The sequence below is a fragment of the Stegostoma tigrinum genome, chromosome 11 (assembly GCF_030684315.1).
Source record: "Stegostoma tigrinum isolate sSteTig4 chromosome 11, sSteTig4.hap1, whole genome shotgun sequence".
Taxonomy (NCBI): Eukaryota; Metazoa; Chordata; class Chondrichthyes; order Orectolobiformes; family Stegostomatidae; genus Stegostoma; species Stegostoma tigrinum.
Window position 1 is genome coordinate 7,627,392 of NC_081364.1, and position 144,179 is coordinate 7,771,570.

The following is a 144,179-nucleotide window of genomic DNA, read 5'->3' on the forward strand; positions in this document are numbered from 1 at the left end:
AACGTTATTTTTTTTTTCTCCTCCACAGATGCTGCCAGACCTGCTGAGCTTTTCCAGCAGCTTTGTTTTTGTTCCTGATTTACAGCATCCGCAGTTCTTTTGGTTCTTATTAGAGAATAACTCAATAAACAAAAGTGTTTCTATGTCACACAAATTGAAAAATTTCAAAACACATGGTAAAATACAATCCCATCAATCCCAAAAGCACTCCTTTCGAGTACTTACACAAGAGAGAATTCACTTGACTTTCACATCTATTGAGCTTATTTTGTATAGTATGATCTGTCTGTACTACAAGCAAAACAAAACTTTTCATTGTACTTAGGTAATTGTGACAATAATAAATCCAATCCAATCGAATCAAATTAAATCATTTAACGGTGGCTTTAATTCTTTATCTGTCACTGAATGATGCATCTCTTGTCACCGTAAGAATAGGCCATTATCCTGTGCCATTAAAATCATCACTGCATCATTTCTTTTCTTTTATTTATCCATGGGTTATGGGTGTAAGTGGCTATACCAGCCTGGAATAGGAGATTAGTGCCCGCTGAGGTGCATGTATGACACATAGATGGTCGTACCTAAAGGAGATTTGCACCTCATTTATATTTGGCACCCTGCCAGCTCAGCACTCTCAGGGACCAATGCAGAGCAGGACAGTAACCGTGTGTATGTTCCTTTCTACTCTCATTGGATATAGAATCATCCGGACAAGTTGATGGGCAGGGTGGCACGGCGACTCGGGGGTTAGCACTCACAGCACCAGGAATCTGGGTTCAGTTCCAGCTTCGGGTGACTGTCTGCATGGATTTTGCATGTTATTCCTGTGTCTTGACAGATGTGCTCCGGTTTCCTCCCATAGCCCAAGGGTTTGGTTGAATTGGCCATTCTAATTTGCCCCTTGGCATGCAGGGATGTACAGGCTAGGTGGATTAGCCCTGGGAAGTGTAGGGTTACAGGGATAGGGTAGGGGGCTAGATCTGGACGGGATGCTGTTCGGAGAGTTGGTGCGGATTTAATGGGCTGAACGACCTCTACCAGCACTGTAGAGATTCTGTGATTCAAAGGAGCACAGCATGACATGCATTCACATACTGGGCGATCAGAGAAACTCAACGCATTAATGTCATAGACATCATCATGTTGCTGGAGCAAGGAGTCACCTCTGCTCCACTGGTAGTGAAACCATGGGTAATGCTGGAAGCTGGGGGAGGGTGGGGGAAATAGGTGGCCATGAGGGTGAGTGTGCCCCCTGCAGTTTCAGTGGGGTCTATTGCAGCTGTAAATGAAAGCAAGTCTCCATTCCTTCACCCAGGTTGGTGAGCCTGTGGAATTAGAATAGAATAGGATCCCTAGTGTGGAAGCAGGCCATTTGGCCTATCAAGCCCATGCCAACCCTCCAAGGACCATTCCACCCAGAACCGCCCCGTAACTCTGCATTTCCCAAGGCTAAATCACCTCGCCTACACATTCCTCAACACTATGGGCAATTCAGCATGGCCAATCCACTCTAATCTTGCACATCTTTGGACTGTGGGAGGAAACTGGAGCACCCGGAGGAAACCTACACAGACACAGGGAGAATGTGCAAACTCCCCACAGACAGATACCTGAGGTCCCTGGCGCTGTGAGGCAGCAGCGCTAATCACTGAGCGCAGAATATGGTTGGGGCCAAAACATTGAATGTTTTCAAGAAGGAGTTAGACGTAGTTCTTCGAGGTTAAGGGATCAAAGAGTATGGGGAGAAAGCAGGAACAGGGAACTGAGTTGGATGAGAATGAGAGGGGCCTAATTCTGCCAATATTTCCAATGTTTCTATGGCTCTTGTCACCGATCTTGCTGCTCAATTTCCACATTTACATCATGAGTTAGAGACTCATTCAGCATGTTTCACAACCCCATAATCAGTTACAATTGTGCCTGTAGGGATAGTTTTAACTCCAAGCATAGCTGGTGTTCTGACTCTGAGCACGTTAGTCTGAATAAGGATGTCATCTCTAGTTGCTTGTCCGGAGTAAGAGATCACAAAATCCCTTCACCAGGCGATAGTGAAGCAGCAATTAAACAAGGAGAAGTCAGGAAGATAGCTAAAAAAAAAAATTGCATCAACCATGCTCAAAATCCTTACCTCAGGCCCCTGTGTGGACAGTGAGTAGCAACGACCTGTCAAATTATTTATAACGATCATTAAAACTGTGTTCTGAATAAGTTATGGTTTTGGTAATGTTACTGGCTTTCCAGAACAATCATGGTGTACTTTAAGAATTCAGTTATGAGCAAAATCAGGCAATAAAAAAAATGTTTTCATGAAAGAAGCTTGTAAACTGTTAGACTTCCATAAAGCCACAGTGGATTTTCTCCTGTTCTTGGCTGAAGGGGCCCTAACATTTTTACCCAGTCTGACTCCTGCCGGCCACGAATCATAAAGTGATTGCCCTTTCGAGTTAGCTGAACAAGTGCGTCAGCTGCTTAAAAATGCAACAAAAGACTGTCTTTGCCACATAGCGCGCTGCAGAAATTCACCAAGGTTCCTCAAACAGCACCTTCCCAACCCACTTCCATCTAGAAGGATAAGGGCAGCACATGGGAATACCAGGCAAGAAAACACACCGACACATCCTTGGAGGCTGTACTGAGGAGGTTACTAAGCATGGAATTGAAATGCCCACAAAACAACCAACCATCTTGGCGAGGCAACCAACCTCAACACCCACAACCCGAGCTACAGATCTACTCCAAAACCTTACAAACGCCACCACCTGTACGGCCCCCTATGAGCCTCTCACCATCCTGACTTGGAAATGTATCAACGGTTTGGAGGTGCTGGCGATGGACTGGAGTGGACAAAGTCAGAAGTCTCGTGACACACAGTCCAACAGATTTATTTTGAAATCACTCTGATGAAGGGTCTCAGCCCGAAACCTCAGCTTTTGAGCTCCTAAGATGCTGCTTGGCCTGTTGTGTTCATCCAGCTCCACACTTTGTTCATCCAGCTACACAGTTTGTTACCTGTTTCAGAGCTCTACTCCTTTGTCGGGTAAATACTTCACCTGACAAAAGAGCAGCAGTCCAATAGATTAGATGCCCTTCAGTGTGGAAACAGGCCCTTCAGCCCAACAAGTCCACACCGCCCCTTGAAACATCCCACCCAGACCCATCCCCCTATAAGCCACACACCCCTGAACACTACGGGCAATTTAGCATGGCCAATCCACCCAGCCTGCACATCTTTGGACCGTGGGAGGAAACCGGAGCACCCGGAGGGAACACACACACAGACACGGAGAGAATGTGCAAACTCCACACAGACAGTCACCAGAGGTGGGAATCGAACCCGGGTCCCTGGCACTGTGAGGCTGCAGTGCTAACCACTGAGCCACCGTGCCGCCCCAATAGCTTGTGGTTTCAAATAAACCTGTTGGGTTGTAACCTGGTGTCATGTGACTTCTAACTTTGGAAATATATCGCTCTTCCTTCGGTGGTGCTGGGTGAAAATCCTGGAATTCCCTCCCTAACAGCAATAGCGGATGCCTCTGTAGACCATGCACTGCAGTGTTTCAGAAAGCTAGTGCTCTATCACCTCATCAAGGCCTGTTAGAGATGGGTAATAAATACTAGCCCAGTCAGCTGTACTCATGTCCCCTTTAGAAATGAACAAGAGGAAAGTATGTAAATAATAATAGATCACCGTCATCTATTTCTTAAAATAATTGTAGGAGGTACTTGCCAACAGTATCCAGATCATTAGAATCCATCAAATATCACAACCCTATCCTCATCTCAGTCACTTCCAATGTAACTTCAAATCACAATCATTGATAATGTATATTGAGGCCACTCAGCCCGTTGCAACTGTATTACTCCTCCCTAAAGCAAATCAAGGCTGGTCTGTTGCATCTTCAAATTTCATTTTAAGTTACTTGCCTAGATCACTCCCCGCGATAAAACATTCTTGTTTCCTCCATGCAAACTGACAGAAAGAGCCAAATCTTGCATTGTTTTAGCTAAATCAGAGTTGTATTGAGTAATTTGGGGGGTTTCCTGTTGCAAGGCTACAATTACAATGGGGAGATGACTGCCCACTGGTTATTGCTGGACTGTTAAGTCAGAGACCCAGATAATGTTCTGGGGACCTGGATTTGAATCCTGCCACGGCAGATGGTGGAATTGGAATTCAATAAATTTCTGGAATTAAGAATCTAATGATGACCGTGAATCCATTGTCAATTGTTGGAAAAACCCATCTGGTTCACTCACATCCTTTAGGGAAGGAAACTGCCATCCTTACCTGGTCTGGCCTACATGTGACTCCAGACCCACAGCAATGTGGTTGATGCTTAACTGCCTTCTGGGCAATTAGGGATGGGCAATAAATGCTGCCTGGTCAGCGACACCCTCATCCCATGAATGAACAAAAAAAAAATTAGAGTGAGATAAAACAAAATTGCAGTGCTGATGAAGAGTCACCAGACCCAGAACATTAACTCTGCTTTCTGTCTGCACAGATGCTGTCGGGCCTGCTGAGATTTTCCAGCAATTTCTGTTTTTGTGGGAGGGCTATATTTAAGACTGCAATCAGTTAAGGCTCTATTCACTGGAGTTTAGAAGAATAAAGCCGGAGGGGGGACGGTCTCATAGTTACCCGTAAAATTCTTACAGAACTAGGCAATGCAAACAAAGGAAGGATGTTCCTGATGACTGGGGAGTCCAGAACTAGGGATCACAGTCTAAGGATTCAGGGTAGGCCATTTAGGACTGAGATGAGGAGATATTTATTCACCCAGAGAGTGGTGAGCCTATGGAATTCTCTGCCACAGAAAATGGTTGGGGCAAATTTTTTTCAGGAAGGAGTCACATATGGTTCTAAGTGCTAAAGGGATCAGAGAAAATGGGAACGGGAACTGAGTTAGACGATCAACCACGATTTTGTTGATGCCAGAGCTGAATCAAAGGGCTGAATGGACTACTCCTTTCTTTTATGCTTCTATCTTTCTGTAACGTGGGGTGACTAGCTTTGGATTGCTACCTCTAAGTACATGGGGTGGTCGCAATGGGCCGAATGGACTTCCCTGCTGTACTCTTCGATGCTCCCCATGATTTTGAAAACATTGCTGCATTTTTACAATTGTGGATCATGCTGAATGAAATAAAGGAATAAGTAGAACAGAAGTCTCAGGACCAGGAGTAGGCCATTCATCCCCTCAAGCCTACCCTGCCATGGCTGATCTTATTTTGGGTTCAAGTCCCTACTTTCACTGTTTCACAACCATTTGCCCCTCATCCCTGTTTTAAAGCTGCCAGGCCTTAGCATAAAACTATGACATTTCGTTCTTGATTGCCCCACGAGGGGAAATGTCCATTCTATGCCTACATTGTCAATCCCATTTAGCACTTTGTATGCCTCTATTAGATCTGCTCTCATTCTTCTAGAAGTGTCTCTTTTGTCAATGTTGACGCACAAGCTCTGCCTGCCACTTTCTGAACAAGAAAGCCTCTATCGTTAAAGCCACAGTGCTCCACGTGTAAACCCAGGCTCCTCCCAACCCCTTCAGAGTGGCCAATGGCCTTGTGTTTATTTGTACGTTGTGAGACTTCACAGAGTTGTACCGAAACCATTTGCCCTGAGCTCCTGCCTGATACACAGCTGGCAACTTTAAAAAGCAAATTCTGGCCAAGCCCAGGTTTGGGGCCTAGCCAATAATTGTCTCCAATATTTTTGAAATGCAGAATTCTGCAGGGACCACACATTACTTCTGCTTCAAACAAGGGCTGCGGTGAGAGATAATGGGAACTGCAGATGCTGGAGAATTCCAAGATAATAAAATGTGAGGCTGGATGAACACAGCAGGCCAAGCAGCATCTCAGGAGCACAAAAGCTGACGTTTCGGGCCTAGACCCTTCATCAGAGACTGCGGTGCAGAGGGCTGCGGTGAAGCTGGATTCGTGAGAGAAGTTGCATTCTGCCCTCGGAAAGTCCAAAAGTAGGCTGTGATGGAGAACATGAAGGGGTGGGTGGGTGGTGGGCGGTTGGTGGATGGATTCTGCACGTGAGTGGTTGTTTGTTACAGATTGGAGCATTCTCAACGAAGTAGCTGCAGATTACTGCAAGAGCTTTCTCTGCCTCTGTTAAGAACATATTCCTCCAGCTCCCTCTTGTGATTAAAAACAGCTTGAATCAAGTATCCTTCACTCCTATTAAGATACTCGGATAATAGATGTAAACCCCACCTCATTATGAAGTGTTTGAAGGATTTTTAAGGATGATCATTGCAGTGATCTCGTTTGCAGGAGATCAGCTTTGAAGAACGCATCTGGTTAATTCTTCAATTCTGACCCAGATTGAATGGGAGTGGACATTGAAATCCATACCCTCATCTCAGCCGCTGCTGAAGTAACATCAAATCACAGTAGTTTATCATGCATATTGAGGCCATTCGGCCCATTGCAACTGTATTACCTCTGCCCTGAAGCAAATCAATGTGTTATTTGCCTAGGTCACTCCCCGCAGTAAAACATTCCGGTTTCCTCCATGCAAACAGACAGAACAGGCCAAATCTTGCGTTATTTTGGCTAGATCCGAGCTGCATTGAATTATTTGGTGGGGGCGGGCTGGGAGAATTTCTGTCACGAGGTGCAGTGAGTGTTCACACTGTATGCTACCAAAGTCTTCTCATTAACCACCTCCTCCTTACCCCCACCCTTGCCTACAGTGCCCCCCACGTCTGATTCCAACCTGCCTTACCACCAACGCTCCCACCGACATTCCATGAATGCCAATGACAGCTTTGGCTTCTCGGGGGCACAGCCGGGAAGAAAAGTAGACGGAAGGCTGAATATCACGTGCCATTCCTGCCCACAGCTCGCTGCTCACGAGCACTGGCACCCCTTCATGTTTCAAAGGCTGGGTGAACCCGGGTGGGGCAATGGCGTTCTGGAGCTGCCCTGCTCTCTTGGAGATAGACTGTGAACATATCAGTAATGGTGTAGGTGGCACCACAATACCAATGGGGGAGAGGAGGGGGAGTTAGAGAGGGGGTCTGCCCTCTTCCTGGAAGTAGCTGTCCCACCAGTCACTGGCTCGAGGTTGGCACAGAGGTCAGTGCCACATCTACAGTCTGGGGGGGATCTGCCACTCCTGATGTTGACCTTCTCCTCTTTTCCACAACAAGTAGCACACTCATCCCTCTGCCACTTTATCTCCGCTCTTGTGAGCACCGACCACCAAGTCTCATGCTGCACCTTTCCAACATCGTCCCTCACTCATTCTCACCACCTACCACATCCCTCCCCACCCCCACAACACTGCGCCTTCATAACCCACAACCTCCCACACTAGTGTCCACTCGCTCCCTCGGAATACCTCCCCACCTTTCCACCAACACCTGTGCCACCCACTTCAATCCCGCTCAATCCTGCCTTTTCTCTCAGGGCAAGGAAAGGGAGCCCACAACAGGGCAGAGAGAGTCTGCTCAGGTTGTGGAGTGTCCAACCTTAGACTCCACACCGACTAAGCAGAAAGAACCGTGTCCCTCACAGGAGAAGGCTGGCACTATCCCTATGGGATTGCTGTGACATCTGTGTCCCATCAACCAACTATTCATCATGTCGTTGCAACTCTCTGTCAGTGTCATCCATTGCATTGACACATCTAACCACTGGCTGCAATTCCTCTTTCCTGTGCTTGTCATGTGCCAGCAGGATGCCCACAGGATGCCCACCTGGCTTCTCTCCGGATGCCTCCTCCTCAACCTCTGAGGACGGCGGTTTAGAGGCCTCAGGGGAAACATTAACAACCCAGTTGGGTAGTGCCCCCTGCACCCCTCTCTCCCTCCACCCCGGCCTACACCAGCTCAGATACTGACCCGTCACTGGGAATGCTGGGGTTAGACAGTGTGAGGAGCATGATCTGCTCTAGCTGAGGGAGGAATGCGCTGGTTTGTTGGCACTCAGAACTCAGGCCAGGCAGGAGAGGACCCTGTTGTCATGACAATGAAGGGATGTCATCCACTCACACATGGAGGAATAGACAGGAATGACGGACACAATGTCCCTCATTGCTAAGAAGCTGCAGTGGTGAAGCAAGTCATGTCTGATTGCATCTATGGACAGGCTCGTGGCTGCCATGGAGATCCAGACCTGGCACCCTCTGCACACACACACACACACACACACACACACACACACACACACACACACACACACATACACACACACACACGCACACACACACCAGTGTTAAAAGAAAGTATCTTTGCAATTCATCTCTCTTTAAAATCTATGGACTACAAGGAGAAAGAACTGGTTTTAAAAACTAAGATTTACCAGGATAGCTGCATAATTTCAAGGTTAAGAACTTGGAACCAATTGTAAACTCTTATTGTGACTATGGGTTCCTGTAGCCAATCAGGAGACAAGGAGTTGTTTATAAATGAAACTAACGGGTTCTCTCCTCAATGAGCATGTTGGGACTGAAAACAAGTTATAGTGACAGAGGGAGAGAAAGACACAGAGTGTTGAGCTGCTATTCTCCACAGTAGAAGCTGCCTATTCTCTGCAGTAAAACAATTACAGTTTAAGCTTGAAGAAAACAAATTATCTTTCCTGCAGCAGTACATTTTGAGCTGTGATTTTGAATTGATGAATCAGAGGTAATTTCCAGATAAACCTGCCACATGTATTTCTCACAAAATTCTTACAAAGAAGAAGATTCCAGAGGAGGGCAAATGAACATTAAGACCAAGTTAGACAAGTAAGGATTATCTCAACATTGGAAGCAGGATGCAAAGACCACTAACCTGGGTTTGCAGTTTTTCTATCTCTGCCAATATTCTATTTCGCCCAATTGTTTGTCAGGATGGATGTGTGTTAAAGGGGAATTTATAGAGATGAAAGCTTCATTAGTGGGGCTCTATAGCAATGGCTTATAATTGTTTCTGTGTAGTTTTGTGCTAATTACTTATAAGGCACAATAATCCCTGTTTTGTAAGGAAACATAGTCTGTACTTTCTATTAACCTTGGTCTGAAAGTCAGGAAAATTGGGATATTGTGTGAATCTTAAAAAAAAAACCTTTGACATTTGGTTCACGTCCAGGAAGACTGGGGATTGATGTATGGTGCACTGCCCCACAACAGCTACTGGTCCTCAGGACCAAAGGCATGGTGGAGTCAGGGTGTTGAGGAACCTGGTGATCTCTCCAGGGGTGCCCCTTCCTTACAAAAAGAAAGGGCAGTGCAACAAGGCATCCTGCTAGAGGAGGACACACACACAACCCCCTCGGACATGTTCTGTTAAGAGGTGACCAATTATTCCAGCACCACCCTTGTCTGATTCTCCGCACACCAACACCTGCCCCCACCCCACTCCCCCCCCCCCAACCTACCACCCAAGGAGCCTTGGAGGTTGAAGCCATAGAGAGCCTATCTGTCTCTGGCAAGAAGACCCTTCGCATGTCTGGCCCATCCAGGCACAAGCAGCCCTGAGGTCACCCAACCAATCCTCTGGTGCAGAGGGCTTCCACTGAGGAACAGCACACTCCCATCTGGATGCAGCACCTGGGAGTACATGGACACTTCATGGGAAGAAGAGGAAGGGGAAAGCCTATTGGTGAGTAGTTCAGAGGAAGGGTCACCAGACCTGAAACTTAACTCTGTTTTTTCCTTCACAGATGTTGCCAGACCTGCTGAGTTTTTCCAGCAGCTTTGTTTTTGTTTGACATGGGTGACAATGAGCTGATTCTGGTTTCGTACTTCTGATTGTGTGAATGTCACTTTGCTCACCTTCCATCTGGCTATCTGTCTCTTTGCAAAGCTCCGAAAGCCGTTGTTACAGCACTGAGCATCACTTCGTGGCCATAGGCGATGTTCAGGGATGGACGTCTGTGCTGAGAGTCTGCTGCATCACCAGGAGTCAAGAAGCACCACACAGTGGCGTTGGGTCATGTTAACCCCTTTAGTCCTGCTTTGTGCAACATCCCCATTTCTTTATGGCCTCAGTAACTGAAACTGGAGCTGATTGTGAGTTGTTCTACAGTTGTACGTGTCAGGGAGGTGCAACACCATTGAGGGGGCAATGGATTATGATGTCCAGAGAATAGGGATCCCTCCCAGTTCTGGGTCCTGGTAGAATACTTGGGTGAATGTACCTCATCCTTTCCTGTGAAAAGCTCTGATGTCAGTGGGAGCTGTAAACCCCTCCCCAAAAGTGTCATTTCACGTTTCCTCACTCGCAACCATTTTCCTCCACATGTGATTTCCAGCATGATAGAAGGTGACAGGGAATGCTGTGGTTTCGAGAATCTGCCTAGACATGTAATTGAGATCCCAATTGTCCGGAGGCAGCTGTAAAGGGAGTTCAGTTTCTCTTTTCTTCCTGAAGAGTCATGCAGGAGTTGAAACAGTAACTCTCTCTCTCTCTTTCCCATCCCTAATTGCCCAGATGGCAGTTAAAAGTCAACCACATTGCTGTGGGTCTGGAGTCACATGTAGGCCAGACCAGGTAAGGATGGCAGTTTCCTTCCCTAAAGGGCATTTTTTCCCAACAATCGACAATGAATTCACGATCATCATGAGATGATTAATTCCAGATATTTATTGGTTTCAAATTCCACCATCTGCCGTGGCAGGATTTGAATCCAGGTCACTAGAACATTATCTGGGTTCTGTGTTAACAGTCCAGCGATAATACCTTCAGGCCATGCCCTCCCCTCGAATGGTGCGGAGGTGCCAGTGTTGGATGGGGGCATGGACAAGGTCAGAAATCACATGACATTAGGTTATAGTCCAACAGTCACCTGATGAAGCAGCAGCACTCCGAAAGCTTGTGGTTTTAAAGAAACCTGTTGGACTCTAACCTGGTGTTGTATAACTTTGGACATTGTGCATAGACGCTGCCGGATCTGCTGAGGTTCTCTGGCACCTTTTGCTTCAGATTTACAGTTTCCTCTGTGTTTTACTTTCATTCAAGTGTTTAATTCATCGCCAGATCTTTCCCAGGGTATGCTCCCCACCCTGAAGACATTCTGCTCTTCTCCCTGACCAGATATCCATCTTAATCTTCCAGCATGGTCACCTTCATTTCTATCTTCTGCAAAAAGAGTCAGATTGGACTCAAAATGTCAAGTCTGCTTCTCTCTCTCTCTTTCTCTCTCTCTCTCTCTCTCTCTCTCTCTCTCTCTCTCTCTCTCTCTCTCTCTCTCTCTCCACAGATGCAGCCAGACCTGCTGGGTTTCTCCAGCAACTCCTGTGTTTGTTTCAGATTCCCAATGTTCGCAGTATTTTATCTTGATTTGATAACTGCGGCTGGTTATAGTTGGTGATTTGAGGCTTGTAAATTCATTCGCCAAAGGGAAAATATTTTTATTTGGAATTCAGAATGTCTTTCCAGGAGCAGGATTGGGAGCAGAACTTTTAATTTTTAGATATTGATTTTTTACATTTTTAATTTTTAGAAATAATTTTCAATTTTTTAAAGAAGTGAATTGACAGTTGGCTCCAATGGCATTTAGGATGCTTAGGGGCAGAGGAGCATCTTATGAGGAAAGTTTGGATTGCTTGTGCTAATGTCCATTGGACTTTACATAATAAGTTGGTTTTATTGAGATGTACAGACCCCTGAGGGAGGGTACTTCCTCTTGTGGGAGAGAGCAGAGGAAACAGGTTACAAATGAGGGGTCACACGTTTAAGGTGGTGACAAAGGGATTTTATTTTTCTCTTTCAGAGAGTCATAAGTCTTTGGGATTCCCTTCTCCAGAGAGCTGTGGAGACACAGTCTATGAATATTATTATGAATGAGATCAATAGTTTCTTCAATAACTACTGGGGCCACAGACTAAGGATACAGTATAGACCCTTTCAGACTGAGATAAGGAGAAATGTCCTCGCCCAGGGAGTGGTGGGCTGGTGGAATTCCCTGCCACCGAAAGCAGCCGAGGTGAAGCCGCTGAATGTTTCCAAGAAGAGAGCATCAGAGGCTGAGGAGTGACCTTATAGAGGTTCATAAAATCACAGATAGGATGAATAGCCAGGTCTTTTTCCAAGGGTGGGAATGTTCAAAGCCAGAGGCAATACATTTAAGGTGAAAGGGGGGAAAGATTTAAGAAGGACCTGAGGGGCAACTTTTTCACGCAGAGCGTGGTGTGTCTGGAACGAGCTGCCAGAGGAAGTGATTGAGGCTGGTACAATCACAACATTTAAAAGGCTTCTGGATGGGTACATCAAGAGGAAGGGTTTAGAGGGATATGGGCCAATCACTGGTAAACGGGACTAGGTCAGATTGGGAAGAGAGATAATGGGAACTGCAGATGCTGGAGAATCCAAGATAACAAAGTGTGAAGCTGGATGAACACAGCAGGCCAAGCAGCATCTCAGGAGCACAAAAGTTGACGTTTTGTGCTGCACCTCCCAGTCGCGAACCATTTCAACTCCCCCTCCCACTCCTTCAATGACATGTCCATCCTGGGCCTCCTGCAGTGCCATAATGATGGCACCCGAAAGTTGCAGGAACCGCAACCCATGTTCCGCTTGGGAACCCTGCAGCCCAATGGCATCAATGTGGACTTCACAAGCTTCAAAATCTCCCCTTTCCCTACCGCATCCCAAAACCAGCCCAGCTTGTCCCTGCCTCCCTAACGTGTTCTTCCTCTCACCCTCTTGCCACCTCAAGCCGCACCTCCATTTCCAACCTACTATCCTCATCCCGCCCCCTTGACCTATCCATCTTCCCCAGACTGACCTATCCCCTCCCTACCTCCCCACCCATACTCCCCTCTCCTGGCTCCATCCCCGCCTCTTTAACTTGTCTGTCCCCTCTCCACCTATCTTCTCCTCTATCCATCTTCAATCCGCCTCTCTCTCTCTCTCTCTTTATTTCAGAACCCTCTCCCCATCCCCCTCTCTGATGAAGGGTCTAGGCCAGAAACGTCAGCTTTTGTGCTCCTAAGATGTTGCTTGGCCTGCTGTGTTCATCCAGCTCCACACCTTATTATCTAGGTCAGATTGGGATGTCTGGTTAGCAGGGATGAGTTGGAATGAAGGGTGTTTTCCAGGTTTTAAGATTCTATAAGGAGTTAGATATAGTTCTTAGGACTGAAGTGATCAAAGGGAATGGGGAGAAAGTGAGAACTGGCAACTGAGTTAGATGATCAGCCATGATCATATTCAATGGCAGAGTAGGCTCAGAGAGTTGAATGGCCTACTCCTTTTTCTTAATGTTTCTATGCTTTGAGAGAGTTAATATTCATTGGAGCACGGCAGGAAGGTAGAATTGGGGTCACAATTTGATCAGTCATGGTCTTAATGAATATCCGGGAAGCTATCAGTCAACAGTTTCAGCCCAAAACATTGATTTTCCTGCTCCTCTGATGCTGTCTGACCTGCTGTGCTTCTCCAGCCTCCCATCTACTGACTCTGACTTCCAGCATCTATGGTCCTTATTGTCTCCAAGCTATTACAAAAACCTGGCTTTGAAAATGGGGAGGAAAGACCATGAGGTTATGGGAAAAAACTGGGGGTTTGGATCTTGTGGGCAGCATTTCCAGATAGCTGACACAGGCACAAGGGACTGAAGGGATGTCTGCTCTATAGAAATCTTTGATTCAAACTCTTGCTGTGGTAATTCATCCATACATTGTGTGCGAACAATAGACAAATGATCTTCCAATCCCAGTACAGTGCTTTACCTATGCAACTGTTAAAAATTCCATCTCCCATTTGGATGCCACTTCGGCTCGCTAATCTAAACCCTTTCTATTGAAGTTTTTTATTGACTATCTCTGCTGCTGTGTCTTATTTTAATGCCATCAGCACTTGCTTTTGGTCAGAACCAGGTTATATGTGTTGTGTTTTCAGACTGAATTTCTCCCTGTGGAAACTCTGCTCTTTTTTTATTTGCAGTGCAGATGGTCTCGGTGAAGATTAATTAGCGGATTTGAAATCTAGCATGTTCCATATTTGAAACAATGGATCCAGAAGCATCCTATTAGTCTTCGCATTCACTCTCTTTTTACCTTCGATTTATTTCAACAGATGCTGCTTTTAGTTGCATTGTTCAAAATGGACCAGGTAACGCTTGAAGATTTATAGATCAATTCTTTCCTTAACATTGTACACCATGGGGAGGTAGGGATAATTATAAGAACAATAGGCAGAAAGTTGCAGCAGGGACAGAAACAGGGAGGAAGGGACAGGATGAGATTAACTGTGGAGCACGTTTGCTTGACTGAATAGCACAGTCGCACGTCCCTTGCGTGGCAATACTGAGAGGCCCTATCTCTTTTTAAACACTCATTACAGGACGCTCAACACTAACCTGTACAGACACCCACGCACACTCTGAGTTCTTAATTGACACCACTATTTTAAAATCCAAACAGATTTCTGCAGTTTCTCTTGGCAGCCTTGGGACTTGCTAGCATCCAATTAGTGCAATGCAGTTTTGCTCGAAGTTGCTTGTTATCTTCTGCTGCTGGGTAATATTTACAGTTCTGCGTCGGGAACTTCTGATAACATGTCTTATTAAGGCTCAGCTTAACCCCTGAGGGCTGTGGGTCTTCGCTGCAGCAGTACAGAAGGTCACTGTCCTTCACCATGCGCTATCAAGCACTGACATTTCAATACATGTGTTCTGTGCTCAAGACAGGATGAACAGATTTTCATCCACACAGGGCTACGAAAGTATTGGTTTCGTTGCATGATGTGCAATGTTAACAACAACAAAAATCACAGTCGCACAATATCTTTAACAGAGTTAAGAATAATCCCTACAGCGCAGATGCCATTCAGCCCATTGAGTCAGCACTGACCCTCCCATCCAGACCCAAACCTATCCCCATAACCCCATGTTTTCCATGGATAATCCATCTGGCTGCACATCCCTGGACACTCCTGATAATTCAGCCTGGCTAATCCACTCTAAACTGCACACCTTTGGACCACGGGATGAAACCGGAGCACCCAAAGGAAACTCACGCAGACACGGGGAGAATGTGCAAACTCCACACAGTCGCCCGAGGGTAGGATCAAGCCTGGGTCCCTGATGCTGAGAGGCAGCAGTGCTAACCTCTGAACCACCCTGCCATGTTCTAGAAATAGGCAAAAATCAGACAACTATGTTAGGACAATATAATCTGACATTTGTGGAGTGGGTTAAACCAATCCCCAGGCAACATTCTCCAACCTGTTATAGTTCGAGACACAATACCCCAAAATTTTAAACTTCTGGAAGATGAAAGTGGGTTGGCAATGGGCTCGTGGTATTATCTCCAGACTATTAACACAGCAACCCAGGTAATATTCTTGGCTCTTGGTCTGGATCCCAACAAGGCAACTGGTAGAATTTGATTTCAGGTATAATCTGGAAATAAGAGTCTAATGATGACTATGAAATCATTGCTGATTGTCAGGAAAAAACTCATTTGATTCACTAATGTCCACTGGGGAAGGAAACTGCAAATACTACCCGGTCTGACCTACATGTGACTCCAGACCCATAGTAATGTGGTTACCTCTTGGGCAGTTAGGGGTGAGAAATAAACCCTGGTTCACCCAGTGATACCCTCATCCTGTGAATGAAAAGTAATAATTATTCACCCCGAGCATGCACTCTGTAGGTTACAACAAGGGTAAATTGAAAAGGGCCCTTTATCTTATAGCACCTTACCCTCAGATCTGAATTAACATATGTTTCAAAGGGAAACAATTTAACCAGGCGTTCTTGACCAAAAAGAATGAGTGGGCTAATTACTAGCTGCGAGAAGTAAAAGTAACAGGTAGTGTAAGAGGTGAGTCCAAAAAGATAAAATGTTAAAGTTTCTGCTATTTTGAATGCTGCTTTTCCCCAAAAGCCCAGTCATCCTTTACGAATATGAATGAAAAACCAAAAGAACTGCGGATGCTGTAAATCAGGAGCAAAAACAAAGTTGCTGGAAAAGCTCAGCAGGTTTGGCAGCGTCTGTGAAGAAAAGGTCAGAGTTAATGCTTCGGGTCTGGTGACCCTTCCTCAGTACAGAGGAAGGGTCGCCTTTCTGCGGAAGGGTCACCACACCTGAAACGTTAACTCTGATTTTTTCTTCACAGACACTTCCAGACCTGCTGAGCTTTTCCAGCAATTTCTGCTTTTGTTCCGTTTCTAAGAAGGCTGAAGGATTTCCAAGTGATCTGTGGGTAGAACCCTTCAAAATGCCTCAGTCAACCAGACTCAATGATTTTCTTTTTGACTGTATCAAAGGTGGCTGCTGCTACAGCATTTGAGTTGACTCTTTATGCATCCAAGATATTTTCATGTTAAATAACACACCAATGATCAGGTACAAGTCTCTTTTCTTTATCAGCTTTTTTTGTATTTTAATGTATAGGACTTCTAAGTTGCCAAATAAAACTTGAATTTGTCATCTAAGCCAACAAATAATAATTCAAAATTAAGGGCCTGATACTTGCAATTGCAATAATAAATATTATTCCTGATTTTCCTTCATTTATTAATCAGCATTCTTTAAGCATGTACCTGAAGGATTATTCAAGGGTGTTGTTAACATTACCTTTGAATAAATTGGTCAGAAGTTTGTTAACTCACTGTTAGAAGTTTTAACTGTGTTCTCTCAGCACTTTTTTTGTGTGAAAAAGTAACTTCACTGCCCCTTTCCTTAAGGGATAAAGTTAGCTTTGTTTGTTCTGTAATGAGCCTCTTTTCACTCTCAATTCAGATTTCTCCCCTTAGTTGCTGGTGGGTTCTGGCTGCTCTCACACCTTTTTGAAAAGCTCATTTCCCTTCCTGCATAGGGTCATAGAGCTGTACAGCACAGAAATAGACCCTTCGATCTAACCCATCCATGCTGACCAGATATCTTAAATAAATCTAATCCCATTTGCCAACATCTGGCCCATATCCTTCTAAGCCCTTCCTATTCATGTACCCATCCAGATGCCTTTCATATCGCTGTATTTGTTCCAGCCTCCACCACTTCTTCTGGCAGCTCATTCAATACACGCACTGCCCTCTGCATGAAAACATTGCCCATTAGGCACCTTCTAAATGTTCATGAACTAAGCCAGCATTTGTTGCCCATCCCAAATTGCTATGAGTCATAGAAGTACTGTGGGCCTGGAGTCACGTTTAGGCCAGACCAGGTAAGGACAGCAGAGATAATGGGAACCGCAGATGCTGGAGAATCCAAGATAACAAAGTGTGGAGCTGGATGAACACAGCAGGTCAAGCAGCATCTTAGGAGATGCTTGGCCTGCTGTGTTCATCCAGTCCCACACTTTGTTATCCAAGTAAGGACAGCAGATCTCTTTGCCTAAAGGTCATTAGTGAACCAGAGGGTTTTCTTTTGAGAATCAGCAGCTACATGGTTGCCATTATCAGCTCTAAATTCCAGATATTTTCATGAATAGTTATATCACAGGAGAAAGCCATTCAGCCCAGCTTGGTCTCTACAACAAAAGCCTGTTCCTCACACTTCTCCACTTTTCCCTCATTGCCTTCACATCTGCTCTCTGCAGAAAATTGTCTGATTCCCTTTTGGAACTTTTAATTGTTGAATTTCTATCCTGCACCAAACCCTCAGGTGGTCCCCTCCCAGTTCTTAACCACCTGAAGCGTAAAATTTGTGCCCTACCTTTCCCCTCTGATTGCTTTGCCATCCACCTCCATTAGTCAACCTCTGCCAAATGAATCTTCTGCTAAGGGAAAAGCAATTTTTTTGATCCACTCTGTCCAGGCACTCAAGATCGTAAACACCTCGCGCAAGTCTCCTCTCAACGTTCTCAGCCCCATGGAAATCGGTCCCAATCTATTCATAAATTGACAATAAGACTACAAGAAACAGTGTATTTAATGGAAGTGATTGCCTAGTGGTATTAATGTTGGACTATTAATCCAGAGACCCAGGTAATGTTCTGGGGACCTGGGTTCGAATCCCACCATGGTAGGTGGTGGAATTTGAATTCAATAATTTTTTTTAAAAATTCATTTGTGGGATGTGGCTGCCACTGGCGTGGCCAGCATTTCTTGCCCGTCCCTAGTTGCCCATTGAGAAGGTGGTGCTGAGCTGCCTTCTTGAACTGCTACAGACCACGCCTGTGGCTGGACCCACAATGCCCTTCGGGAGTGAATTCCAGGATTTTGACCCAGTGACAGTGAAGGAACAGCGATATATTTCCAAGTCAGGACAGCGTGTGGCTTGGAGGGGTACTTGCAGGGGGTGGTGTTCCCATGTATCTGCTACCCTTGTCCTTCTAGATGGAAGTGGTCGTGGGTTTGGAAGGTGCTGTCTGAGGACCTTCCGTGAATTTCAGCAGTGTATCGTGTAGATAGTACACACTGCTGCTACTGAGCGTCAATGGGTGGACGGAGTGGGATGTCTGTCGGTGTGGTGCCAATCAAGTGGGCTGCTTTGACCTGGATGGTGTCAAGCTTTCAGAGTGTTGTTGGAACTGCGCCCATCCACCAAGTGGGAAGTATTCCATTACACTCCTGACTTGTGCCTTGTAGACAGTGGACAGGCTTTGAGGAGTCAGGAGGTGAGTTACTCACCGCAATATTCCCAGCTTCTGGCCACCTCTTGTAGCTGCCATGTTAATGTGGTGAGCCCAGTTGAGCTTTTGGTCAATGATAACACCCAAGATCTTGATAGTGGGGGATTCTGTGATGGTAACACCACTGAATGTCAAGGAGTGCTGGTTAGATTGTCTCTTATTGGAGATGGTTATTGCCTGGTATTTGTGTGGGGTAACTGTCATTGCCACTTGTCAGCCCAAGCCTGGATATTGTCCAGATCTTGTTGCATGTCAGCATGGACTGCTTCAGTATCTGAGGAGATGTGAATGGAGCCGAACATTTTGCAATCATCAGCAAACATCCCCACTTCTGACCTTAATTCTGGAACTAATAACCTAACGATGGCCATGATTCCATTGTCAATTGTTGGGAAAAACCCATCTGGCTCACTAATGTCCTCCAGGGAATGAAACTACCATTCTTACCTGGCCTGGCGTACATGTGACTCCAGACCCATAGCAATGTGGTTGACTCTTAACTGCCCTCTGGGCAATTAGGGACGGGCAGTAAATACTTCCTGGCCATCCCGTGAATGCATAAAGGATTAGCTGAGGAACAGGAGTACGCCATTTGGTCCCTCAAGCTGATTGCACCATGCAATGTGATCCAATATTCTTCATGTCCATTTTCCTGCCTTTTCCCCCAACCCCGATTCCCTGATTGACCAAGAAACTGTCTATCTCAGCTTTACGTATACAAAAGAACTCTGTCCCAAAGCTCTCTGAGGCAAGGAATTCCAAAGACCCTCAACCCTCTGAGAGAAGAAATTCCTCCTCATCTCAGTCTTAAATTGGAGCCCTTTTATTCTGAAACTATGCCCTCTGATCCTACACTCTCCCAGGAGGGGGAACATCCTCACAGCATTTGCCCTGCCAAGCCCCTTAAGAATCTGATGCATTCCAGCGAGATCTCTTCTAAATTTCACTGAGTAGAGACCCCAACCTGTGTAGTTCTCTGCTCATAAGACAGCCCTTCCATACTGGGGATCATCCAAGTGAAACAAAAATGGAAATTTACTGATATAAATTAGCAGGTCTGGCTGCATCTGTGGAGCAGAAGCAGAGTTAATGTATTGGGTCCAGTGACCCTTCTTCAGAATAGTTCTCTCCACAGATGCTGAGTTTCTGCAGCAATGTCTACTTTTGTTTCAGATTTCCAGTATGTACATTTTTTGGTTTTCTTAACCATCTTTGTGAACTTTCTCTTAACTGTCTCAAATGGAATAGAGTCTTAGAGGCGTACTGCAGGCCTTTCGGACCAACCAGTCCATGCTGAACATAATCCCAAACTAAACTCAACCCACCGACCTACTCCTGGCACATACCCCTCCAAACCTTTCCTCTTCATGTCTCTATCCAAATGTCTTTTAAATGTTGCAATTGTATATGCATCCACCACTTCATCCTCATGCAAGCCACCCTCTATGTAAAAAAAATTGCTCCTTATGTCTTATTTAAATCTCTCTCCTCTCACCTTAAAAATGTGGCCACGAGTCTTGAAATAAGGGGATCAAAGTTGCTCACGGTGCTCCTTATATGACCTCACCTGCACCTTGTACAGTTGCAGTAAATCTTCTATACTCTTATAATCCACTCTTCATGAATAGGACTTCCAGAACCTGGTGAAAGCTTGTGATTATAACCTGGTGTCATATGGCTTCTGACTTTGTCTACCCTCAGTCCAACAGTAGCACCTCCGCATATTCAATAAGGCATGTAGCTGAGACCTGTCTTCACTGAGACTTAACCTTGTCAATCTTTTCTGCACCAACAGTCACATTCTGTACTTCTCCCTTGTGAAAAGATAACAGCAATCCTAGAATTGCATTTGCAAGGTCCTGCCCGATTGCCACATCACTTGATTTCCCAAGAGTCGAAAAACTCATCCATCTCTATCTTGATCCAACAACCTTCCAACACAGATGAGAGTGCTAATACCTATTAGTGGCCTATTAGCTATTAGTCATAAAGCACATTGAGATCATGAAGACTGCTTTCATTGAGCATAGAACACAGAACTATACAGCACAGTACAGGCCCTTCCACCCATGATGTTGTGCCAAACTTTTACCCTAAATCTAAGGTCTATCTAACCTCCACTGCTACCTTACACTATCATCCATATGCCTATCTAATAGCCACTTAAATGCCCCTAATGAGGTCGACTCCTCTACCCTCTCCGGCAATGCATTCCACGCCTCGACCACTCTCTGAGTAAAGAACCTACCTCTGAGGTCTTCCCTATATCTACCTCTGCTCACTTTAAAACTATACCCCTCTCATAATAGCTAACTCCACCCTAGGTAAAATCCTCTGGCTCTCAACTTGCAAATTTTCTTTGTTTAATGATGATGCGTCTGGGATAGCAGACCCTGAGTCAGCAGTTTAGATTGTTCTAACCATAATTCTTGCATTTCTGCTCAGCATCTTGCTTTCGCAGTCTCACAGAGTGAGACTACTTCTGCTGGGCACACTTACACACTGAATTATATTGTTCCTATTTCAAGCTAAATTAGTCAGCAAGTTCAGGTTGTATTAATCTCCATCATGCGGTTTCCAGTCAGCAGTTTATCCACCTCTCCCTCTACGTTATTTTAATTTAAGCTCAGCTTCTATGGTGGTTCCAAATGATCCAGTTCTTGCGTTAGCAAGGCATACCTGCACTGCCTACTGAGTGATACCACTTCAACAGCATCTGACTCAGTCATTCTGCGACATCAGGCACACCACCGATTGACGTAGGTCCTGCTCAAAATGCAGGACGTAGCCTTACAGAAAACAGCAGGTTGCCTCCAAGTTGCGCTGAAGCAAATGTGGATAGTTTACCACACATGATTGTGTCATTGTGAGGGAGTTGGCATCTTGTCCTCTCCCTCTGATTTGAGCTGTTTATTGATGCGCTCTGACTCTCACTCAAACATCTTGTTGGCCTGTGTGCCTCTCTCTCAAGCATGCAATCGGGCTTTTGCTTTCAATCTGTCTCGCCTGATCGATCTGTCTCTTTTTAACAAAAGGCAGACATGCATTTGTATAGCATTTTTTTCATGACGCGTGAACACTGCAAAGTGATGTACAACCAACGACATAGTATAAATACAGCTAAATCACAGAGAACGTAGCCGTAATGTTTTGCACTGAGCAGCCTCCGATTAGCAACAATATGATAATAACCATTTTGTGTGACGCTGACTGAAGATTTGATAATGAGCATAACACAGAAAGGCAGCCAACATCATCAATGACCCATCACACCCCGGTAATGACCTCCTACTACCACTTCTGTCAGGCAGAAGATACAACAGCCTGAACACATGCACCAGCAGGTTCAGGAACAGCTTCTATCTGGCCACTGTCAGATTGTTGAATGGACTCTCTAGCCTCAAATAATGTATGGCGCAATGTAACCTGTATGCCTTTGTACCTTTTTAATCTGTACATCCTTTGCTTACTGTGATCTGCCTGTACCCCTTGTGAACACAGTTTTTCACTGTATTTCGGTACAAGTGACAATAAAATCAATCACAGAAGAGAATGTAAGATAACAAATAGGAAGAGGGGGAGGCAGACCAAAGATGGAGAGAAAAGAAGATAGGTGGAGAGGAGTGTATAGGTGGGGAGGTAGGGAGGGGATAGGTCAGTCCAGGGAAGACGGACAGGTCAAGGAGGTGGGATGAGGTTAGTAGGTAGGAAATGGAGGTGCGGCTTGAGGTGGGAGGAAGGGATGGGTGAGAGGAAGAACAGGTTAGGGAGGCAGAGACAGGCTGGGCTGGTTTTGGGATGCGTTGGGGGGAGGGGATGAGCTGGGCTGGTTTTGTGATGCAGTGGGGGGAGGGGAAGAACTGGGCTGGTTTTGGGATGCAGTGGGGGAAGGGGAGATTTTGAAGCTTGTGAAGTCCACATTGATACCATTGGGCTGCAGGATTCCCAAGCGGAATATGAGTTGCAGTTCCTGCAACCTTCGGGTGGCATCATTGTGGCACTGCAGGAGGCCCATGATGAACATGTCGTCTGAGGAATGGGAGGGGAAGTTAAAATGGTTCATGACTGGGAGGTGCAGTTGTTTGTTGCGAACCATACGGAGGTGTTCTGCAAAGCGGTCCCCAAGACTCCGCTTGGTTTCCCCAATGTAGAGGAAGCCACACCGGGTGCATTGGATACAATATACCACATTGGCAGATGTGCAGGTGAACATCTGCTTAATATGGAAAGTCATCTTGGGGCCTGAGATGGGGTTGAGGGAGGAGGTGGGGGGGCAAGTGTAGCACTTCCTGTGGTTACAGGGGAAGGTGTGGTAGAGTTGGAGGGGAGTGTTGAGCGGACAAGGGATCGTGGAGAGTTTGTTCTCTCCGGAAGGCAGACAAGGGTGGGAATGGAAAAATGGCTTGGGTCGTGGGGTCGGATTGTAGATGGTGGAAGTGTCGGAGGATGATGCGTTGTATCCGGAGGTTGGTGGGGTGGTATGTGAGAACGAGGGGAATCCTCTGGGGGGGCGGATGTGGCGGGGGCAGGGTGTGAGGGATTTGTTGCAGGAAATGCGGGAGACGCGGTCAAGGGCGTTCTCGACCACTGCAGGGGTAAAGTTGCGGTCCTGGAAGAATGTGGACATCTGGGATGTGTGGGAGCGGAATGCCTCATCCCGGGATCAGATGCGGCAGAGGCGGAGGAATTGGGAATAGGGGATGGAATTTTTGCAGGAGGGTGGGTGGGAGGAGGTGTGTTCTAGGTAGCTGTGGGAGTCAGTGGGCTTGAAATGGACATCAGTTACAAGCTGGTTGCCTGAGATGGAGACTGACAGGTCCAAGAAGGTGAGGGATGTGTTGGAGATGGCCCAGGTGAACTTGAGGTTGGGGTGGAAGGTGTTGGTGAAGAGGATGAACTGTTCGAGCTCCTCTGGGGAGCAAGAGGCGGCGCCGATACAGTCAACAATGTAATGGAGGAAGAGGTGGAGTTTGGGGCCTGTGTAGGTGCGAAAGAGGGACTGTTCCACGTAACCTACAAAGAGGCAGGCATGGCTAATCATCCAGTCCCCTGTTCCTGTTTCTTCCCCATATTCTTTGATCGCTAAGAATTGCATCAAATTCTTTTTGAAAACATTCAATGTTTTGGCCTCAACTGCTTTCTGGGGCAGAGAATTCCATAGGCTCCCCATTCTCTGGGTGAAGCCATTTCTCCTCATCTTCTGCCTACATCTCTAGGAACTGTCTCCAGTGCAGTATAACTGAGTGATTTCACCTCTTGACAACCTTCATCAAAGAGAAGATATTTCAGTGTTACTTTTAGTTAAAGATTCATATTGGGGTTTATTTGGTTGTGTGAACAGTGCATTTCCTCTCCCTTATAATTTAATAGCTGTTAAATTGAACATAAGTGAAATACAATTATCTATTTTGACCCCAGCAGTGTTACCTAAGCAACTTGTCGAAGGTGGCATCTGTAACAGTTATTGCAAGCTGTAGTTTCAGTTCAGAGATAGTAGGAACTGCTGATAATGCAGTGCGGAGCTGGATGAACACAGCAGGCCGGGCAGCATCAGAGGAGCAGGAAAGCTGATGTTTCGGGTCAGGACCCTTGTTCAGAAATGAGGTAGCTCAGAAATAAATAGAGATGTGGGGCTGGGGAAGGCAGGTGGGGTGGTAAGAGGTGAGTGCAGGTGGGGAGGGGCGAGGATTGGTCAGTGAGGTGGGAGGGGTGGTGGATAGGTGGGAGAGAAGAGGCCGGTCAAGGAGGTGTGGACGAGAGGAAGTGTTGGTCATGGGATAATGCAGGGGGGTGGGGAGATTTGTGAACTAGTCAAGTCCACATTGAGGCCATCAGGCTGTCGGCTCCCAAGGCAGACTATGAGGTGCCCCTCCTCCAGTTTCCAGGTGGTGTGATTTCAGTTCAGCCTGTTTGCAGTATAAATATGGGTATGGCATAAATCCCAAATATTGAAGTGTGAGAAATTGATATAACACCCAACTACTTCACCTCTTGTTGTTAACTCTTTCAAAAGTATCACAAAGCACTCGTACTAATTTGACCAGCAGCAGCTAACATTGCACACTGAAGTGCAGCAACCGTCTTAACTTAGAATACTTTACAACACAGATGCAGGCCATTCAGCCCCACTGGACTATACTGGTCTTTACACTTCACATACGATTCTTCTGCTGACCAAACTCATTCTGCATCTGAATTCCTAGCTATCTGCTGCTTATCCATTAAAGGGAATGGATCTTATCCCCCGATTGTCAGCGATTGGCTACTGAAGAAGTGAAGGAGTAAAAGGAAGATTTTTGTTTCCAAAAAAGACTTCGTTGATAACATTTCAAAAGTTTTACTTAAAGCATATGGGGACTGTAGGAAAAGGATGGGAGACAGCATCAAAGACACTATTTAATAAAAATCAGTGCAGGCTTGAGAGGCCATAGCTTCCTTCTGTGTTGTTACAAATCTGTGATTCTCCAAATTACCAACCGTATAATAAAATTGACCTTGTTCATTTGTTCACAGGATGTGAGTGTCGCTGCCCAAGCCAGCATTTATTGCCCATCCCCAAGTGCCCAGAAAGCAGTTATGTGTCACTCACATGGCTGTGGGTCTGGAGTCAAATGGAGGCCAGACCAGGTAAGGATGGCAGATTTCCTTCCCCAAAGGACATTAGAGTTTTGAAGTATAATAAATTTGAATGGGGTTACAATAGAATTTGCTACTGAAATTTCAAACTGAATATTCTTGGTCTCAATACAGTCTAATATTTATAGCATCCATTCCCCATCAGACATATTGCTCAAGGGCAAGATATTTCAAAATGAGCCAGTGCAATAGGAATAAACTTGTCCCCATGGACCACATTTTAATCTGAGGTGGCCTGATTCCATTTCAATATTGTCAATGTTGCTGCAACATTAGGTAGAGTAATTGTGAAGTGGAAGGCAGGAAGCTAAAATATGTGATTCCTTTAAGAGATTTGTGCTTTGCCTGTACTTGGAAATTTCTTAAAAAAACATGTCCATGAGCAGCAGCTGATGTTGCAGTACAGAGATCCTCAAAGAGTGAAACTAGTGTATCAAAAATATCTTACTGCGTGACAGACAAAGTAGCAGTCTTGTTTTAATGTTCTGACGAGTTTGAATTTGGCCTATTAATTTAAATGAAGCGTCTAGGTACAGAAAGCCAATCGAATTTAAATCTGATGGTGTTGACAGCCTAAAACCAATCATAATATAAGAATTTCATTCTGTCATTATGGGTAGAAAGACGAGGGCATTTAGAAAATTGGAGCGAGCCAACTGCCATCTGAAATACAGCCACCCGCTCGAGTTAGCACCATTCATCGCTCAGAGAAAGCCCATCTAATTAACCAAATGTACCACGGTATTTTAGCTCAAAATCATCATTGAAGAAATTAGAGATACAAGATCCCTGACAGCAGAATTAATGGAAGAAAGGCATTTGTGAAGATAGTGGAGATGGCAGAATATTCCAGAAGACAGTCTGTGCGAACTTGGAGAGGTTAAGTTATAATTTATTGCTTCTTAATAATTGGATTTATGTTAGTGGGACTTGCCTGTATTTAACAGCATTCCATTAAAATTTAAACCATTTAGGGAGTAGTTAGTAGTATGGGGGGGAATTGTCAGTTTGTTAGTAATTTTGTTAATTTGCTCATTGGATTAAATAAATAAATTGCTTCTTGTAACTTGCATAGTGGAGATCAGGGGTTTTCTTTCTTTTAACCACTCTTTTCATAGATTACGAGGGGAAAGATGAGCTTCTCTGGGTGTTCAGGGGGTAATTATTAGAGGGGAACCCCTACTCCTGTCATAACAGATTGGGCCTGTGTTTTAATTTAGTTATCAGAGGGGTTCGGCCATTCCCCATTGTAGCAATGTTCACAATCTAAGAATCCCTCCACTCGGGAAGCAGACCATTTGGCCTGGTGGGTCCACACTGTCCCTCTGAAGAGCATCCCACCCATCCCTGTAACCCTGCATGTCCCATGGCTAACCCACCTAGCCTCCACATCCCTGGAGACTATAGACAATTTAGCATGGCCAGTCTGCCTAACCTGCGTACTCTTGGACTGTGGGAGGAAACCAGAGCACCTGGTGGTAACCTGCACAGACATAAGGACAATGTGCAAACTCCACGCAGGCTGGAATAACGCCCTGGTCCCTGCCACCGTGAGGCAGCAGTGCGAACCATTGAGTCGCCTTACCACACTTGACATTCCTTGACAAACTTTCAGCTGAAAAAGTGATTGGACAGTCTCTGGTCCATCAGTGTATTGTGGCTGATAGGCCTTCGGCAATAATTTGTCCCCATGAGCAACATGAAAGGAGCTGAAGGTTGCATACAGGAGCAGTGGGTAGGAGGAGCAGAAGGAGAAGCCAGAGAACTGAAGCTAATACACCCTGCTTTCCAATCATATCTCATTCAAACCTAACTGCTACCAGCACTATTCCAATTGCTCATTGTACAAGGGATCCAAACTTTACCATGACCCTGTCATTGACCCGCACAAAAATTAGTTCCCACACAGCACTGTGAAAGCCAACCTTCCCTCTCCTAGATTTTTCCCTTTATTCATTCATGGGATGAGAGCATTGCTGACTAAAATTGCCCGGAGGACAGTTCAAAATCAACCAAAGCTCAAAGCTGTGGGCCTGGAGTCACATGTAGTCAAGACCAGGTAAGGATGGCAGTTTCCTTCAATAAAGGGGATTAGTGAAGCAGATGGGTTTTTCCTGACAATGGGTATACGGTCACCATTTAGATTCTTAATTCCAGATATCTAATTGAATTCAAATTCCACCATCCGCCATGGCAGTATTCGAACCCCAGGCCCCAGAGCTTTATCTGGCTCTCTAGTTGAGCAGTCCAGCAAAAATACTATGAGGCTTATACCAGAAATAATGGGAACTGTAGATGCTGGAGAATCCGAGAATCTTATTAGAGAATAACTTCAAACCCAGAATGGAATCTGGCTTGATGGATTTTTTTTTGGTGCCTTTCACTGAAACACAAACACACAATGCTGCAGAGATAACAAAGTGTGAAGTTGGATGAACACAGCAGGCCAAACAGCATCTCAGGAGCATTAAAGCTGACATTTTGGGTCTAGACCCTTCATCAGAAAAGGGGGATAGAGAGAGGGTTCTGAAATAAATAGGGAGATAGAGGGAGGCGGATTGAAAATGGATAGTGGAGAAGATAGGTGGAGAGGAGACAGACAAGTTAAAGAGGCGGGGATGAAGAGGTGAGTGTAGATGGGGAGGTAGGGAGGGGATAGGTCAGTCCAGGGAGGACAGATAGGTCAAGGGGGCGGGGCATGGTTTTGGGATGCGGTGGGGGAAGGGGAGATTTTGAAGCTGGTGAAGTCCATGCTGATACCATTGGGCTGCAGGGTTCCCAAACGGAATATGAGTTGCTGTTCCTGCAACCTTCGGGTGGCATCATTGTGGCACTGCAGGAGGCCCAGGATGGACATGTCATCTGAGGAATGGGAGGGGGAGTTAAAATGGTTCGCGACTGGGAGGTGCAGTTGTTTGTCGCGAACCAAACATAGGTGTTCTGCAAAGCGGTCCCCAGCCTCCGCCTGGTTTCCCTAATGTAGAGAAAGCCACGGTGGGTACAGCGGATGCAGTATACCATGATGGCAGATGTGCAGGTAACATCTGCTGGCTGTGGAAAGTCTTCTTGGGGCCTGGGATGGGGGTAAGGGAGGAGGTGTGGGGGCATGTGTAGCACTTCCTGCGGTTGCAGGGGAAGGTGCCGGATGTGGTGGGAGGGGAGTGTGGAGCGGACAAGGGAGTCACGGAGAGAGTGGTCCCTCCGGAAAGCAGACAAGGGTGGAGAAAGAAAAATGTCTTTGGTGTTGGGGTCGGATTGCAGATGGCGGGAGTGTCGGAGGATGATGCGTTGGATCCGGAAGTTGGTGGGGTGGTATGTGAGGACGAGGGGGATTCTGTTTTGTTGGTGGTTATTTCGGGGATGGGATGTGAGGGATGAGTTGTGGGAAATGCAGGAGACACGGTCGAGGGCGTTCTCAGCCACTGCGGGGGGAAGTTGCCGTCCTTGAGAAACGAGGACATCTGGGATGTGTGGGAGTGGAATGCCTCATCCTGGGAGCAGATGCGATGGAGGCAAGAGAACTGGGAATAAGGGATGGTATCTTTGCAGGAAAGAGGGTGGGTGGAGGTGTATTCTATGTAGCTGTGGGAGTCAGTGGGCTTGAAATGGATATCGGTTTCTAGGTGGTTGCCTGAGATGGAGACAGAGAGATCCAGGAAGGTGAGGGAAGTGTTAGAGATAGTCCGGGTGAACTTGAGGTTGGGGTGGAAGGTGTTAATGAAGTGGATGAACTGTTTGAACTCCTCCTGGGCGCACGAGGCAGAGCCGATATGTTGCCTTCCCATGGTTACCCATGGTTACCCTTACTTGAGTGGCTTGCTTGGCTATTTCAGACGGTAAAGAGTTAACACCATTGCTCTTGGTTTGGAGTTATCTATAGGCCAAACAAGGTAAGGATAATAGATTTTTTTTTTCCTTCAGGGACAGTAGTGAGCCGGATTGCATAAATTGACAATGATTTCATGGTCAGCATTTCTGACACTAACTGCTACTTCTCTGTCACTTTGTCATGTGGAAAGGGGTCAATGTGTACCAGTGTGGGTTCTCCATGTGTGATAGCCATTGTGGAGTAGCTGGCAGTGTGTACAAGTTGGCAGATGTCAGGGTGAGGCTTGCAGTGTGTGCAAGGCCAGCTTGAAGCTGTACTGTGAAGTAGGAATTGTGTTTTATAGAAAATCCTAGAGCTGTGCTTTAAAAGTCTGGTGCATTGGCACACATGAGGGCAACACCTAACACTGAAACATTTGGCATTTCAAGAGTCATAGAGTCATACAGCATGGGAACAGGCCCTTCGGCCAACCAGTCAATGCCGACTATAATCCCAGTTAAACTAGTCCCACCTGCCTGCTCATGGCTCACATCCCCCCTATTCACGTAATTATCCAGGTGTATTTTAAACAATATCTTGTAACTCATCCACCACTTTCTCAGGAACTTCATTCCACACTCAAAGCACCCTCTGTGTAAAAAAACAATGCCTCATGTCTTTTTTAAATCTCTCTCGTCTCACCTTAAAAAATATATCCCTGGTCTTCAAATCTCTCATCCGAGGAAAAGGCACCTACCATTAACCCTATCTATACACCTCATAAATGTATAAACCTCAATAAGATCACCTCTTAACCTCCTATGCCCCAGTGAGAAAAGGTCCAGCCTACTGGGGAGGCGATGGTGTAGTGGTATTATTGCTTGACTGTTAATCCAGAGACCCAAACAATGTTCTGGGGACCCAGTTCAAGTCCTAGTGGAATTTGAATTCAGTAAAACATCTGGAATTAAGAGGCTACTGATGACCATGAAACCATTGCTGATTGTCAGGGAAAGCCCAACTGGTTCACTAATGTTCTTCAGGGAAGGAAACTGCCATCCATACCTGGTCTGGCCTACATGTGACTCCAGACCCACAGCAATGTGATTGACTTTTAATTGCCCTCTGGGCAATGAGGGATGGGCAATAAAAGCTGCATAGCCAGTGATGCCCTCATCCCATGAGTGAATGAAGAAAAAGAATCCAGCCTTTCTTTACACTTCTTTCTTGTGCCTCACCCAAAACATTGGGTCAACGTTGTTTACATTGAAACAAACAGAGAAATTGCTGGGGAGCCTCAGTAGGTCTGGCAGCATTTGTGGACAGGGAAACAGAACCAATGTTTCAAGTCCAGTCTAACTCTTTTTCAAAAACCATCCTACCACCCAACCACTCAAACTGTCAATTCTGTTTCTCTCTCACAGATGCTGCCAAATCTGCTGAGTTTCTCCAGCATTTTCTGTGTTTGTTTCTGACATACAGCATCTGTGGTTTTTCCCTTTACTGTTTGCATTGGCCTAGATTGGGTTTCTTGCTGTCATGTGTACCAAGGTACAGTGAAAAGTGTTGTACTATGTGCTTCACAGGCAGATCGTACTATACAATTGCATCAGAACAGAATGAAGTGTTACTGTCCAAGAAGGTGCAGACAGACATCAACGTTAACATTGAAGAGGTCCAGTCAAAAGTCTGGCAACTCTTTGCACCCAATTATGACTACCCTGGCCACTGGTAGTGAGAGGGTCTCTCTCTGTTCCTGTCTATCACTAATGCTGCAGGAGAAAGTCAGGGAGCACATCTCGCTTACTCTCCCTGTATTGTGCAGTCTTTAAACCTTTGTGCATTCCTCCACAGCCAGTCACAATACCTGCTGCAGATGAACATAGAACATTACAGCACAGTACAGGCCCTTCGGCCCTCGATGTTGTGCCGACCTGTCATACCGATCTCAAGCCCATCTAACCTACACTATTCCATGTACGTCCATATGCTTATCCAATGACGACTTAAATGTACCTAAAGTTGGCGAATCTACTACCGTTGCAGGCAAAGCATTCCATTCCCTTACTACTCTCTGAGTAAAGAAACTACCTCTGACATCTGTCCTGTATCTTTCACCCCTCAATTTAAAGCTATGCCCCCTCGTGCTTGCCATCACCATCCTAGGAAAAAGGCTCTCCCTATCCACCCTATCTAACCCTCTGATTATTTTATTTGTTTCAATTAAGTCACCTCTCAACCTTCTTCTCTCTAATGAAAACAGCCTCAAGTCCCTCAGCCTTTCCTTGTAAGACCTTCCCTCCATACCAGGCAACATCCTAGTAAATCTCCTCTGCACCCTTTCCAAAGATTCCACATCCTTCTTATAATGTGGTGATCAGAACTGTACACAATACTCCAAGTGCAGTCACACCAGAGTTTTGTACAGCTTCACCATAACCTCTTGGTTCCAGAATTCGATCCCTCTATTAGTAAAAGCTAAAATGCATTCCCTGCAGAGCTGCAGTTTAGCTCTGAGGCCTTCTAGCCTTGCATGAACCTCTACTAATTAGATTAGATTCCCTACAGTGTGGAAACAGCCCATTCAGCCCAACTAGTCCACGCCGCCCATTGCAGCATCATACCCAGACCCATCCCCCTATCTATAACGCACACACCCCTGAACACTACAGGAAAATTAGCATGGCCAATCCACCTCTGCACGTTTTTGGGCTGTGGGAGGAAACCGGAGCACCCAGAGGAAACTCACGCAGACATGGGGAGAATGTGCAAACTCCACACAGACAGTCGCTCGAGGCTGGAATCGATCCCAGGTCTCTGGCGCTGTGAGGCTGCAGTGTTAACCACTGAGCCACCGTGCCACTAAAGAGACATGGAGCCTCTCAGCACTGCATTTAGGAGAGACTTACATGACAAAATCATGTCAAAAAACACCACCTAGGTTAAGTACACAACATGACACCTGATGCCCATTTGACGTGAGCTGAGTTTCTGGATTAATCATCTCGTGATAATGCCACAAGGCCGTCACCTTCCCTTGTGATAACCAACTTCCTCAAAGAGACACTGGGCTAAAATTTTGACAATCTGCTGTCCCTCACTAAAAAACAAGGCCATCTGCAACATGATCAAAATTTTATCCTGGAGGCTTTTCGAAGAAGTTAGTTATCAAAGGGGAGGTGAATACTGAGTACTTTTATTGCTAAATTAAAAAAAACACAAAAGAACTGTAGATGCTGGAAATCAGAAACCATAATAGAAATTGCTGGAAAAACTCAGCAGGTCTGGTAGCATCTGTGAAGAGAACATCAGAGAATCCCTACAGAGTGAGGACAGGCTCTTTTGGCAAACAAGTCCATGCCAACCCTCAGAACATCTCGTCCAGACCCATCCCCTTTTAACCCACCTAATATCCCTGAACACTACGGGCAATTTAGCACGGTCAATCCACCTAGTCTGCACGACTTTGGACTGTGGGAGGAAACCGGAGCACCCGGAGGAAACCCACATAGACACGGGGAGAATGTGCAAACTCCACACAGACAGTTACCCGAGGCCGGAATCGAACCCGGGTTGCTGGTGCTATGATGAAGCAGTGCTAACCACTGAGCCAGCATCTCACTTTAAATGTTTCAGTTCCAGTGACCTTTCCTCAGGTTTATCGCTCAACAATTAACCCAGGAACTAGTGCAATGTTCTGAGGGTCTGGGTTCAAATCACACCACAGCAAACAGTGAAATTTGCATACAATGAACAAAATCTTGAGTTAAGTATCTACTGGTGACCACAAAACCTTTGGCAATTATTGAAAAAAAAACCCATGTGGCTCACTAATGTCCTTCAGGATAGGAAGTTTGCCATGCTCAATTGGTCTGGCCTAAATGTGATTCCAGACCCACAGTAATGTGGTTGACTCTCAGCTGCCTTCTGAAATGGCCGAGCAAGCCAATCAGTTATATCAATCACAACAAAGTCTCAACAAAGAAATGAAACCAGCAACCTCCAGCATATGGACAGCAGTGGCTCAAGAAGGCAGCTCAACATCACCATCTCAAGGGGCACCTAAAAGGGCAATAAATGTTGGTCCAGCCAGCGACACCCATGTTCTACAAATGGATAAAAAATAATCTTCTACACCGTTGTATGTTGGAGGTCGTGTTAATTCCCCAGTCTCACAGGAATAGCTTTGGTATAAGGTGAGTGTGGGCACGTTTAATCCTTTCTCTCTCTTCCTCTCTCTCAACAGCACCAAATCTCTTCCTCTGCCACCTTGAGAAGGTGGTGGTGAGTTGCCTTCTTGAAACGTTGTAGTCTATGCGCTGTAGGGTGTTGGTTTCATTTCTTTGTTGAGACTTTGTTATGATTGGTACAACTGGCCAATACCAATCACTATGCCAAGAGGATATACCCGTTAAAAATAGTGGAGTGAGACACACAGTTCCTGTACATCTCAGACAAGTCAGACTGGTGCTTTCATTTCCAACTTTAATGCTTTTCTCTTAAATGTTTTTTGGTTCCAGGGTTTCCAATACGCCAACTGCTCCAGATGCAGTGGCAACCCAGCATTTCATTGCTCGTCCCACAAAGGTTGGTGTACAATGGCCTCTCTAAGGTACATACTACACCGCGTCTGGGAGGTCCTGCACATTCTGATCAGTGGCTGACGCATTAGCTCCTGCTTGGGAAGTCATGATGTAGTGTTGGTGTATCCTGGGCTCACCATCCAGATCCCCCAAGCTAAAGGCCCTGGGGTCATGGGTTCAAATCCCGCCGTGACAAATGGTGAAAATTAAATTCAATAAAAATCTGGAATAAAGTCTTGGAATGACAACCATGTAACTAACATTGGTTGTTGTAAAAATCCATCAGGTTCATAAATACCCCTGAAATCAAAGAATCCCTACAGTATGGAAGTAGGCCCATTGAGTCCACACTGACTCTCTGAAGAGCATCCCACCCAGATGCATCCCATTCCCGTAACCCTGCATCTCCCATGGCCATTCCACACATCCCCGGACACTATGGAGCAATTTCCCATGGCCAGTCCTCCTAGCCTGCACATCTTTGGACTATGGGAAGAAACTGGAGCACCTGGAGGAAACCCACGCAGACATGGGGATAATGAGCAAACTCCACACAGACAGTCACCTGAGCCTGGAACTGAACCTGGGCTCCAACAAAGCGAGCCATTGTGCCACCTCATTTACTGGCCTGGGCTACATGTGGTAGCAGACCCACCGCAATGTAGATGATTCTGAACTGCCCTCTGGATAACTAATGATGGGCAAAAAAATGCTGGTCTAGCCAGCAACAGCCACATCCCGTGAATGAATTTCCAAAAAAGGAACTGTTTGGAAGAACCTATAACAGGGAACATCACAATGATTTCCATAGTTTGGTGGAGGTAGCCATCTTAAAGGACCCTCACATGAGGAGTGGCATCCACTTACACTGTGAGGCCATCGCAGCAAGATAATCTTGCTGTGTTTTTTTTCTCAGTCATAATCCAAAGTACTATTACACACAACTGAGCGAGTCTCCCACCAACCCAAATTACCGTGACATTTTGTTTGCATTTTTTTTAAACTACCAACCACGATTCGCAGAAAGGCCCATGTCGCCAATACAGTATTTACAGGCAAAGCCTATAATGGGCAATGCAAATGAACAAAAATGAGAGGAAGATCAGGAGAGAGGTGTGGGTCTAAATAAAAATGGATTTGTTGGGAGGGGGTAGGGAATAAAGTGTTGCCCACGTCTCTCTACAGGTATTGAAAGCGTTGGTGGACACCATGTGCTCCATTTCCTCGACACACAGGCATGAGCAAAACCTGAAAGCAGCGTTCGTGTAGGGAAACCATCTGCAAAAGGAACACACAATAGCCTGATACATGAGCAAGAAACAAATGGAAGGCAATTATTGTGAGGGGAATTAAACATATGACTTTTCACATCCAATTATCTCAAATATCTATCTGGTTGTTGAAAATACATTGGTCTGACTGATAAAAGATGTAGAAGGGGATTTATTAACTTTATCGCTGACATTTGGACTAACTGATGCCTAATAAATACTCACTCTTCATTGTGCTGGGCATGCTGCTGATGAATACCAAGCTCCTGTAGTATTGAATGTTACTCTGCTATAACACTAAGAGGACATCAATGATTATTTCACAGCTCTTGTTAGATGAATCGATCTGTCCCTCTGACTTAATCAAGGAGGTTATTACTGACAACAGCCGTTAAGTTGTTAAAAGTTACACAGAGAGACGGTCGCAGTTGGTTTGCACAGACACTGGAGGCTGGATATTAGCACTCACAAAAGGGGAACTTTTGGATCCATTGATGCATTAAAAGATCTCAATTCGCAGGCCCCAAGACAATCTTCCACATCAAGCGGATATTCACCTGCACATCTGTTAATGTGGTATACTGCATCTGCTGTACCCGTTGTGGCCTCCTCTACATCGGGGAACCAAGCAGAGGCTTGGGAACCACTTTGCAGAACACCTACGCTCGGTTCGCAGTAAACAGCTGCATCTCTCAGTCGCAAACCATTTCAACTCCCCCTCCCATTCTGCAGATGGCATGACCATCCTGGGCCTCCTGCAGTGCCACAATGATGCTACCCAAAGGTTGCAGGAACAGCAACTCATATTCCGCTTGGGAACCTTGCAGCCCAATGGTATCAATGTGGACTTTACCAGCTTCAAAATCTCCCCTTCCCCAACTGCATCCCAAAACCAGCCCAGCTCATCCCCACCTCCTTGCCATGTCCTTCCTCCCACCTATCACCTCCTCCCACACCAAGCCCCATCCCCATCTCCTACCTACTAACCTCATCCCGCCCCCTTGATCTGTCCGTCCTCCCTGGTTGACCTATCTCCTCCCTACCTCCCCACCTACACTCACCTTTACTGGCGCCATCCCCACCTCTTTGACCTGTCTGTCTCCCTCCCCCATTTCTGAAGAAGGGTCTAGACCCGAAACGTCAGCCTTCCTGCTCCTCTGATGCTGCTTGGCCTGCTGTGTTCATCCAACTCTACACCTTGTTATCTTAATTCCCAACCTGCCCACTTTCAATTTAACAGAGCAGGACAAGTTCAACATGTGAGAACAGCTTTGTCTAAATGTTCTACTGGCATAGAGTCCTGTAGGGTGACCAGCTGTGTGGAGTTTGCACATCTTCATTGTGTCTGCATGGATTTCTTCTGGGTACTCCAAGTTTCCTCCCACAGTCCAAAGATTTAAAGGCGAGGTGGATTGGCCATGGGAAATTGCCCATTGTGTCCAGGGATGTGTAGGTTACGTGTGTTAACCATGGGAAATGTGGGGTTACAGGGCAAGCGTAGGGAGGTTGGTCTTGGTGGGATGCTCTTTGGAGGGCCAGTGTGGATCTATTGGGCCAAGTGGCCTGTTTCTACACTGTAGGGATTCTATGAAGCCTCACTTCAGAGCTGATGGCTATGGGAAATGATAGTGGCTGTTTCTCAAACATCTACTTTATGTACAATCATAAATAGTCAGGCTTTAGAACATAGAACATAGAACACTACAGCACAGTACAGGCCCTTCGGCCCTCGATGTTGCACCGACCTGTGAAACCAATCTGAAGCCCATCTAACCTACACTGTTCCATTATTATCCATATGTTTATCCAATGACCATTTAAATGCCCTTAAACTTGGCGAGTCTACTACTGTTGCAGGCAGGGCATTCCACGCCCTTACTACTCTCTGAGTAAAGAAGCTACCTCTAACATCTGTCCTATATCTATCACCCCTTTAAAGCTATGTCCCCTCATGCTAGCCATCACCATCTGAGGAAAAAGGTTCTCCCTATCCACCCTATCTAACCATCTGATTATTTTATATGTCTCAATTAAGTCACCTCTTAACCTTCTTCTCTCTAACGAAAACAGACTCAAGTCCCTCAGCCTTTCCTCATAAGACCTTCCCTCCATACCAGGCAACATCCTAGTAAATCTCCTCTGCACCCTTTCCAGTGCTTCCACGTCCTTCCTGTAATGCAACGATCAGAACTGTACGCAATACTCCAAGTGCGGCCGCACCAGAGCTTTGTACAGCTGCAACATGACCTCATGGCTTCGAAACTCAATCCGTTTACCAATAAAACCTAACACACCGCACGCCTTCACAACAATCCTATCAACCTGGGTGGCAACTTTCAGGGATCTATGTACATGGACACCAAGATCTCTCTGGTCATCCACACTACCAAGAATCTTACCATTAGCCCAGTGCTCTCTATTCCTGTTACTCCCTCCAAAGTGAATCACCTCACACTTTTCCGCATTAAACTCCATTTACCACCTCTCAGCCCATCTCTGCAGCTCATCTATGTCCCTTTGTAACCTACAACATCCTTCCGCACTATCCATAACTCCACCAACTTTAGTGTCATCTGCAAATTTACTAACCCATCCTTCTACACCCTCATCCAGGTCATTTATAAAAATGACAAACAGCAGTGGCCCCAGAACAGATCCTTGCAGTAGACCACCAGTAATTGAACTCCAAGATGAATATTTCCTATCAACCACCACCCTCTGTCGTCTTACAGCTGGCCAATTTTTGATCCAAACCGCTGAATCACCCTCAATCCCATGACTCCATATTTTATACAATAGCCTACCGTGGGGAACCTTATCAAATGCTTTACTTAAACCCATATACACCACATCAACCGCTTTACCCTCATCCACCTGTTTGGTCACCTTCTCAAAGAAATCAATAAGGTTTGTGAGGCACGACCTACCATTCGCAAAACCGTGTTGACTATCCCTAATCAAATTATTCCTTTCTAGATGATTATAAATCCCATCTCTTATAATCCTTTCCAACACTTTACCCACAACCGAAGTAAGGCTCACTGGTCTGTAATTACCAGGATTGTCCCTCCTCCCCTTCTCGAACAAGGAGACAACATTTGCTATCCTCCAGTCTTCTGGCACTATTCCTGTAGACAATGACGACACAAAGATCGAAGCCAAAGGCTCTGCAATCTGCTCCCTAGCGTCCCAGAGAATCCTAGGATAGATCTCATCTGGCCCAGGGGACTTATCTATTTTCACACTTTCCAGAATTGCTAACACCTCCTCCTTATGAACCTCAATCCTGTCTCGTCTAATAGCCTGTATCTCAGTATTCTCCTCGACAACATTGTCTTTCCTTCAGTTATATACCTAAAATTTAAATGAAAAACACTGCAGATGTTTGGAAATCTGAATCAGACAAAGAAATTGCTGAAGGAAACTCTGCAGGACTGGCAGCATTTGTGGAGAAACAGAGTCAACATTCTGGGTCTTCTACAGTTGCACATTGCTAACTCTTTACAGAGCTGCAATGTTACAGGCTGACACACATAGCATTGTGTGGGGTTTGCACATCCTCCCTGTGTCTGTGTGAGTTTCCTTTGGGTGTTCTAGCTTCCTCCTTCCAAAGATGTGCAGGTTACGTGGATATACCATGGGAAAGTGCCCATTGTGTGCAAGAATGTGCGAGCTAGGTGGATTAGCTGTGGGGTCTGGGTGAGAGGGTTGGTGAGGCTTGATGGGCTGAATGAGCTGTTTCTACTCTTTAGGAATTCTGCAATTCAAAGAGAAACGATGAGGAAGTGGACCTACGTAAGTTGCACTTTCAAGAGCCAACACAACAGGGCAATGGCCTCCTTTTGTGCTGGAGCTATTTTACATGATCTGACAATGAACATTATATAAAATACAATAAGTTCTGTTTCTAAAATAGCCAGTAACACTCAAAACAAGTCTTGCCTTTGAACAGAGTAGGTAGTTATTTCCAATGAACTTAGAGCAGTTGGTTTGTCAACTTAGAGGAAAACACAATATTCAGCAAAATTGCTTATGTTCTCAGCAAGGATTAAATTGCTAGGACATAATGTTATTAATATTGCATATTTTAATTATATTAACATCAAAAATCAACAATATCTAATAATTCAATGTGGTTTGCTAATTTAATGTGAAATTGAGTAACAATCTATCTTGTTTTTCTTGATAGATTGTAACTGATTCCATGCTATTATTAGTATCATAGTTCTAATAATTATGATACTGAGAAAGACCATTCAGCCCACCTTGTCTGAGTAAACTACACACTCATTCTAATCCCACCTTTCAGCATCTGGTCCCATATCCTTACAGTTTACAGCATTTCCAGGGGCAATTCCAGGTTCCTATTAAATGAGTTGAGGGTTTCCCTCCTCAGCCACCAAACTGGGCAGCCAATTCCAGATACCTACCGTTCTCTGGGGGAAAATATTTTCCCTTATGCACCCTCCTTCTATCGATCATCTTAAATCTGTGCCCCTTGGTAACTGACGTCTCTACTAGAGAGAACTAGAGAGAACAGGTCTATCTATCCAGTCTATCCAAGCCTCTCTTTTAAAGGGCATCTTGACAACTACATGAATAGGATGGGATTAGAGGGATACGGTCCCTGGAAGGGTAGGGGGTTTCAGTTGTGACAGACAGCATGTCGGTGCTGGCTTGGAGGGCCCGTTCCTGTGCTGTAATTTTCTTTGTTCTTTGCTCTATATTGATCTCCTCAATGAAGTCATCTTTCAGGTACTTATGGATACCAACCCTAGCCTGAACAAACTTTCCTCATAGACAGAATTTTCAAGGCTCCTATCTATCCACTCAACTACAGTTATATCCCTCCTTTAAAGTGAAGACCAGAACTGTACACAAAACTCCATGCATTATATCAAATGCCAGCATTGCATCTCCGCTCGGGTATTCAATATCTTGCCCAGTGAAGGAAAGCAAAATAATTCCACACAAGCTGTTAAGATGTGACTAAGTTATTAGTTATTTACACATGGACAGCCCCTGACACTGATCCATCTCTCAGAGTGAACCCCCTGACACTCCTGTTTATACATGTCAGAAAGGGCTCCCTGATTGGACCAGAATAACAGCCCCAATCTGGGAACTCATTTTTTCTTATTTAAAAGAATATACTTTATTCGTAGGATATACAAAAAATAAACATATTTACACACCTACTCAGTCATGCAAGCCACTCGTCGTTACCCTGGGAGTATGTGCACCAACTAAAAGAAAAAAAGCGAAAAACAAAAGAAAAAACCCTGGCGATCGTCTCCCCGCACAGTCCCCGTTGGCCCCCTGACCAGTTGGGGGAGGCGCCAGCTGGGCCCAGTTATTGAATGGGGCCCCTGTTACATTCCGGCCGAGGGGTGTCATACGATGGTCTTTCCCCACCGTGCTTTGGCAGCGGCTGCCCCAAGCTTTAGCGCGTCCCCCAGCACGTAGCCCTGGACCTTGGAGTGCGCCAGTCTGCAACACTCGGCTGGGGACAGTTCTGTCAGCTGGAAGGCCAGCGAGTTGCGGGCAGACCAAGGAGCGTCTTCCCAATCTGGGAACTCATATTCTATGAGGTCAAGTGGTTTATTACTAAATTACTGCAGAAAGCATCCCAATGCCTTCTCAAGTATCTTATCTACCTGCCCTGCCACTTTCAGGGATGTTAGGGCATGCTTTCTGAAATCGCTCCCTTCTTTTGCCCCTCTAAATACTCTTCCATTTATTTTGTACCCCCTCGTTTGCTTGTCCTCAACAAATGCATTGACATTGCACATCCTAGGATTGAATTTCATGATTATTATTAATTTATTTTCCAATTGTTATACACAATAAAGTGATACATTTATCTTTGAAAGTCTGGTTTTCTTATCAGAGATAGCAGGAAGAAGGGTCTAGGCCCGAAACATCAGCTTTCCTGCTCCTATGATGTTGCTGGGCCTGCTGTGTTCATCCAGCTCTACACTTTGTTATCTCAGACTTTCTTATCAGCTGACTGACTGTGATGGTGATGGAGTGGACATCACAGGCCCCACATTTGCAACAGGGAGCATTATTGGAACCTGAATCTATAGGACATCACTAGTCACAGACAACATTGGCTCAGTGCGTAGGCACAGCTCCAATTTCAATGCCCAATCACTTGATTTGTACTGGACCAGAGCAGAAGTTTGTGATTAGCACTATTAGAGAGAGCTTGAGAAATAGGAGCTTTTATTTGTTTAATTTACTCACGTGGGCATTGTTGGCCATGTCAGTATCTATTGCATGCCCTTAGTTACTCTTAGAAGGCAGTGATGAGCTACCTTCTTGGACTGCTGTCGTCCATGTGCCATCAAGTGGATAGTTGTTTGAGCATTGAAAATGGAAGAGCATATAAAGAAAGAAGTGTTTCTTCGAGTAGTTTTGGTAAAACTACTACCTCGGACAGGAGAATCCAGAAAAAGGGGGGAAATATCTTGAAACTTAGAGCCTGAATTAAAATCAGTGTGAAAATCCCATAGATTTAAGAGTTGTGTTCTGTCCTTTTTTTTTGGAAGAGATATTTTACAATAGAGGTTCAGAGCTGTCTATTTGAATTCAATAAAGAACTTGTGAGGCCTGTTTTTTTTTAAAGTTTGAACATTAGAAGCAGCCTGAATGGGTGGAGTCAAAATCCCACAGAACCAGGAACATTTAGTTCCAGTTATTCAATGGCAGTTGCTGGGGTCTTGGAGCTGGGTTTCAAAGCTGCAGTACATGTCTCCCCACTACTCACTCTCTCTCAGAGTTTTCTCTGAGATGGTTTTTCCTCCTGAACTGGAGAATTGTCTGTGAGACAATCTAAATTACTGAAATTGCCTTTGCCAAGTGTGTGTTTATAGAATGTTACTGTATTGGAACTGTTAGTGTTTAGTCGTTAAATAATCTATAATCCTGTTAAGTTTTCCAATAGAGTTATTCCGATTTCATCTTTCTTTTGATGTGTTTCAAGTATGGTGTATGAATAAAGTGCATTTTGCATCAAGATTGGCAGGTTAATCAATTGAATTACATCCGGAATGCAACACCTGGCACTTGCCCTGAACTTAAGAATAAGTTAGGGGTTATTTTGAGGAGGTGTGGTCTGGCCCATAACATCAGGAAGCACATATTTAAATGGTGACTGAATATCTGGAATTCTCTCTTGTTAAAGGTTCTGGCTGAGATCTGGTGGTGAAGATACAAGCCTCCTGGCATCTTATCTAGGGCTTGATTGGTCCACTTGGGACTTGAAAACCAAGGAAGGCACATTCTTTCCGTGACCAATAGGCTAAGGATCAACATTCAGCACCGATCAATGACAAGAGATAAGAGAGGAGGAGCTTCTTGGTTAGCCATGAAGTGGGAAGTGTGTTGGAACTCTAGTTCCAGGTGACAATGTGAATGTAAAAGTGTAGGTTATCATCGCAATTTGGACTGGTTGAGAGGGCGGAAGTGGCATCATCTGGATTGCCAAGGCAGATTGGATCAGTGCCAGCCAAATGGGATTCAATCCCCATTCTGACAAGGGTAGAGTCAGGGCCTACCTCCCGCCCCTAATTGTCGTGACAATCCCAGCCTTTGGACAGTGAACTGAAGGAGATAAAAGGCTATGGAAGAAGGAGGGTAGGTTGAAACATTCAAGATTGAGATTTGTCCCTCTGATCTTCCCATGTGTCCTTCTTTCCTCCTCCTACTTTTCCCTCAGTCAAAGTCCGTTACACTCGTAAGATTTCCCAGTGTCGAAGAAAGATCCATCGAGAACTTGGTTTGTTTTTGTGAAATTTGGATTGTGGAATTAAAATGGGAAATATACAGTTTTGAATCTAAGGACTGTAGAAGAAATTAGCATAATTTTAAAAACAAATGATTAAAACTCATTGTATATGGTGTTTGCACTGCTGCTTTGTACAATCAGTGATAGAAGTTCTTGTGCATAGCACTGGGATGTGTGCAGAGTCAAATTTGGATGGTGACAAGCAGCTGATTGGCTTGTGCATTGTGACCAGTCATGGATACCAAAGGTCTTAAGCCCGCTGTCACTCCCTGATCGGTTCCTGAGCAGTTGAACTGTTTGGGGGTGTGAGCAACACAGGGGAGAATTCCTTGGACTGCTGGAAAGGAAAATGGCCTCTCTCTCTCTCTCTCTCTCTCTCTCTCTCTGCAGTAAAATATAGTGAAATGAGAAGAAAGCAACCTCTATGGTGTATTGGTGTGCCACAGATCCTGACTATTTACAATCTATATCAATGGCTTGGATGTAGAGATAGAAAGTGATACAGCCACGTTTTCAGATGACTCTAAAATAGATGGGGAAGTAACTTACAACAAAGAAATAAGAAATTTACAAATGGAAATTGGAAGGTTAGGTGAATGAACAAAAATTTGCTGGTCAAAGTTAAATGTGGATAAGTGTGAGGTTATCCATTTTGGTCAGAAGAACAAAAAGGCAATTTATTATCTGAAGGAAGAGAAATTTCAGAGTGCTTCAACACAGAGGGATCTGGGTGTCCTTGTAAATGAATTGCAGACAATATAGAATGGAGGTGCAGCAGGTAATAAGGAAGACAAATGGAATTTTGGAATTTATTGTGAAAAGAGTAGAGCATGAACGTAAGGAAGTGTTGCTGCAACTGTACATGGTGTTGGTCAGAGCACACTGTGTATTGCACACAATTTTGGTCCCTTAACTTGAGGAGGGGTGTAGTTACATTGGCAGGAGCTCAGAGGAGGTTCCCGAGATTGATTCCAGAAATGAGGGGTTTGTCTTATGCAGAGAGATTGTGCAGTTTAGACCTTTAGCCTCTGAAGTTTAGAAGAATGACGAGGTCTAATTGAGGTATAGAAGGCACAAAAGGGGATTTACAAATAGATGTATAAAGAACGTTTCCTCTTGTGGGGCAATGTAGAACAAGAGTCCATAGTTTTAGGAATAGGGGTGGCAGATTTAAATCAGAAATGTGGAAAAATGAGAAACTGTGGAACTTACTACCCCAGAGTGTAATGAGGCATTCAGTAAATTGAAGGAGGAGGTGGACAAATTTTTAATTAGCAATATTGAAATGTCAAAGGGTTATGGAGAGTGGACAGGAAAGTAGACTTGAGGCTGAGATGCAATTAGCCATGATTGTAACAAATAGCAGAACAAGCTCAAATTGTCTACTCCTGTTCCTAGTTCTTGTGTTCTTACTTTTCCTCACTAGTTGCTGTAATCTTTTAACCAGTAACTAAGAGACTATGTAATTAGTGCACCAGCTGCCTTGTGCCTCCTCCAAAAAAGTGAAAGAGCCTGGACTGAAGACATCAAAGCACAGAAAGTCCTGACAAACGTAGGAAACATCTCAATGAAGCTACTGGTGGTGCTTAAAGTTTTGGCAAAAATCGATAGTTCGGATTGTGACTGAGGTTGTTGAGTTGCCCGCTGAGCTGGCTTGTTCTCGTTCAGACGTTTTGTCACCATGCTGGGGGATATCATCAATGGAGCCTCTGATGAAGTGATGTTATTCTACTCTGCTTGGAATTTTGAATCAAAACCAGAAATGACAGTATTCGCCATAACGGATGGGGCAGTATAAATTCCAAGCAGAGCAAGAAGAACATCGCTTCATCAGACGGTCCACTGATGATGTCACCTAGAAACATCTGAACGAGAACAAGCCAGCTCGGTGAGCAACTCAACAGCCTCATTTTGGTGGTGCTGTTGAACTGTGGTTTCCTGCTCCTCCCCCTCCACCATAAAACCATTTTTTTTGTCTCAATCTGTCTCAATTTGAATAGTTTTCTAGTTTTAACTAATCGAGCCATTTATTGATCATTCATAGCTGTTTCTTTGAGATGGCAATTCACTCATTTGTAATAAATAGTCATTCTTGTTCAATAGGAAAACCTGGTCAGTGTTCGCTGTTAACTTCATTCCATTAGACAGGTCAATCAGAAAGTCTGTGTGCTTTGATTAAATCATTAGCTTTTATGTGGGCGCTGGGAGGAGTGGGGGGATTCCCAATCAGAGCATTTTCACAAGACGGTCATAACAGATCACAAACTTTCAAGGCTAATTGTGCTTCTCTAACAACTAATATTGCCAAATGAGTGGCTCCAGCATTCGCTGTTTTTATTTCAGATTTCCCGCATCCAAAATACTTTATTTCTCTGAGATTTTTGGTAGCTAACTGGGTCAAGATATATAGAACAAATTGAGGTGCCTGGAGGACAGGTTAAAAGAAAAATTTGGGAGACAGAGTATAATGTGGGAAAATGTGAGGCTGTACACTTTGACAGGAAAACCATAAGACCTGAATATTACTTAATGAGGAAAGACAGTAGAAAGCAGCAGGATAGTGGGATTGTCACAAAAAGCTAACAACCAAGTTCAGTGGGTAATAGGGAAAGCAAATAGAATATTGACCTAGCACAATTAGTGCTACACTGCTTATCCAGAGACCCAGATAACATTCCTGGGACATGGGTTCAAATCCTTCCATGACGGATGATGGAATTTGAATTCCACATAATATTTTGAATTAAAAATCTAATGATGACCATGAATCCATTTCCGATTGTCAGGAAAAACCCATCTGGTTCACTAATGTCCTTTAGGGAAGGAAACTGCCATCCTTAACTGGTCTGGCCTACATGTGACTCCAGACCCACAGCAAGGTGGTTGACTCTGAGCTGGCCTCTGGGTAATTAGAGATGGCAATAAATGTTGCCTGGTCAGTGACACCCTCATCCCTGTTAATGAATAAAGACAAACAAAATTCAGTGAAAATGTAGTCTAAACGTAGAGATGTTTTGTTAAAACAATATAAGGCACTGGCCAGACCATAGCTGGAATACTGTGAACACTTTTGGGCCCCTTATTGTCGGAAAGATATACTGGAATTAGTATTAGTAGAAAGTTCACTAGGTTGATCCTGGTGTAGAGGGACTGTCTATGAGGACACATTGAGTAATTGAGCCTGTAGTCAATGGAATATCAAAGAATGAGAGGACATCATCACAGAATCCCTACAGTGTGGAAACAGGTCGTTCAGCCCAACAAATCCACATTGCCCCTCCGAACAGCATCCCACCCAGACCCATTCCCCTACCCTGTAACCCAGAATTTCCCCATGTCTAATCCACCTAACTTACACATCCCTGAACACTGTGGGCACTTTAGCATGGCCAGTCCACCCTAACCTGCACACCTTTGGACTGTGAGAGGAAACTGGAGCACCTGGAGGAAAACCGCCACAGACACAGGGAAAATGTGCAAACTCCACGCAGTCATCTGAGGGTGGAAATCAAATCCGGGTCCCTGGTGCTATGAGGCCGTAGTGCTAACCACTGAGCCACCGTGTTAATACACACAAGTTCCTTAGGAGACTTGGCAGTGTAAACGCGGTAAGGTTGTTTCACCTTGTGGGAGACTCTAAGTCCAGAGGGCATAACCTCAGAATAAGGGATCACCCATTCGCAACAGAGATGAGAAGGAATTTCTTCTCTCAGAGGGTAATGAATCTGTGGATTTTATTTTACCAGAGGGGGCTGTTGAGCCTGGGACATTTAGTATATCCAAGGCTGAGACAGAAAGATTTTTAACCAGTAAAGGGATCAAGTCAAAGGTGGGAAAGTTGAATTGATGATTATCTGGTCATGAACCAGAGGGGTACCAATATCCTGGGGGGAAAATTTGCTAAGGCTATTCGGGTGGGTTTAAACTAATTCAGCAGGGGGATGGGCACCAAAATTGTAGTTCGACTACAGAAAAGGTTGAGAGTAGGGTGGTCCGAAATAAAGTTTCAGGGAAGCAAGATGGCACCGGTAAGCAAGAAGTTGGTTTGAAGTGTGTCTACTTCAATGCCAGGAGCGTCCGGAATAAGGTGGGTGAACTTGCAGCATGGGTTGGTACCTGGGACTTCGATGTTGTGGCCATTTCGGAGACATGGATAGAGCAGGGACAGGAATGGTTGTTGCAGGTTCCGGGATTTAGATGTTTCAGTAAGAACAGAGAAGATGGTAAAAGGGGCGGAGGTGTGGCATTATTGGTCAAGGACAGTATTACAGTTGCAGAAAGGATGTCTGGGGACTTGTCAACTGAGGTAGTATGGGCTAAGGTTAGAAACAGGAAAGGAGAGGTCACCCTTTTGGGAGTTTTCTATAGGCCTCCGAATAGTTCCAGAGATGTAGAGGAAAGGATAGCAAAGATGATTCTCAATAGGACTGAGAGAGACAGGGTAGTTGTCATGGGGGACTTCAACTTTCCAAATATTGACTGAGAACACTATAGTTCGAGTACTATAGATGGGTGAGTTTTTGACCAGTGTGTGCAGGAGGTCTTCCTGACACAGTATGTAGATAGGCCAACAAGGGGCGAAGCCACATTAGATTTGGTACTGGGTAATGAGCCTGGCCAAGTGTTAGATTTGGAAGTAGGTGAGCACTTTGGTGATAGCGATCATAATTCTGTTATGTTTACTTTAGTGATGGAAAGGGATAGGTGTATACCACTGGGCAAGAGTTATAGCTGGGGGAAAGGCAATTACGATGAGATTAGGCAAGATTTAGGGAGCATAGAATGGGGAAGAAAACTGTAGGGGATGGGCACGTTAGAAATGTGGAGCTTATTCAAGGAACTGCTCCTGTGTGTCCTAGATAAATATGTACCTGTCAGGCAGGGAGGAAGCTGTAGAGTGCGTGAGCCATGGTTTACGAAGGAGGTAGAATTTCTGTCAAGAGGAGGAAGAAGGCTTATGTTAGGATGAGATGTGAAGGCTAAGTTAGGGCACTTGAGGGCTATGAGGTAGCCAGGAAAGACCTAAAGAGAGAGCTCAGAAGAGCCAGGAGGAGACATGAGAATTTGTTGGCGGATAGGATCAAGGTAAACCCTAAGGCTTACTATAGGTATTTAAGGAATAAAAGAATGATGAAAGTAAGATTAGGCCCAATCAAGGATAGTAGTGGTAAGTTGTGTGTGGAGTCAGGTGAGATAGGGGAAGCGCTAAATGAATATTTTTCAACAGTATTCACTCTAGAAAACGACAATGTTGTCGAGGAGAATGCTGAGATACAGGCTGCTAGACTAGGTGAGATTGAGGTTCACATGGAAGACGTATTAGAAATCCTTCAGAAGGTGAAGATAGATAAGTCCGCTGGGCCGGATGGGATTTATCCTCAGATCCTCTGGGAAGCCAGGGAGGAGATTGCCGAGCCTTTGGCATTGATCTTTAACTCATCATTGTCTACAGGAATAGTGCCAGGTGACTGGAGGATAGCAAATGTAGTTCCCCTGTTCAAGAAGGGGAGTAGAGACAACCCTGGTAATTATAGACCAGTGAGCCTTACCTCAGTAGTTGGTAAAGTGTTGGAAAAGGTTATAAGGGATAGGATTTATAATCATCAAGAAAAGAATAAATTAATTAGGGATAGTCAGCACGGTTTTGTGAAGGGAAGGTCGTGCCTCACAAACCTTATTGAGTTCTTCGAGAAGGTGACCAAACAGGTAGTTGAGAGTAAACCGGTTGATGTGGTGTATATGGATTTCAGCAAGGCGTTCGATAAGGTTCCCCACAATAGGCTATTGTACAAAATGTGGAGGAATGGAATTGTGGGAGATATAGCAGTTTGGATCGGAAATTGGCTTGCTGAAAGAAGACAGAGGGTGGTAGTTGATGGGAAATGTTCATCCTGGAGACCAGTTACTAGTGGTGTACCGCAAGGGTCGGTGCTGTGTCCACAGCTGTTTGTCATTTTTATAAATGACCTGGATGAGGGTGTAGAAGGATGGGTTAGTAAATTTGCAGACGGCATTAAGGTCGGTGGAGTTGTGGATAGTGGCGAAGGATGCTGTAGGTTGCAGAGAGACATAGATAAGCTGCAGAGCTGGGCTGAGAGGTGGCAAATGGAGTTTAATGCGGACAAGTGTGAGGTGATGCACTTTGGTAGGAGTAACCGACAGGCAAAGTACTGGGCTAATGGTAAGATTCTTGGCAGTGTAGATGAGCAGAAAGATCTCGGTGTCCATGTACACAGATCCTTGAAAGTTGCCACCCAAGTTGACAGGGCTATTAAGAAGGCATACAGTGTGTTAGCTTTTATTAATAGAGGGATCGAGTTCTGGGACCAAGAGGTTATGGTGAAGCTGTACAAAACTGTGGTGCGGCCGCACTTGGAGTATTGTGTGCAGTTCTGGTCACCGCATTGTAAGAAGGATGTGGAAGCTTTGGAAAGGGTGCAGAGGAGATTTACTAGGATGTTGCCTGGTATGGAGGGAAGGTCTTACGAGGAAAGGCTGAGGGACTTGAGGCTGTTTTCATTAGAGAGAAGAAGGTTGAGAGGTGACTTAATTGAGACATATAAAATAATCAGAGGGTTAAATAGGGTGGATAGGGAGAGCCTTTTTCCTAGGATGGTGACGGCGAGCACAAGGAGGCATAGCTTTAAATTGAGGGGTAAAAGATATAGGACAGATGTCAGAGATAGTTTCTTTACTTAGAGAGTAGTAAGGGAATGGAACGCTTTGCCTGCAACGGTAGTAGACTCGCCAACTTCGGGTACATTTAAGGTGTCATTGGATAAGCATATGGACATACGTGGAATAGTGTAGGTTAGATGGGCTTGAGATCGGTATGACAGGTCAGCACAACATCGAGGGCTGAAGGGCCTGTACTGTGCTGTAATGTTCTATATTTAATTGTGGAGCAGACTCGATGGGCTGAATAGCCTATTTGTGCTTCTATGCCATATGAAAGAGCAGGGTAAAGGAGCTGAATAGCATACTCCAGACCCTGTACAATTACTTCCAATGGAACTGTAAAGGCTAAGCGATGTTTCATGCAGATTACGCAGCATCACATGAGTTAGCAGCAGTATTCCATCAGTAAACCCCTCGTGCTTACTCTCCTGTTCAATAGGATCAGAGCTGATGTAATTACTCCACATTCCTGCATACCCCTGATAACCTCTTACCCCCTTTCCAAATTAAGGATGCATCCACCTCAGCGTTAAAGACACTCAAAGACTCTGCTCCCACTGCCTTTATGCAGAAAAGAGTTGCAAAGATTCACCAGAAGAACAAAATCTCCTTATCTCAGCTTCAAATGTGCAACGCCTTGTTTTGAAACAGTGGTCCCTCATTGCAGATTCTCCCACAAGAGAAAGCATCCTCGTCAAACCCAGTCAGGTTGCCTCAGGATTTTATCGGTTTCAATCAAGTGACCTCTTGAAAGTTTATTTTAAAATGGTGAAGAGCTTTCATTGAATGAATGGTGAAGATGATTCCTCCTTGTTAGCATTCATCAATGTAAAAGAATCCTTGATCGTTGAGCGATCAGGAGGCATTCTCTGTGCGGAAAGTTGCTGCAAGACGAGGCACTTTACCCTCCAGTCGAAGCAGAGATCACTGTACTTTTCAAAGGAAAGATGGATAAATATTTGAACTAGGGGAACAAAAATCACAGGTTCAGAGAAAATTTAGAAATTGATTTATCAAACAGCCAACAGGAGATGAAAGAGACATGAAGGATTTTATTTTTTCTTTTATGCACTAAGTGGCAATCCTTATATTTGGTAAAATCCTCACTGCTGTCACTAAGAGACCTATCCCTGACCTGAAACCTAACTCGAACCAATCCCAAAAGCTTCAGCTAAACTAACAGGTACCAACCCCATTTCCTAGCAGCAGCCTAGTGTGCGTCCTGGTGACTCAGCTGTTACTATCGCTGCCTCCCAGCACAAGGAACCTGTGCTCAACTGAGCCTCGGGTAACTGTCCGTAAGGAGTTTCCATATGAATCCCTTTGTCTGTGCGGGTTTCCTCTGGGTGCTCCAATTTCCTCCCACAGTCCAAAGATGTGCAGGTTAGGTGGTTTGGCCATGGAAAATTGCCCGTAGTGTCCTGAGATGTTTACACGTGGTGGATTAGCCATGGGAAATAAGGGGTTTGGGTGGGATACAGACTAAATGGGCCAAATAGCCTCTCGCTCCACTGTAGGGTTTCTATGAGTCGAAGTTACTAGTTTTGTGCAGGGAATGATGCCCGTGTAAAGGCTTGGCACAAAATGAACTCAAACTTTGCGAACAGTTAAGGATTATTGTTTCACTACTATGTACCTAGTTACATTACGTTGAAGATACAAGTCCCTTGTGAGACCTCTGATCTGTTACAGTGAGGATACATTACCTTTACCTGTATTAACTCAACATTAGAACAACTCCAAATAGGTCCTTCCCAGGAACATATCAACTCTAATATCTCTCCCAGACATGCACCTGGCCTAGAGGAAGAGGCACTATGACAACACTTACAACAGAGCTCTGGTAGCCCGTATCCTTTTTTATATTCATTCATAGGATGAAGGTATCACTAACTAGGCCAGCATTTATTGCCCATCCCTAATTACCAAGAAGGAAGTTAAGAGTCAACCTCATTGCTGTAGGTGGAGCTTAGTACATGATATCAGTTACCATAGAAACATAGAACATAGGAGCTGAAGTGCGCCATTTGGCCCTTCGAGCTTGCTCTGCCATTCAATGTGATCATGGCTGATCATTCCACTCAATCTGATGTTCCCACGTTCTCCCCAGCATCCCTTGAGACCTTCCATCCCAAGAGCTACATCTAACGCCTTCTTGAAAGCATTTAATGTTCCGTCCTCAACCATCTTCTGTGGCAGAGAATTCCACAGGTTCACCACTCTCTGAATGAAGAAACATTACCTCCCCCTGCCAACTCAGCCCTAAATAGACTATGATGTATCTTTAAACTGTGACCCCTTGATCTGGACTCCCTGGTCATCAGGAATGCCCTTGCTGCATTTACCCTGTATATTCCTATAAGAATTTTGTCAGTTTCTGTGAAAAAAACCCCTCATTCTTCTAAACTCCAAGCTGATCCAGCCTTTCTTCAGACAATCAGTTCCTGATTGCCAGGAATCAGGATTGTAAGCACTGAAAGTTTTATATGACATCCAGTGGCCCATAACCTTTTTATTATTCTGTTCATTTGTGGGATGTGGGCATCGCTGGCGGGGCCAGCATTTCTTGCCTGTCCCTAGTTGCCCCTTGAGAAGGTGGTGGTGGGCTGCCTTCTTGAAGCACTGCAGCCTCAGAGCAGGAGGAATGCAGCGGATCAAGAAGGCAGCTCACCACCACCTTTTCAAGGGGCAACTAGGCACGGGCAAGAAATGCTGGCCCCGCCAGCAACTCACAGTCCCACAAATGAATAGAAAAAATAACAGTGCCTATGAGGTGGTCTAAGCAGAGGCAATGAGTGAAATTGGATGGACTCTTGCAGGTAATGAACTTGCAGCATTATCGGGATAAAGCAGGGGAATGTGGGGAGCAGTCGGATTATCCCACAGCAAATTGGGATAAAAATGTTGTGGCATACGAGGCTTCAGTTGGAAAATGGGATTAGAATAGATCAGCATTTGATGGCACAATGGGCCGAAGGGCAGCATTTTGTGCTGTAAAACTCTACAATTTCCCAACTGCATGGGCCAAATGCCTTCCTTCTTAGCCATAAAAACCCCTAGATGTTCTGCCTGTATGAAACACGCAGTCATGAAGTGGAGGTGGACCCATCTACATGGGCCCTTAGACTGAACAGATTGTCCCTCCATTGCAGTTGACCTTTCATTAAAGAGAAAGCAGCACTGCTGACTGGTCAATGAAGAACAAATCACACAATAGTGTGAGCTCAACAGACAAGGACGATCAGCAGAAATCGATTAGTAATCTCCAGTAGAATAAGCCAAGGCAATTATTGGAAAAATATAATTTGTCTCTGATTGCCGTATTCAGTTTGTCACGTCAGTTATACGGGCAAGCATCAGGCTGCAAGTCTAGAGTTCAGACTGCGGGAAATTCGATGAGAGAAAGAGAAAATCGATGCATATTGAGGTGCGCTAAATCAATAATGGCTAAACCACCCAGAGAATAATGTTCACAAATAATAGGACAGTACTTTGTTTTATGGGGGTGTTTAGCTCCTATACGCAGAGATGCTCGGAGTCTGTAAGCCACTGATTTGCTCCATTTCTCTCAGAGTGTGGTTGCTGAAATTTGTGTCATTTTTTGTCCATCAATTACTGTAACTAGCAGCGAGGGAGAGGTGTTATTTCTGTGAGACATGCGGAGGACTGGTTTCTATAAGTAGCCAAAGTATTAGGAAAGATTGTTGTGGTACATGTTTGGGAGTCGATGTGTTAATTTGCTGCGTGAAGCAAGTATTCAGGGCACTAAGCCTTCCAGTAGCTCACACAGAGTGAACAATCATTCCCTCTAGACTTGTATCTTCCAACATGCTGAGATACTGTGGATGTTTGCCGAATAATCCAGTTCAGAGATATATGATACACCCCTGGACTAAATGGGACTTCAACCCAGGCCACCTGGCCGAGACAGAGAGGCGGTACCACACTACGCTGTGTTAACCTGTACCTGTTCTTTCATTATTCATTCACAGGATGTGGGCATCACTGGCTGGGCCATCATTTATTGCCCATCCCTCACGGCTCAGAGGGAAGTTAAGAGTCAACCACATTCCTGTGGGTCTGGAGTCACATGTACTGCCAGACCAGGCAGTTCCCTCCTATCAAGGACTTTAGTGAACCAGATGGGTTCCCTCTAAACATATGGGGTAATTTGAATTTCTACTTCCTTATCTTAACTTGTGGGACCCCTGTGCTCAATAACTGGGGCTCCTGGTTTTAGATATCCTCATTTTCAGTGGCTTCACCTCTCTATGTGGTATAAGAGATAGTAGGAACTGCCAATGCTGGAGAATCTGAGATAACAAGGTTTTTGAACAGGGGTCTAGGCCCGAAATGTCAGTTTTCCTGCTCCTCTGGTGCTGCTTGGCCTGCTGTGTTCTTTCAGCTCTACATATTGTTATCCAGGTGGTTTAATCCTCTTTAAGAGATCAAAATATAAATGAGTGAAGTACCTGGATGCTGTCACTTGACCATAAGTCATGGGATCTCTGCAATGGAGCACTGAAGGCAAGTGTCTGAAGATGACTGCTTTGATTCATTTGCTTTTCAATAAAACAATTATGTGACTGTAGAATATCGCTGTTCTCTCTATCTCTGTAATTTTCCCAGTCCCATGCCCCTCTGAGATCTTTACACTCCTTTAATTCTGGCTTCTTGAGCATTCTCAATCATAATTTCGCCTTCAGCTGGCCAGGTCCCAAGTTCTGAAATTCACTCCCTAAACCTCCTAGCTTTACAACTTTGGAATATTTCCTCCAACTTACCATTTTCACCATGTTTTTGGATATCTGACAAAGGCTTTTCTTATGTTAGTGTTATTTTTGGTTTCAGAAATCTCCCGTTGTAGCACCTGAGGACACTTCATTACATTAAAGATGCTATATAAATATAAAATTTTTATTGTAAATGAGTTGTTACGGCAGTAGCGAAGAGGAAGTTATTCCCTGCGGCATAAGACACAAGAGCAGAATTAGGCCATTCACCTACACCAGAACCAACCAACATCGAACAAAATCAAAGTTGCTGGAAAAGCTCAGCGGGTCTGGCAGCATCTGTGGAGGAGAAAATGGGGTTAACGTTTTGGGTCCAGTGACCCCTCCTCAGAATTGACTGAGTCAACCAACCAACATCGAAGCTGTCCCAACCGCACACACTATCTTTCACCGCTGGGCCAATACTTCTCCACCACCACAGCAGTAGATGTCCAGGTTAGTGAACCAGATGGGTTTATACCCCAGTGAGTGGCCAAAACTTGGCAGATGAAGCGTAATGTGGGAAAATGTCAGGTTTTGCACTTTGGTGGCAAGAAAGTTAGCAGTGAGGCTGTGAGATTCATTACCACAGAAAGTAGTCAAAGTGAAAATACTGTTCATTTTCAAGGTGGGGTTGTATATAGCACTTGGAACATAGAGCATAGAACATTACAGCACAGTACAGGCCCTTCAGCCTTCGATGTTGTGCCGACCTGTCATACCGATCTGAAGCCCATCTAACCTACACTATTCAATGTACATCCATATGCTTGTCCAATGACATCTCACCATAAAAGTGTGCCGTCCAGTCTTGAAATGTCCCATCCACAGGAAAAGACACCCGCCATTCACCCTACCCCTGCACCTCATGATTTTATAAACTTCTGTAAGGTCGCCTCTCAACCTCCAGCGCTCCAGTGAGAAAAGTCCCAGCCTATCCAGAACATGACAGAGATCGTGAACCAAAGACCATTATAAGGAACGGTGATGTATATTCATGTCAGCCTGGTGTGTAACTTTGCAGAGAATGTAGAGCTGGTGTGTCCTGTTTTTTCCAAATGGTAGGGGTGGGGATGGGGGTGTAAGGTCTTTGCTGTCAAAGAAAGCCTGTATGGTAACAAAGTGTAGAGCTGGCTGAACACAGCAGGCCAAGCAGCATCTTAGGAGTAGAAAAGCTGACATTTCTGGCCAGGACCCTTCATCTGAAAATGTGTTCATCCAGACCTACACTTTGTTATCTCAGATTCTCCAGCATTGGCAGTTCCCATTATCCCTGTAGCGGTTTTTCGATTCTGCATGAACAACATGGAGTAAGAGATGGTTCTGAAGAAGCGTCACGGGACTTGAAATGTTAACTTTGCTTCTCTGTCTCAGATGCTGCTGGGCCTGTAGAATTTCTGCAGAAAAATTTGTTGCCCAAAAGGAACGCTCAAACACTTTCCCCAGGTGTCTTTCCCTTGTGTGACAGACAGCAGGCAGAGGGTCACCTTAGACTTTCATTAAAATAACTGATCTTCACTTAACTCTTTAAATCTTTTCGTACTAATAGCAATATAAAACATACATTAGTTCCAACATTCACTGCTTATTTCATCTAGCAATTTCAACTTTAATAGATGACAATACAGAATTGAATATTCTTTATTGTCAGTTGCATAAATTGGCACTCTGCCAATGAACTGACCAAAACCCCTGATCGCACCATTCGCTTCCAGTTTTCTGGTGAACAACTCCCAAATGTTCATGCCAAGTCATAAACAGCCACATACTGTGGTCCATATATGGTAATAGTGGTGATAGTATGTCCAACTGATCACCATGACACCTCCCTTATATCGTCCACACAGGAAACTGCAGGTAATAACGAGTCCTGGCTACAGTTTTACCCAAGCTCAGAGTTCCAACTTGACCAAAATTCCCAGCATTCTTGATTATGGCTCTTAACCAATCTTGTAGACACTTCTGCCGCTGGCCACCTGACCACAAATTCTGTTTTTGTGTGTTTTCAAATCTCCAGTATCCACAGTCCTTTATATTCTATAATGTTGGAGTAAGAAAGCTGGTGATAAAATACAGAGATGATTTTCAACTTCTCTCATCTATTTTAATGCCCGAGACCTTCGAAGACTAAAATGGTTTTTCAAAAGAAAAATGCATCTATATTTGCTGCATGCCCTCCTGACCCTTTATATTGAAAATTGCTCATATTGGACACAGAAGGTTTCCTGCAAATATCTATCTTGGAAAGACAATGGAGCTACACTCAACATGATTCAGTTGAAACATATTTCAGTAACTGCATGGCACCACGGCAGCCAGAGAGAGAGGAAACTGATTTGTAACAGTTGAAAAACTGTTTATCTCATTCTTTCACTCTCATCACCCCGAAAAGCCTGCACTAGTGATAAAACAAATTGTAGAATCATGCAGTTGCCTGAGAATGCAAGGACCCCACAAAGATCACCATTGCTGAGGATGCAAGACATCAGCTAGACAGCCGTTGCCTCAGGTTCATCTGTAATAACTCAAAGACTCTTAGAACATGCAAAACTACATCTTTATTATTTCTTATTCTAGACACTTCCTCCTTTTTAAACTTTATCACAGTGCTTGTGTATGTGTTTGATATTGTGTTTTATCATTTTTGTGGGAGTTAGTGACAAATAAAATTCCTTATTTTCACTCAGGAAAACATTGTAATGACTTTAATTTTGGACGGTGCTGCACATTTATTAAAGTTTGATATTGATTGATTTATTTATTGTCACGAGTATTTGTTACAAACACACTGAAAGCTGATTAGTAAGGCCGCTGCTCGCTCGTGCCAGTGTGAAACACCGAACAAAAAACAGCCGTGCAGTATAAAGGTAGGAAAATAGAGCAGCAGCAGCGGGAGTGGTGAGAGCGAGGACCAGGGGCCTGCCGGGAGATTAGTCTCCCATTGAAATATTTACCACGTGGCAACAGCGGCCTCCATTTTTACAGCAACAGCAGGGGCGGTGAGAACGATGACCGGGAGGGTGCCAGGAAGGGAAGTTCTTCATTTTGGCAGCGGAGCTGAGCGGGAACGGTCGAATTGCGCTCTGGGAAGGTGAGTGAACTGATATATTTGGGCAGTGGCTGAACCCGAGATACTACACACACGTTGTGTCTCCCACCCACCCTCCTTCTCTCACCAAAAAAAAGATTCTTTGGTGTGTTGATAAGGCAAGGCTTTTCTTTTTCATTCTTTTATCGTGTGCTGGTAAGTCAAGTGATTGGTAAAAATATTTTTCATTTCATATATTTATTATTTGATATTATAGTAGGGCGAAGCTAAGCTTCAGAGTAAAAATGGCAGGAGATCCAAGACACATGTTATGCTCCTCTTGCTCAATGTGGGAGCTCAGGGATGTGGCTAATGACCCTGACTCCTACACATACAGGAAGTGTGTCCAACTGCAGCTCTTGTTAGACCACATGACGGCTCTGGAGCAGCGGATGGACTCTCTATGGAGCATCCGCGATGCTGACGGAGTCATGGATAGCACATTCAGTAAATTGGTCACACCACAGATTAGGATTGCTGAGGGAGAAAGGGAATGGGTGATCAAAAGGCAGAGAAAGAGCAGGAAGGCAGTGCAGGTGTCCCCTGCGGTCATCTCCCTCCAAAACAGGTAAACCGTTATGGATGCTGTGGGGGGAGATGGCTCACCGGGGGAAGGCAGCAGTAGCCAGGTTCATGGCACTGTGGCTGGCTCTGCTGTACAGAAGGGTGGGAAAAAGAGTGGAAGTGCTATTGTCATGCGGGATTCGATTGAAAAGGGAGTAGATAGGTGGTTTTGTGGTCGAAAACGAGACCCCAAATGGTATGTTGCTTCCCAGGTGCACGGGTCAGGTACCAATAATATGGGTTAAAAAACGGGATGAGGTCCGACAAGCAAATTTAGGGAGTTAGGAGCCAAGTTAAAAAGTAGGACCTCAGAAGTTGTAATCTAAGGATTGCTACCAGTGCCATGTGCTAGTCAGAGCAGAAATGAAAGAATAGGCAGGATAAATGAGTGGCTTGAGAGATGGTGCAGGAGAGAGGCGTTCAGATTTTTGGGACATTGGAACCGGTTCTGGGGGAGGCGGGACTATTACAAATCAGACGGTCTGCACCTGGGCAGGACTGGAACCAATGTCCGAGGGGGTGCTTTTGCTAACATTGTTGGGGAGGGTTTAAACCAATGAGGCAGGGGGATGGGAACCAAATGATGAGGTGAATGGACAGTAAGGAGGCAGTAACTAAAGTCTATAAGGGACTAGATAATGAAGTCAGTGTGACTAAGGGGAAGAGTAGGCAGAGAGCATGATGAACACAAAGGAACAGGTGGTCTGAGGTGCACGGTGTGAAGCTGGATGAACACAGCAGGCCAAGCAGCATCAGAGGAGCAGGAAAGCTGACGTTTTGGGTCGAGACCCTTCTTGCATTTGTTTTAATGTGAGAAGTGTAGAAGGTAAGGCAGGTGAACTTAGGGCTTGGATTAGTACCTGGGAGTATGATGTTATTGCTATCACTGAGACTTAGTTGAAGGAAGGGCAAGATTGGCTATTATATATCCCAAGATATAGATGCTGCAGGTGGGATAAAGAGGGAGGTAAAAGGGGTGGAGGAGTTGCATTACTGGTCAAAAAGGATGTCGCAGCTATGCTGAAGGAGGGCACTATGGAGAACTTGAGCAGTGAGGCAATATGGGCAGAGCTCAGAAATAGGAAGGATGCGGTAACAATATTGGGGCTGTACTACAGGCCTCCCAACAGCAAGCGTGAGATAGAGGCACAAGTACGTAGACAAATTATGGAAAGATGTAGGAGCAACATGGTGGTGGTGATGGGAGATTTTAATTTTCCCAATATTTCCTGGGATTCACTTAGCGTTAGGAGTCAACATGGACAGAATTTGTAAGAAGCGTCCAGGAGGGTTTGATAGAGCAGTATGTAAATAGTCCAACTCGGAAAGGGGCCATACTGGACCTGGTGGTGGGGAATGAGCTTGGCCAGATGGGTGAAGTTTCAGTAGGAGATTACTCTGGGAATAGTTATCACAGTTCCGTAAGATTTAGAATACTCATGGATAAATACAAGAGTGGTCCTAAAGGAAGAGTGCTGAATTGGGGGGAAAGCCAGCTATAGCAAAATTTGGCAGGATTTGGGGAATGTGGATTGGAAGCAGCCGTTTGAGGGTAAATCCACATTTGATATGTGGGAAGCTTTTAAAAAGAGGTTGATTAGAGTGCAGGACAGACATATCCCTGTGAAAATGAGGGATTGAAACGGCAAGATTAGGGAACCGTGGATGACAGGTGAAATTGTGACAATAACATCGAGGAAAAAGGAAGCATACATAATGTCGAGGTGACTGAAAACAGATGAAGCTTTGGAAGAATATCGGGAAAGAAGGACCAATCTGAAGTAAGGAATAAAGAGGGCTAAAAGGGGTCATGAAATATCGTTAGCAAACAGGGTTAAGGAGCAAGAGGGTAACTAGAGAAAGGGCTGGCCCACTCAAGGGAAGTTATGCGAGGAGTCAGAGAAAATGTATGAGATTCTTAATGAGTACTTTGCATCGGTATTCACCAAGGAGAGGAACATGACGGATGTTGAGGTTAGGGATAGATGTTTGATTACTCTAGGTCAAGTCGGCATAAGGAGGGGGGAAGTGTTGGGTATTCTAAACGGCATTAGGGTGGACAAGTCCCCAGGTCCGATGAGATCTATGATCATAAAGTGTGGAGCTGGATGAAGACAGCAGGCCTAGCAGCACCTTAGGAGCACAAAAGCTCCTCTGATGCTGCTTGGCCTGCTGTGTTCATCCAGCTCCACACTTTATTATCGCGGATTCTCCAGCATCTGCAGTTCCCATTATCTCTGGATGAAATCTATCTCAGGTTACTGAGGGAAGTGAGAGAAGAAATAGCTCGGGCCTTAACAGATATCTTTGCAGCATCCTTGAGCATGGGTGAGATCCTGGAGGACTGGAGAATTGCTAATGTTGTCCCCTTGTTTAAGAAGAGTAGCAAGGATAATCCAGGTAATTATCGACCGGTGAGCCTGACGTCAGTTGTAGGGAAGCCGCTGAAGAAGATACTGTGGGATAGGATCTAATTACATTTGGAAGAAAATGGGCTTATTAATGATAGGCAACATGGTTTTGTGCAGGGAAGGTCATGTCTTACCAACTTGATAGAATTCTTTGAGGACGTGACAAAGCTGATTGATGAGGGGGAGACTGCAGATGTCATATGCATGGACTTCAGTAAGATTCCCCATGGCAGGCTAATGGAGAAATTGAAGTCACATGGGGTCCAGGGTGTGCTAGCTAAATGGATAAAAACTGGCTGGGCAACAGGAGATAGAGAGTAGTAGTGGAAGGGGCTTTCTCAAATTGGAGACTTGTGACCCGTGGTGTTCCACAGGGATCTGTGTTGGGACCACTGTTGCTTGTGTTATACGTAAATGATTTGGAGGAAGGTATAGATGGTCTGATCAGCAAGTTTGCAGATGACACGATGATTGGTGGAGTAGCAGATAGTGAAGGGGACTGTCAGAGATTACAGCAGAATATAGATTGATTGGAGAGTAGGGCAGATAAATGGCAGATGGGGTTCAATCCGGGCAAATGCGAGGTGATGTATTTTGGAAGATCTAATTCACGAGTAAACTATACAGTAAATGGAAATGTCCCAGGGAAAATTGATGAACAGAGAGATCTGGGTGTTCAGGTCCATTGTTTCCTGAAGGTGGCAACGCAGGTCGATAGGATGGCCAAGAAGGCATATGGCATGCTTTCCTTCATCGGACGGGGAATTGAGTACAAGAGTTGGCAGGTCATGTTACTGTTGTATAGGACTTTGGTTCAACCACTTTTGGAATACTGCGTACATTTCTGGTCACCACATTACCAAAAGGATGTGGATGCTTTGGAGACGGTGCAGAGGAGGTTCACCAGGATGTTGCTTGGTATGGAGGGTGCTAGCTATGAAGAGAGGTTGAGTAGATTAGGGCTATTTAGGTTAGAAAGATGGAGATTGAGGGGGGACCTGATTGAGGTCTACAAAATCATGAGGGGTAAAGACAAGATGGATAGCAAGAAGCTTTTTCCCAGAGTGGAGGACTCAATTACTTGGGGTCATGATTTCAAGGTGACAGGGGAAAGGTTTAAGGGAGATGTGTGAAAAGATCTTTATGCAGAGGGTGGTGGGTGCCTGGAACACATAGCCAGCGGTGGTGGTAGATGTGGGCACGATAGCATCATTTATGATGTATCTAGACAGATACATGAGTGGGCAGGGAGGAGAGGGATACAGATCCTTGGAAAATAGATGACAGGTTTGCATAGTGGATCTGGATTGCACAGGCTTGGAGGGCCGAAAGGCATGTTCCTGGGCTGTAATTTTCTTTGTACTCTTTGTTTTTTGTTCTGAAAGAAAAATTTCAACATTATACTCCTTCTAAAGTGCTCAGAGAAGAGCCTGGACCTGGGGTCTTCCATCCCAACACTGAGACCAACACGAGCAAGAAGTATCAGAGATAATGGGAACTGCAGATGCTGGAGAATTCCAAGATAATAAAATGTGAGGCTGGATGAACACAGCGGGCCAAGCAGCATCTCAGGAGCACAAAAGCTTTTGTGCTCCTGAGATGCTGCTTGGCCCACTGTGTTCATCCAGCCTCACATTTTATTAACCAGCAAGAATAATTGGCCAGCCCCAAATCCCTTCACTTCGTCACTACCACAGAAACGTATCACCATCTTTTGATGCCATCGACTGTCAATGTCGCTGTCATGGGCCTGAGCTGGACCAATATTGGGCAATGCAGCCACCCCTGAAGCTGCCAAGTCCCACACCAGGCACTGGGTCTAACTTTGCCTCCCCCTGCCACCAGCACCAGAAACAAACCTGTCTTGTGATGCACTGGGCACCCAGAAGTCATCAGATCTGTTCCACAGGATGGTAAGTAAGTATAATTAAAGCTTTCTAAAAATAAGCAGGGAAAGAAGGAAGCAAAGTAAATGTGGACGGAGCGGATGATCTCTGGGCCCCTGGGCTCAGGAACCTGAATGCCACCCTGCAATTCCACTGTCATCTTGACTAAATAGCTGAGTGAGAAAAAATGATTTTATTTTTGTAAATGATGGAGGGGATTAAAAAGAGGGGAGCTAATTCAACCATTCTCACCTCATGGTAACACTACGTTGACTCTTCAGAACATTGTCAATGTAGGGAAGAGGGAGAATAAATATGTCTTGGTTCATCTGGAATGAGGGAGAATGAGTGATGTAGGTTCTGAGGGACAGCTGCTTCTGGGAAGGAGCTTCCACAAAGCTTTGCTCAGTGAGGCAATTTGGTCATGGCTTCGCTGCGTGAAAATTTACGTGAACAATGAGTGAGGTGTGCAGTCGGAATTTGAACGGAGGCAAATCCATTGCAGCTGGATCAAATAAAACGAAGCTGCTGGTCATGTGCTCATCCAAGGCTCAGGATTTCCGAGGGCCCTTGGTGGGCAGGTGGTGGGAGTAGGGAACGTGGGGTGTGGTGTCAGCAGTAAGGGGCAAGCCTGGCTCTCAGCAAGATCCTCCCTCCCACAATGTTCTGGGGCTGGAATCCCTCAATGAGGTGCTGTCTGCCATTGGGCGAGAAACCATGTCTGGTTGCAAGAAAAGCCAGCAGCTTTTCCCTTCCACCTCCCTCCCACCTGCTGCTATAGGGTCAGCATCAACCCCAGGGGGATGAGGTCCACATGGCCATTCATTGACCATCTGAGGGACTCAGTTGTTGACCGGACTGGACGCATATGAAGCCAAGATCAGTGGAGGAATCCCCACACTCCCCGTTAGCCTCATAGCTGATGGAATGCCCCTTCCCTTAGCACTACTAAATCAGTAATTTTCATGGGATGTAATTAAGGATGGGCATTAAATTCTTACAACAGCCACATCCCTTAAAAAATCCCTGATGTGGAGATTCTGGTGTTGGACTGGGGCGGACAAGGTCAAAATTCACACAACACCAGGTTATAGTCCAACAGGTTTATTTAAAAGCACAAGCTCTCAAAGCTCAGCTCCTTGCTCAGACACAGTGTGAGAGAAAGGCGTTAGACACAGAATTTGTAAGCAGAAAGGTAACAACCATAAATCTAGCTGTCTCTGATAACAAAGTGTGAAGGTGGATGAACACAGCAGGCCAAGCAGCATCTCAGGAGCACAAAAGCTGATGTGTCGGGCCTAGACCCTTCATCGATGAAGGGTCTAGGCCCGAAACGTCAACGTTTGTGCTCCTGAGATACTGCTTGGCCTGCTGTGTTCATCCAGCTTCACACTTTGTTATCTTGGATTCTCCAGCATCTGCAGTTCCCATTAACTCTGATACAATCTAGCTGTCTCTTTTTTTTGAGATAACAAGGTGTGGAGCTGGATGAACACAACAGGCCAAGCACCATCAGAGGAGCAGGAAAACTGACATTTCAGGTCGAGACCCTTCTTCAGACTCTTTTTTTTAAAATCATTAATCAGTTGGGAAGAAGATACTGATTACATGCAAAATCCAAATTTGTTTTAAGTCGTTGTCCTGAGACAATTAAAGGTTTTATCAATGTATGTAAGAGGTGAGAGCCCAGGTTAGAGAATAGAATCCCTACAGTGTGGAAACAGGCCCTTCGGCTCAACAAGTCCACAACGAACCTCAGAGCATCCCCCCCCAACCCATCCCCCTAATCTACACATCCCTGAACACTATGGGCAACGTAGCATGGCCAATCCACCTACCCTGCACATCTTTGGACTGTGGGAGGAAAACAGAGCATCCGGAGGAAACCCACGCAAATTCCCCACAAACAGTGGCCCGAAGCTGGAATTGAACCCTAACCACTGAGCCACCAAGCCGCCGTGCCACCCACAAATGCATTGAAGGAATCTGGATTTTGCATTTTAATCAGTAGTCTCTTTTCTAACTGATTAAAGATTTAACAAGAGGTGTTAGGGTTGTTAATTTTCTGCTTCTAAAGTCTGTGTCTCACACTCTCTCTCTCACACAGTATGCCTGAGGAAGGAGCCGAGCTCTGAAAGCTTGTGTTTTCAAATAAACCTGACAGATTTTTGCCCTTGTAGAGACCAAAGGAACTGTAATCGATAAGCCAGTTTTGAGTGAAATTTCAGCATGATAAAGATTAGAAGAGTTCCATCCTCAATGAGACCACACAATGAGGCCAAAAGTGTCACATCATTAAGCATGAAGAGTGAGCTCTAAATGGTGTGAGATTACAGCTGTTGGTTAGAATAATGGAAAATATGAAGGATCTGTGTGCCCCGAAATCGGTAGTAAATTCGCCAACTTTAAGTACATTTAAGTCATCATTGGACAATAATATTGACGTACATGGAATAGTGTAGGTTAGATGGGCTTCAGATCGATATGACAGGTCGGCACAACATTGAGGGCCGAAGGGCCTGTACCATGCTGTAATGTTCTATGAAAGCCAGAGTGGGAACACATCAGCGCAAATACTGAAATAATTCTCGCACAATATCTACTAGCTTGGTGGAGTTTCATCTAAATAAAACAGAGACTACACCAACAGTACTGTGAGCAGCTTGGGTCCTCTTATTAAAGGAAAGATATCTTTCATTCGAGGCAGAAGGATCACTAGGATGTTCCCTGTTGTGGATGGATTGACTTTTGAGCAAAGGTTAAACAGGTTGGGACTCTACTCACATGAATATAAAAGAACGAGAGGTGATCTCATTGAAAGCTATAAGGCCTCGACAGGGTCAATGTTGGCAGGATGCTTCCTCTCATTGGAGACTCTGAGACCAGAGGGCATAGTCTCAGAATAAAGGGGCTCCAATTTAAGACTGAGATGAGGAGGAATTTCTTCTCTCAGAAGGTTGTGAGTCTTTGGACCTTCTTGCCATCGAGAGCTGTGGGTTCAGAGGGCTTGAGTATAATTAAAGCTCAGATAGAGAGATTCTTGATCAGTTGGGAAATCAAGGTGTACGGGAAAATATGGCTATGAGGAATGGCAGATCAGCCAAGATCCTATTGATTGGTGGAACAGGATTGAGGGACTGAATGGCGTGCTGCTTTTCCTATTTCTTCTGGTCTTATAGGCATATGTCAGATGAAGATGTGATTGAGCTTGAATGCGATTCTTTATTTGTCGTGGTTAGGTCACCTGTGTTTAGGTATTGGTGGGCAGAAGAACACAGACTGTACAGTTATCAGCACACCAGCTGCAAATGACACCCTCACAGCCACCTGGAAGTGAAAGGATTCAGAGCTAGCTGAATGCAATTTCCAACAACACTGGTGTTGTGGGTTTTGAAAAGCGGTGGGCATCTGGAGAGGTAGTCATTGTTTTATTTATAAGAAAGCACAGGCAGCTCAGAGGGCATTAGATCTGTGAGATGAGCCCATTAGTAATGATACATTGTCTGTCACAAGGGCTTTGTGCCTCAACCCCTGCACCTTCTGTCCCATAGGCTTTTAAAAAATCCCCTTTCTGGACAATGTGTGTAGTAAATGTAGAAAACATAGAAAGTTCAGCAACAGTGCAGAAGTAAGTCATTTTTCCATTGTTTCCCAGTAAAACTCCGTCAAACTGTTTCATGAGTGCCCTGTTTTTAGCAACACACATGAGATCATTGATTTTATTTTTCCATTGCCTCATGTGTGGATGGGCTTGTTGACAGCTCAGAAAGTGTAATGTGCTGTCTTTGGGAAGATGACTATTGCATGCCTGACTGGTAGATTTGGATTTATCCAGCTGATACCCCAGTGGTAGTGTGATACTGTGTGTCTGGCATCAAATTATCGTTACACGAACAACAACAGGAAGGCATTCCTCCAATATCTACTGTCGCTTCACAAAGAGGTGTTAGGTAGTAATCAGGGATTTAAACTGTGATTGCAGATTTTTTTTTAATCTCCCTTTCAGTCCTCCCCTTCTAGAGTCGGAAAGTATCAATTCTGGAGCCCTACTCAGCAGCCAATTCAGCACACCACTCAAACGCCTGTGGAGGAACCTTTAATCTGCCAGACAGGAGTAGATCATTCAGCCCTTCATTGATCGTACTAATATATAGTTTATCCAAATATTTACTCAGCTCCATTGTCTTGGCGTCTTAGCTGAGTTGGCCGTATGGCAGGGCAGGGTAAGAAAGTTCAAAACTAGAGGATATATTTTTATGATGAGAGAAGAAAGATTTAAAGGGGACCTGAGGGACAACTTTCTCACGCAGAGGGTGGTTCATATGTGGAACTGCTGGACAAAGTGGTAGATGCGGGAACAGTTACAATATTTGAAAGGCATTTGGATAGGTAGGAAAGGTTTGGCTACGATCAGCCATGGTCGTACTGAATGGTGCAGCAGGATCCAAGGGCCAATTGGTCCATTCCTGCACTATTTTCCAGTTTCCATCTTCAGAGGGATATGGGCAAGTGGGATAGTTTAGTTTGGGAAACCTGGTTGGCATTGATGCTTTGGGCCAAAGGATTGTTTCCCTGCTGCATGGCTCTATGACTCTCTCCTCCCTTGAGGCATGGTGACCCCTCGGTTAAAAGGTCACCAGTCTTCTCTCTCTCTCTCTCTGTCTATCTCTCTCTCTCTCTGTCCCTCTCTTTCTCTCTCTAATGAAGGAATAGCTCTATGGTCTGGTAAGACAATGGTGACTTCACCGCTTGATATCTCTATGGAGCATAGGAAGGCCCTGATTTATGGGCATCTGACCCATGAATGCTGGCGCTTACAAACACAATCCCGCTCAAGGGTGTATTCTTGAAGGTAGACAGACAGGAGGCTGGAAGAACACAGGAAACCAGGCAGCATCTGAAGGAAGAGATCAGTCAACATCTTGGCTACTACCTTTGGGTAATACCTGAATTGTAGACTGCTCCTTTCCTCCAGACGCTGCCTGACCTGCTGTGTTCTTCCAGCCTCCTGTCTGTCTACCTTGGCTTCCAGCATCTGCAGTTCTGTTTTTGTCTCTAACTAAGAGAAATCTTAAATACCCCTCAAACACGATCCCACTCAGGGGTGTAATCTTAAAGAGCTAACATTTGAATATCTCTTGTACTTATGAATGGTTGCTTTATGTTGTCCTGCATTGTGATCCAACTCGTGTACAAATCAATTTATGAACAGACATGGAAGAGAAGCTATTCTCAACCTGGGGGTGCTGCCTGCAGTTATATGAAGTAGCTCAGTTGTTAACAGGCTGGGCGCTAAGAGCTGTGTTCAAGTCCCATTTTAGAGACTGAGCAAGTAAAATCCATACTATACTGCAGGGCTGAGGGAGAGCAGTTCTCTAAGAGATGTTGCCATCTGAATGAGGCATTAAACAAAGGCCCAGCTCAAACATAAAGGGAAGCGTGGTAATGCTTCGAAGAAGATATGGGAAGTTGTCCCGGGTATCTGGCTCAGTATTTATCCTCAAGAACTCAGGACCCGAAACATTAGCTCTGATTCTTTTTCTTCCCAGATGCTGCCAGACCTGCTGAGCTCTTCCAGCAACTTCTGCTTTTGTTCCTGATTCACAGTGCCTGCAGTTCTTTTGGTTTTTATTTAGTAAAGACGAAGAGCTTGAAAGGTGTTACTGTAGAGGTTTCAGGTGGAGACGAAGTCCTTACAAGAATCCAGGAGCATCAATTTTGCCTGACTTTCTTTCCTTCACCGCTAAAATATTCGACAATGAAATTATTCCACTGCTCCCGGTTCTCTAAAACTACAAGCAACTAGTTTTGCTGACCTTATTGATTGATAGGCATCCAATCATTGCCTGCGATTGATGGTCATCAGAACAATCACGAGGACATGATGACAATCACAACATGCAGCTCATACCCAAAGTGCCACTTACCATTGACAATTTAATGGCTTTTTTTTGTTTGCTACAGTTACTTAAGATGAAACTGACATGTTTGGATTGTCTTTTGCTTTGCTGGCAGCCTTTAGCAGATATTTTGTCAATTTTACAGCTCATTGATACTAATTAACAGCAAGGTTCAGACAGAGAAATGAGATTTTGCTTTTTTTTAATTCCAGATGCAGCCGTTCCTGTCAGTGAGAAAAGTAACCTTCTAAAGTTATCACGAGAGGGAAATGGAAAATGAACACTGATTATAAACAAGGCAGCAGGATGCTGTCACATTTCAGACTTCCTATCAACACTTTTCATTCACAGGAACAAGGAGGCTGTTTTGAACAACTAGCCTTCAATTTGCTCCTGGGTGCTGTGAATGCAGCAACCAGTATGCTTCCACATTAAATAGAGCCTTGCAGCATAGAATCAGAGATAATGGGAACTGCAGATGCTGGAGAATTCCAAGATAATAAAATGTGAGGCTGGATGAACACAGCAGGCCAAGCAGCATCTCAGGAGCACAAAAGCTGACGTTTCGGGCCTAGACCCTTCATCAGAGAGGGGGATGGGGGGAGGGAACTGGAATAAATAGGGAGAGAGGGGGAGGCGGACCAAAGATGGAGAGTAAAGAAGATAGGTGGAGAGAGTGTAGGTGGGGAGGTAGGGAGGGGATAGGTCAGTCCAGGGAAGACGGACAGGTCAAGGAGGTGGGATGAGGTTAGTAGGTAGCTGGGGGTGCGGCTTGGGGTGGGAGGAAGGGATGGGTGAGAGGAAGAACCGGTTAGGGAGGCAGAGACAGATTGGACTGGTTTTGGGATGCAGTGGGTGGGGGGGAAGAGCTGGGCTGGTTGTGTGGTGCAGTGGGGGGAGGGGACGAACTGGGCTGGTTTAGGGATGCAGTTGGGGAAGGGGAGATTTTGAAACTGGTGAAGTCCACATTGATACCATATGGCTGCAGGGTTCCCAGGCGGAATATGAGTTGCTGTTACTGCAACCTTCGGGTGGCATCATTGTGGCACTGCAGGAGGCCCATGATGGACATGTCATCTAGAGAATGGGAGGGGGAGTGGAAATGGTTTGCGACTGGGAGGTGCAGTTGTTTGTTGCGGACTGAGCGGAGGTGTTCTGCAAAGCGGTCCCCAAGCCTCTGCTTGGTTTCCCCAATGTAGAGGAAGCCGCACCGGGTACAGTGGATGCAGTATACCACATTGGCAGATGTGCAGGTGAACCTCTGCTTAATGTGGCGCCTCTTGCTCCACAGAGGAGCTCGAACAGTTCATCCACTTCACCAACACCTTCCACCCCAACCTTCAGTTCACCTGGGCCATCTCCAGCACATCCCTCACCTTCCTGGACCTCTCAGTCTCCATCTCAGGCAACCAGCTTGTAACTGATGTCCATTTCAAGCCCACCGACTCCCACAGCTACCTGGAATACACCTCCTCCCACCCACCCTCCTGCCAAAATTCCATCCCCTATTCCCAATTCCTCCGCCTCCGCCGCATCTGCTCCCACGATAAGACATTCCACTCCCGCACATCCCAGATGTCCAAGTTCTTCAAGGACAGCAACTTTCCCCCCACAGTGATCGAGAACGCCCTTGACCGCGTCTCCTGTATTTCCCGCAACACATCCCTCACACCCCGCCCCCGCCACAACCGCCCCAAGAGGATCCCCCTCGTTCTCACACACCACCCTACCAACCTCCGGATACAACGCATTATCCTCCGACACTTCCGCCATTTACAATCCGACCCCACCACCCATCCCCTCCCCTGTCAGCTTTCCGGAGAGACCACTCTCTCCGTGACTCCCTTGTTCGCTCCACACTGCCCTCCAACCCCACCACACCCGGCACCTTCCCCTGCAACCGCAGGAAATGCTACACTTGTCCCCACACCTCCTCCCTCACCCCCATCCCAGGCCCCAAGATGACATTCCACATTAAGCAGAGGTTCACCTGCACATCTGCCAATGTGGTATACTGCATCCACTGTACCCGGTGCGGCTTCCTCTACATTGGGGAAACCAAGCAGAGGCTTGGGGACCGCTTTGCAGAACACCTCCGCTCAGTCCGCAACAAACAACTGCACCTCCCAGTCGCAAACCATTTCCACTCCCCCTCCCATTCTCTAGATGACATGTCCATCATGGGCCTCCTGCACTGCCACAATGATGCCACCCGAAGGTTGCAGGAACAGCAACTCATATTCCGCCTGGGAACCCTGCAGCCATATGGTATCAATGTGGACTTCACCAGTTTCAAAATCTCCCCTTCTCCTCCTGCATCCCTAAACCAGCCCAGTTCTTCCCCTCCCCCCACTGCACCACACAACCAGCCCAGCTCTTCCCCCTCACCCACTGCATCCCAAAACCAGTCCAACCTGTCTCTGCCTCCCTAACCGGTTCTTCCTCTCACCCATCCCTTCCTCCCACCCCAAGCCGCACCCCCATCTACCTACTAACCTCATCCCACCTCCTTGACCTGTCCGTCTTCCCTGGACTGACCTATCCCCTCCCTACCTCCCCACCTACACTCTCTCCACCTATCTTCTTTACTCTCCATCTTCGGTCCGCCTCCCCCTCGCTCTCTATTTATTCCAGTTCCCTCTCCCCATCCCCCTCTCTGATGAAGGGTCTAGGCCCGAAACGTCAGCTTTTGTGCTCCTGAGATGCTGCTTGGCCTGCTGTGTTCATCCAGCCTCACATTTTATTACCTTGCAGCATAGAAACAGGCCAGTCCAGGCCCACGCTGAACACAATCCCAAACTATCCAGTCCCACCTGCCCCATATCCTTCCAAACCTTTCTTATCGGTGTAATTATCTAAACATCTTTTAAATGTTGTTACTGTACCCACATCCACCACTTCCTTTGGTCGTTCATTTCACAAACAAATCACTCTCTGCGTAATAATATGGCCCGACACCCTTTTTAGATCTTTGTCCTCTCACCTTAAACGTATGCCCCCTAGTCTTGAAATCCCCCACCCTATGGAAATGACACCTGCTATTCACTTTATCTACATCCCTCATGATTTTAAAAACCTCTAATAAAATCACCCCTCAACCTTCTATGCTTTAGTGATAACAATTCCCATTCTAGGGGCTAGAAAAACTCGTTTTCTCTGGAGTGGTAAAGGCTGAGGGGAGACTCTGTAAAAGTCTATAAAATTATGAGATGCATAGATGGGTTTGACAGCCAGAATCTTTTGTCCGTGGGTTGAAATGTCCAAAACTAGGGGGAAGTATGCATTTAAGGTGATGGCAAAAGTTCAAAGGAGATGTGAGGAGATGTTTGGTATGCGTCTGGAACGCGTTTCTAGGGTGATGGTCAAGGCAGGCACAATAGAGAGATTTAAGAGTCTTTTAGATAATCACATGATTATGCCAGGAGTGGAGAGGTATGGACCAAGGGAAAGCAGAAGGGATTTGTTTAATTTGGCATCATGTTCAGCACAACATCGTGAGCCAAAGAGCCTGTTCCTGTGCTGCACTGTTCCATGTTCCATGTTCCATGTTCCATGTTCCATGTTCCATGTTCCATGTTCCATGTTCCTCAAACCCTCCATTCCCAGCAACATCCGGGTAAATCTTTCCCAAACTGACTGCAGCTTAATAATATGCTTCGTACAACAGGGTGACTAGAACTGGGCACATTATTCCAGAAGAGGCCTCGCCAATGTCCTATACAACCTCAACATGGCTCCATAACTTCGAGGGCCGAAGGGCCTGTACTGTGCTGAAATGTTCTATAACTCCGATACTAATATGCTAATGCCATTTCAGGAAGGAAACTGCCATCCTTACCTGATCCGGCCTACATATGACTCCGGGTCCACAGCAACATGGTTAACTCTTAACTGCCTTCTGGGCAATTTGGGATGGGCAATGAATGCTGCCTGGCCAGCGACGCCTTCATTAAAAAAAACTCAAAGGTTTGAGCAACAATGTCAAGCCTGCCAAATGCTTTCTTAACTAATCTGTCTACAAACTTCAAATAATTATGTACCTGATCCCTGAGGGAAGTCTGTGCTATAACACCACACTGGTCACTGTTTCATTAAGTTTGGAAATACATGTCAACAAGGAACAAGAGTAGGCTATTTAGCCCCTCAAGTCAATAAGAATATGATTGATCTGATTATAATCTCAAATCTACATTTCTGCCCTGTCCTGATTACCTTTCACCCTGTGGCTTTCCAACGATCAATCTACCTCTGCCTAATAAATAGTCAAAGACTCAATCCCTTTTCAGGAACAGTTCTAAAGGGTCATGATCTTCTGTGAGAAATAGATTCGCCTCATCTCTGTTTTAAATGGGTGACACCTTATTTTTAAAAGTGACTTCTAGATTCTGCCACGAGAGCAAGCATACTCTCTACATCCACCTTGTCAAGAATCTCTCAGGATCTTCAATGTTTCAGTCAAGTCCCCTCCTGGTCTCCAGCAGATCCAAGCCTAGACTGTCCAACTATTCCCCAAAAAGGACTTAACCCATTCAAGGTATTAACTTTGTAAAACTCTCTGAATTGGCTTCAAGACACGGACATCCTTCCTTAAATGAGGTGATCAGTACTGAACACAGTAACTTGAATGTCAAGTCACCAATATCCTGGATATCTGGACCTTAGAACATAGAACATTACAGCCCTTCAGCCCTCGATGTTGCACTGACCTGTGAAACCAATCTGAAGCCCATGTAACCTACACTATTCCATTTTCATCCATATGTTTATCCAAAGGCCATTTAAATTCCCTTAAAGTTGGCAAGTCTACTACTGTTGCAGGCAGGACATTCCACGCAGTATGACGCACTGACCTCTACATCGCTGAGGCCAGGTGCCAACTCTCTGACACCTCCTCCTACCACCCCCGGATCATGACCCCACCCCTGAGCACCAAACCATCATCTCCCAAACTATTCACAACTTCATCACCGCAGGTGATCTCTCACCCACAGCCTCTAACCTCATCACTCCCCAACCCTGCACCGCCCATTTCTATCTCCTTCCCAAAATCCACAAACCTGACTGCCCTGGTTGACCCATTGTCTCTGCCTGCTTCTGCCCCACCAAACCTATCTCTATCTATCTGGACTCAATTTTCTCCCCCTTGGGTCAGGAAATCCCTACCTATGTCCATGACACCACCCACACTCTCTACCTTCTCCAGAACTCCCAATTCCCCGGTCCCCAACACCTCATTTTTACTATGGATGTCCAGTCCCTATACACCTGCATTCCCCATGCAGATGGCCTAAAGGCCCTCTGCTTCTTCCTGTGCTTCAGGCCTGACCAGTCCCCCTCCACCGACACCCTCATCCGCTTCTCTGAACTCGTCCTCACCCTCAACAACTTCTCCTTTAATTCCTCCCACTTCCTACAGGCATAGGGGGTGGCCATCAGTACCCGTTGAGCCCAAGCTATGCCTGCCTCTTGGTAGGGTAGGTGGAACAATCCCTCTTCCAAAGCTACACTGGCCCTAAGCCCCATTCTCTTCCTCCGGTACATTGATGACTGTTTCGGCACTGCCTTGTGCTCCCACGAGGAGCTCAACCAGTTCATCCACTTCACCAACACCTTCCACCCCAACCTTAAGTTTACCTGGACCATCTCTAACACCTTTCTCTCCTTCCTGGGCCTCTCTATTTTCATCCCTGGCATCTACCAGGCTACCGATATCCATTTTAAGCCCACTGACTCCCACAGCTACCCAGAATATTCCTCCTCCCTCCCACCTTCCTGCAAAAAGGCTATCCCCATTCCCAATTCCTTCGCCTCCACTGTATCTGCTCCTGAGATGAGGCATTCCACTCCTGAACATCCCAGATGTCCTTTTTATTCCAAGAGCTGCAACTTCCCCTCCAAAGTGATCGAAAATGCCCTCGACCGTGTCTCCCGCACTTCCCACAACTCATCCCTCACACCGTTCCCCGCAATAATAACCAAAACAGAATCCCCCTCATCCTCACATACCACCCCACCAACCTCCAAATCCAACGCATCATCCTCCGACACTTCTGCCATCTGCAATCCTACCCCACCACCAAAGACACTTTTCCGTCCCCACCCTTATCTGCTTTCCGGAGAGACCATTTTCTCCATGACTCCCTTGTCTGCTCCACACTCCCCTCCACCCCATCACCCCCCGCACTTTTCCCTGCAACCGCAGCAAGTGCTACACCTGCCCCTATACCTCCCCAAAATCCCCATCCCTGGCCCTAGGAAGACTTTTCACATCAAACAGATGTTCACCTGCACATCTGTTAATTTGGTATACTGTATCTGCTGTTCCCAATGTGGCCTCCTCTACATCAGGGAAACCAAGCGGAGGCTTGGGGACCACTTTGTGGAACACCCACGCTCAGTTCATAACTAACAACTACACCTCTCAGTCACAAACCATTTCAACTCCCCCTCCCCCCCACTCCTCGGATGATATGTCCATCCTGAGCCTCCCGCAGTGCCACAATGTCGCCACCCGAAAGATGCAGGAATGGCATCTCATATTTTGCTTGTGAACTCTGCAGCCCATGGGTATTAATGTGGATTTCAGAAGCTTCAAAACCTCCCTTACCCTGACCGCATTCCAAAACCAGCCCAATTAGCCCCGCCTCCTTAACCACTCCTCCCACCTCAACACCCACCCACTTGTCCATCCTCCCTGGACTGATCTATCCCCTCCCTACATCTCCACCTACACTCACCTTTACTGGCTCTAACCCTGCATCTTTGACCTGTCTGTTTCCTCTCACCCCATCTTCTCCTTTATCCATTTTCTATCCACCTCCCCTGTCTCCCTATTTATTTCAGAATCCCCTTCCCCTCCCCCATTTCTGAAGAAGGGTCGAGGCGTGAAATGCCAGCTTTCCTGCTCTTCTGATGCTGCTTGGCCTGCTGTGTTCATCCAGCTCTACACCATGTTATCTCATTCCACGCCCTTACTACTCTCTGAGTAAAGAACCTACCTCTGACATCTGTCCTATATCTATCACCCCTCAATTTAAAGCTATGTCCCTTCATGCTTGCCATCACAACCTGAGGAAAAAGGGTCTCACTGTCCACCCTATCTAATCCTCTGATCATCTTGTATGTCTCTATTAAGTCACCTGTTAACCTTCTTCTCTCGAACAAAAACAGCCTCACATCCCTCAGCCTTTCCTCATAAGACCTCCCCTCCAGACCAGGCAACATCCTGGTAAATCTCCTCTGTACCCTTTCCAATGCTTCCACGTCCTTCCTATAATGCAGCGACCAGAACTGTATGCAATACTCAAACTACCTTTTCTAAAGAAGGGTCAATGGACACAAAATGTTAACTCTAGATTTCTCTCCACAGATGCGGCCAGACCTGCTGAGTTTTTCCAGCAATTTCTGTTTTTGTTTCTGATTTCCAGCATCTGCAGTTTTTTGTTTCTTTTTTCATTAACATTTTGCATTCAGTTCTCTCAATAAACCATACCTTTCTAGCAGATTGCTTAATTAGTTGTTGTAATCGCATACTGACCTTTTTCAACTCAAGTGCTAGTACACCCAGATCCCTCTGCCTCTTAAAGCTCTACCACCTCTCAGCATTTAGGTAATATCCTTCTTGCTTTCATTCCTCATCTCAAAAAGGATAACTTCACATTTTGCCGCACTATACTCTATTTACGAGGCCTTTGCACACCTGCTTAACCTGTCCAGATCCTTTTTGTAGCCTCTTCTGTTCTCTTTGTAACTTACTTTCCTCCTTATTGTTGTGTCGTCAGCAAATTTGGCACCAGGTCATTCAGGCCAGGTCCTTACCTTGCAAGCAAAGTACAAAGTGCGGGCTGAATCTACAAAATGATGGCAAATCTTAAATCCATACCGAGACGAGATACTGTGGCAGATAAACTAGGTGGGGAGTTTTCAAAGATATCTCAAACTCCTTTCAGAAACCTTTTAAAATTCTTAATAGTCCCCTAGAGTCTTTACTGCACACAGTAGGATACTATTCCGCCATTGAGTCTATCTTTTTCCATTATTCTGTTAGTTCTATTTCCCCATTCTATCCATGTCATGAAGGCCCAGGTCAATATCTCTCTGGAGTTCTGAAAGTTGCTCTTCCCATAACAGATAAAGCTGATAGTTCTATGTAATTCCACTTGACCACAAAGATCCAGGAAAGTGGGTGAAGAAGATAATAATATGTGAGGCTGGATGAACACAACAGGGCAAGCAGCATCTCAGGAGCACAAACGCTGACGTTTCGGGCCTAGACCCTTCATCAGAGAGGGGGATGGGGAGAGGGAACTGGAATAAATAGGGAGAGAGGGGGAGGCGGACCGAAGATGGAGAGAAAAGAAGATAGGTAGAGAGAGTATAGGTGGGGAGGTAGGGAGGGGATAGGTCAGTCCAGGGAAGACGGACAGGTCAAGGAGGTGGAATGAGGTTAGTAGGTAGATGGGGGTGCGGCTTGGGGTGGGAGGAAGGGATGGGTGAGAGGAAGAACCGGTTAGGGAGGCAGAGACAGGTTGGACTGGTTTTGGGATGCAGTGGGTGGGGGGGAAGAGCTGGGCTGGTTGTGTGGTGCAGTGGGGGGAGGGGACGAACTGGGCTGGTTTAGGGATGCAGTAGGGGAAGGGGAGATTTTGAAACTGGTGAAGTCCATGTTGATACCAAAAGTGGGTGAAGAAGGTGATTTCAAACATTATGAGCTAAAAAAAAATTTAATTCTCCTCAGCAGAAAAAAATGTACATCTTCAAATGTTCTGAAATATTTCTATCGCTTGGGTGGACTGAAAAGGGTAAGAACACATTCTGCAGTTCGAAGTGTGTTGGCCTTTTTTAGCGAGTGTAACACAGCCTCTTTTTGTATGCAATTCTTACTGAGAACGTGAGACTGTGCAAGATGCTCATGTTTAATGCTGTGCTTATTTCATGGTAAAATTGAATGGTGCAGAGTGTAAGCATTGCTGAGAAAAAAAAACTAATCTAGACTCGAAGCGTTAGCTTGGTCTCTCTCCATGGATGCTGCACCACCGCACACCCCGTCCCCGCCACAACCGCCCTAAGAGGATCCCCCTCGTTCTCACACACCACCCCACCAATCTCCGCATCATCCTCCGACACTTCCGCCATTTACAATCCGACCCCGCCACCCAAGACATTTTTCCATCCCCATCCTTGTCTGCCTTCCAGAGAGACCACTCTCTCGGTGACTCCCTTATCTGCTCCACACTGCCCTCCAACCCCACCACACCCGGCACCTTCCCCTGCAACCGCAGGAAATGCTACACTTGTCCCCACACCTCCTCCCTCAACCCTATCCCAGGCCCCAAGATGACTTTCCATATCAAGCAGATGTTCACCTGCACATCTGCCAATGTGGTATACTGTATCCATTGTACCCGGTGTGGCTTCCTCTACATTGGGGAAACCAAGCGGAGGCTTGGGGACCGCTTTGCAGAACACCGCCGCTCGGTTCGCAATAAACAACTGCATCTCCCAGTCGCGAACCATTTCCACTCCCCCTCCCATTCTTTAGATGACATGTCCATCATGGGCCTCCTGCAGTGCCACAATGATGCCACCCGAAGGTTGCAGGAACAGCAACTCATATTCCGCTTGGGAACCTTGCAGCCCAATGGTTTCAATGTGGACTTCACAAGCTTCAAAATCTCCCCTTCCCCCGCCGCATCCCTAAACCAGCCCAGTTCGTCCCCTCCCCCAACTGCATCCCAAAACCAGCCCAGTTCTTCCCCTCCCCCCACTGCATCCCAAAACCAGCCCAGCTCATCCCCGCCTCCCTAACCTGTTCTTCCTCTCACCTATCCCCTCCTCCCACCTCAAGCCGCACCTCCATTTCCTACCTACTAACCTCATCCCACCTCCTTGTCCTGTCCGTCCTCCCCGGACTGATCTATCCCCTCCGTACCACACCCCCCCCCTCCCCCGCCTATACTCTCCTCTCCACCTATCTTCTTTTCTCTCCATCTTCGGTCCGCCTCCCCCTCTCTCCCTATTTATTCCAGAACCCTCTCCCCATCCCCCTCTCTGATGAAGGGTCTAGGCCCGAAACGTCAGCTTTTGTGCTCCTGAGATGCTGCTTGGCCTGCTGTGTTCATCCAGCCCCACACTTTGTTATCTTGGATTCTCCAGTATCTGCAGTTCCCATTACCTCTGCTGCACCACCTGTTGTGATCTCCAGTACTTTTTGTTTTCAGTGGCAACTTCAGTGTTGGTTGTGCCAAGTGTATACAGCCGTGAAGCAGTGGAGGAGAGATGGTGCTGTTGATCATGAGCTGGCTCAGGACTGATATACTCTCTTTGAGCTGTATCATAAAATTCCTAGAATGTGGAAGCAGACCACTCGACCCATCCAAAGAGTATCCCACCCAGACCAACCTTCCTACACCCCCTACTCTACCCCTGTAATGCTGCATTTCCTATGGATAACCCATCTACCTACTCATCCCTGAACACTATGGGCAATTTAGCATGGCCAATCCACCTAGCCTGCACATCTTTGGACTGTGGAAGGAAACCGGAGCACCCGATGGAAACCCATGCAGACACAGAGAGAATGTGCAAACCCCACACAGGCAGTCACCCAAGGGTGGAATCAAACATCGGTCCCTGACTCCGTGAGGCAGAAGTGCTAACCCCCGAACCCTGATGCTACCCCATTTGTGATATATCTTTCAATTACTTCTCTTCTTCAAACTATTCAAAATCGTGTCAAATTGTGGGAACAGTTGAAAGCCTTTTGCGGTATTTTACTGTTTTCTTTCACACTGTAAAATACATGTGACATTAAAATCATTCATCCAATCATTCATTCATTGACAAGCATACCAGTGTTCAGGGGAGCACTTTGTATACTGTATGACAAAAGACTTGATTGATTGGCAAGAAGGCTCCGAGGCATTGACATGATAATGCACCAGTTAGATGATCACTGACAGTTAGCTGCCAAACTTGTTTAAATTATATACCAGTTTGGCCAACTCTTATTGATCAAAGCATTGTGCTGAGGAGCAAACCAGAGAATGGGCATCTCTTATTGTGCCATTCTAAAACAGAAACCATGTGTATGCGTGTTCTTTTTACATATAAAGTCTTTCGGGAATTTCAGGCTTTACAAATCCAGGTCATGTTCATCCCTCTTAAAGATTCCTGGACTGTCCCCAATGACATGAAAGTCCAGGACTATAGTCCCTCTGGGGAGTGGGGATTTTGGTGTATAAATGTGAAGTGATAATACACCAAAAGGATACATTCTAAAGACAGGGTCAATGTTCAAAGTAATTTCAATTAGAAGGTGCTGATCCGACCTTCCACGCCTGAAATACCAGCATAGTATTAAATAACAAACAATACTAACAGGACCACAGGGGAGTGACAAGCTAATGGTATTGTCACCAGACTTTTATAAACCAGGAAATGTTCTGGGGACGTGGGTTCGAATCCTGCCATGACAGATAATGGGATTTGAATTCAATAAAAGTCTGGAATTAGGGTTTGAATGATGACCGTGAATCCATTGCTAATTGTTGCAAAAATCCATCTGGTTCACTACTGTCCTTTAGGGACAAAAGTTGTCATCCTTACCTGCTCTACCCTTCATGTGACTCCAGATCCACAGCAATGTGGTGGGCTCTTATCTGTCCTCTGGGTAATTAGGGATGGACAGTCAATGCTGCCTGGCCAGCAACACCCCCATCCTGTGAGTTAACAAACAAAAACAATATTGGCTGGTAAATCTCTTCAACATACGCCAAAAAAAAGGTTAGTCAAGAGAGCAATAAAATAACTAGCATTTTCGAAAGCAATGAACTACATCATCCCTTAGAAATATGCAGCTCTGTGAATGGCAAATCAAAGCACAGAATCCTAGTACATTAAAATATCAATTAAATCCTTTCTGATTGTTCCTGATTCAAGCAGAGTATTAAGTCTGAGCGTCAAATTTCTCCCTATATTCCAATCCACTGAATATTATCACCGCTGTGCTGGTGGTACCATTTCAAATTTATAAAAGATATCTCCAAAGAATTTTTTTCCTATTATTTTAGAATATGTTTAACAATGTTTTAATTCACTGCCAACCACAGAGATAGCGAAAGAAAACCTGCTGTTTGGACAGCTCTGAACTCAGGGCTGAAGCAGCTAGGGCGACAGCGGTGCATCAAGCTGTGATAACACAGTGAGCTGTAATCCCTACACATTCCCCATCCGTGCTGCCAGAAAGAAGGTGCAAGTTTCTCATTATCGGAAGACAGCTTTCCAATTCGGAGCGAGGAGGAGAACATTCCAGCTCTCATTCCATCCCTGGAAGGTAAATAAGCACCCTGGGATAGCAACATGAAAAGAGAGTAAGCTGGGAATATTCAGCAAGACTCGCAGTGCTGTTAGAAATGGAAACGGAGGTCAGGACTTTCTCAAATGGTGAGGCTGTGAAATTTTGCTCTTGCTTTAGGTTGATGATCTTCCATCAGTAAGAGAGAAGTTTGGAGATGGAATAGTTTATACACAAATGCAGAGGTAAGGAAGAAGGGAGGGGTAGAGCAACTGAGATGGGTCTGTAAAAGGGTGAAAGGTGAGAGACATTGAATGATAATGGAATTCCCTCCCTAACATCACTGTATCGGGCTACCTACAGCACATGGACTGTAGCAGTTCAAGAAGGCAGCTCACCACCATATTCTCAAGGGGGCAACTAGGGACGGGCAATAAATACTGGCCTAGCTAGTGACATGCATGTCCCATGAGTGAGTAAGTAGGAGTCATCGGGAAAATGGTGTTGATCAGGCAGGTAAGTAAACACAAGGCAGGTGTGCAAAGATATGAATGTGAACTACCTGAAAGCCTGGGGAGCAATGGGCGTTACCTGCAATCATTCATCTTAACGTTGAAGGTTCCAAAAGTAAAGCCCAATTAAAAAATGAGCTGCCATTCTCCCACTTTACATTAATTTTTCACTGGAACAGTGCCAGATGCTAGACTGAGTATAAACATGACAAGTGACCAGAATCTCAGGGTGAATGTTATGGACTGAATAAAGATTCATCAGGCAATCATCTCTTAAATTAGTGTCCAGGAACCCTGAGTAGTGAATCAAGGGAGCTAAGCTGGAAGTGGTGGAAGTAGATCACAATTTATATTGGCTGTGGTAAAGCTGGAGGTGCAGGGGATGAAGGAAAAAATATTTGGAAACCAGAGACAGTGCAGGAGGAGGTGGAAAGGCAGGAGCTAAACTCAGAAGCAATGTCGCTCACAAGGCACGCAGAGGAGCAGCTGCAAGACTTGACATTTCTGAGAATCTGCAGAATTCGCAGTCAGAGTACATCTCTGGCTTCGAGCATCATAGTTCCTAGGGAAGCTATTTATGTATTTATTTATTATATAGCTTTCAGCATTTCATTGCCATTAGTCCTGTCCCTAAACCTGACAAATGTCCTCTGCACATTCTGATATTTCATGCTCTTCAGAGTGTTGTTAAAGTCACTGATATAAAACAAACATTGGATAATTGAAGACGTTTTTCTTCTGGAGCTATTTGATGGTACAGTTGAAAGATTTCCTGTTCTGCTCCAGCTCCCTCTTTGCTTTATTAGGATAATAGATTGCATGGCAGCCAACAATGTATTGATCAACTTAAATGCATCAGGAAGAAGGAAGGAACAGATTAGCTCAAGAACTTTGTTCTTTCTCTGAATACCAATAAAGAAAGTTGGGGAAATGGCTGCGCATTGTGGTTTTCTGTATGTAAGCTCACACAGCATACACCATAAAAGGTGGGCTCTTGTTGAGACAGTTGTCTTGAAATTTATTAACTAACAATTGACAAGGCGACCATTTTGCAGACTTGCACACAGTTTATTTTTTGTACTTATTGATGTTACTGTACACTGTGCACACAGAGTACACTGAATGCAAACATTACATTGACTCCATTGCACAGGGAGAGTGACAGAAGGTAAGGCAGGTATATTATATTACATTAGAATGTTACATGTTGTGATTCTGTGTAACCGTCTTAAAGGTACAGAGCTATCTGTTCAGGAATCTGTGCTATAGTACATTCTCCCTTCAAATAATAGAAAGGCTTTTTTTCCTCAATAAATACATACTGTACAAGGATGCATATTCACATATTATCTTTGTGCATTCAGATAGCACTTTTGATGGACATACAATAAGGTAACAAAGTGTGAAGCTGGATGAACACAGCAGGCCAAGCAGCATCTTAGGAGCACAAAAGCTGATGTTTCGGGCCTGGACCCTTCATCAGAGAGGGGGATGGGGTGAGGGTTCTGAAATAAATAGGGAGAGAGGGGGAGGCGGACCAAAGATGGTTAGAGGAGAAGATAGGTGGAGAGGAGAATATGGGCGGGGAGGTAGGGAGGGGATAGGTCAGTCCAGGGAGGACGGACAGGTCAAGGGGGCGGGATGAGGTTAGTAGGTAGGCAGTGGCCTCATGACCAATGGTGGCGGGTACATTGTGGGGGAGGTGCAGGGTCAGGCTGGGGATTTGGGAGGTGGAGAAATCCTGTGTAAGGTGGCAGGAACCAGTGAGTTTGTTGTACGTACGGTTTTAGATACAATCCTGGCACAGTTAACTTAGTGGTGTGGCACATTGCAATGTGCTACTTCTTATTGTGGATGGACATGTATTGATTATCCCAGAGTTGGTGGCTGTCATGGGGTGGCATGATATTGTCAGCACTCATGTTCTCATCTAGTATGCAACTCTGACAAAGAGCCACCTAGACACAAAGCGTTAGCTTGCTCTCTCTCCATGGATGATACCTGACCCATTGTGATCTCCAGCATTTATTGTTTTCAGTACAGATTCCAGTAATTTGCTCCTACGTTGTCATCTTGCATCGTGTCCAGTTGACGATCGGCTGTTTGGCTATGCCATCTATTTCTGCACAGGTATTGGCCATTACTCATTGCAACACCATAAGAAACCAGGCTGGACACAACAGCAGTGCAATTTTTCCACTAACCCATGCATTCATGCAAAAGTGCTGGGCTTGTATCCTCTGTCCTGGTTCAAGTTGGTTTCAGTCTGCATGCTCCGGCTTCATACCATGAGCTATTGAGATACCAGGCTGAGACACTGTCAAGAGCCACTGAGACACCAGGCTGAGAAACCACCACAAGCTGATGAGTTACCAGGTGTCCACTCACTGTCAAGAGCTGCAGAGGTAACAGGCTGAGATGGCACGTTGGCTCAGTAGTGAGCACTGCTGCCTCACAGCTCCAGAGATCTGGGTTCAACTCCACCCTCGGGCAACCACCTGTGCAGATTTTGCACTTTCTCCCTGTGTCTGCGTGGGTTTCCTCCATATGCTCTGTCTTTGTCCCACAGTCCAAATTTGTGCAGGTTAGGTGCAGTGGCCATGCTGAATTGCTCATAATGTCCAAAGGTGTGTAAATTAGGTGAATTAGCCATGGGAAATGCAGGGCTACATGGAAAGGGTAGGGGATAGGTCTGGGTAGGGTGCTGTTTGGAGGGTCGGTGAGGGGCTGAATGGCCTGTTTCCATATTGCAGGGATTCTATGATTCTACGACCACCACAAGTTGTCGAAATACTGGGCTCAAGACACTGTCCTGAGCCACCAAACGCTGAAGAGAAAAAAAAGGAAGGAAATGAGAAATAAACAGAAAAATTGGAGGAACTTTAGCTAGGAGTCCTAATCCAATACCATCTTGGGGAGTGTTGTTTTTAATGGAGTTGACACAACATGGTCAATTGTCTGATGTTCATATCAATAGATGTCCAGACCAATCGATGGATTCAGATGCCAACTCTTGGTTATTCTGAATATTCGTGTGAAATCACAGAATTTTCACACTCCACAAGGGGATTATTCTGCCATTGTCCTGCACTGGCACACATATTATATATATATATATATATATATATACAACCTCACATGTCCTTGATGTAGAGCATGTGGAATTACCATTTGTCTGACTCTGAAGATTACATTCTTGGAGTGGTTAAGAACTGTAGATGCTAGAGTCCGTTTCGGAAGAAAGGTCCCTACCTAAAACATCAGCTTTCCTGCTCCTCTGCTGCTGCCTGGCCTGCTGTGTCCCTCCAGCTCCACACTGAGCCACATTCTTGAAGTGCCCTAGTCTGTCCCTGAATGACCAGAATGAGCTTATTGTCCCAGGGACCTGCTGAATGCGTTCAGGCCATGCACTGCTGATGATCTTTTTGAACAGGTTAAGCAGATCATCATCTGGCAAAGAGTGCTGAATCAGATTTGTAACTGACATGTTTCTGACAATGTGAATTGTATTAACTTGTGGGTCCATACTGCTGGAAAGCCAATAATAGATTGTCAATCTGTTTCAGCAATGCGCAATGTGTCAGCTGTCCATCCCAAGGAGCCAAATGAAGCAATATGAGCCAAGCTCAAGTTGGTGGCACGTTTAGTTTGGGATTATAGCCAGATTGAATTGGTTGTACTGCAAGGTCTGTTTCCATGATGTATGATTATACATCAACATTTAGCATAGATAATGCCCATGCCTGGATTATCAGACCCTTCCTGCTGTGTTCATCCAGCTCCACACTTTGTTATCTCGGATTCTCCAGCATCTGCAGTTCCCATTATCTCTCTTCCTCTATAAGCAGTTGGTTTATCTAAACTTAGATAAGGTTAACACAGACACCATTTTTAAGTCATGATTTGGAAAAATGGCAGAATCAATCAGACATATTAATGGCCTCTTTAGAATAGATAACATATTTAACTGACTAATCTCAGCAGGTCTGGCAGCATCTGTGTAGAGGAATCAACGTTAACGTTTCGCGTCAAGCGACCCTTCCTCAGAAGTAACATTTTTGACCAAATTCATTTTCTGTTCTTATTGTACTTTTTTTCAAATGGGATGCTCTTCAGCACTTTAAATTCCTATTCGTCAAACTGGATCTGCCCTGAGTCTCTATGAAGCAGTATTTTGTGTTTTCAGAGAGAGAGGTAAGAGTCTCAATAGTTTCTGATGTAAGTCTAGTTTGTAATTCAGCTCTAAATCTGGACAGATTGATAGACGACAGGTGTGACTTTCCCTAGCAGCCGTTGTTTTGTCACTTTCACAATTTTACTATCTACTTCCCATCACTAAACAGCAGTTATCCTTTTCAGTGCCCGACAAAGGCCACCATGAACGCCTTGTGAATTTTCTCTGCTAGACAGGACAACAATAAAAAAGAGCCTCAGGATCTCATTGAGACAGATCTCTTGAATTTTATTAACACCACTGTTTATGAGGATGCAGTATTAAGCGTAGTTTTGGCTCAGTGCTTCGTAGTGTTACTGTACATTACATGCCACTGTGGACTGACTGAAGACCCCACGCTGATTTTATTACACAGACGGCATGGCTGAGGCACAGCAAAATAAGAGGAGGAGTAGGCCATCCAGCCTTTCCAGCTTGCTCTACCATTCAATATGATCGTGGCTGATCACCCAATTCAGTATCCTGTTCCTGCTTTCTCCTCGTATCCTTTGATCCCTTTAGCCCTAAGAACTGGATCTAACTAGATCTTGAAACTAGTTTTGAAGAACTAGATCTTGAAAATATTTAATATTTTGGCCTCAATCACTTTCTGTGGCAGAGAATTCCACAGACTCCCCACTGTCTAGTGAAAACATTTCTCCTCATCTCAATCTTACATTGATCTATATCCTATATGATCCATATCCATATCACAAGTCTGTGACCCCAGGTTCTCGAGGTCAGTTAGATATTTTTGTACCAAACCATGCTGTACTATAATAGGATGGAAATGTCTTAAAGGGACAACCCTGTCTAGCCTAGAAACGTTTTCAGTTCTTTCCTAGGAGATGGACATCACTGGAAAGAAATTGCCTAACCTCATTTGCCCCTTGAAATGATTGGCAAAACATACCATATCAGAGGGCAGTTAACAGTCAACCGCAGTGCTGTGGGTCTGGAGTCACACGTAGACCAGATTGGGTAAAAACAGCCAATTCATTTAGATGTACTTTGAAGTGTATTTGCATAACCAAGGCATACAAAGCTATGGGCCAGGGCTGGAAAATATGATTAGATAAGTTTGATGGCTCTTTTTGACTGTCACAAGCATGATGGGCAGAAATGCCTTCTTTCTGTACTCCAGACTCCAACGACACTATGGCATTTCCTTCCACGAAGAGTGTTAGTGAATCGGATGGGATTTTATGACAATTGATAGTTTCACAGTCACCATCACTGAGGCAAGTTCTCAATCCCGGGTTATTAGTTAGTTAATTTTAAGTTCCCCTGGTTGCCATGGTGAGATTTGACCCAGTCTCCCTATTTGCCTAGGCCTCTGACCTGGTTTTGTGACATCTCTACTGTGCAACTACTTTTTCCCATAATGCAACAACAATCACATTTATTGACATCATTAACGAGGGGTGAAATTAACCTGGAAGTGGCCAAGTATCACTTTGATTGATCGATTGATTGATTTATTGTCACGTGTACAGAAATACAGTGAAAAGCTTTGTTTATGAGTGGTACAGGCAGATCACAGTAAGCAGAGGACGTAAAGATCAAAAAGACTTAGACAGAGGCATACAGGTTACATCGCACAGGGCATGCGCTAGGTGAGATCAACGTTACTACAATCAGCATTACTTGAGGCTAGAGAATCCATTCACCAGTCTGATATTAGCCAGGAATAGCATGTTCCTGGACCTGCTCGTGTGTGTGTTCAGGCTTCTGTATCTACTGCCTGATGAAAAGGGTTGTAGGAGGTCATTGCCGGGTTGCGATGGGTTTTTGATGATGTTGGCCACCTTTGCTTGGCAACGAAACATGCAAATGGAGTCCATGGATGGAAGGTTAGCTTCCGTGTTGGCCTACCGAGTTTCACAGAGAGTTTCTGTCCATGAGCCCAAGCAGGTGTCCTTGTGCTATCATTCCAAACACAACCCATTAACAATGTACCATATCCCTGCTGCATGTCGCTTATTTAATGCTAAGCCCTATCTCCCAATCACTGCCACCACACATTCTGATCACTGCAGGACATTCTGGGAGCCCTGCTTTGCAGGCCGGGGAGCTCCAGATCCAGTGCTGTCAGTCTGTGCGCGCCCTGCACAGTTTGGGAAATCTGCCATGCGGTGGGAAATTTGGGTTCTGCTTCGCATCAGAGGGGAACTGTCACCATTCCCCAAGGACTGGCTGAGGAGGGCGTTACACCAGACCCTGCCCACCTGCTCTGGCATAGCCATTTGTGTCAGTGCGGTCCCTACTGTTGGAGAGCTACCCAGCTCTGCAGGAAGAAGGTCAATGGCTCCACCAGGCTAATTGCTACCATCTTCTCTCTTCTCCCTCACACTCATGCTCACTTGGCTACTGCAGCCACAATTTACAGTCGACTGCTCTCACTGTCAGGTACAACATCTTCCCACACTCACTCTTCTCCACCCAGTGACCCCTCCCTCTCTTGCCCCTGTACAGGGCACCTCACAACCTTTCCCTCACCCAAACCAGCACTAAAAGATGCCCCAGAGTGCTTTTGTGGTGCATAGGTAGTACACTTACCTCTGGAATACTCCCCACTTGCCTGGATGGGTGCAGCCCCAACAACACTCAAGAAGCTTGACACCATCCAGGACAAAGCAGCCGCTTGATTGGCACCACATCCACTAACATCCACTCCCTCCTCCACTGATGCTCAATAGGTGTAGTGCATTCTCTCGACAAGAAGTACTGAAGAAATTCACGGAAGACCCTTAGACAGCATCTTCCAAGTTCACGACACTTCTATTGAGAAGGACGAGGGCAGCAGACACATGGGAACACCATGCTCCTGTCAGTTTCTCCCCAGTCAACATCCTGTATTACCATTCCCTGAGTCAACATCCAAGAACTGCCTCCGTAACAGCATTAAGGGTCTACCTACAGCGCACGGGCTGCAATAGTTCTAGAGGGCAGCTCACCATCGTCTTCTGAAGGGCAACTAGGAATGGGCAATAAATACTGGTCTAGTCAGTGGCAGCCAGGTCCCACCAGCCAATTTTTAAAAACATTTCATTTGTTAATTGCTACTTGCAGAAGACAGTTCAACATTTCACAAGCCTATGTGTAGAGGGGCAGGTGCTAATTTCACTCCTGAAATGTCCAATGTTAATTTTTCGAGTTTTATGCTCTCCACCAGACTAACCAGGAGAAATAGTTTCTCTGTATTACATCTAACAGTGCTTTATCCAGAAATGTTCAGTGCTGACACTTGGATGGTCAGCGTTCGTCCCTCAAGCTCACAATTCTACACCACCCCGACAGCACCCTCCCTGATGAGCCTGCACTCAGCAGCATGGTACAAACAGTACTGAGAGTCCCACAGCTATCAAGAAAGTCCATTACTCTTTAGGCTGTTCTGAGAAGCAAAGCCACTTTAAAACACAGCCTTTTGTTCTTTCTCCATTCTCTCCTTCTAATAGAAAGAGAACAAAACTAATGACAGTCACACATAGCTGAAGTCACAATGATTAAAGACTGAGAGGTTGCTGCCATATCATTTCTACAGAATAACACTGTAATGATTTGAATAAGGGCATAATAAAGGATTTCCTTTAGTCTCTGACACTACACTTATTCAGATAATTAATAACCTAGTCAATGTTACATGGGAAGTAATGAATACGTGGAGCATTAACTGGAAATTTAGTACAATCCCAGAAGTGCAGGTGATTTAAATTACCACATCCCATAATGTGAAATTATAGCTTCAGACATGATCTCCCTTATCGAGTGCAGTTTGTTATAGATTGAGCCCTTCCCTCTCTTCAGTGAGTGCTGAGCTGGTGCTCACAGCATATTCATGGGCTGATCAGCTGCGGTCTTGGATACATTGAGAAATACAGCACAGAAAGAAAGGCCTTTTGGCCCATCGCATACTTGATGATCAAAGACAGCTGCCTGGCTGTTTAAATCCCATCTTCCCAGCAATTGACTCATTTGGTGGAAATTGTACAGCAGCCTTACCCTGCCTTTGTAGGCCATTGGTAGGCACCATTGTGGCTTTTCTGTTACATTACTTGTTTCCCAAGGTTTCTGCCTCTCCTTCTTCAGGACAAATGCAAGAATGCCACATTCCAACGAGAACGTCAATTTATACAGAAGAGAAGAAAGGAAGCAAACACGAAGAATGAAGGAGAAACTCGGGAGGTCTGGCAGTGTCTGTGGAGAGAGAAACAGAGTTAATGTTTCAGGTTTAGTTTGACTCATCTTCAGAACTGAAAGGGGTTGTAGAATGGATCTTGTTAAACTTTAGAGAGAGGCAGAGGCTGACTACAATAGACAAAGGGGTTGTTTATAGTGGAGGAAGATAAAAAAGTCGTTAAGTGGGTGTAACTTAATGTTTCAATGGGGGAGAGTGGGTCATTTCTATTCAGCAAAGTGAGTAAGACACAAAAAGGACAAGACTATAGAGGTGGGGACTGGGAAACAGAATTTAAGAAAAATGCAGAACAAGCTTAAAGCCAAAAATCCATGGGGTCATACAGCACAGAGACAGACTTTTCGGTCCAACCAGTCCTTGCCAAACATAAACCCAAAGTGAGCTAGTCCCACCTCAGGTCAGAGGGGAAACGTTTAAGGGAGATGTGTGCAAGGGACGTTTTACATGCAGAGAGTGGTAGCAGCCTGGAATGCGCTACCAGAGAGGTGGTCGTAGCTGTCACATGGAAGACATTTCAGAGGTGCCTAGGTGGGTACATGAATAGGGAGAGACGAGAGGGATATGGATCGAAAAATGGCAGTCTTGTTTTTAGATTAATTAGGGCACGGTGGTCCGCACAGGCTTGGAGGGCCGAAGGGCCTGTTCCCATGCTGTACTTTTTCATTTGTGTATTCATTTATTCATTTGCCTGCTCCTGGCCCACTTCCCCCCAAACATTGCTTATTTATGTACCTATCCAAATGTCTTTAAAATGTTTTAATTGCACCAACATGCACCACTTCCTCCGAAAGTTCATTCCACATATGAACCACCTTCGGTATAAAAAATTTGTCCTGTGCATCTTTTTCAAATTTCTCTCCTCTCGCCATAAAAGTGGCCAGTTTCTGAAGGTATGGAATTCGATGTTGAGGATGGAAAGTGCCTGAACAGAAAATGAGGTGCTGTTCCTCAGAGTTTGTGTTGTTCATTTTTTGGGGGATTGCAGCAGGCCCAGGACAGAAATGTTAGCATGGCCACAAGATGGTTTACTGAAATGGCAGTAGGAGAACTGGCTTGGTCAGTAATTGGTTGGCAAGTTGGCTCTGACTAGCTCAGATGTTGACATGTAACAGATAACGTCATCCCCACTGATCACAATGAGCATAAAGTGGTACAAAGGAAGAATCTGGCAGGAGGCATGCTCCTTACCACTGGTGTCATTATTTAGCTGTGAATTAATGGCATCAATCTCAGTTTAAGGATGAAAATTAAATTAATTCTATATCACTTGAAATTGGATGATTGATTTGTTGGAACAGAATGGCCCTTTGAAGGGAAGGCATCCTGCCTGTGCAACCTAAAGATAGAGACATCAAAATAATCCCTAGAAACTAGGAAATGGAGTAGGCTATTCACCTCTTTGGGCCGATTCTGCCACTCAGCATTATCGTAGCTGACTGTACACTTTTCAATGCCACATTCCCATTTCCCTCCTTTGATGCTTTTAACGTCAAAACATGTATCAATCTCATTCTAGACTATACTCAGTGATCCAATCTCATAAGTCTCTTGTGATAGCAGCCAATACAGTGCGGAGCTGGAGGAACGCAGCAGGCTAGGCAGCATCAGAGGGATAGGAGAGCTGGCTTTTCAGGCTCAAACCCTTCATCAGGCCTGAGGAGGGGGATGGGAGCTGGGAAATAAATAGAGGGAAGACGAGTGGGGCTGAGGTGGGATGGTGATAGGTGGATGTAGGAAGGGGTTAGTGGTGGTTGATCAGTGGGAAGGGTGTGGTGGATAGGTGGGCCAGAAGGTGGACAGGTTGTGTCAGGAAGTGGGAGGAGTTAAAATAGAAGTTGTTAAGGGTAAGGACAGGTTCTGTTAAGTGGATGAGGGTGTTGGTGGAGAGGGACTGTTGGAACTGCGGGACAGGAAGAAGCAGAGGGCTTTTAGGCTATCCGCCTGGGGATGTAAAGGTACAGAGTTTGGAAAACCACAGTGAAGCTGATGTGTCGGGGGCCAGGGAATTGAAAGTCTTGGAGGAGGATGCTAAACATTTTAACTCTCCTTCCCATTCCCTCAGTGACATGTCTATTCTGGGTCTTGTCCAGAGCCACAATGACACCACATGCAAACTCAAGGCGCTAACACCTCATATTCCACCTTGAGAGCTTACAGCCCGATGGCCTAAACATAGAATTCACCAGTTTTAAAATCTCCTCAGCCCAGCCTCATCCCATGTCCAAACATCCCTCAACTCCATCTCCTTGACCTGATGCACCATGTCCATCTTCTCTCCCAAATACCCACCCCAACCTTCCCACTGACCAATCGCCACTCGCCCTACCTGCATCCACCTATCACCATCCCACCTACCTTCCCCCAGCCCCACCCCTCTTCCCTCTATTTATTGCCCAGCTCCCTCCCAGTCCTGAGGGCCTGAAACGTCGACTGTCTTCCACTGGTGCTAAGATAACAATGTGTGGAGCTGGATGAATACAGCAGGCCAAACAGCATCAGAGGAGCAGGAAGGCTGACGTTTCGGCCCTAGACTGATGCTGCCTGGCCTGCTGTGTTCCTCCAGCTCCACGCTATGTTGTCTCTGACTCCAGCATCTACAGCTGTTGCTACCCCTGCTGTGGCAGCAAATTTGATTTTATTTGATTTGATTTGATTTATTATTGTCACATACAGTGAAATGTTTTGTTTTAGGTGCAATACAGGCAAATTATACTAAGCAAAGATCAAAGGTGTTTGAACAGAGTGAGGAATACAAGCTTACGCTTACAATGAATGTGTGCAAAAAGCAAGATCAACATCAGATTTGAAATTTGAGAGGTCCATCCCCAACTCTAATATCAGCTTACAACAGGATCACTTTCTCTGCTTGCTTTCGAAGGAGGTATACAACTTCTGAAATAAAACCTGAAAGAACTGGGCACGTTGGAAATCAGAATCAAAAACAGAAATTGCCAGAAAGACCAAGCAGGTCTACCTGCATCTGTAGAGAGAAATTAGAGCTAATATTTTGGCTTTGATGACATTTCCTCAGAAGCCAAAACATTCAAGGTTCTGAGGAAGGATTATTAGTCCCAAAACTTTGATGTCCCTTCACAGTTGCTGCCAGACCTGCTGAGCCTTTCCATCAATTTCTGTTTATGTTTCTGGTACCACCTTCAATTTGATTACATCAGAGCATCTCCCAAGACTCAGGAACAAAATCAAATCTCCTCGAAGGATTTTCAGAATCTCCTTAAGCTTCTTTTAATTGTGTTAACTGCAACCCAGACTCAAGCCCTGCATAAAATGTTCACTTTGATAGGCAAGCGCCTGATTTTCTTTTACATTAGAGTAGCGTTGGCATTTACGTTGACTGTGTAGGTCTGCAGGAAGAATACAGGCATAAACTGTTTTCTAAACGGTAAAAGACTTTGGAAATCTGAAGCAAAGAGGGACATAAGAGTCGTAGTTTCAGATTCTCTTCAGGTTATCATGTGGGTTCTATTATTTTTCTTTATTCATTCATGGGATGAGGGCATCACATGACCAGGCAGCATTTATTGCCCATCCCTAATTGCTCAAAAGGCAATTGAGAATCAACCACATTGCTGTGGGTCTGCAGTCACATGTAGGCCAGACCAGGTAAGGATGGCAGTTTCCTTCCCTAAAGGGCATTCATGAACCAGATGTTTTTTCTTCCTGACAATTGCTTCACAGTCGTCATTAGACTAATTCCAGATATGTATTGAATTCAAATTCCACCATCTGGATTTGAACTGAGGTGCTCAGGACACTATCTGGGTCTACAGCCCAGCGATAATACCACTAGGCCATCACCTCCCCAATTAATTGCTGTCAGGAACACAAATGTAATGTTATCACTTCAAAAGGGCTAGAATACAAGAGCAGAGATGGGCTGCTGAGGCCGGACAAGGCTCTGGTCAGACCCTTAAAGCTCTTTGACCACATTCTGAAGCAATAAAATCTGTCCACCCCCAACCTGTCCTTCTTCTTAACTCATTTATCTGCTCCACCCTTCCCACTAACCAAACACAAACCCCTACCTGTTTCTATCTATCTCCAGCTCACCCACCCTCTCCCTATCCCAACCATCTCTCCCTCTATGCTGTGGAAAAGTGCTGGATGTGGTGGGGCTAGAGGGGAGTGTGGAGCGGATGAGGGAGTCACGGAGAGAGTGATCCCTCCGGAAGGCAGATAAGGGTGGGGAGGGAAAAGTGTCTGTGGTGGACGGGTCGGATTGCAGATGGCGGAAGTGTCAGAAAATGATGCGCTGGACCTAGAGGTTGGTGGGATAGTACGTGAGGAACCCACCAACCTCCGGATCCAACATACAACATATCATCCTCCGACACTTCCACCATCTGCAATCTGATCCCACTACCAAAGACATTATTCCCTCCCCACCCTTATCTGCTTTCCGGAGGGACCACTCTATCTGTGACTCCCTCGTTCGCTCCTCACTCCTCACCAGCCCCACCACACCCAGCACTTTTCCCTGCAACCGCAGGAAGCGCTATACCTGCCCCCACAGCTCCTCCCTCACTCCCATCCCAGACCCCAAGAAGACGTTCCACATCAATCAGATATTCACCTGCACATCTGCCAATGTGGTATACTGTATCAGCTGTACCCACTGTGGCCTCCTCTACATCAGGGAAACCAAGTGGGTGCTTGAGGACCGCTTTGTAGAACACCTCCGCTTGGTTCACACTAAACAATTGCACCTGCCAGTCGCGAACCATTACAACTCCCCCTCCCATTCTTTAGACGACATGTCCATCCTGGGCCTCCTGCAGTGCCACAATGATGCCACCTGAAGGTCGCAGGAGCAGCACCTCATGTTCCGCTTGGGAGCCCTGCAGCCCAATGGTATCAATGTGGATTTCGGAAGCTTCAAAATCTCCCCCTCCCCAGATTGCATCCCAAAACCAGCCTCCCTAACCTGTCCTTTCTCCCATCTATTCCCTCCTCCCACCTCAAGCCCTACCCCCATCTCCTACATACCAGCCTCATCCTTCCCCATTGACCTGCCCATCCTCCATGGACTGACCTATCCCCTCCCTAACTCCCCACCTACATTCACCTTCATTGGCTCTAGCCCCGCCTCTTTGACCTGTCTGTCTCTTCTCCGCATATCTTCTCCTCTATCCATCTTTTGTCCGCCTCCCCCTGTCTCCCTATTTATTTCGGAACCCTCTTCCCCTCCCCCATTCCTGAAGAAGGGTCTAGGCCCAAAACATCAGCTTTCCTGCTGCTCTGATGCTGCTTGGCCTGCTGTGCTCATCCAGCTCCACACTTTGTTATCTGTGAAGGATTTGAATGTTCTTTGCATTGAATTTAGGACGGTTTGAATCGTGAGCATATGAAGGCACTTGGTCAGCAGCAGCCCACCAGTTTTGAGATGTTGCCAAATGGTTCACTTGTTCTGTTTGTCATTTTAACAGGTTGAAACACAAGTGCACCTGTTTCCCTCTTTTATGAGAAATTCCCACCAGGCAGGGATGTGCGAGCTGGACAGATCAGAGTGTTAATGTGTTGCTTGAAATAATGAATAAGAACCTATCACTGTCATTGTTAGTGAAACAGAAATTACCTCACAATTTAAAGGTTAATAAAAGGCATTATGCACAGACCCACCTTACAGACAATGCTCAGTTAATTGCTGATTTAGTTGAAGCTCTAAACCATTTCGTAATTACAATCTTGTAAAACTTTCATCTTAATTGCCTGTCATTCTCACTCAAAGTGTGAAATACAAAGTATTTGATGTTCAGTGTGAAAGGGTCAGGGGAAAAAAAATCAGAGAGTGAATTGGGCATTTTTATGTTAAACCAGGGAATGGTTACAGCTCAGAAGGAACACAGTCAGCCCATCATTTCAGTGCTAGCTCTCTACAAGCGAGCCAATCCTAGTACCTTTTCTGATGAAGGATCTAGGCCTGAAACGTCAGCTTTTGTGCTCCTGAGATGCTGCTTGGCCTGCTGTGTTCATCCAGCCTCACATTTTATTATCTTATTACTTTGCATAAAATAGTTCATTTTATTTCTTGTGTCACTGTTATTTCCTCAGCCTCTCATCTTTCATTAATGTATTTTGGTAACATGAACAAGTACTGGCCTTATCTAATTGATGGTTGGGGCCTGGATATTGTATAAAACAGAGAGACCTAGGGGCTCCTTTGAGGCTTGTGTCACAGGTAGACAGGTAGTTAAGAATGCATTTAACACACTTGCCTTCATTGCTCAGACCTTCGAGTCTGGGAGTTGGGATGTCAAATTGGGTTAAGAATTTCTCTTTATCTCAGTCATTAAACAATGACCCCGAGGCCTGGACTCCTCATTCATTGGGAACATCCTTTCTGCATGTTGTTGTATACATCACAGAAAGTAGGGCTCCCCATATCGTCTCAGAGATAGTAGGAGCTGCCGATGCTGGAGCATCTGAGATAACACGGTGTAGAGCTGGATGCACACAGCAGGCCAAGCAGCATCAGAGGGGTCCAGGCCTGAAACATCAGCCTTCCTACTCCTCTGATGCTGCGTGGCCTGCTGTGTTCATCCAGCTCCACACCTTGTTATGTCCCAATATCGGTTCCTGGTGAACCACACTATACACCGTACTCCAGCCTGGAACAGCAAGCAGTAATGTCTGTCTGCTTCCCATTGTTCAGCTAGTTTCATATCCATGCTGTGACCATCGCTTCTATTGCATGACCACTAACAACGTTGACAAACCTGTCATGTGACACTTGATCAACTTTAGGATACCTTTGTGCACCACATGAACCTCATTACAAGCATTTCAGGCAAGTTAATGCAATAAGCACCAGCCCCGTTAATATCGACCAAGGCCACGATTGTCTAGTTAGCATTTCTCAATACTACCTCCAACAGCATCTGTCCACACATGACTGTTAGAAAGAGCTCACATTAGGCCTGTAGCTGGAACTTTATTTATACTGTGCTTTGCTGGAATTTGGTCATTATTAAAAAAATACATCAGGGTATGAATCTTTATGAAGTCAGTTAAAAGGAACAGAAATCTCTTTAATAAGCTCGTAATAATCACTAATAAAAACTTCTACACTGGGGAGACCACTTTGTAGAATACTATGTTCTGTCCACAAAATGACCCTAAGCTTTCTGTTGCCTGCCACTTCAACACACCACCCTGCTCCCTGGCCAACAGCTCTGTGTCGAACTTGCTTCAGTGCTCTGATGGAGCTCAGCACAGCCTGGAAGGACAGCACCTCATTTTCTGTTTGTAGGGGGCCCTACAAACCTTTGGCTTCAGTATTCAGTTCGATAATTTGAGGGCTTGAACACCTTCTCCCGTTTCATTGCTGTGACCCCCAACACATCAGACCTTTTCATCACACGGCCTGCTACCACTCATAACCCATGGTCAGTCACTAATGGTCTTTATTAATAGCTGTTCATTCTCCCAGACTGACTTTTCCCCTTTCCTCTGTCGACCCAACTGTTTTTCACTCTCTCTGGTCTCCATCTCCACCTACTGTTCACTCCTCCCCTTCGCCCTCCCCTTCTCTAGCATACACACCAACATATTCATGCCTACTATCTGAGAAAAGGTCTGTGGATCCCGCAAACATTAACTCTGCTTTCTCTTCAGAGATGTTGACAGACCTGCTGAGTTTCTGCAGCAATTTCTGATTTTGTTTCTGCAGATCTCTTTCGCGCGTTTATGTCCTGCTTTGCCATGAATGATCCACACTGAAGTGTGAAGATCAATAACCTATACAATACCAAGGTTCTCAGAATGTGCCTAACACAAAGAATTGGTTGACACTTCTCACTAAGAAGTTAAATCTTATGGAATTGAAAGCAAACTACTGACCCAGTTAGGTTTTAGAAGATGAGAGAGGTTTGTACTTGAATCAGAAGGAAGTGACTAGAGCCCTCTGTAAGGATCTGTAGTAAGGACTCAATAATTCAGTTTTAATATAGATAAGACCACAGCATTCTATCTAGATTTGCTGATGACAAAGATGGTGCTGTAGGAAGTGGAGAGGATCACAAGATTACAATGACACGATGACAAATTACAGAGCGGGCATATCTGTGACAGATGGATTTCAATGCAGCAACATGTAAGACCATCTATTTTGTGCCAACAAGATGGATGAATCTGAATATTATTGAAATAGTGAAAAGCAGGGAACAGTGGAAATCCACAAAGATTCAAGGGTCTACACACACAAATGGACAGGTCACTAAAATGCAGCAACAGTTAGAAAGATAAACACCTTTCAGGATAAACCAGAACACCTCCAGAACTGCTTTGTGCAAGAGATACTCATTCAACTTTATTTTTATTACTGACTGCTTGCACCCAGGCATCCTTAGAGGAGGAAACCCTGGAGATATTTTAAGGGAGGTGGGCGCCGCAGGGGCTAGAATGCGTTAGGTCCCCCTCCAACGTGGCTTGCATTTAGTTCCCTCGCCAGTTCCCCTTTCTTCCCTCCCTTATCCATGTTGTTGTTGCCCCTGGTGGGTAGTGCTGGGTAGCAGTTCTCCTCAGCAGGCTTTGCAGGCTGGCATTGTTGGGGTTGTGTCCGTGAGGCAACGGGTCAATTACGAAGGGACTTAATTTTGCAATGAAAGGCAAGCGGCTTGGAGGGGGATTTGAGGAAGAGTATTTTCACCAGGGCAGTGGCGGGATTCTGGAATGCACAGCCTAGGAGGGTAGTTGAGGCAGGAAATTTCACAATTTTTACAAATGTCGCGGAGGTGCCAGAGTTGGGCTGGGGTGGACAAGGTCAGAAGTCAAGTGACACCGGGTCAAGTCCAACAGGTGAATTTGAAACCATAAGTTTTGTGAGCGCGAAAGCTTATGATTTCAAATAAACCTGTTGGGTTATAACCTGGTGTCTCCTGACTAATAACCTTTACAGCGCTTGAAATGTCATAACATTCAAGGTGAGCAGCCTAGTGTTGGAAAGTGAGAGTTAATGTAACTTTGACAGGACAGACCCGATGAGCCAAAGGCCGTTTCTGTACTATATGGTTCTATGATAAAAGACTATGATCTATCTCAGTTGTAAAGTAACTAGCTGGTAAGTAATATGTATTAAGCCCTTTTACTGTTCATCAAGATCGAAACTTACTCCTGCTGAAGACTGCGTGGGGTTATTTTTCCTCACGTGGTGTCACAAACTGACAATAATACCAATATGATTTCAGTGTCACTGCTCAGACTAACATTTATTGTCCATCCCAAATTGCCCAGATGGTAGTTAAGAGTCATCCACACCGCAGAAGGTCTGGAGTCAAATATAGGCCAGATCAGGCACAGACAGCAGATTTCCCTCAGTAAAAAAGTACATTAGTGAACCAGATGTGGCTTTCGCTGACAATTGACAATGATTTCATGATCATCATTAGATCCTTACCTTATTGAATTCAAACTTCATCGCCTGGATTTGAACCAGAGTCACAAGAACATCACGTAGGTCTCTGGTTTAATAGTTTATTGATTATACCACTAGGCCATCATCTTTGCAAAAGCATGGCTAGGCCTAGTCCACACCCTAACCCATGCCCAACGTTTCTCACCAACATAATGTCCTGGCAGCTCAGAGTTCCAACACAGTCCTCAACTTCTGACAGATCTGATTTTCAAGACTCAGTATGAGTTCCATAAGACCCATAAGAAGTAGGAACAGGAGCAGACCATTCAGCCCCTCCAGCCCGCTCCACCATTCAATAGTATCATGGCTGATCCAACACTCCTCACGTCCACGTCCCTGCCCTTTCCCCATAACCCTTGCTTCCCCGACTAATCAAGAATCTCTCTATCTCAGCCTTAAATATATTCAAGGACTCTGCTCCCACAGCTCTCTGTGGCAAGGAATTCCAAAGACACTCAACCCTATGTGAGAAGAAAATCCTCCTCATCTCAGTCTTAAATTGGAGTCCCTTTATTCTGAGACTATACTCTCTGGTCCTAGACTCTCCCATGAGGGGGAACATTATCACAGCATTTACCCTATCAAGCCCCATACAAATGCCATCTTTTGGAAAATATTTTGAAAGCACTGGTTTAGACTCTGAATTGAGATCATATAAACTAAGTTCATTTTCCATGGGCAAAAGGCCATAAGCTTAAAATCAGAGCCATGCCATTCAAGGGAGAAACAATTGGTTAATGTACAAGACTTTCTCCAACAGAAAGCAGTAGATGCCAGCTCACTTAATAATCAAGTTAGACATCAATGTATTTAGTTGGAAAGGGGCTTTAAAGAATATGGGACGAAGGCAGTTGACGAGAGTTAAGATGCAGATCAACCATGATTTCACATAATAGTGGACTGGGTTTGAATAGCCTACTCATGTTCCTCATATTAATCTGATAGCACACACAAGTTATTATATGTGGATATGAGACTCGTACCAGTGTAAAGTATACCAGAGTGATGTGAACTTTTGAATGTTTGGTATGAGAGATAATGGGAACTGCTGATGCTGGAGAATCCAAGATAACAAAGTGTGGGGCTGGATGAACACAGCAGGCCAAGCAGCATCTCAGGAGCACAAAAGCTGACATTTCGGGCCTAAACCCTTCATCAGGGTTTTTCTGATGAAGGGCCTAGGCCCGAAACGTCAGCTTTTGTGCTCCTAAGATGCTGCTTGGCCCACTGTGCTCATCCAGCCCCACACTTTGTTATCTCGAATGTTCGGTATGAGTTCTGATTCATGGAGATTGTTGGTTGGGGGAGGGGTGGGCCCGGGTTGCGACAGCAGGACACAGGGATGAGCTCTTGTCATGCTTCAAGTAATTTGGACATAACATTTGAAGATGCAGACCTTGACTATTGGTATGCGATTAATAAACTTCTTCCTGCAGTGCAGTCTGGTCCTTTGGGCTACATTCATGGCATTTGTTTCTACTGTTATCGTTTGATGTCTCCATCACAGGAAATAGAATATCTCTTCTCCATTCTACCAGCCAGATTAGCATATGAAAACTAGGCACTTTATTCCTCCTAAAGTGGCCTTACTTCTCTTGCTCCAAGGTTCAAGTCAGTGGCTGAGTATGTTGTGAAAGGTCTCACAATCAGTACGTCGGTAGGCTTTTAAGAAACATGTGCATGACACTATTACTGTGTCATAGCAATATGGGGGAGTAAAGATCTCAACTTCCATCTTACACCAAATCACTTGCAGAATGACTCTCTACTGGAAGCATATTCTGTTGTTGTAAATTATTGGCATAATATTAGCTGAGATACTTAAGTTTCTGTGGAATGTAATATTTACTTATAGCAGCTGTAATGAAGATGTGATAACATGGGGTGAAGCTGGATAAACACAGCAGGCCAAGCAGCTTCAGAGGAGCAGGAAAGTTTGACATTTCGCGGTTCCTACTATCTCTGTAATAACGATGTGTTAGGTTCTTCAATGCCATGATATCACAGTTTCCAACGGAATGAGGGGTAACATGGGCCTTGCTACATTGGGCAAAACACCCTTCTACAGGCACAAATCATTCCCAGTGCCTGATGTGTGCCAATGTGTGATTTTAATAGGGCCCGATCACCTCTAAATAGTTTAAGCAGGCCACCTAATGGACTCAGAACATTAACGTTGCTTCTCTCGCCAGGACCTGCTGGGTTTCTCTGGCGCTTCCTATTTTAAGCAGAATTTTGGGTCCTTTGCTGATTCTGCAGCAAGTAAGCATTAAGGACAGCAATGGTTGCATGCAGTGGTCATTGAAATTAACAAACAGCAATCTACCAGCTACATCTCACTCAGGAATATTTTATATTACTTCCCTTATTCTTGGTTTTGGGCACTAACCAATTTATCACCTCAGTATCATATGCATTATGACGATTATGGTGTGGGTTAAGGAAGCATTTAGACCAGGACAGTGAGGGGGTTCATTTTCTCTTTAAACAATGAGATGGAATCCATTGTGAGCGCCCTAAACAAATTCTTGTCTAAAAGACAGCAGCTGTGACAATGCAGCGCTCCCACAACATTTCACTGGCAGGCAGACTATTTTCACTGACAGATAACGTGAGGAGTTAACGATGCACTGCCTTTAGGAGGAATATGTTTTGAAACCTTTTCTGTTTATGAAAACAGAATCTTTTTAGTGTGATAACAGTCAGAACAAAACACCTTGCTGTGCTTGCTATCAACTCCAAAATGTGCAGAACTACTCTGTATCATGCACTAAATAAAAGCCTTGCCAAAGTTATGTGTTCTTGTAACCCATTCTGTTAATTCACAACACAGGGCACATGGTATTTTTGATGGCCCCATTGATTCAAAACACACTGGTGACACCATTAAAGTGTAAAACTCAGAAGGTGCGAAGTTGTATATATAGACTAGAGATACTGGGAACTGCCGATGCTGGAGAATCCAAGATAACAAAGTGTGGAGCTGGATGAACACAGCAAGCCAAGAGCAGAGGTTAGAGTCATACAGACGGAAACAGATCCTTCAGTCCAACCAGTCCATGCCGACCATAATCCCAAACCAAACTAGACCCACCCACCTGCTCCTGGCCCATATCCCTCCAAATCTTTCCTGTTCATGTACTTATCCAAATTTCTTTTAAACATTGTAACTATACCTGCATCCAGGAAGTTCAGTCCACACGTGAGCCACATTCTACATAAAAGCCTCATGTCTTCATGTCTTTTTTAAATCTCTCCCCTCTCACCTTAAAAATATGCCCCTTAGTCTTGAAATCCCCCATTCTAGGGAAACGACACCTGCCATTCACATCCATACCCCTCAAGATTTTATAAAGCTCTATAATTTACACAGCAGCTTGGGAAATAGGAGCAGGAGTAGGCCATTCAGCCCACCAGACCTGCTCTGCTATTCACCTAGATCCTGGTGGATCTTCAACTTCAATACCAGTTTTCTGTGCTATCCTCACATACCTAGAATCATTGTCATTTACAGTCCAGACGGAGGCCATTCGACCCATTGTGGCTGTAATGGCTCCTCAAAGAGCTACCCAGCTAGTCCTAATCTACAGCTCTATCTCCGCAGCCTGCTAACTTTGTCCCTCTCAAATATATATCCAGCCGTCTTTTGAAACCTCCAGTGGAATCCACTTCCACCTTGTTCCCTGACAGTGCATTCCAAATCCTAACAACTCTCTGAGTAAAGCAGCTTCTCCTCATTTCAAATCTGGCTCTCTTGCTGACAATCTTGAAATTGTGATCCCAAGTGGGTCAACTAGTGGAAACCTCAAGGCTATAAGACATAGGAGCAGCATTAGGCCATTCAGCCCATTGAGTCTGCTCCACCATTCAATCATTACTGATATCTTTCTCAAACCCATTCTCCTGACTTCCCGCTGTAACACTTGATCAAAAAACTATCTATCTCTGTCTTTGAGTAGATTTGTAGCTCAGGATTGTGGATGTTGTGGTTGGTTGGCTTGCTGAGCTGGTCAGTTGTTCTGCAGATGTTTCATTGCCCTGCTGGGTAACATCCTCAGTGCAGCCTCCGGTGAAGCGCCGTTGTGTTTTCCTGCCTGTTATTTAAACTCTGGTACCAGTCGAGCTGGATTACCTCACTTCCTGTTTTCCTTTGCAGTGGAGTATATATGGAGTCTAGCTCTATGTGTTTATTGATGGCTCTCTTAGTGGAGAACCAGGCTTTTAGGAATTCCTATGCTTATCTCTGCTTGACCTGTCCCAGGATCCTGGTGTTGTCCCAATCGAATTGGTGATTTTCCTTACCTGTGTGGATGGAGATGAGTGTGTATTGGCTATGTCTTTTTGTTACTAGTTGATGTTCATGTACTCACTGTGGCTAATTTTCTTCCTATTTGTCCAATATAACGTTTGTTACATACTTTGCAGGGGATCTTGTATGTGATGTTGGCTCTGTCTAGTGGGTAATGTGTCTTTGGTTCAGGTTAGTAGTTGGCATAGGGTTGATGAGCATTTGTGTGCCACTCTGATGCCCAGTGCCTGTAGGCATTTTGTGGTCAGTTCAGATGTGTTTGTGAATCTCTGTCTTAAATACACTCAACGACTTGGCCTTCCCAGCCCTCTGTGATAATGAGTTCTACTGATTCGCCACCCTCTGGCTGAAGAAATTCCTCCTAATCTCAGTTCCAAAGGGTCATCCCTTCATCCTGAGGCTGTGGCCTCGGGTTCTAGTGCCTCCTACTAGTGGAAATGTCTTTTCCATGGCCACTCTATCCAGGCCATTCAGTATTCTGCCAGTTTCAATCAGAACCACCCTCATCTTCTGAACTCCATTGAGTAGAGACCCAGAGTCCCCAGCTTCTCCTCACATGGTAAGCTCTCCATCCCTGGGATCATTCTTGTAAACTTCACCTGCCCCCTCACATGCCAGCACATCCTTCTTTATATACTGGGCCCAAAGCTCCGCTCAATATTCCCATATTCCAATCTGAGACTATGTCCCTTCTTCCACGTCCCTACTGCCAAGTGAGTGCCTCCTTCCTGAACTTACACTCTCGAACATTTTAACAGTTTTGAATCATTCAATGCCATCACCTCTCATTCTTCTAAAGTTGGGAAAGTACAGTCCTAACACCATGACAACAGCAATAACTGAAAACATAAATGCAATGGACGCACATTTTCAAGGGCATGGGTGGGCAAGAAATCCTGAACTCAGCCCTGACGGAGATGATGGCCCAGAGGTATGGTTGCTGCATGAGTAATCCACAAACCTGGCATTGTTTTGGGGATCTAAGGATCTGTACTTAAAAGTTGCATGATGACTGGGACACCATTGTCATAAAAACCCATCTGGTTCACGGCTATAGGTTAAGGAAGGAAATCTGCCATCCATAGCTAAAAGAAATAGCAACATCAGCAGCTGCTTGGCCCCTCCAGCCCAATCTGCCATTCAGGAGAATTATACAGATTGGCCTTTTGGCCCATTGGGTTTACGCCACCAATGATATCCCACTACCTCTGCCAGGCCCGTAGCCTTGAATGTTATGATACTCCAAGTTCTTCCTAAAGGTTGTGAGTTAACCCACCTCAACCATCATCCCAGGCAGTGCATTCCAGACCCCCACTGCCCTCTGGGTGAGAAAGCTTGTCCTCAAATCCCCTCTCAACCTCCTGCCTTTCACTTATAAATCATGGCTGATCCAACACTCTTCACTTCTGCTTTCCTGCTCTCTCCCCATAACCCTTGATTCCACGACTGAACAAGAATCTATCTATCTGAGCCTTAACTATACACAAGGATGCTCTCCCATAGCTCTCTGTAGCGAGGAGTCCCAACGGCTCACAACCCTCTGACAGAAGAGATCCCTCCTATATCTCGAGACTATGGCCTCTGGTCCTCGGTTCTCCATGAGTGGGAGATATCCTCTCAGCATTTTCCCTGTCAAGTCACTTAAGAATCCTTTAAGTTTGAATGAGATCACCTCCCATTCTCCAACATTCTGGTCTACATGTGACTCCAGATGCACAGCAAGTGGTTAACTCTTAACTGACCCCAGAAATAGTTGAGCAAGCCACTTATTTGTATCTGGGGCAACTAGAGATGCAGAATAAATTCTGACCCAGCCAGCAATACCTACATCTGATGACTGAACACAAATAGGGCAGCATGTTGCCCCATTGGTAACTCTGCTGCCCCATAACACCAGGGTTTAATTCCACCCTCGGGAAACTGTCTGTGTGAAATTTACATGTTCTCCCCATTTCCTCCGGGCGCTCCGGTTTCCTCCCACAGTCCAAACATGTTCAGGTCAGGGTGGATTGGCCGTGCCAAATTATCCATCGTGCGCAGGGTGGGTGAGGTAGCTATGGGAAATGCATGGCTACAGAGATAGGATAGGGGGGCTGGGCCTGAGTGGGATGCTCTTCAGAGGGTCAATGCGAACTCGATGGGCCAAATGGCCTGCTGCTACACTGTAGGGATTCTATGAAATCAACAATTGTCACATGCCATGAAAGAAAGAAGATTCCAGGAACAGTAAACAGGCCAGCCAGCATTTAGAAAGAGAGAAACAGAGTTAACATTTCAAGTTATTGACCTTTCACTGAAATGACTGATTGCAAATTGATTATCATGGTAACTGCCACACTCTGGGTCTGGAAGTCTTGGGCAGCTCGATAGCCAGTTTATGATGCAGAGTGACACCAGCAACATTGGTTTAATTCCCATCACCAGCTGAGTTTACCATGAAACAATCTGTTTCCCTGTGTCTGATGAGCCTCAAATTAAACCACCATGAGTTGTCTCTCTTCAATGAGTGAGCATCCCTAGAGTCCAGTAAGATTATACTACTGCTACTGAAGCCTTTGTACTGTGCTGCGTACCATCACAAAAACATAGTTACAATACAAAGTTCTAAAGTAATTTTTCTTTGAATCAACCAAGTTGATATTCATACGGACAGGCACAAAAACAAAGTCTCTCGTATTTAGACAACTTCAGCTGCATCTCAACGCTCTAATTAAAAACTGACACTGAAAAATATACCTGTCACAAAACGGTCGTTATTTCATGAAAGACCTTTCTTCTTTGTTAAATCTCTTGCAGCTGCGATATCAAATGCAAATCATAAGAAGTAAGAATTTATTTTTCAATTCTGGTCTCCCTGCTATAGGAAAGACATATAACTTGAAAGGCTTCAGAAAAGATTTACATGGATGTTGCCAGGGTTAGAAGATTTGAGCTGAACAGAAAGGCCGAATAGGCTGGCGTTATTTTCCCTGGAGCGTTGGAGGCTGAGGGGTGACCTTATAGAGGTTTATAAAATCATGAAGGACATAGATAGTGTGAATAGTCAAGGTCTTCTTCCGAGGGTAGGGGAGTCCAAAACTAGAAAGCATAGGTTTAAGGTGAGAGGGGGCTTTAGATTAATTTAATTAATTTAGACTATCTGGGCAACATAGATGAGTTGGGCCAAAGAGTTTGTTTCCATGCTGTACACCTCTATGACCAACTGCAGATGCTGGAAATCTGAAACAAAAACAGAAGTTGTTGGAAAATCTCAGCAGATCAGGGAGCATCTGTGGAGAGAGAAGCAGGGTTACCACATTGGGCCCACATTCAGAAGAAGTGTCACCAGACCTGAAACATTAACTCTGATTTCTTTCCACAGATGCTGCCAGAGTTGCTGAGATTTTCCAGTAATTTCTTTTTTGTGATTCAAATGCGGATGATGCTGCGTTGAAGCGATGTGTTCTATCTGAAACTGTGGATTGTTAAATTAAGATGGGGAGACCAGTTGTTGATGAGTTGGAACCAGTTGGATCTCATTGACGGTGAGATCCTTGATTGGGATTGTTAACTGTGGCCAATTGGGAAAGCCCTGGATGATCAATATAGACCCTTCGTGGGTTTAGGCCCAAAACGTCAGCTTTTGTGCTCCTAAGATGCTGCTTGGCTTGCTGTGCTCATCCAGCTCTACACGTCATTATCTCGGATTCTCCAGCATCTGCATTTCCTGTTACCTCTTAAAAGCAGGGTTCACTTTTGTCCCGAGGTCGGAAGGTTGTGAGTTTTATGTCCCACCTCAGAGAATTGGGAACAAAAATCCATTTGGTGCAGTCATTAGATAATGATGTCTTGTGGATGACGTGTTAAACTGAGACTCCCCCTGTCCTCTGACAGAGCTATAAAAGCTTGCATTTTGAAGACAGGCACGATGATTTACCCCTAGTGTCCTGATATTTCTCCCCCAAAATGTGTCTGTCTTTATCCTCTATCCTTATTTCCAAAGTTTGAACTATGCTCTTCCATTGAAATAGTCCATGCTATGGGCAAGGTGCTACAGTTGTTTTCTATTACCTCTTGTTGACCAGAAGAACTCTCTTCCGCTTACCAGTCCTTAGGAGGTGTGGAAGGGTCTCCTAGATAACACACCTGGCCACATTACAAAGGCATTTCCATTGGCTCACCAATCTAGGCTTGGGACCCAAACCCAGAGATCATCGAATCTCTACAGTGTGAAAGCAGGCCATTTGGCCAATCAAAGAGCATCCTATCCCAATTTACCCCCTCCCCTACCCCACTCCACCCCTGTAACCCCACACATATTATGGCTAATCGACCTAGCCAGCACATCTTTGGACTGTGGGAGGAAGCCCACACAGACACAGAGAGAATGTGCAGACTCCAAACGGCAGCACGGTGGCTCAGTGGTTAGCACTCTAACCTCACAGCACCAGGGACCCAGCTTCGATTCCAGCCTCGGGTGCAGAGTTAGCACATTCTCCCCATGTCTGCGTGGGTTTCCTCCGGGTGCTCAGGTTTCCTCCCACAGCCCAAAGATGTGCAGGCTAGGTGGATCGGCCATGCTAAATTGCCCGTAGTGTTCAGGAGTGTGTGGGTTATAGGGGGATGGGACTGGGTGGGATGCTCCAAGGAGTGGTGTGGACTTGTTGGGCCAAAGGGCCTGTTTCCACACTGTAGGGAATCTAATCTAACCCAACAGACAGTCATCCAAGGCTGGATTTGGACCTGGGTCCCTGGCTCATGAGGCAGCAGTGCTCACTTCTGGGCCATTGTGTCACCCCTGGCTTGCAGGTAGGGAGCATGCCCACTGCACCACAGAAACCTGCATCCATCACTAACCACTACAAAGACATGCCTCCTGCTCATTATCACACTGCGGGAGTTGCTGTACCCAAAGTAACTACAATGTACGCACAGGACAGTCGTGACTGCCCTTCAGAGGTATATCATTGGCTGTAAAATGCTTGCAATGGTCAGAGCTGATGAACACGCTGTAAAAATGTGCATTCTTTTCTTCCTTTTAAATATTTTATATTTATCCATCACTGTTTAAGATCTTTTGTAGCTTCAACTACCGCAACAGCTTCCATTCACTATCAACGATAGTCATTGCATTGCAGGTAACAACTTCATCATGATTGACATACAAGTCAATTAAGAGTGAAGTGCCTGTGTTGCAATGCTAATATACACCAAACGGAGAGGGATATATGAAACTGACAAAGACGTATTGTTATCTACGGCCACGAATTGCAACTTTAATTTGAAAGGGAACAGCTATCTCCAGGTGACTTATTTATTAGTTAAAGATTTTTTCTGAAATTAGTACTCCACTGGACACCTTTTATGTTTAGTTTCTCAAGTTTTACTTTATGTTGAGGTTTTGTAGTTCTCTAACCAATAGTGACCAAATAACTGTAACTACGCTCGCATGAAATGCAGTGCAGCTAAGATGCGGTGTGTGAATGCTCGAGTTGGGCTGGTTTAATACTTCCTCCAATGATTCATGTTGGATGTGTGAGCTCAAACCACTGGCACCTCCACAGAAACAGAGAATAGGTGCTGAAGGAGACTGTTCAGCCCATGGTGTCTGCGCTGACTCTCTGAATGAGCAATTCACTTGGGGACACTTGCTGACCTTCTTCCCTTGGCCCATATTGTCCCTTTTCAGATGAAAATCAAATTCCTGCCCAAAAGACTCAACTGAACCTGTCAATGCTACATTCTAGGTTCTAAGTCTGAGATAACTAAATTAAATTAAAAGATCTCATTGAATGATGGAACAGGCTCAAGGGGCTGAATGGCCTACTCCTATGCACCAGTGCCCAACAACCTACTACATGAAAATGTTCCTCCTCTTGCCATTATCCCACGACATTGAGTCTGTTCCCTCTGGTTCTCAATCCTTCGACCAATGGGAATATCTTTCTCCATTTATCCTGTCACAATGCTTCATGGTTTTGGGAAAATAAACCTTGTTCGTGCCTCCCAGCCGGAAGAGGGAAGTGTGTAAAATGGAACTGACTGTATGTTAAGAATTGTGGTTTCCCAGGCATCTCACACTTTCCACGGCAATGAAAGCATGACTGACTGTTCGTGGCTGCAGTCGTACAATGCCGACACAGGGTACCAAAGAGACTAAAGGGGGCCTGGAGTACTGTAAGCGATTGACCTTCTAAATGGAAGTGGTTATAGATTTGGAAGGTACTGCCTGAGGATCCTTGGTGAATTGCTGCAGTGCCTCTGCTAAATAGTATATGCTACTGCTCTTGAACATTGATGATGGAGGGACTAGATATTTGTGGGCATGGTGCCAATCTAGTGTGAGCTAGGTCAAAAACTGGTACTTTCCATTCAGCATCTTGGCTATACCTACATTTGATGGATAGCAGCAGATCTAGAAGGCATTTCCCAAAAGGCAATTACAGATGGGCAACACCAGTTGGACTTGTCAACAACACTCAGATTCCTACAGCATCCCCGCGCTTAAAAATAATCTGCGTCGCCTTTTTTGTTACTTTATTTCTGCAAATCAAGGCGGGATATTAGTTCAATCTGACATTCCATTTACATCACCACATATTTCTTCATAATAGCTTCTGACAGAAAGAATTCACTTCCAATTCCAATAATAATTGAAGGAAATTTCCCCAACATATTTCTGATGTTTTGTTGGTCCTGATTGAGCAACCATCGAGAGATTGCCCTGTGGACAGTCCAAGTCCCTAGAGCAAGAGTGGGATTTGAATGTCTACTCACTGGACAGTTGAAAACTGTCATCCAGCCGGCTAAGCTGAAATGTTTTCGTGAAATCTTTGTTGTCAAACGCTCTCAACTTTCCCTAATACTCGTCTCTTTCCAAAAGTTCAGGTCACAGACAAGTGGTGTGGAAAGTGACCTGGATATATTTTGAAGAGTATATCTACATTAAGATAAGGGGGTTCTCACTATTAGTAGGAGAAATATTTCATGAAAAAGTGGTGACTTGGCAAGAGAGGGCTTATCTTATGAAGAGAGGTTGACTGAGCTCGGTCTCTTTTCATTGGAGAAAAGGAGGAGGAGACGGGACCTAATTGAGGTATACAAGATAATGAGAGGCATAGATAGAGTTGATAGCCAGAGACTATTTCCTAGGGCAGAAATGGCTAGCCGAGGGGTCATAGTTTTAAGCTGGTTGGAGGAAAGTATAGAGGGGATGTCAGAGGCTGGTTCTTTACACAGAGAGTTGTGAGAGCATGGAATGCGTTGCCAGCAGCAGTTGTGGAAGCAAGGTCATTGGGGTCATTTAAGAGACTGCTGGACATGCATATGATCACAGAAATTTGAGGGTGCATACATGAGGATCAATGGTCGGCACAACATTGTGGGCTGCCGGGCCTGTTCTGAGCTGTACTGTTCTATGTTCTATGTTCTAGAGCAAAAATCAGGGACCTACATCAAAAATAATGGGATTGAATTGAATCAGCTTTACTGTCACATGTACTCAAATGAGTGCAGTGAAAAGTTTATGCGTTGCCACTTACAGCTTCATCTTAGGTGCAAAGATACCAAGGTACAGCTTCTTCAGTTATAAAATGAGTTAGAGTGTGACAATGTCACTTAGACATAGTGCCATCTTAGGTACAGAGGTACCCAGATACAATCCTTCGTCACAGAACAGAGACATGAGGAGAAACAAAGGTACATTACAGTTATACACAGTATAGCCATAGTTCAGAGAAACAAGAAGCAAAGTTAAAATGGCAAACATCACAGCCTCCCTCCAAAGGCTGTCTGTAGCAGACCAACACAAGGGGCTTCCATGCGATCTGAACGCCGCCACACTCCGCACTGGGCCACTGCCGCTATGCAAATATATTTTCAGCAACACTTTAAAGTAATAACCTAAGTAGGAAACAGCTGAGTGAGTAATGAAAATTCTCCCTAATTAAATGCGTGAAAAACCAAATGTTGGGTTAGTGAATAACATGATAAAAACCGAAAGAACTGTGGATGCCGTAAATCAGGAACAAAAACAAAATTGCTGGAAAAGCTCAGCAGGTCAGGCAGCAATTGTGAAGAAAAATATCGGTTAACGTTCCAGGTGCGTTCTGAGGAAGGGTGACTGGACCCAAAACGTTAACTCTGGTCTTTTTCTTCACAGATGCTGCCAGACCTGCTGAGCTTTTCCAGCAACTTTGTGCACTGAATAGCATGAACCGCCTGTCTTCTGGATTTTAAACCAGTGGCATATGAGTATTGTATTTTATTTTGAGAAGCCACACGGCACCACAGGTTATAGTCCAAAAGGTTTATTTGCAATCATAAGCTTTCACAGCGCTGCTCCTTTGTCACCTGACTTGTGATTTTGAATAAACCTATTGAACTATAACCTGGTGTTATGTAATTTCTGACTTTGTACACCTTAGTCCAAGTCGGGTACCTACACATCATGTCATTTTTTTGAAGGGATTTAAAACCTGATTGGGTGCCAGAATCATGATTTTAAACCAACACGTGACTGAGAGCAAGACTTACAGGGTCCTCTGGATTTGTAATAGAAGTTTTGTTTTATATTATTTTTATAACGACCAAAGAACAAAGAAAATTACAGCACAGGAACAGGCCCTTCAGTCCTGGATTAACATGCTGCCCATCACAACTAAAACCCTCTACCCTTCAGGGGACCATATCCTTCTATTCCCATCCTATTCATATATTTGTCAGGACACCCTTTAAAAGTCACTATTGTATCTGCTTCCACTACCTCCCCCGGCAGCGAGTTCCAGGCACCCACTACACTCTGTGTAAAAAACTTGCCTCGTACATCAGTATTATGGGGTCTTACAAGAGGAAACAGAAAAGATTGAAAGACATTGCAATAAAACAGGAGAAGAGTTTAGTTTGTGAAAGTTCCGCAGCAGAAGTGTCTGGTTAGAGCTTTGCAGATGTTTAAAAGGCTGGGAAAGTCTAAGCTCTGAGCTGTGTAAGTGTCCCAGAGAATATGTCCCACATCTCACAGGGTAGGAACAGAAAAAAACAGTCACACGTGGTCATGTGATACAAAGGGAAATGTCTCTGGTTTTCAAATAACTGAAAGTGATGGTGTTGGGCAGTATTTGCTTTGCATGTGTTTTGAAATGTTTCAAGTCAGGAGTGTGATGGCGTACACCCCACTTGCCTGAGTGAGTGCAGCTTCAACAAGACTCAAAAAGCTCTAACACCATCCAGGACAAAGCTGCCACTTAATTGACAGAACATCTGCAAACATCCACTCCCTCCACCACTGACGCTCAGTAGCAGCATACGCACTACAGAAATTCACCAAGCTTCCTTATGCAGCACCTTCCAAAGACATGGCATCTTCCATTTGGAAGGACAAGAGCACCAGAAATATGAGAACATCACCCCTAGATCTCTTTCCTGCCATAATCAATTTAGAATGTTATTGCTTAAAACATATGTGGCATCTTTATTGAGCCCTACTTAAATAGCCCTTTCTCACTTAACTATAATAGCATTAACTATAATAGTCCACCCTGCAGGGATACTATTAGAATCATAGAGTCATACAGCATAGAAACTGGCACTTTGGCCCAACCAGTCCAAACTGAACATAATCCTAAACTAAACTCATCCCACCTGCCTTCTCCTGGCCCATATCCCTTCAATCTTTACTATTCATCTACTTATCCAAATGTTTTTTAAACATTGTAACTGTGCCTGCATCCACCTCAGGAAGTTTGTTCTACGCGCAAATCACCCTCTGTGTTAAAAATTTGCCCCTTATGTCTTTTTAAAATCTCTTTCCTCTCACCATAAAAATGTGGCCTCTAGTCTTGACATCCCCCATCCTAGGAAAATGACACCAACTGTTAGCTCTATCTATACCCTTCATTATTTTATAAACTTCTATCAAATTGCCCCTCAAACCCCAGGCTCCAGTGAAAAACATCCCAACCTATTCAGCCCTATTTTTTAACTCAAAGCTTCCAAATCTAGGAACATCCTGGTAAATTTCTTCTGATCCCTCTCCATCTTAATAATATCCTTCCTATAATGGGCAACCAGAACTGGACACTGTATTCCGGAAGAGTCCATACTAATGTCCTTTATTCATTCATGGGATGAGGGTGTCACTAACTAGGCAGCATTTATTGCCCATCCCTAATTGCCCAGAGGGCAATTGAGAGCCAAACACATTGCTGTGGGTCTGGAGTCACATGTAGACCAGAACAGATAAACATGGCAGTTCCCTTCCTTAAAGGACATTAGTGAAACAGATGGGATTTCCAACGATCGACAATGGATTCAGGATCATCATTAGACTCTTAATTCCAGATATTTATTGAATTCAACTTCCACCATCTGCTGTGGCAGGATTCAAAACCAGGTCCCCAGAATGTTATCCAGGTATCTGGATTAACAGTCCAGTGATAATACCACTAGGCCATTGCCTCCCCATGATGTCCTGTACAACCTCAAAGCCAAAAATCACATGACACCAGGTTTTATTCCAACAGGTTTATTTGAAATCACAAGCTTTCAGAGTGCAGCCCCTTCATCAGCTGCACCTCAACATGACGTCCCAACTCCTATACTCAAAGGACTGAGCAATGAAGGCCAGCGTGCCAAATGCTTTTTAACCACCCTGTGTGTATGTGACACATATGTTCTTTGTTCGCATTGCTGGTATTAACAATCCCAGTTTAACAAGCTTAGAAATTGTAATTTGACTTACGGATTTGTGATATAATTTGTACATCATGTGTGCCCAGCACCAGTATTTGCGGAACTACTTTTTATTATTTTGCATAGTTGCCCTTAGGCCCACTCTCTGTTTCCTGCTTTGTAACCAGTTCCATCCATTCCATTTCCTTCCCCCTCAATGCACATTGCTCTGATGTTATTTCAGGATCTACAAGTTTTTAAATGTGTCTTCAAACACATATTCCTTCCCAACTTGAGAGGTAGGAAGGATTCACAAATTGGCTTCTTAGTCCAGTATATTGCATCATGCAAACTCTTCCAATAGCTAACAAGCCCTGGCAGGATGGAGTACAAAAGTACTTTGCAGGGAACATAGAAACTGACTGCAAAAGCTTCTCCAAACATGTGAAGACAAACAGATTAGGAAAAGTCAAACTTACATTCAGAAACAGGGGAAGTTATAATGGGGAGCAAATAGGTGTCAGACCAAAACAGGACACAAATAACGTTTCAAAAATGTTGAGAAGCGCAGAGTCTAGGTGGGAGGGAGGAGAATTACAGGAAATTAATATCAATAGAAAAGTGGTATTTGTGAAATCAATGAGATTTAATTAAATCAAAACCCAGAGTCCAATAATCTACATCTCAGAGTACTTGTGGAAGTGGCCCTACAACATAGAGGATGCATTTCTGGTCATCTTCCAGGATTCTACAGGCCCTGGAACAATGGGGAGGCAATGGCCTACTGGTATTATCATTAGGCAGTTAATCCAGAGACCCAGATGATGTTGTTGAGACACAGGTTCGAATCCCGCCACGGCAGATGAATTCAATAAGTGTCTGGAATTAGCAGTCTAATGATGACCATGACTCCATTGTCAATTGTCAGAAAAAACCCATCTGGTTCATATATATCCTTTAGGGAAGGAAACTGCCATCCTTACCTGGTCTGGCCTATATGTGACTCCAGACCTACAACAATGTGGTTGACTCTGAACTGCCCTCCAGGCAATTAGGGATGCCAGCGATGCCTGCATCCTATGAATGAATAAAGAAAAGTTCCTACAGTTTGAAGAGTAAGTGTAATCCCACTGTTTAAAAACTCACTTTTTAGAAAGGGCAGGTAGAAAGAAAACAGGGAATTATAGACCAGTGAAGTCTGACATTGTTAAGTGGGAAATTGTTAGAGTCTATTTGAAAAATTTACTAGCAAAGCACCTGGAAAACAGGAGGGATCAGATACAGTCAGCATGGATTTACAGAAAGGAAATCATGCTTGACAAATTTACGGGAATTTTTCGAGAATGTAACTGGTGGAGTTGATCGGGGATCTAGTAGATGTGGTTTACTTGAATATTCTGAAGGCTTTTGATCAGGTCTTACATAAAGATTAGGATTTAAATTTAAGGCCCATGGGATTTGGTGTAGTGTCCTGACATGGATAGAAAACTGATTGCCAAGCAAAGACAAAGAGGAGGAATAAATATGTCTTTTATCAAGTGGTAACTTGTGTGGGTTGGCACTTGGACCCTGGCTATTCACCATGTACATCAATGATTTAAGTGAAGGAGTGAGATCCGTCCTCTGAGGAAGGGCCATTCAACCTGAAACGTTAACTCTGTTTTCTCTCCACGGATGCTGCCAGATCTGCTGAGCTTTTCCAGCAATTGCTGTTTTTGTTTACAACTTCTCCAAGATTGCAGACAACACAAAGTTAGATGGGAGGTAATCTGTGAGGAGGGTGGGATGCTTCAGCGAGATTTGGGCAAGTTGAATGTGTGGGCAAATTTCATTTGATCTGATTTGGTTTGGTTATTATCACATGTATTGCAATACAATGTAAAGTTTTGTTTTTTACGCTATCAGGCAAATCAAACTTTATATAAGTCCATAGTGGTAATGCACTGCAGATGAGCTATAAAGTGGATAAGTGTGAGGATTTCAGGAAAAAAAAATTAGGAAAACAGGCTATTTTCTGGATGGTGATATGAAACCTGAAATATTTATGTCCAGTTTTGGTCTTCTTAGCTGAGGAGGATGTTCGGCTATGAAGGGTGAGCAACAAAGATTTATCAACAAGCACAAAGAATGCTGGAGAAATTCTGACAGCATCTGTGGGGAGAGAAACAGAATCAACATTTGAAATCTGCTACGGCCTGTTCAGAAGATTTATCAGATGGATTCCTGGATTGGCTGGACTGATGCATGAAGACAGAATGGATCCATTAGGATTTTATTCGGTAAAGCTGAGAAGAATGAAGAGGGATCGCATCGAAATCTATAACATCTTAACAGGAACGATCTGTGTAAATGCTGGACAGGTGTGCCTAAAGACCTGGGAGTCCAGAACAAGGGGTCACAGCCAAGGGAGATGGAGTAGGCTATTTCATTTATAGAAATGATCGCGATGTGCACATAAGAGGTATGGTTAGTCAGTTTGTAGATGGCATCAAAATAGGTAAAGTAGTGGACAGCCAAGAAGATTACCTCAAAGTATCTCGATCAGACAGGCAAATGGGCTGAGGAGTGACCGATAGAGTTTAAATTAGATAAATGTGAAGTTTGGTAAGGCAAACCTGAACAGGACATATGCAGTTAATGGTAGGGCCATGAGAAGTGTTTTGGAACAAAAGGACATGGGCTGAGAGTGCACAATTCCTTGAAAGTGGAGTCACAGGTAGAACATAAGTGAAGAAGGCATTTAAGAATGCTTGTATTCATTGGTCAGCGCATTGATTATAGGAGTTAGGATACCATGTTTCAATGTACAGGACATTGGTCAGGTCACTTTTAGAGTGCTGCATTCAACTCTGCTCTCCTTGCTTTTGGAAGGATCATGTGAAATTTGATTGGGTTCGGAAAAGATTTACAACATGCTGCCAGAGTTGGATGGTTAGAGCTATAGGGAGAGGCTCAATAGGCTGGGGCTATTTTCCGCTGAATGTCAGAGGCTGGGGGGAGACCTTATAGAAGTTTATAAAATCATGAAGGGCATGGACAAGGTGAATAGACAAGGCCTTTTACCTCAGGGTAGGGAAGTCCAAAACTAGAAAACACAGGTTTAAGGTGAGAGGGGAAAGATTTAAAAGCGACCTAAGGGGTAACTTTTTCACACAGAGGGTGGTGGGTGTATGGAATGAGCTGCTGGAGGAAGTGGTGGAGGCCGGTACAATTACAATATTTAAAAGGCGTCTGGATGGGTATGTGATAGGAAGCGTTTAGAGGGGTATGGGCCAAATGTTGACAAATAGGACTGAATTTATTTTGGATACATCTGGTCGGTATGGATGAGTTAGACTAATGGGTCTGTATCTGTTTCGTTTAACCCTGTTAGGAAAAATCTCTTCACCCAGAGAATGTGGAGCCTGTGGAATTCTGTGCCACAGAAAGCAAATGAAGTTGGAACGTTGAATGTTTTCAAGAAGGAACTGTTTATAGTTTTCAGGCTAAAGTGTTGAAGGGCACGGGAGAGACCGTGGGAACAGGGGATTGAGTTGAATGATCAGCCATGGCCATATTGAATGGTGGAGCAGGCTCAAAGAGCTAAATGGCCTACTCCTGCTCCCATAGAACATAGAACAGTTGCTGAATGAGAATGATGTTCTCATTCCGTCAGGAAGGCAGCCAAGATCTTCAAAGACCCTTCTCACCTCAGTTATAATCTCTTTGAACCTCTTCCATCAAACAGAAAATACAAAAGCTTAAATACACATACCAATAGGTTCTTCTTCCTTGCTGATATTAAACTTTTGAATGGGCCCCTCAAATTTCAAGTCTAATGTTAAGATCAGGCATAACTTTGTGTTCCTCGCGCTGTTCAATCACCCTGTCATCTTTGCGTCTTTGTATCTTACGATCTCTTCTGCCGCATGCAAAACAAAATAAAACATACATGTGACAATAATAAATCAAATCAAATCAAAAGCAAGAAAAGTATTTGTGAAGATGCTTTTCGTGAAAGAATTCTCCCCCATAAGGTCTTTCTCTCCTTGTAATGAGAGGGTATTTGAAAAATCAACACAAGGGATTGACATAGCAACTGCAAGAAGAGGCACCGTGCAAGAAAGAGATGATGAAACCATTAACAAGTGATTTGTGAGACACTACAGGATTGTACAGCTATGGGCTAACCAACACAGCAGAAGAAATTCATCAAACATCAAGCAAAGTTTCAAGATGCCGAAATAAGAAGAAGATAATGAGTTACACAAAGTGGTCATGACTGGCTTCAATGAGAACAGTCTATCTTGGAATAACTACAAATCTCTTCCGGCCACCCTTCAGCCCACAATATTGTGCCAACCTATATTCCTACTAAGATCAATCTATCCCGCAGACCCCACATTTTATTATCCCCCATGTGCCTATCCCAGAGTCGCTTAAAAGTCTCTAATGTATCTGACCCCATTATCACTGCCGGCAGCGCATTCCACATGTCCAACACTCTCTGTGTGAAGAACCTGCCTCTGACATCTCCCCTATACCTTCCTCCAATCACCTTAAAATTATGCCCCATCGTAACAGTCATTCCCGTCCTGGGAAAATGTCTATGACTATCCACTGTATCTATGCCTCTCATCATCTTGTAAACATCTATCAAGTCACCAAACGTCAGCTTTTGTGCTCCTGAGATGCTGCTTGGCCTGCTGTGTTCGTCCAGCCTCACATTTTATTATCTTGGAATCTCCAGCATCTGCAGTTCCCATTAAGGGTCTAGGCCCGAAACGTCAGCTTTTGTGCTCCTGAGATGCTGCTTGGCCTGCTGTGTTCATCCAGCCTCACATTTTATTATCTTGGAATCTCCAGCATCTGCAGTTCCCATTAAGGATCTAGGCCCGAAACGTCAGCTTTTGTGCTCCTGAGATGCTGCTTGGCCTGCTGTGTTCGTCCAGCCTCACATTTTATTATCTTGGAATCTCCAGCATCTGCAGTTCCCATTAAGGGTCTAGGCCCGAAACGTCAGCTTTTGTGCTCCTGAGATGCTGCTTGGCCTGCTGTGTTCGTCCAGCCTCACATTTTATTATCTTGGAACCTCTCATCTTTGTTTGTTCCTATGACAAAAACCCTAGCTCCCTCAACCTTTCCTCATAAGACCTTCCCTCCAGTCCAGGCAGCATCCTGGTAAATCTCCTCTGCACCATCTCTACAGCTTCCACATCTTTCCTGTAATGAGGTGACCAGAACTGAACACAATATTGCAAGTGTTGTCTCACCAGAGTTTTACAGAGCTGCAGCATAACCTCACAGCTTTTAAACTCAATTCCCCTGCTGATGAAAGCCAACACACCATAAGCCTTCTTTACAGCCCTATCAACTTGGATCACATATTTGAAGGATCTATTGACGTGGACCCCAAGACCCGTCTCTTCCTTCACGCCGCCAGACTCCTGCCATTAACCCTGTGTTCTGCATTCAAATTTGACATTCCAAAATGAATCATTTTACACTTTTCTGGGTTGAATTCCATCTGCCACTTCTTTGCCCAGCTCTGCATCCTGTCAATGTCCCATTACAACCTACAACAGCTCTCCACGCTGTCCACAATTCCACTAACCTTCACGTCAACAGCAATCTTACTAACACACCCTTCGACATTCCTCATCCAAGTCATTTATAAAGATCACAAAGAGCAGAGGCCCCAGTATAGATCCCTGCGGGAACACCACTGGTCACTGAGCTGTAGGCTAAATACTTTCCATCTACTACCACCCTGTGTTTCAATGCTTCACTGCAGAACAGCCCATTTTAAAGTCGGCAGTCTCAAGACTGACTTTTCTACTGGGTGGGCCAAGGGATTATGTGTGTGTTTTGGGGGGAGTTGGTAAGCTATATGATTCTTCCACCACTCTACCCATTCGCCACCTCCCTCCCCTACTTCCATTCACCCGAGTAAAACTCATACCCACATCTTTTGGGTGAGGAAGTTCAACTTACATTCTCTCTCGCTCCTCACCTTCCATGTCCCCGGAACGTGAGCCTTTCTGCAAGTGAACAAAAGTTTGCACTTGGCACTTTGTAAGTTGAATGAAATAAAGTGAGCTTAGCATTTAAATTGGAGTTGAGTTTTGTTTTAATTGGAGGAATGAATCATTTGTAAGTGATGCAGTAATGATGTTAATAAAAATGTCGATTACTACAGCGTTGGAGGTAACTGGTGTGAATTGTTAATTAAAAATGTGCCATCGGTGTTCCAAAATACTTGCTTTGCTGCAGCTTATGTGCTGGATTGAAGTACTCAACATTTTAAATTAAATCACAACAGAGCATGCTGTTCTACATTTCTGTAAGTTATCTCTCCATATTTGTTTTGTGAATGTTAGATTCATACTGACCTTTTCAATGTTCTGTATGCCTCAAATTCTGATGATATTGGGAGACATTAGAAGATTATGCATAATTTCTTTTAAGATTACTTCAGACAGTCGTGGCCAATATAACACGCTGGCTCCAAGCAACACAGAAGTGACGTCCTCAATGTCTTTAATTTTCTTGTTTTGTGCCGGAAGAGGTTTGTAGTTATTCCAAGATGGACTGTTCTCCTTCAAGCCAGTAATGACCACTTTGTGTAACTCATTATCTTCTTCTTATTTCAGCGTCTTGAAACTTTGCTTGATGTTTGATGAATTTCTTCTGCTGTGTTGGTTAGCCCATAGCTGTACAATCCTGTAGTGTCTCACAAATCACTTGTTAATGGTTTCATCATCTCTTTCTTGCACAGTGCCTCTTCTTGCAGTTGCTATGTCAATCCCTTGTGTTGATTTTTCAAATACCCTCTCATTACAAGGAGAGAAAGACCTTATGGGGGAGAATTCTTTCACGAAAAGCATCTTCACAAATACTTTTCTTGCTTTTGATTTGATTTGATTTATTATTGTCACGTGTATGTTTTATTTTGTTTTGCATGCTTTTGTATTTTCTGTTTGATGGAAGAGGTTCAAAGAGATTATAACTGAGGTGAGAAGGGTCTTTGATGATGTTGGCTGCCTTCCTGAGGGAATGAGAACAGTAGATGGAATTAATGGATGGAAGGTTGTTTTGCTTGATGGTCTGGGCTGCAGTCACAACTTCCTTTGGTTTCTTATGGCCCTGGGCAGAACAGTTGCTGTATCAAGATGTAATGCATCTGGATAGAATGCATTCTATGGTGCATCTGTTAAAGCGGATGTGGGTCCTTCAGGACACACAAGTTCATTGAGAGTCTTTATGGACATGCATAAGTTGGGGAATATTGAGGAGATGACAGAAGAATATCAATATTCCCCAACTTATGCCTGTCCATAAAGATCCTCAATGAACTGGTGTGTCCTGAAGGACCCACATCTGCTTTAACAGATGCACCATAGAATGCATTCTATCCAGATGCATCACATCTTGATACAGCAACTGTTCTGCCCAGGGCCATAAGAAACCAAAGGAAGTTGTGACTGCAGCCCAGACCATCAAGCAAAACAATCTTCCATCCATTGATTCCATCTACTGTTCTCATTCCCTCAGGAAGGCAGCCAATATCATCAAAGACCCCTCTCACCTCAGTTATAATCTCTTTGAACCTCTTCCATCAAACAGAAAATACAAAAGCTTAAATACACATACCAATAGGTTCTTCTTCCCTGCTGATATTAAACTTTTGAATGGACCCCTCAAATTTCATAATCTTATCTCTCCGGCCTTGAAACTGCTCGATTATTTTGTGAAGCAAACCAGGAACTACGGCCACATCACCTTTCTTAGTACCTGCCTACGGAAGCAGATCATCCCCAGTGGACTACAGTCCACATTCAAACCTTCCCAATTTTCCCCCAGTCGTGACAACATCAAAAAGCTTTCCTGCTCCTATGAGGCTGCTCGGCCTGCTGCGTTCATCCAGCTCTACACCTTGTTATCTCAGCTTCTCCAGCATCGGCAGCTCCTACTATCCCTGAAGAATATCTGGGTTGATTCTCAGCATTGTGCACCATTAAGATGCCTTCCAATAACAGTAAGCCCTCGTGTGGGACTAGCGCACAAAGCCTCTGGCTCAGATGTAGGGGCACTACCACAGTGCCACAAGATTGCCAAGAAAGCGGGTGATAGTTTGGTGATGATATCATTGGACTAATGAACCAGAGAGCCCAGGTGAAGTCCTGGAAGCATGGATTCAACTCTTTTCATAGCAGCTGGTGAGATTTGCATTCAACTAAATAACAGATACAGTGGCTATCGAGCTTGTGTTAGTCATGATCATCACACCAACTATCGTTAATTGTTGTAAATACCCATGTGATTCACGAGTACAACTTTGGAGAAGTAAATCTACCACCCTCTCGTGAGCTGTAAATATGGAATGCCCCACAGGGATAACTCGTTTCTGCCTGACAATCCCGAACAAACAGTTAGGAATGGCCAGCGAGCTTGTTCTGAGCACAGACCTTGCTAGCACTGGCCATTCTCTTCTAGAAGCTTGCTATGGGGCAGCCTCAATAGGCTTTGAGCCCAGTCGGGAAAGCCTTTGCCGATCGTTGCCCAGGTTAAAGATTCAGCCCTCCCCCACAAAGGGTTTGTAGGATGGGAAGGAAGTGTTTGCAAGCCCCTTGTAACCCAACGAATCAATCAAAACTCAATTCTGGTGCTGAAATGTGACAGCAAGCCCATGTTTGTGTCAGTTTTAAAAATGCATGTGCCTACAAGCGTCAACTGGAAGATACTTTCCGAATCAACCTCTTTGGAAATGCTTTTGTAATGATTGTAATGAGGACAGCCAGGTGGACGTTATAGAATATGAGGTCCCTGATTGGGGCAGTTAACCTTGTCCAATCAGGGAGCTCTGGCTGATAGATATAAACAAAAGTGTTAGGATTCTGAATGCTGTCTCTGATAAAGCCACACCAGTGTCAGCAATGGGTGACTTAGTGACAAGCTACCAGCCTCTGTGGTGATATTCTGCATCTCCAGAGCAATAGGAATTGTACCCAGGTCTCTTGGTTCAAAAGCAGGGACGCTATCGCTGTGCTACAAGAGCCTACCAAGGGACAGCTGAAACTATTTTTCTTATCAACCTGGTCAGAGATGTTATTACTTACCTCTGGAGCATGTAGGACTTGAACACAGTTCTCCTAGTCCGGGGGTAGTGACACTACTACTGTACCACAACAGCACACAGAAGAGGCAATGGAGCAGGTCAACTGGGAGCAGGTGATACTCATTGGAATTTTATTTAGGTGTTAAGGCCATTAAATGGTCAGTTAGCTCATATATTTACACTCTAGTAGTAATAATGCCTGGGTCTGTGGTTCCACCCTTGTGTTGGTCAACATTGCAGGTTCTGACGTAGGGTCACTAACTTAAAAATTAACACTGCCTTGAATCCACACACCAGCTATTTTTTTTTTCATTTCAAAACTTCAGCATCTGCATTCTTTGTTTAATATTACCAGACTTTCATTTTTACGGTAGTGCCCCTATCTCTTTGCCAGGAGGTCCATGCTTAAGTCTCACCTACGCCAGTGGTATGTAATAACATCTCTGAACGGAAAACTTTAGAAATGATAGCAAGAACGAGCTTGGAAAAATGTTTTTTAAAATCCTTTCTCATCTACCAACTGTGACTTTACAAAGTGGTAGAATTTGTTTGCCTTCTGTCTGAAGCAAAAACTCGAATCAATTTTTGATTTTCATGCTTCGTGGGACGCATATAAATATGTTGCCTTGGAAAAGAAATCCGCAGCCTCACAGCATCTGAAGAGGAATCACACAGCTAGGGCAACCCATGGATAGATTTCCATCACTGACTCTATCTCAACGTAAGGCGATCAAATCGAAACATCCAGGGATTGCTGGAGGAACTCAGCAGCAACTGTGGAGAGAAAGCAGAGTTCATGTTTCAGGACCAGTGAGCTTCTTTTCAGAGCCTTGTTCATTTCTGGTGTAAGCTGCCCAGACCTGCTGAGTTCCTCCAGAGATTTCTGCCTTAGTTTCAGATTTCCAGCATCCATAGTTCTTTGATTTTTATTTTTAAATATCCAGGTTCTTTTGGGAACTACGCCTCCACTTCATCTTTTGCTACAAATGCTGCTGTTTTCTTTTTGAAAATGCTTTGCAAACAGCTTCCCTGTTGGCCCTCCTTTTGTTGAAAAGAAATTAAAATGCCTACTGTTCGCAACAGCTAAGGTGAGCATGTTCTTTTTCAAATTGCTGCCAATTAACTACACAGCCAAGTAATTAAAGAAGACTCAACTAATGGAATGATGCCGGCGTTTGTCTGAGGTGGACAAGGTCAAAAATCACATGACACCAGATTATAGTCCAACAGAATTATTTGAAGGAGCGTGGCTCCAAAAGATTGTAACAAATCTTTTGGGCTCTGAACTTGGAGTAACTAAAGCTGTTTATAAAGATAAAGTCATCACAATTCTACTTTCCCACTATAAATGGACAATTGGATATAAGATTCACTACATCTCAGGTGAGGGGCCAGATCGCAAAGGAAAGTCCTTCATGATAACTTCTGCTGGTACAGGAATTGACCCCGTAATATCGGCATCACAACCCAGCCTTCCAACCAACTGAGCTAATGGATTACTTTTTGGCACACTTCAACACTGCGAAGCGAGGAATACGCACTTTCTTCACATTAATGACTTCGCAGGATTTCAGCAAACGTAAAGGACTGGATTCAATCATGTCCACTCAACACCTTTGAGGGTCTCAGGGGATGGTGGGCCCTGAGGAGTTTGGAGCACATCAGTATCCCAACTAATCCTGTTTCCATTGAATCCCTACAATGTAGGAAGTTACCATACAAACCATTAAGTCTACACTGATCCTCTGAAGAGCACTCACCTTAACCCTGCATTTCCCATGGCAAACCCACCGACCCTGCACACTATGGGCAATTTAGCATGGCCAATCTGCCTCGCCTGCACTGTGGAAGGAAACCTACACAGACATGGGACTTACATGCAAACTCCACACAGACAGTGGCCCAAGGGTGGAATCGGACTGGGTCCATGGCACTGTGAGACTGCAATGCTGAGACACAGTACTGCTTCTGGTATTGTTGAACTGTGTGTTATTTACTGTAGATTTAGATAGTCCATTAGAACTTGAGCACATTTCTGTTCCCTACACCCCCTTGCCCCGAGCTGCATTTTGATTTCACCTACTTCCTCAAATCCTCCTCTTTACATTTTGAATTTCTGTTATTGTTACACTAGTGGGTACCGACTGTGATTTGTTTGTGAATTTAGTGGTTAGTTATTAAAATATATAAGAGCTGGGTTTGTCCACAGTTACGCCCACATCCTGGATTCCCTTGGAAAGAGAGCACACAATGGCCACCAGCATCCTCAAAGCTTCTCAGGATGTGTAAGCACCAATCCACGTCTGTTCAGATAACAATCCATCTTTCTCCCAAAGCAGCTGACTTCACATTTATCCACATTAAATTTGCCCACCCACCCAACCTGCCCAAATCACACCACAGCATCTCTGCACCATCCTCACAGCTTGCCCTCCGACCCAACAGGGACACAGTGAATGTTCCTCTGAGTTAAAACAGCTGTGGGGTTAACCTCACTCTACAGAGTTTGGAGCAGACATTGTTGTGGGTCTGGAGTCACTTGTAGGTCAGACCAGGTAAGGATGGCCGTGTCCTTCCTTACAGGTAGTGGATTCACCAACTTTAAGTACATTTAAGTCATCATTGGACTAGCATATGGACGTACATGAAATGGTGTAGGTTAGATGGGTTTCAGATTGGTATGACAGGTCGGCACAACATCGAGGGCCGAAGGGCCTGTACTGTTTTGTAATATTCTATGTCCTATGTTCAATGTTAAAGGGCATGAGTGAACCAGATGGGTTTTTCCCCCTAACAATCAGCAAATGGGTTTAAGATCATTATTAGATTCTTAATTCCAGATGTTTGCTGAATTCAAATTCCACCATCTGCCATGGCAGGACTTGAACCCAGGTTCCCAGAACATTATCTGGGCCTCTGGTAAACAGATAATACCACTAGGGCACCACCTCCCCGGTATTTATGCAGCATATAAATATTTTGCTTTTGTCTTCGCTTTACTGGAGATGCTTCATTGTGATTTGGACAAGTTGAGTGAGTGGGCAAGTATAATGTGGATAAATGTGAGGCCATCCACTTTGGGAGCAAAAGTAGAGGGTGGATTATTATGTGAATGGTGATAGATTGGGAAAGGAGGAGGTACAATGAGATCTGAACATCCTTGCACAGCAGTCACTGAAGGTAAACATTGCAGGTGCAGCAGGCAGAGAAGAAAATAAATAGTATGTTGACCTTCACGGTGAGAGGATCCTAAGATGTTGCTTGGCCTGCTGTGTTCATCCAACTCTGCACTTTGTTGTCCAGAATATTGTACACAATTTTGGTCTCCTTATCTGAGGAAAGATCTGGCTACAGAAGAAATGCCAGTAAGAATTATCAGGTTGATTCCTGGGAATGCAGGTTTGATGTATAATGAGACGGGATTGATTAACATTATTTTTAAGATAGGATTGATTAACATTATTTTTACTGGAGTTTGGAAGCATAGGGTAGATCTCAAAGAAACCTATAAAATTTTAACAGGGCTACATATGGTAAACGCAGGAAGGATATTCCTAATGAGTAGGGAATCCAGAACCAGGGGTCATAGTCTAAGGATACAGGGATAAGACTGAGATGTGGAGAAATGTCTTCGCCCAGTGAGGGAATTCTCTGCCACAGAAATTTATTAAGCCCCAATGTTTTCAAGAAAGAGTTAGATATAGTTTGTGGGGCTAAAGGGGTTGAAGAATATGGAGAGAGAGTGGGAATATGGTATTGAGTTGGGTGATCAGCCATGATCATATTGAATGGTGGAGCAGGCTCAAAGGGCTGAATGGCCTACTCCTGCTCCTATATAAGAGCTAATGGGAACTGCAGATGCTGGAGAATCCGAGATAACAAGGTGTGGAGCTGGATGAACACAGCAGGCCAAGCAGCATCTTAGGCTCCTATTTTCTGTTTCTATGTTTCTAACATCAAAGGAAACAGCACAGATTTGGCAGGCCCCTGTTTTGATGCACTAAAAGAAAAAAAACATCCATTTACCTTTCTTTGAAACATAGAAATTCAATAATGCTCAGCCCTATACACATGCCTGAAAGAAATGTGCATTGGAATAGGTAAATCTGGGGTCAGCAACAGAGTTTCTGTCACAGTGCATATTCATTTTAAAATGCATTTATCTCAGATTCGACCAAACTAAGAAGCACTAAACTGTATCAATTAAGATGCTTTGAAGAATCTTGGCTACTTTTCAAGCTATAATTAGTGTAATCTGGCCACAGTATTCAGCCTCCAATAATGCATTCATAATCTCAATATTCAGTCAACTGCTACTGGTTGTATATTGTGAGAGGAAAACAGTCCGTGTGCTGTACCTTCGACAATCCCCCACCACGAACAATATCGTCAGAATGGGAACGTTATCATCTCTTACTTCCCTCCCAAGCTGCAGCCATAAGACCATAAGATGTAGGAGCAGAATTAGGCCATTCAGCCCATTCGTTCATCATTGATATGTTTCTCAGTCCCATTCCTCCTGCCTTCTCCCATAATCCTTGATCCCCTTACTACTCAAGAACAAAACTATCTTTGTCTTAAATTCACTCATTGACTTGGTCTCCATAACATTGTGGGAGAAGAGGGCACTTTAAAACATTAAATAAAAATCCTTGGATATGTAGAAGCTGGAGTGTACCATCTCTGCAAATCTCCAGGTTATGGAATACCATACGGGAGCAACATCAGCTTACGATTTGAGCTCAACACTTGCCACTTTATTTTATGAGGGCTGGCAATTTATACCAGCTCTGATGGCATTGCCCTTAACCCAAGGACAAATCTTTTTAAAGTTTTAAGTTGTAAGGTTCTTTTATGTTTAACCCAGTGGCTCTATCTCTTAGGAACTGCCAGAAACAGTTGTGATGGTTCATAAATTCCCAAAATCCTGCCTGTAAGTCACCACTCCCTCAGTAGACTGATATCTGGAATGAGTGAAGGTATGAGGGAAGGTGAGACAAACCAGGTCTGTATCCTCTGGAGTTTAGTAAAGTCAGAGGTGACTTAATTGAAACTTGTGAGATCCTGAGGGGGCTTGGCCGAGTGGACATCGAAAGGATGTTTTCTCTTTTGGGAGATTCTTGGACTCAGAGTCACATTTTAAAAAGAAGGAGGTGCCAGTTTAAAACAGAGATAGTAGGAACTGCAGATGCTGGAGAATATGAGATAATACAGTGTAGAGCTGGAGGAACACAGCAGGCAGCATCAGAGGAGCAGGAAAGCTGACATTTCAGGTCTAGACCCTTCTTCAGAAAATGGATTCAGATTTTCTGCAGAAGGGTCTAAGCCCAAAACGCCACCTTTTCTGATGCTGCTTGCCCTGCTGTGTTCATCCAGCTTCATGCTTTGTGATGACAGTTTAAAACAGATATGAGAAAACTATTATTTTCTCTCAGAGGGTCTCGAGGAATTCCCTTCCCCGAAAGGAAATGAATGCAGAATCTTTTGATATTTTGAAGGCAGAGGGAGATAGATTCTTAACAACCAGGGGCATAAAGGATTATCGGGGATAGACAGGAAAGTAGAGTTGAAGTTAAATTCAGATCATCACAATTGCATTGAAGGGAGGAAAATGTTCCAAGGGCCGATGGCCTACTCTAGTTCCTTGTTTCAATGTTCTTATGTGCTCTAACTCTCTTGCCCTTAACTATGTTCCTCCTAAACCTAACCCTAACTCGAACTCGAACTCTAGCCCTAATCCTAATCCGAATACAAACCCTAAGTCTAACTCTAGCCCTATGCCTCACCCTAGTCCTGACCCTAACCCAAGCTCTAACATGAATCCGAACACTAACCCTAGCCCAAACCCAAACCCTAACTCTAGGCCTGGCCTTAACTCTTAACATAGCTCAGACCCAAACCCTAAACCTTAAGCCAAGGCCTAGCCCTAACCCTTAACCTAGTCCTAACCCTAACCCAAACCCTAGCCCTAACCCTAACCCTTAGCCTAGCCCTAAACTGAATCCTAACCTGAACCTTAACCCTAACCCAAACCCTTAGCCCTAACCCTAACCCTTAACCTAGTCCTAACCCGAATCCTAACCTGAACCATAGCCCTAACCCAAACCCTAGCCCTAACCCTAACCCTTAGCCTAGCCCTAAACCGAATCCTAACCTGAACCTTAACCCTAACCCAAACCCTAGCCCTAACCCTAACCCTTAGCCTAGCCCTAAACCGAATCCTAACCTGAACCATAGCCCTAACCCAAACCCTAACCCTTAGCCTAGCCCTAAACCGAATCCTAACCTGAACCATAGCCCTAACCCAAACCCTAACCCTTAGCCTAGCCCTAACCCGAATCCTAACCTGAACCTTAACCCTAACCCTAACCCTTAGCCCTAACCCTAACCCTAGCCCTAACCTTCACCCACACCCTAACCCTAGTCCTCTTTGCCACCTTCCTCATGCTCTACTGCTTTATGTACACATCCAATCCTCACTTTGCCTGAGTATCGGTGGTGGACGCTGACTCCCTTCAGCCCTACTGTTTGGAATCTGTCCACCCTTGAACGTTCCAACTGCCCTTGGCCCCACAATCTGTCCTTAAAACTCCTTCTCAGTGTTATCCTTTTAGCCAGCCTTTTGTTCACATTTCATTGTCCTGTTCTTTTTTCTGGTTCAGGAACTGAACACTTCTCTTGTAATTTCTTTTTTGAAACACCTTGGGCTTACTTTGTTTGTAATAACACACAAGTTACTGTTGTTTGCAACAGCACTCAGGCACATTGAGCAGTCAAAGGTCGGAAAGCTGTGTGTTAGCTTTTGGCTGCAGATTTATTTGAAAACATAAATTCACCAGTCTCAGTGCTTGCCAGCTGATCGGTGCTGTGTGTGTTCAAATTCACCAGACCTATAGCAAAGACCAGCACCGTGGCTCAGTGGTTAGCATTGGTGCCTCTTGGCGCCAGGGACCCAGGTTCAATTCCACCCTCAGGTGACCGTCTGCATGGAGTTTGCACATTCTCCCCATTTCTGCCTGGTGCTCCAGTTTCCTCCCAAAGTCCAAAGATCTGCACATTAGATTGACTAACTGTCGTAAATTGCCCGAAGTATCCAGGGTTGTGCAAGCTGGGAGAATTAGCTATGGGAATTACAGGGACACAGTAGGTAGGTGGTCCTGGGAGGGGTGTTCTTCAGCGGGTCAGTGTGGGCCTGATGGGCTGAATGGCCCGCTTCCACACTGTAGGATTCTATTGATTTATAATTAGTATCAGCCCAGCTAATGCATTGGAGGAGGTGGGTACTAAAGAATGTTTAGGTAGGACTGGCACCTCAGCATATTAACCAGTCAGCCCTCCATTGGCTGCTACTGGCCATGTAAACATTGGGCATTTTTGCACAAGCTAACAGCTCTGAAAGGGTTAATGCTAGAGATGGCATTAAGCCCCACCCTCCCTAATTTGATGGTGTCATAGGGACTTAGGAGGGAAGGCGCAGAATTTCTAAAGAAATAGACCCGCCATTTCTATGGGGTCCTTCTAAACTCACCACCAGTTACAGTGTTTGGGAGGGGTAGTTTAGCTCAGTTGGCTGGGCTGATTAGCAGGTCCTAAAGTATGATGCCAACAGTGTGGGTTCATATCCTGCACTGGCTGAGGTTACTGTAAAAGGCTGACCTTCTCAACCTGTCCCCTCACCCTGAGGCATGATGACCCTCAGGTTAAACCACCACCAGTCATCTCTCTCGTGAGAGAATGGTCCAGTAGGACGATGATGACTTTATCTTAGAAGCACCTTTTGTTCTTGCTCGCTATCAAGCAATAAATTATATGTTGTTTAAGACACGTGCCACTCCACGTTAGAGTGTCACTTCTCACCATTTCATGACAAAAGAAAGCCAGTAGATCCCAAGCTAAAAAGAGGATGGTAGCAACATATCTACTTTCTGGTGACCCTCCATCCAGCTGGATCATACAGCACAGTGTCAGCAGACCAGTCAGCAGTGGTCATCTGAGGAGTTAGTCAAACTGCAACATTGCACAAGGAATGGGCCTGAGGAAGGGTCACCGGACCCAAAATGCTAACACTGATTTCTCTTCCCAGATGCTGCCAGATCTGCTGAGCTTCTCCAGTAACTCCTTTTTTGTTTCTGAATTACAGCACCTGCAATTCTTTTGGTTTTTATTTGCATGACTGAGATCGGACCAGTCTGTTATGGCCATTGCATTAAATAGCCCCCTGAAGCCCACTAAATGGGGTTTATTGCTTAAGAGTGGATGTAGAGAAGTAGGAAGAGTGTGCTGTCTGTCTCAAAAGGACTTTGCAACTCAGCAGAGGAGCACAGAAAAACCTAGGGGCCGAAGTGAACATTTTGAATTTGTCTTTAAATTCTTGCTATTGTTGGAAATTTGGCATTCTTGCATCTGAGCTGACAAGACAAAAACCTTCAGCAACTTCATTTCAGCAAGATACATATTGGTATTCTCAGAAGCATAGAAACTCGGAGCAGAAATAGGCCATTCAGCCCTTCGAGTCTGCATTACTGGATTAAGAATGTAACAGGCACCCTATTGAGTCCTTTGACTATAATGTGCATTTGGGTCTCCAACGGCTGGTGTTTTCTGAATGACAGGAGAGGGTGAGTTCTACTAGAGATGGCAATCCTGCTTCCCTCCTTATTCTGCCGTCCCTCATCTTTGAGAACAGCCACGTTCTTGTTGGTGTTACATTGACTAACGAAACAGTGATGGGAAAGGCAACAATTCTGTTTCGTGAAGGACGAAAACAGTTTGACACAGAGTATGATCTTTGTTTCCAAAGTAGCTGGTACAAGCCAACACTGCCACCCAGTGCCTCGAACAGTCCAGCTTTACGAGAGTGTTTTCCAGTTATCCCCTATCGGCAGGTGCCTGTGAGCCTCAGGAATATAGAGAAAGGCTGAACACACTAGCCTGACAAATGCCTTAACATTGACCTCCATCACGCCACTAGGATCAATGTGTAATTTTAGGAACTTTTCATCAAACTATAAAAGGTTCAGTGTAGATTTTGAACTCAATTATTAACAAGCATTTGGCTTTTACTTACTAATCTTTCTCTCCTGAAGCTACAGAATTTTTTTTAAAATTCATTTTGGTATTTAGCAAGGGCAGTATTTACAGCTGTTCCTACTTTTCCTGGGAGGTCAGTGATGAACCACTTTTAGCATATCTCCGTCAGCCACACAGTTGTGGTGGAGTCTAGGACCAAAATGCATAATCTCAGACTGAGGAGGTGTCCATTTAGTGCAGAGATGTGGAAGATTTTTCTTTCTCTTAGAGAGTAGTGAATCCATAGAATTCCTTATCACAGAAGGCTGTTAAGGCTAGGCCATTAAGTTTATTCCCAGTTTCTGACCTGCACTTATATCCACACAATTTATTGGCTGGTCTGCTTCATTTTCAGACCAATGGTAACTCTCAGGATGTTTACAAAGGGCCACTCAGCAAATGGCTTTGCCATTGATACTCAAAGGAAGATGGTATGGCTCATTCTTTTTGGTAATGGCTATTGAATTTGTCACATGTATGTTATTTGTCCTTCATCAGCTCAAGCCTGAATGTTGTCTTTTTGGAAATAGACCTGTATTTTCCCAAGGCAAAAGTAGAAATTGCAGGAAAAACTCAGCAGGTGGAGGGAGAAGGGTTCTGAGCAAACATTGTTAGACCTGAAACATTAGCTCTGATGTCTTTCCATAGATGCTGCCAGATCTGCTGAGCTTTTCCAGCGACTTTTACTCTTTTTCCCTGATTTACAGCATTCACAGTTCTTTCCGTTTGGATTTTTCCATGTTCAGTTAGAAAATGATGCCGCTCACACGGTAATCAAAGGCAAATATCCCGATTTCTAACCTCAGGAAGGAGGGAAGTTCATTGATGCAACAGCTCGAATCCAGGAGAAACTCAAACAAAACAACAAAGAACAAAGTAAATTACAGCACAGGAACAGGCCCTTTGGCCCTTCAAGCCTGTGTCAGTCCAGATCCTCCATCAAAACCTGTCGCCTATTTTCCAAGGATCTGTATCCCTCTGCTCCCTGCCCATTCATGTATCTGTCTAGATACATCTTAAATGACGCTATCATGCCCACCTGTACCACCTCCGCTGGCAACGCGTTCCAGGCATTCACGACCCTCTGCATAAAGAACTTTCCACGCATATCTCCCTTAAACATTTCCTCCTCTCACCTTGAACTCATGACCCCTAGTAATTGAGTCCCCCACTCTGAGAAAAAGCTTCTTGTTATCCACCCTGTCTATACCTCTCATGATTTTGTAGACCTCAATCAGGTCCCCCTCAACCTCCATCTTTCTAATCTAAATCATCCTAATCTACTCAGCTTCTCTTCATAGCTAGCACCCTCCATACCAGGCAACATCCTGGTGAACCTCCTCTGCACCCTCTCCAAAGCATTCACATCCTCTTGGTAATGTGGTGACCAGAACAGTGCACAGTATTTCAAACATAATCAAACCAGTCCTATACAACTGCAACATGACCTGCCAACTCTTGTACTCAATACCCTGTCAGATGAATGAAAGCATGCCTTCTTGACCATTCTATCGACCTGCGTTGCCATCTTCAGGGAACAATGGACCTGAACACCCAGATCTCTCTGTGCATCAATTTTCCCCAAGGCTTTTCCATTTACCATATAGTTCGCTGTTGAATTGGATCTTCCAAAATGCATCACCTCGCATTTGCCTGGATTGAACTCCATCTGCCATTTCTCCGCCCGACTCTCCAGTCTATCTCTATTCTGCTGTAATCTCTGACAGTCCCCTTCACTATCAGCTACTCCACCAATCTTAGTGTCATCTGCAAACTTGCTGATCAGACCACCTATACCTTCCTTCAAATCATTTACATATATGACAAACAATAGTGGTCCCAGCACAGATCCCTGCAGAACACCACTGGGCACAGGTCTCCATTTTGAGAAACTCCCTTCCACTACAGCTCCCTGTCTCCTGTTGCCCAGCCAGTTTTTTACCCATCTAGCTAGTACGCCCTGGACCCCATGCAACTTCACTTTCTCCATCAGCCTGCCATGGGGAACTTTATCAAACATCTTACTGAAGTCCGTGTATATGACATCTACAGCCTTTCAATCAATCAACTTTGTCACGTCCTCAAAGAATTCTATCAAGTTGGTAAGACATGACCTCCCCTGCACAAAACCATGCTGCCTATCACTAATAAACCCATTTTCTTCCAAATGTAAGTAGATCCAATCCCTCAGTATCTCCTCCTGCAGCTTACCCACCACTGAAGTCAGGCTCACCAGTCGATAATTACCTGGATTATCCTTGCTACCCTTCATAAACAAGGGGACAACATTAGCAATTCTCCAGTCCTCCGGGACCTCACCTGTGCTCAAGGATGCTGCAAAAATATCTGTTAAGGCCCCAGCTATTTCCTCTTTCGCTTCCCTCAATAACCTAGGATAGATCCCATCCGGACCTGGCGACTTGTTCACCCTAATGCCATTTAGAATACCCGACACTTCCCCCCTCCCTATGCTGACCTGACCTAGAGTAATCAAACATCTATCCCTAACCTCAACATCCGTCATGTCCCTCTCCTCGGTGAATACCGATGAAAAGTACTCGTTAAGAATCTCACTTTTTCTCTGACTGCTCCCATAACTTCCCTCCTTTGTCCTTGATTGGGACAGCCCTTTCTCTAGTCCATTCTTGCTCCTTATGTGCGAATAAAAGGCTTTGCCTGTTTGCTAAAGATATTTCATAACCCCTTTGCGCCCTCTCAATTCCTCGTTTCAGATCGGTCCTACTTTCCCGATATTCTTCCAAAGCTTCATCTGTTTTCAGTCGCCTAGACCTTATGTATGCTTCCTTTTTCCTCTTTGCTAGTCTCATAATGTCACCTGTCATCCACGGTTCCCTAATCTTGCCCTTTCTATCCCTCATTTTCACAGGGATATGTCTGTCCTGCACTCTAATCAAATTTCTTTAAAAGTCTGCCACATGTCAAATGTGGATTTACCCTCAAAAAGCTGCTTCCAATCAACATTCCCCAAATCTTATCAAATTTTGCTATAGATGGCCTTCCCCCCAGTTTAGAACTCTTCCTTGAGGACCGCTCTCATCATTTTCCATCAGTACTCTAAACTTTATGGAATTGTGATCAGTATTCCCAAAGTAATCCCCTACTGAAACTTTAACTACCTGGCCGGACTCAATCCCCAACACCAGGTCCAGTATGGCCCCTTTCTGAGTTGGATTATTTACATGCTGCTCAATAAAACCCTCCTGGAGGCTCCTTACAAATTCTGCTCCATCTAAACCCCCAGCATTAAATGAATCCCAGTCAATGTTAGGAAAATTAAAATCTCCCATCACGACCACCCTGTTGCTCCTACATCTTTCCATAATCTGTTCACATATTTGTACCTCTATCTCATGCTTGCTGTTGGGAGGCCTGTAGCACAACCCCAAAATTGTTACCACTCCCTTCTTATTTCTGAGCTCTGCCCATATTGCCTCACAGCTCAAGTTCTCCATAGTGCCCTTCTTCAGCATAGCTGCGACATCCTTTTTGACCAGTAATGCAACTCCTCCACCCCTTTTACCTCCCTCTCTATCCGGCCTGAAGCATCTATATCCTGCAATATATAATAGCCAATCTTGCCCTTCCCTCAACCAAGTCTCAGTATTGGAATAACTTCATACTCCCAGGTACTAACCAAAGCCCTAATTCATCTGCCTTACCTACTACACTTCTCACATTAAAACAAATGCACCTCAAACCACCTGCCCCTTTGCATTCATCATCTACTCTCTGCCTACTCTTCCCCTTAGTCACACTGACTTCATTTTCTAGTCCCTTACAGACTTTAGTTACTGCCTCCTTACTGTCCACTAACCTGCTCATTTGGTTCTCATCCCCCGCCACATTAATTTTAACCCTCCCCAACAACGTTAGCAAAAGCACCCCCTCGGACATTGGTTCCAGTCCTGCCCAGGTGCAGACCGTCTGATTTGTAATAGTCCCACCTCCCCCAGAACCGGTTCCAATGTCCCAAAAATCTGAATGCCTCTCTCCTGCACCATCGCTCAAGCCAGTCACTTATCCTGCCTATTCTTTCATTTCTGCTCTGACTAGCACGTGGCACTGGTAGCAATCCTGAGATTACTTCCTCTGAGGTCCTACTTTTTAACTTGGCTCCTAACTCCCTAAATTCTGCTTGTAGGACCTCATCTCATTTTTTAACCCATATTATTGGTGCCTATATGCGCCACGACAACTGGCTCTTCACCCTCCCCCGTCCGAATGTCCTGCAGTCGATCTGAGACACCCCTGACCCTTGCGCCTAGGAGGCAACATACCATTTGGGAGTCTCGTTTTCGACCACAGAACCGCCTATCTACTCCCCTTACAATCGAATCCCGCATGACAATAGCACTTCCACTCTTTTTCCCGCCCTTCTGTATAGCAGAGCCAGCCACATTGCCATGAGCCTGGCTACTGCTGCCTTCCCCCAGTGAGCCATCTCCCCCAAAAGCATCCAAAACGGTTTACCTGTTTTGGAGGCAGATGACCACAGGGGACACCTGTGCTGCCCTCCTGCTTCTTCTCTGCCTTTTGGTCACCCGTTCCCTTTCTCCCTCAGCAATCCTAATCTGTGGTGTGACCAATTTGCTGAATGTGCTATCCATGACCCCCTCAGCATCGTGGATGCTCCATGGAGACTCCATCCGCAGCTCCAGAGCCGTCATGTGGTCTAACAAGAGATGCAGTTGGACACACTTCCTGTACGTGTCGGAGTCAGGGACATCAGCCGCGTCCCTGAGCTCCCACATTGAGCAAGAGGAGCATAACATGTGTAAGGGTCCAGGCCCGAAACGTCAACTTTTGTGCTCCTGAGATGCTGCTGGGCCTGCTGTGTTCATCCAGCCTCACATTTTATTATCTGGGATCTCCTGCCATTTTTACTCTGAAGCTTAGCTTCGCCCTACTATAATATCAAATAATAAATATATGAAATGAAAAATATTTTTACCAATCACTTGACTTACCAGCACACGATAAAAAAATGAAAAAGAAAAGCCTTACCTTATCAACACACCAAAGAATCTTTTTTTTGGTTAGAGAAGGAGGGTGGGTGGGAGACACAACGTGTGTGTAGTATCTCGGGTTCAGCCACTGCCCAAATATATCAGTTCACTCACCTTCCCAGAGCGCAATTCGACCGTTCCCGCTCAGCTCCGCTGCCGAAATGAAGAACTTCCACCGCCCCTGCTGCTGCTGTAAAAATGGAGGCCGCTGGTCGCATGAGGTAAGTATTTAAAAGGGAGATTTACCTCCCGGCAGCCCCCGGTCCTCGCTCTCACCACACCCACTGCTGCTGCAAGTTTCACCAGAGGCTGAAATAATTGACTGCCAATGATCACAATTATCTTCCTTTGTGCTTGGTACAACACTATAAGACATAAAGCTTTGCATCTCATTCACATTAACTTCATTTTTAATGCCACAGTCAGAATGGGCTAATTTCTGTTCTGGGCACATACCAGGCTTGTAAAATCTGAAATTTAGAAGAATTGGAGATGACTTGATTGAGGTATATAAAATTCCAAGGGTCTTTTATTTTTAATTGATTCACAGGATGTTGGCATCATTGGCTAGCCCAGCATTTATTGCCATCCCTAATTGCCCAGGGGGTAGTGAAAACATTGCTGTGCATCTGGAGTCACATGTAGGCCAGACCGGATGAGGATGGCAGTTTCCTTCCCAAAAGGACATTCTTGACACGGATAAGTTCTTGCTCAGAAATTGGCAATGGGTTCATTGTTATCATTAGGCTCTTATTTCCAGTTTGTTTTGCATTTAATTCAAATTCCACCATCTACTATGGCAGGACATTCATAGAATCCCTACAGTGCGGAAACAGGCCATTCAGCCCAACAAGTCCACACTGCCCCTCCAAAGACCATCCCATCCTGACTCATCCCCCGACCTCTGCAATTCCCCTTGACTAACCCACCTAACCTAAACATCCCTGGGCACTATGGACAATTTAGCATAGCCAACCCACCTGCCCTGCACACCTTTGGACTGTGGGAGGAAACCCACACAGACATGGGGAGAACAAGCAAACTCCACACAGACCGTCACCCAGTGGTGGAATTGAACCCAGGTCTCTGGCATTGTGAGGCAGATTTGCTAACCATGAAGCCACTGTGCCAACTTGGACCCAAGGGCCCCAGAATGTTACCTGGGTCTCTGGAGTAGCATTCTGCGACACCACGAGGCCATCACCTGCCCCAGTGAGGGTGCCGAGAGGATGTTCTATCCTATTTAAAAGTTTAAAACTAGATGTAATTTCAAAAATAAGGAGTACCTATTTCAGGCAGTCATGAGGAACGTACTGTTCTCTCAGAGGGCTGTGAGTCTTTGGAACTTCATTGCTGAAAAGATGATAGAATATTCTTAAAGCAGAGCTGGTTAGGTTCTTGATGGGGTGGGGGGGGGGTGGTTACTGAAAGGTATCCAGGAATGCAGAGTCGAGGTGACAACTAGATCAGCCATGGAGCAGGTTTGAGGGACTGAATGGCCTCCTCTTGTTCCTGACAAATATGGTCATAAATATCAAACGCAGAGCATGCTGGAGAAATTCAGCATGTCTGGTAGCACCTGTGGAGAGAGGAACAGAATTAATATTTTGAGTTTCTGAAAATGAGGGCTTGAAAATCTGTTTTTCTCTGATCCACAGATGCTGCCAGATCTGCTGAGTTTTTCATGCAATTTTTAATTTTGTTTCTGAGTTCCAGCATCAGTAGCTCTTTTGATTTTATTTCTGAATAGGATAACAACCTTTGTGGTCAAACTAGAAGAAATTTGATGAGTAAGTGGTTGGACATTTACTGCATTACTGCAACTATTTACAGGTTACATGATTACTGCAGCAATTTTGACAAGGCCACTTTCGGAGACTGCATTCAATCCTGGTCTCCCTGATTCAAGAAAGATGTTGTAAAACTTGAAACGTTTCACAAAAGATTGACAAGGACATTGCCAGGGTCAGAGGGTTTGAGCCATAGGCAAAGGTTGAATAGGCTGGGGCTATTTTCCCTGGAGTGTCAGAGGCTGAGGAGCGACGTTGCAGAGGTTTATTAAATCGTGAGGGGCATAGATAGGGTGAATAGTCAAGGTTCTTTTCCCAGGGTAGGGGCGTCCAAAACTAGAGGGGCATAGTTTTGAGGCAAGTGGGGTAAGATTTAAAAAGGGCCAAAGAGGCAATTTTTTCACAGAGGGTGGTGTGTGTATGGAACGAGCTGCCAGAGGAGGTGCAGGATGGCACGATTACAATATTTAAATCACATCTGGATGGGTACATGAATAGGAAGGGTTTAGAGGGATATGGACCAAATGCTGGCAAATGGGACTAGATTAATTTAGGGTACTTGGTCAGCATGGATGAGTTTAACTATTGGGCCTGTCTCTGTGTTTTACATTTCTGTGACTTTATGGAGAGTCCCCGGGTCTGTTACCCACATGGCACCTTCTGTATCTCTTACCATGTCTCCTATCATTGCCACTGTAGATGGTGCTCAATCAGTTCTTAACCTTCTCGGGCCACATGCAGTAAGCAGGGCTTGTCTCCAGACTAACAGAGAAAAGCAAAATGAAACCCTTGAATTACTTCCCTTAGGTAGACCTCCAGTCCATTCCTCACATACATTAGCAACCAGGAACTTGCAAAGGAGTGGCTGATAATCCCTACAGTATGGCAGCAGGTTATCTGGCCCATGAAGACCACAAGGATCCTTCAAAGATCATCCGACCCTGACCCACCCTATCCCCACATTCTCCATAGCTAACCCATCTAGCTTGCACACTATGGACTGTGGGAGGAAACTGGAGCATCACCCAAAGGAAGTGCATGGAGACACAAGACACTGCCGGGCAATTCAGCGCGGCCAATCCTCCTAACCTGCATGTCTTTGGTCTGGGGGAGGAAACCGGAGCACCAAGGGCAAACCTACACAGGCATGGTGAGAATGCACAAACTCTACACAGGCATTTGCCCAAGAGTGGGATCGAACCCAGAGGCTGGCACTGTGAGGCATCAGTGCTAACCACTGAGCCACTGTGCTACCCCTGTAACTGTATTTGTCATTTTCTAAAGTACCAGTGCTGTCAGACTTAGCTTTTTTTAGAGGCTGGAAAGCGTGTATGGGTGAGAACATGTTCATTAATATATATTTTTCAATCTGTACAGAGCTGTTTCACTAACAAGGAGCTTACTTTTGATAATCCAACCTGTGCTTCTTAATCGTACTGTCCCTTTCATACATCGCCTGAACCAAGGATTTTTCACACTGCTTGGAAGCCATTGATTTTCACACCGTCTGCTATCTGTAAAATTTTTAATTTGCTCTGACACAGACAGTTTCAATGGCTTCTGGCAATCATGCTTGGCCACAACTATCAGCTCCAAATCTCTCTGAACCTCTACAGTCCCCGAGCTGTGTCACAGATTAAAGCCAATCTTTTCTTTTGAAAGCGCAGCCTTTTACCTTACTTTCAGCGCCTGTTCGACTCTGAATCAGCCTGATAACTTCAATGTGCTGTTCTTTTTGCAGATTCGCTTTGCATATCTGTTGTGCATCTAATCGTTGCTGACATTGACAGTTGTTTGCTGAGCTTTTAGTTCGCCTGTGCATCCAATCTCCAACTCAGCTTGAACCAGCCCTAACCACTCGGATTCTGAAGCCTCGCTTGCATCCTTTGATTTGCTGTATCTCAAACTGGAATTGCTTGAAGCCTTCCCCTTTGAAATGATGCCACTTACTAAGCCACGAGTTTGAGACAATTCAGAGGACTATCATCTCAAGCGATACGGCAAATTGCACAGGACATGGCGCACGGTACTGGGGCCATTCAGCTGGAAAGGTAGGGGTGGTTAGCTCAGTTGGCTGGAAGGCTGGTTTGTGTTACAGAGTGATGCCCACAGTGTGGGTTTAATCAGTGTGACAGCTAAAGTCACCATGAAGAGTCCTCCTTCTCAACCTTTCCCCTCAGCTGAGGTGTGGAGACCCTCAGGATGAAACCAATAACCAGTCATCTCTCTCTGTCAAGAGAGAACATTCCTATGGTCTGGTGATTTGGTGACTTCACTTTGAACCTATTTGGTCCTACTAGTCCCTGCTACAATATAACTGTCATCCATTCTTTCTCCCTCCTGTTAGCTTTTCAGCATATCTAACTATTCCCTATTTTCTCATGCCCTCCATTCCTTTAGAAAGCCTCTAAGTTGTGTGTGTAGCTCCCTTTAAGCCTAAGTATCAGGATATTCACTTGTTTGATTGAACTGGAAGAGGGTCTCCAAGCACAGAATTTAAATCTATGGCATCACTGTCAGTTTTGACAAGTTACATGCCCCCCCCCCCACCAAAAAGAAATTGCGGATACTGGATATCAGAGACAAAGTCAGAAATTGCTGGAAAAACACAATCAGTCTGGCAGTAGCAGAATGTCCTTGGAATAACAGCACAGAGCCCAGTATTCTGTAACCAAGTCACCATTTACTGACATGTGGTTTGTACAAGGGCTCTGACCAGCCAGCTCAGAGCCAGCTCCTAGAATGAGGAGACTCCCTGAATCCTCTGTTTATATCTGTCAGCCAGGACTCTTTGATTGGCCCAGGTTAACATCCCCAATCAGGGAACTCATACTCAATGAGATCTATCTGGCCCTGATTCCAATTACTACACTTCTGAAGAAGGATTGCTGGACTCAAAACATTTACTCTGCTTTCTCTCCACAGCTGCTGCCAGACCTGCTGAGTTTTTCCAGCTATTTTTTAAAATTTGTTCCCTGACTATAACTTACTGCAGGCACTTTGGAGACTGCCCAGGCTTGGAGCAGTAAGTTCCAACTTTTAACCACTGTCAAGATCATTTCCTAATTTGATTTCCTAGTTACTGACTTCCAGTATTGACCTTGGATTCCTAAGATCTATGGCAATATATAGATCCCTCACAGTGTGGAAACAGGCCATTTGGCCCAACAAGTCCATACAGCCCTCTAAAGAAGAACAACCCACCAAGACTCGTCCCCACCCGCCACCCCTCCCCCCCCCCCCCAGCCCTATCTTTATAATCCTGCATTTCCCCTGGATGATGCACATGACCTACACATCCCTGAACACTGGGCTATTTCCCATGGACAAACCACCCTAACCTGCTCATCTCTGGACTGTGGGAGGAAACTGGAACACCTGACAGAAACCCCCACAGACACGGGGAGAATGTACAAACTCCACACAGACAGTTGCCTGAGGGTGGAATCGAACCTGGGTTCCTGGTGCTGTGAGGCTGCAGTGCTAAGCACTGAGTCACCGTGCCACCCTATGGGAATGAGGGTGCACAGGTGGAAACAGAAGATATCATTGGCACCCAATGGAAATTGAATGTGGCATTCCTGAAATCGATGGTTCATGTGAGCAAACAAATTAGAAGTAGGCCACTCGCCCTTTGAACCTGTTCCGCCTTTCAATAAAATCATGGCTCATCTGTTCCTTCCACATTCTGGCATGCCCCCCAGTTAACTTTCACCCTCTTTCTGATCAAAATACAGGCATGTCATCCATAAACTTATTCAACGACTCAATTTCCACTGGCATCAGATGAAGAAACGCTCAGCAATTTGTAATGGAGTTGATTTTTAACTTCTGTCTTGAATGACCCTAGCAAGACACTCAATTCAAACAATAGTTAGGGATGGGCAATAGATACTGGCCCAGCCCATCACACGCTCCAGCCAAGAATGAATAAAATAAAACCCTCACAACCCTCTGTGAAAATAATTCTCCTCGTCTTTGTCTTAAAGAGGCAATCTGTTATTTTTGAATAGTAACCCCTAGTTCTGTATCCTCACACAAGAGGAACCATCCTCTCTACATGTGCCATTCCAAGATCCCTCAGGATGATATATTTCAATCCAGTCACTTCTTTCGCTTCTAAAGACCAGCAGATACAAACCCAGTCGGTCCTGTCTTTCCTCATCAAGGAAATCCAAATCAGAGCTGGTCTTTGACTTCAAGAAGCAGAGTGGAGGGCGTGCTCCAGTCTGTACCAATGGTGCTGAAATGGTTGAGAACATTGTGTTTCTGGGAGTAATATTCACCAACAAGCTGTCCTGGTCCACCCACATCATCATATCAATCCAAAAAACACAATGTCTCTACTTCCACAGGAGTCTAAGGAAATTTGACATGTCCATAAAGACCCTTACCAATCTTTATAGAAGCACCATAGAAAACATTCCATCAGGATACATCTTGACTCAGTATGGCAACTGCTCGACCCAGGACTGTAAAAAAACTGCAGAGTTGTGAACACAGCCCAACCCATCGTGAAAGCCAACTTCCCATCCATTCATTCCATTTACACTTTTCACTGCCTCGGGAAGACAGTCAACATCATCAAAGATCCCTCCAACCCTAGTTATAATCTCTTCCAACCTCTTCCATCAGGCCGACGTACACAAGCTTAAACACACATACCAACAGGTTCAAGAACAACTTCTCCCCTGCTGTTATTAGACCATCATGAGACAGAATAAAAAATTTTAAAAAGCGGGGAGAGTGTAGGGAAGTGGAGTTGAAATGCCCATCAGCCATGATTTAGATGGCGGAGTTGACTTGATGGGCCGAATGGCCTTACTTCCACTCCTATGTCTTATGGTCTTATGGTCTTATTAGACTTCTGAATGGACCTCTCACGTTGTTAAATTTAATCTCAATCTTTGTGCACCTACTCTGCAGCTGTAACTTTGTGTTCTTCGCTCTGATCTATTATTCTAATGCACTTTGTACAGTATCATCTGCCTGTACTGCATGCAAAACAAGACTTTCCACTCTACCTAGGTACGTGTGACATTAGTAAATCAAATCAAGATCCACGAGTTGATCAACCGCATCCGGTAACCTGTCCAAACTGAGGGTTTAACCTTTCAGCTGAGAGGAACGGCTTTGTGTATGGAGGCTAAGTGCGAAAGGGAGCACTTTAATATGGAAGGCTCTGAGAAAACTTGCCCACCCAGCGAGTAGTCAGGGCCTGGAATGCACTGCCTGCCAGTGTGGTGGAGGCTGGGTTCAATTGGGGCATTGAAGAGGGCATCGGACAAAGATTAGGATAGAAACTACATTCAAGGGTGTCGGGGGAAAGCAGGCAAACAGCAAGCGGTGATGATGCTCATTTGAAGAGCTATTTTGGTCTTGATGGGCTGAATGGCCTCCTTCTGCACCATAACCACACTGTAAATCTGAGCTCAGGAATGGGGAGGTGGGAAGGCAATATTGGAAACCATGTCACCATCAGACCTCTGACCAATGGTCTTCCACCCCAACCCAGACCAATCTCTTTGGGCTAGACTCCCTGGATTTTCGAAGAATGTGGAGGTATTCTTAGAGAAACCTACAGCATTCAAATAGAACCCGACAGGGTAAACATAGGAAGGATGTTCCCACTGACCAAGGCATCCCAAACCAGGGGTCACAGGGTAG